General features: G+C 41.0%; 3 protein-coding genes across 7 annotated transcripts; all 3 read right to left on the bottom strand.

Moving 5' to 3' along the window:
- Positions 1-311: 311 nt before the first annotated feature.
- On the bottom strand, positions 312-13,517 carry LOC131228960 (uncharacterized). 2 transcript variants are annotated; one of them, XM_058224800.1, is made up of 7 exons: positions 13,294-13,517; positions 12,940-13,087; positions 12,790-12,831; positions 10,066-10,139; positions 1,843-1,892; positions 858-1,009; positions 312-763 (listed from the first exon to the last, which is right to left on the bottom strand). In XM_058224800.1, exons 3-7 carry the CDS (start codon positions 12,807-12,809, stop codon positions 562-564), a joined length of 498 nt encoding a protein of 165 aa, XP_058080783.1. In that variant the 5' UTR covers positions 12,810-12,831; positions 12,940-13,087; positions 13,294-13,517; the 3' UTR covers positions 312-561. The 2 variants fall into 2 exon arrangements, with proteins under 2 accessions (XP_058080783.1, XP_058080782.1); XM_058224799.1 differs by lacking the exon at positions 12,940-13,087 and having other exon boundaries at positions 13,294-13,512.
- Positions 13,518-50,774: 37,257 nt separating this feature from the next.
- LOC131228830 (uncharacterized) lies at positions 50,775-52,703 on the bottom strand. Its single transcript, XM_058224685.1, has 4 exons — positions 52,213-52,703; positions 51,884-52,096; positions 51,198-51,351; positions 50,775-50,888 (listed from the first exon to the last, which is right to left on the bottom strand). The coding sequence occupies exons 1-4, from the start codon at positions 52,701-52,703 to the stop codon at positions 50,775-50,777; spliced, it is 972 nt and encodes a 323-aa protein (XP_058080668.1).
- A 21,582-nt stretch (positions 52,704-74,285) lies between these two features.
- Positions 74,286-125,476, bottom strand: LOC131228527 (DNA ligase 1-like). 4 transcript variants are annotated; one of them, XM_058224232.1, is made up of 18 exons: positions 124,699-125,475; positions 123,739-123,855; positions 120,236-120,337; positions 120,042-120,155; positions 103,658-103,888; positions 103,469-103,563; positions 91,648-91,735; positions 85,997-86,128; positions 81,549-81,661; positions 78,182-78,283; positions 78,000-78,061; positions 77,577-77,648; positions 77,339-77,412; positions 77,178-77,234; positions 75,844-75,921; positions 75,583-75,660; positions 75,375-75,473; positions 74,286-74,621 (listed from the first exon to the last, which is right to left on the bottom strand). In XM_058224232.1, the coding sequence occupies exons 1-17, from the start codon at positions 125,380-125,382 to the stop codon at positions 75,405-75,407; spliced, it is 2,268 nt and encodes a 755-aa protein (XP_058080215.1). In that variant the 5' UTR covers positions 125,383-125,475; the 3' UTR covers positions 74,286-74,621; positions 75,375-75,404. The 4 variants fall into 4 exon arrangements, with proteins under 4 accessions (XP_058080215.1, XP_058080217.1, XP_058080216.1 ...); XM_058224234.1 differs by lacking the exon at positions 74,286-74,621 and adding an exon at positions 74,682-74,963 and having other exon boundaries at positions 124,699-125,476; XM_058224233.1 differs by lacking the exon at positions 74,286-74,621 and adding an exon at positions 74,682-74,917 and having other exon boundaries at positions 124,699-125,476.
- Positions 125,477-144,179: the final 18,703 nt, after the last annotated feature.

The raw sequence follows: 144,179 nt of genomic DNA, 5'->3' as shown, positions 1-144,179 counted from the left end.
GGAAGTAACACAATAAAGCGACATCAATTAGACCACCCATCAAATACCCACAACTGGACCCACCATGCAATGCCATCATGAACCATAAAGTTGCGCAGCTGGCTCCATCGCAGAGATGTCATACACACAATTATATGGACCATCTAGCTAGAGAACATGTGTGATTGCTCTATATTGTTTGTCCATCCCTTCGAGAACCAGCAATCACAGAGTTGGCTCCCCATTTGCATAAGTTTTAGTTGAGACATTTCAGAAAGCAATCCAAACAATGTTCTGTCACTTGGGTGGATCCTGTTTTGATACACGTCTCATCATATAATTCTTCATTTATATTTAATTCTCTAAATTTCTCCAGATGTTAGTATTTTTAAATGGTGTTTTGTAGTGAGATTTCTTCAATAAAGCTTTTTGTTCTTTCTTTTTCTTCTCTCTAATCAAAAGCATGACCATTGCACAAAACGGTAAAGAACAGACCTTTTGTTTCAACAGCTTACCACGCATCCATTCATATTGATTTGAAGATAGGCTAACTTGAAATGCCAAAAAGATGCAAACTCATAGCTAGGTTTCCATTGATTGACCACCTGATGAAACCTTGGAACGTTTTCTCTTCTTCTTTTTGTCCGTCTTGCCTGAACGTTTCTCCTGGCTGCTTACTGGCAAAGGTTGTGTGCTTGCAAGATGCTGATGAATGGCAGATAGTGGGTCGGATTGGAAAACAGGGTGGTTAAGGACTGCTCTCAACTGGTTGCCTTCCTTCTCTCTAATCAAAATAGACTCCATCAACCAGGCCATGTGAAGCAAGCACATTTTTTTGCAACTTAAAAAGATGAAGTATGGGAAATGGAAGCACTTACACTAGCTTCTGCCTAGATTTGTGGTTCAGTTTCAAATTTTTTTCATGCAGAGGCCGTCGCTGAGAAGCATCTGACACTGAGGGAAGAAACTCTGATAGAGTAGAGAGATCATAAGCCTTCAATTTTTTCTGACGGCTTCTTAGTCCTTTCTTCTGAAAAGATGGGAATTCTCACATTAGCCTTCACATATCTTTGTAAGAATATCAACATAAAGATATCAAGTCACGAACCCATGACCCAATAGGACAACTAATCATGTGTGATACAGTAACAAAGATGACGCATAATTCCAAACTCCAAAAGTGACTGCTGACAATAATAACTTTTTCTCCAGTCATTGGTGCTGTAATTCTCCTGATGCAGATCAGAAACAGTCCGTCTCAAAAAACATTAATGGATCTTGATGATCTTCAAAATTTTAAACTGATGAGAGAGACGGGTCAGGCAGACAGAACTACTGAATGCAAATATGAAGTTAATGGTCAAGCACTCAATCTCCATACATGCGGAGGGTGTGTAAAACATCGCGAGAGTATCTGTGTAGAATACTACCATGGATCAGAGCTGCCCCAAAAATCACTGGCACGATGACCCGCACCATCGATTGACAGCTATTGATGACCACAAATGGACAGTTAGAGAACTCCAAAATGGTCAATACACACTGGGCAAAAACCTTCCAGTCTAAGGCTAGGATCATCTGCCCCAGTGTGATCTTTGGCATATGAATCATCCGTAATAGGGCTGAACAGATGGACGGCGTACCAAGAATTGGTGCTTGATAACTGACTGAGATAGTAGTATCAGCGGAGCATTCTTTCCTGGTAGAAGGGAAGCAATCATATAAATGACAGTGAAGCTCCTCCGTTGTAGGAACAGATATGAACATCACTTTGGAGATGAATTTGCAAGTTGTAGGCATGCTGCAAGTCTTAGTTTTATACACAGAAATCAAACTAAAACAACAGTCAAAATGAGTTATAACCTTGCTGATTGCCTTCTTCGCACCTAAAGCAGCAACAGTATCTCTGACCTCTGCAAAAGATAATTACAGAAAAAAAAAAAAAAAAGATGTAACTTGTAAAGATAGCAAAATATTGCATGGACAGAAAATAGATCACTATTTCTTCACCACGAGCAAGAGAGTGAGAATTGTTGCAATGGTAAAGAAAAGAACAACAATTTTTTTTTTAACATTAAAGGCAAAAGAACAACCACAAGCTTCAATGTCCTTTTTATAATTAATAACTTCTTTAATTTTATATATATATATATATATATATAACAAAAAAAATAAAGAGAAGAAAAAAAAAATTAAAAAGGAGGCAATAAGAAACTGATTTTGAGTGACCCTCTCGCCACCCCCTCTTAAGTGAGTGGGCAATCTTGCCAGCATCTCTTGGAATGTTTGTGAATACCATCCTCCTACTAACTATAAGCGATCTAATTTCAGAAATACACAGAAAAAGTGTGTCCAAGGGGGGTGGGTGGATTGGTCTGGTTGTCCCCCCCAGCGATGACCGGGAGGGCTCCTGTTTAATCTTGCTGATTCCACCTAGACATGGCTCAATGGAAGGGTAAGGTAAAGTGTTCTTAGAAAAAAATTCCTGACTACCGTCTTCCAGAGCTCTAGGTTTCACAAGGTTCACTCCTCCATCTTCCCACTGGTCTATTCTGCACTCCCCCAACAGCATTCACCAGTCCTCCAATTGAGATAGTAACAGCCTAACAGGCAAAATGTCCTTCAGGTCAGGCACTAATGAGCACATTGAACTATCCATGTGGCGGGGAGCCCTCACAACCCAGGCACAACGACACAATTATTCAGGGCGGGCTTTACCACTGAGCTAATAGCCCTTGCGGGCCTCCCACGGGGCACAGCCATATATAACATAGAAATCACGCTTGGAAAGGGTGGACAATTAGCTAGAGCAACAGGTGCTATAGCGAAATAAATTGCAAAAGAGAGTAAATCAGCTACATTTAGGGGGGCTCTGGTTACTCCACGACATTGTTATTCAGGGATCGAGATTCAATTGCAATTGGAAATGGGGTAATGGGCTATTTTTTATAATCCCACGGGGATAGGGCTTTGTCTTGGTGGGTTGCAAGGGTTATATTGTTTTTCTGCTTGATTTTACATCCCATGCTGAATGACAAGAAGGCCACTTGCCATACAGGTCTTTTCTTGTTTTCTTTGGCTTTTCCCCTTTTCTCAATAATATTGTCTAAAAATGGCACTTGAATCACCCTTGATGACCAAGGCACCCTTGAAATTGGGATGAAATACCCACAACACATCATCACCATCAACTTGATCTCATTCAAAGCCACATTGCCTAAGAATCCAGCACGTGTCATTCCTCAAAATTCTGACCATTCCAGCTGAAAATAATTCTCCAAAAGATTATCCATCAAAATTACGCTTCGATGGACCCACAAGAGGAGACTTCCATTGATTCTCTCCTCCTAGGATCGACGCTTTCCAGTTGCGAAGCAAGTAATATTTACCAATACCACCCGTCTTGGCCTAGGCAAGCCCTGTTCAATTTGCCAATCCAAAATTTCTCCTTGTAATGCTTTCCATAAATGAGACCTTGCCTCCAAAACTCTACTGTTCCTTTGTGTGTGTGTGTGTGTGTGGAGTAACTCTACTGTTCCTTTAAAATTGGCAACTTCAATAATAAAAGGTGAGCCAGAATTAATGCATGGGCAGCTATGCGACTTAGACACAAACAGGTCCTATACTAGACATTGTAATTTTGAAAGGTCAAATTTGCAAACATATCCATCTATTTTAAGTTTTTAACACATAATAAAAAAAACCTGAGAAAATACTTAGAATGTATAGTAGTCCAAAAAACCAAAAGATAGCGATAATTATAAGATTAAAAAAAATGGTTATTTAAATGAGTTGTCTGCAAGCCTCGGACAAATGGACCCATGTCAACATGTAACAAGTTCAGAAAAGAAACATGCAGTGTTGGTGTGCAATATACGAGGTATCATGGCACACCCTTCCAAGCAAAATAATCACTCATCCAGTAGCTTCCCCACATACAAGTGAAAGTTTAACCTACATTGAAGAAATGGCCTCAGAGCCTCATTGAGTCCATGCAGTTGCAGTCAATGAATGTCCCTCGAAAACTGGAAAGGATCATCGTATCTCCACCATCACCATCATCATGGTTCTTTTTTTTTAAATGACAACACCATTAGAAGGGAAAACAGCACTACAAACACCTTGGCTCAAGTGACCCTCTCACGACTCAGTGAATAAGGCCATCAATAAAGACGACACAATAACAGGGCTCCCATAGCCAATAGCACCATACAATTACATACCCAATCCCCAGAGTAGGGCTTTCAATGGGCCGGGCCTGGGGTTGGTTTTGGCCCAGATGTTGAACTGTTGGAGACCTACTCAAAATTTTCATGTTGCCAGACTGAGACCAGCCCATTGACAGCCCTACCCCGGAGAGATCCCGTACAGAGCGACCATGGAATTCTTGCCTTGGTGATGCCCAGTTAATAATCATGAGAAATATTTCTTTTGACTAAATCAATGGATGACCCCTTCTCCCCATTGATTCTACTATTCTTCTCATTCCAAAATCCCCATAAGATCCAAAGGAATAACATCTTCCATAAAATCTCCTTGTCCAACAGCATCATCAATGCCTTATCCAAATTACTTCCGTTCAGCTTTATGAATCAAATTTCACCAAAAATAACATCTTTGATCAGTGAAAAACCTTCATATTCCTTCTCACAACCTCTATCCAAGTCATATTAGGTCTTCCCCTGATCCAACCTTTCAGATCTTTGAGCGTAGTCAAAGTTCTCTTACTTAATAGGGTCATCTCTGGTTTTTTTAGCACAAATCTGAACCATATTAATTGCCTCTCCATTTTATCTACATATTGAGACTGTTCCAAGTTACTTACGAGTGACCTCATTCTTAATTCAAACAACGATAAACCTTCTTTGTTCCAAACAATGATTTGTTCAACACAATTTAACTTCTAGTACAACCATAGTTTACATTTTCCCTTGTGTTTCAGTACTTTACATAGTATTGTAGTTCGAATGTACTTCTATTTATGGAGGGCAACACGTAGAGAAGGGGTCCCAGTTAAGATATATCATTGCATCATTGTGGCCATGTATGAAGGTACTATAACAAGAGCAAGAACAACTTGTTCTCGGACAAATGCATTCAACAATAGCAATGGGTTTCCATTGTAGATACACATTAAGAACTTATTAGCACTTGTTAACAATGAATTAACTGCCAGTATCTAGGATGAGGTCCCTTAGAGTATGTTCTTTGCCGATAGTATGGTGCCTAAGCAGTGGTTAATGCTAAATTAAAGGTTCAACCGAATGCTTTAGAATCTAGGGGTTTAAAGATTAGCAGAACAAAGATAAAAGTATCTAAATGCAGCTTTAATAGGAACAATCATAGATGTGAGGCCTTAGTTAAACTTGATGACCACAAGAATCCTCAAAGTGATTTAACCACAAGATTCCTCAAAGCGATTTGTTCAACAATCTTATATCTATCATCCAAAATAATGGAGAGCATTGTTTGAAGTATCTCCGATATTATCTGTATCTCCAGCTCAGCGATACCGATAACACTAGTAGCGATACCAATAACAATGGTAGTGTCAGAAATTTCAGGTATCAGCAATGTATTACTAAGTATCTCCAATGTATTGATATCGCCAATATTTTCGACCATGTAAAATCCAAGTGTCGTGGCCAATGCATTGATATCGCCGATGTATCACCAATATTTTCAACTGTGTAAATTTCAAGTGTCGCTTGTATCGCCAATGTATCAGCAATATTTCAATAATATCACCAATGTATCAATATCGCCAAAAATCTGTTTATTAAAAGAATTTTCATTTCAAACTTTTTTATGGGCGCATGGTTGTATGCAATTGTTTAATTTGTCAATGATGATATTAATAATATCGCAATATTATTGCTATCGTAACAAGGGCGATATTGAGACCACAATCTTTTGTTTCCTTTCCAGTTGTCGATGATTTCTTGGCGAAATATCATGTGTTATCGAAATTCCGAAATATCGATTGATGTTTGGATGGAAGGTTGGATGGTTAGATGGATAGATGGGATGGATGGTATGGTTGGATTGATTTCTTACAACAGCATATGCATTTAGGCCCCCATTAAATGGAAACTTATTATGTATAATGCAGTCTTTTTTGCAATTTTTTTTTTTAATTTCTAAATATGCAAATGAGTATTTTAGCATCTCCTGAAGTTTCACTGGAAAAAAATCCACTATTTCCCAAATGTTTCCCTGCGTTTCTAGTTATTAGCGATATTATCGACAATATCGATATTGTTTCCGTATCCCCAGCCAACGAAACTTGTAGCGATACCGATACTTCGAACACTGGATGTTTCCAATAGAATTAGAGCCAAGTAGATGAAATGGAGATATGCTGATGGAGTGTTGTGTCATCGCCATATGCTAGTGAACATTAGGAGAATTTTATAAGCTAGCTATTAGACCAGCTCTGCTAAATGGGGCACGTTGGACAATTAAGAGGCAACGTGGGAAGAGAGGAGGATGGGATGGATGTGTGGAAAGACTAGGAAGGATATAATTAAGAAAGTCATCCAAAGCAGCCTAGGATCAGTCCAAATATGAGACAAAATGATGGAACAAACCAGAATGGTTTTGGAATGTTCAAAGAGGGTTTTCTAGCCACAAGGAAACACCTCCAACGATCTTATCCACACCCCGAAATTGAAAACTTGACAATACCTATGCATATCCTCTCGTCGAAGATCACACCAGCAGAGAAGTTAGCAGAGGTTTGATGACCCCACGTGCACATCTACATGCATTCGGCTGTTGTACCTACTAACGCAGCACATGGGTTGGTCATCCTAGCTGTGCATTATGCAGAATCCACTATTTTGACAATCATTCAATAAAAATCAAGCCTGTAATCAAGTAATCAAGCACATCACATCCATGCATGGTTCAAATGTACACAAGCAAGGTATGGGTGGGTGATTGTGGAGATAGAGAGAGAAGATGGAGAGAGAGATCCACTGGTGATGGGAGAGAAGATTGGTGTGCCGGCCAACAGAGAAACTCAAGTGCACCAGGCTGGTTGAGAGAGATGGGAGAGAAATGAGAGGGGGAATGGGTTTACAAGAGAGGAGGCGGAGGAGATTAGAGGACAAATGGAGGCTTTCTTGGGTTGCTTTTTAGGGCTAATGGATCATTTCACATTGCCAACTAATCACAGTTAAGTGGCATTCAACTACCGTTGAACCTTGTAACAGAATGGAGGGATGGGGTTTTCACAAATACACATACGTGAGGTGGTTATCTGCAATATAGCAAAAAGGTCGGGTGTTATAAGAAAAAAACCCTTAAAATAATGGATGGTTATTGGTTAATATTATAACTGGGTTTCTTGTGCTTCAGGAGAAGTATATAAACATGCAATGTCTCCTTTGTTAGTTTAACAAAAACTTGAAAGCTCTCATATATGTAGAGGTTCTTTTGCTTTGGAAAGTTATTTCACAAGATCTATTGGGTTTGATGCTCAATACAAGAATGACGTGTCTTGGAACCTAGAGATCGGGAACCCATGTTATTCTTTAGAATTCGAGGAGGGGAAGTAAGGCCAGCTTTAACAACAATGAGGAATGGCTTTGGGGACAGAAGATATGCCTATAGAGCGTGGAAGATACATGGTGAAATCATAGTTTGGTTGACTAGTCTTTTCAATAAATTTTGCAAGCAAAGAAAATGCTGGATGTGTGGAGACAAGTATCATAATACCTATTTACAAGAAGAAAGGAGATTAACCGAGTTGCTATCAGATCAAACTCATGTCTCACCCTATGAAGCTCTAAGAGAGGGTGGTGAAACAAAGACTAAGACAAAAAACAACATTATCAAGAAGTCAATTTGGCTTCATGCCAGGGAGATCAACGATTGAAGATATTTTTCTACTTAGACAATTGATGGAAAAACATAGACATAAAATGAAGAATCGACACGCGATTTTTATAGAACTAGAGAAAGCATAGGAGTTAAGACAGACTACCTACTGAGGTTATGTGGTGGATGATGAGGAAAGGGGTCCTGAAAGGAAATATCAAAGTTATTAAAGACATGTCCAAGGGTGTTGTTACAAGACAAAATGGTCTGTGGTGATATTGTCGAGTTTCCAGTAGCAGTCGGTTTTTGCCTGGGACCAGCATTAAACCCTTGCCTTTTTGCAATTGACATAGACGAATTAACAGTTAGTGCACAAGATGAGGTCCATTGGTGTATGTTGTTTACAAATGACATTTGACAAGATGAGAAATAAGGCAAATGCTAATTGGAGGTTCGGGGGAAGTTTCCATCAGTCTAGGCGCTTTAAAATTAGCATAACAAGATGGAATACTTAGAATGCAACTTTATAAGAAAGTTAATCTAACCGAAGCTTCAGTTAAAATTGACGGTCAAGAGATTCCTCAAGGCAATGTGTTTCATTACCTTGGCTCTATTATTCAAAAGGAGATGGAGATTGATGAGGGTATTTCTGATGGAATTAGAACAGGCAGAAGGATTGGAGAAGTGCCTCTAGAGTTCTATGTGATTGCTGCATGCCTATGAAACTTAAGGGAGAATTTTATAACACAGCTATTTGACCAGCTATGCTATATGGGACAAATTGTTGGGAAGTTAGAAAGTAGCACAGACAAAGAATGAGTGCCACAGAGATGAGGATGTTGAGAAAGAAGAGGAAGACCAGGAACAATAGAAATAAGAATGAGGTCATCCAACAGGAAGGGAACATTGGTGAAGAGTAAATTGACCCAATAGGAGATAAAATGATGGAGAGTAAATTGAGATGGTTGGCTCATGCGTAACAAAGACCCAAGCTGACTCCAATTAGGAAGGGAACATTGATTAGGGTTGAAGGACTTAAAAAAAAAAAAAGAAGAAGAAGAAAAAAAAAAAAAAAAAAAGAGGATGAGAGGAAGACGTAAAGATTTGGATTGAGGTGGTGAAAAGGGATATGAAGGCCTGATGCTTACCAACAAAAGGTCCTCGGATATGATCAACCAGCAAAACAGGATATGTTAATCTGACTAAGAATATCTGGGACAAGGCTTAGATTATGATGTTTGGGCAGGAGAATTCGCAAGTTTATCATTTTTATAATATCCCATAACCTAAATTACTAGCTCTTGTTGCTTCTCCATTTGTGGCAGTGGGATGTTTTGTTTGCCTTCTCGTCAAAGGAATTTGCATACGAGGAAGTGGAGGAGCTTGTTAGGCTTTCAGATAAGCTTGCATCCCAGTTTTGAGGGGAAAGGGACTCAATGGCATGGAAATTCAACAAATTGGGCCAATTTTCTGTCCACACCTTCTATAAGGCGCTCTGAAAGCCCCATGTGGAAGGGCACAGGCACCAAATGGCTATGACTTGGTTCTATGGTGCTCCCTCTAAGGTTGTGCCTTTTGTTTGGCTAGTTCGGAGGAAGGTGTTAACCATCAACTGTCTTGAAAAAGCCGTTGGTGCTCTCCAATATTTGCGCCATGCGTATAAAAAACGGGGTGTCCATTGATCATTTCTTCATCCATTGCCCTTTTACTCAAAAGGTATGGGAGAGGTTTCTCGAAATTTTCAAAATGATGCTGGTTATGATGAGAACAACAGAAGATCTTCTTTTATCTTGGCACAGTGGTGGGGTAGGAAAGCAAGCTTGAATGCTCTGGAGGCTGGTATTTATGGCGATTCATTGGGCAATCAGGAGGGAAAAGAATAGTAGGTGTTTCCAAAATATAAGTGGGTCGGTGTGGGATGTATTTAGGAAAATTACGAATGAGGTGTTAGGGTGGGCATATTGCTTGAATGATTCTGATTTATGTTTGTCATATAGTTTGTTTGAGTTGTAGCCTTGGCGCCGACTTTAGGCGTGTTTCTTTAATAAAATCCTCGTTAATTCTTGAAAACAAAAAAAAAAAAAAAAAAAAGTTATTAGCTATTGTACTTCAACAATGCTAAGTAACCTCACTTATTGTTCATATATATAAAGATATATGAATTTCAAAGTTACAATAAACTAACTTGAACGACATTTGACACACTTAATCTGACAAAGAAATAAAGCAGATGGATGGCTCCTGTATTTTATACAAACTCACTAGAATAGAAGTGAAGCTTCTTGTCAAGTTTGCGCTTGTTGCTTTTTGAAAGTTCTTTCTTTGTAGAACTAGGCCTGAAACAGAACTCAATAGTTAAATTTCAACATCACTGAGGCAGATAAACCTAAAATGATAATACTAAAAAACTTTTAAATCTCAATCTCCATGTGAAAGGCAACCAATAATTCATGGACTGCAGGTATGTTCAATAGCAAAGACAATGAAAACTAGATTAATAATATAGATTTAACTAATGAAGGGAAAACACACACAGTCTAGATAAGTAACCATAGGTTTGCCAAGAGGAGCTTTGTGAAGCCCACACGCTAAGGTGTTCCATAACTGTTACAATACGGCCGGGCCTTTTTTTTTTTTTGGAAAAGCCTGTTTTGAGACCATTATGGGGCTGTTATGGCCAGTTTTTTTCTATAACGGCAGTTATGGCCGTTTCGGCCCTGTAATGCGTAACGGCTGTTACCGTTACCGTTACGTAACGGCAACGGCAACGGCAACGGCTGTTACCATTACGTAACGGCCGTAACATCCGTTACATAACCATTTTTGTATACCATGCCACACGTGCATTCAAGTCAGCTAATGCACACACCACACAGATGCCACTGTGGTAAACAGGTGAAATATCCAAGCCATCCAACAGGTGGACCTCACATGCAAATTTTACTGCCCAAAGATGAAGGTGGTTCATTTGGTAGGGGAGCCATGATAATAGAAATAAGTTAACAGCTTAGAAAACTTTGGCTGAATTTTTCGCAACCGTACATTTGTTCAGTTAATTTTGCCCCCCTGTCTAGTGGACTAACCAGACTCTTGGGATGGGGAATCTAAAGAGTGTTACACTTCTGACACCTATATATTGCACCTGGCCACCAAGCTAGCATATGTGGTGGTGCGTGGTGCATTAACTGACTTGTAGATGCATGTGGGCTTAGCTGCCAAGTGACTACATTACATTTTCAATGAAGAAAAACATACACAAAATAAACTGAGAATGAGCAAATGACGAGAATTAGCACCTCATGAAAAGATTATTCCATAAATAATTGTATCTCACTTTAAAAAAGAGGAAAAAAAAAACAATAAAAGGCCACAATATTTACTGCATTAGAAGCATTGTTTAAAACTGAAAAGTCGGGCAAAACAAGCCAAGTAAAAAAGCCAATAGCCTCGAGGTGGTGAAGCATAAGTCTCACTTTGGAAGAACCATTTTTGCATTTAACAGTCAACTTTCTTTAGGAAAGCACAAATCAGTGGCTAAGTCAAACAGGAAACTGAACATAAACATAAGAGGAATAAGCCACAATTTCTTGAAGAGATTTTTTTTAATAGTGACATTATACGAAGAAATAGATGAAAGGAAAAGGAAAATGCTAGCATAACAATTTCCCAAATGACATATATCCTACAATAGATTGAGGAATGCCACCTTACTTCGCACAAACCTAAATTAAAAGATAAAAATAACACAAACTTCTGAAAATGCAATTGTTATGCAAAGATATTTGACACTTTCCAGTGAAGCTTTAAACTCTTGACTCAAATGAGACCTAATTACCGTAAAGCTATCAATATTAACTCCTTAATTTTTAGTCACATTGTGCTATATCATGTCTCAAACTGCAAGCTTCAATCATTATGCAATGCAACATAGTAGTTCAATATTGTCCATTTGAAATTTGCAGATTAAGATATAGCTTTAAGTTATGCTTATAAATGTCCCAATACAAAACTTATGTAAATAACAAATTTAACTAGGTTTCGTCTTTTACATCAGACACAACAAACATGATGAAGAAATTACAGTTGTTCATTTAAGGGATTGGGTTTTTACATTGCACACAGCAGATATGGGTAAGAGAATTGCAGCTCATTATCAACCAAATCAAATTTTGAAAGATGCCATTCGGGGCGAGGAACAGATGAGACCCCGTTATGCTGGTCCAGGTAACATGTAGGCCTGCCAGAGTAATTGATTTGCAGTCTACCGCAGCCCTCTTAAAAAGCAACAAAAAGGGACCAAAGGACCTTGTTCAAATCAAAGTATTTCCCAATTAACATTTTTTTGGATTTCGTGAAAGGTGCTCCTAAATTAATATAGTTCTGGATATCAATTTTGTCCTCTCTCTCATGTAATGAAACTAGCAGCACATCAGCAAGGAATGCTCAGAAGGGGCTTGCGGACATTAAGACAGATTATTAAACCCAACGACAGCATGATCATCTTAAATGAACTCAGCTGATGTGATAGGATTCAAAGTCCTTGAATAACCATATCAGTAAATGGCCAAAAAAAAAAAAAAAAGAGTTCATGTTGTGGACATAAACACAGTCCTTTGGCTTCCCAAACAGGATTATTGTGCTTCTTACACTCTTCCCAAAAGCATTAAACTCAAAAGAAAGCAAATCTAAAAGATAAAGCATAAAAACCATCATCATCATCTAAGCCTTATCCCACTTAATTGGGGGTCCGCTATATGAATCATGTTCCACCATTCCACTCTATTAAGGGCAAGACCTTCAATTAGACCTCGAGTCATCAAGTCTTTTCTTACTAACTCCATCCACGTAAACCTTCAACTTGTACCCACTCACTCCTAACTAATGCGGTATATCCATCCGGATTCATGATGGAAGAAATAAACTAATACTAAAAGAAATTACATTCAACAACGTATACAAAAGAATGATGTGTTGAGAGAAGCCTACCTCAAGCCAGTCAATCCCATGTTTGCAAATAGCTTTCAAGCACTGAAATTACAACATCGCAAGAACAAAATAAAAGTAGAAGCTCTGATCAACGCCAAGAAAATTTAGAAAGCAATATATCATAACATAAACAAGAACTAAAAATACTACCAATGATGTTACTTTACTGCGAAGAGATGAAGTTAGTGTGGCCTCTTTGTTGTGATCCAGACCGTTCATCCAGTGTGCCCCATCATAAACGAGCTGTTCCACAAGAAAATCTACTCCGTGGCAAGATCACAGCTGTCTGATCATTTACCTGCAAATGGATGGTTTTCCCAGTGGAGCGCATTCAACGTATGGCTACAACTTTACCATCTGAGCATCACCGATTCAAGATGGGGCCCACCGGATCATGTGGGAGAGAAATCGGAACCTCTCCAACGGCTAGATTTTTTACCATTGAAGGGGTTTCCATTAACAACATCTCTATACCAAAATCGCCGGAATCAAGAGCCTTCGTACCTGCTCCAACGTGTTTCTCTCCTGCCTGAGTTGCTTCCCGTCGCCGGAAATCTCCCTGCGTAGCTCCCCGTGACCGTTCTCGCGTGCGCGCCGGAATCCCTTCTCACCTCTCTTCGTCCCTCCCACGTAACAAGCAACCCCTCTGTTTTTGGGGTGGGGATTGGGTACTATCCCCACCGGGAACGAACTACAGACGGAATTTCCTGGCAGAAGCTCCGTGGGGCCTACAGTGACGTATGTACTTTATCCACACCGTCCATCCATTTCTAAAGATGATTTTAGAGCATGATTCCAAAAATAAGCCAGATCAAAGTCTTGAATAGACCACACTACAGGAACATTGGTGACAATTACTTCCACCGTTGAAACCTTCTTAGGGCCGACCGTAATGTTTATTTTCCATCCTACCCGTTAATAAGGTCAGAAAGACCTGGATCAGCTGATCCACAACTTCTTTGGCCCCATGAGGTTTTCAACGGTAGGCATTCCATCCCCACTGTTTTCCTATTGTGTGCTCCACTTGAGCCTTAGAGCTTCCTCGTTGTTGGGATCATGGCCTTAAATGATCTGTCTAAATGGATGGACGGCGTGGATAAAATGGAGAGGCATGGAGAGGCGTGGTTTGGACACTGACAAGGTCAGTAGCCAAATCGCTACTGAACTGACGTCACCAAGCTACGTGGAGTCCACCATGATGCATGTGTTGTATCCATACCGCCCAACCATTTGTAAAGATAATTTTATGGCATTACAAAGAGAATGATATAGGTCTAAAGTTTGAGTGGACTCACCGAAGAAAACCGTAGGAGCAGTCACACCCACCGTTGAAACATTTATAGGGCCCACTGTGATATATTTTTGAGATCCAACCTATTCTTAAGTTAATAAAGAAATAGAAGAAGTACAATATATATATATATATATATATATATATATATATATATATATATATATATATATGAGCTTGATCGGAAACTACTATGGCCCATAAGGAGTTTTGAACGGTGGATGTCACTGTCCCCACTATTTTCTATGGTGGGGTCCACTTGAACTTTAGATCTATCTTATTCTCATTGTAATGCCATAAAATGATCTCTAAAAATGCTTGGACGGTATGAATACAACACATTCATCATGGTGGGGTCCACAGAGATGGGTGATGTCACTTCAGTAGCAACTTGGCTACTGACCTTGTCAGTATCCAATCCGCGCCCAAAATGGAGCCTTTGCCGGACCATCTGTCTCTAGCTGGTCGTAGTGGGGTGTCACGCAATTCGCGCCCGTACCCATCTAACACGTTGCAGCCTTTACCGTGGGACTCACCTTAATGGATGTATTATGCATACCAGCCATAGGGCCATTATCACATCATCCTATGGTATGGTACACTTGATAAGTGGATGCTTCATATTTTGGTTAATCCCTTATAATGATATGGAAAAACATATGGGCATGATTAGATAATACATGCACTAAGGTGGTAATTGTTTCACCGTCCTGGGTGAGGTTGTGGTCTCATCTTAAATTGCACAACTTAGTGGAGTTATAAAATGAAGGTCATGTACTAGAAGTGATGATCAGTAAGAAACAATTTATTTTTATTTTTTACTTTAAACACGTAATTGCCTGCTTAAATTAATTTTCAATTGAAGCTAAGCAACTAACTATAAGGCTTTCAAGGTCCAATCTCATAAACTACAAAAGATATTGCATTGAAGCAACTACTTTATATAAATTGTAGTGTACATGTGTATGGGATATGCTAACTATAAATTCTTATCATTCATCTAATTATGCATACATATAATTTATCTAAACAACCACATAAACATAATTAAAAAAGTGATCAAACAACAATTCCAAACATCAATATATATAGTGGTTCGGTTTCCCTACTCTACTCTCAGCTAACGCACTCAACTCATAAGTGTACCGAATTTCACTATCGGAAGTTTTAAATCGGGTTTACATTCAACCTTTACAGCCCTACACAAGAACAACAATCCTACACAGGAACCTACCTAGCGTAGACTCTCATCGGAGGCTTTTACAAAATACTTTAGTTGGTTTTCTATCGACTGGCCAACAACCGCGGTCCTAGTCCAAGGACCTACATTTACCCCTTGTCGGAAGCTCCCATGGAGACAAACACATATACACCAATGTCCGATGAATTCGACCCTACATGAGAGCCTAGGTCCTACATAACGACCTATCGAGTTTAGGTTTCAAACTATTATCATCAATCTTATATAAATGAAAGAGAGTATGGACTCACTAAATGACACTTACTTATTGAATTGAGCCCATTTGATATGTCGATCTTGAATCGCTTCTTCAAAGCTCTCACATGTTTGAATTAGCTCCTCAATTTCTCCTTCGATTGTTGATGCCGATGCGTTGCCAATACTTCAGCTCATACGTTCATTTGTCTTGCATATGAAGTGTCAATGAGGTGACCAAGGTAATGGATATTGGGTGACTCTCCTACAACTCATGGGAATGTTATTATCCTAGGAAATTTATCAAGAAGGGTCTTCTAAAGAGTTTAAATAAAGATTTTACTATAGGCATAGTGTCTAATCTCCAGAAAAGTGAGAGTTCATCCACATTTTTGAATAGGAGCATGGAGTGCTCATTAGAGTAAAGGATCACAAGAAGATTAGCATGAAACTCTTTGGATGAAAGCCTAGGATGTGTAATATAAGTGGAAAAACACATATCCTCTATTTGCACCGAGAACCTCTCTCATTGACTAAAGATCTGAATGCAATTTTTATAATAAAAGGCTCCAACGGATCTCCAACGACTAGGCTTGAGCGATCAAGTCTGGCCTTCAATCGATCGAGCTAGGTCGAAAATGGTCGAGTGAACTCACTGGACTGTTTTAGACATATTCAATCGATGAGCTCAATTGCTCGATAGGAATCGAAGATCCCTCAATCGATCAAGCTTGTGCCTCCAGCGCTCAAACTAAGTCGACTTTTAGGTCTGATGCTTGCTAAACATTTTTTGTCATGCTCGATCGATCAACTCAATCAATCGAGCTTAACTTGAGCACACGACTAAGTCTGCTAGTTTAGGTAGTTTGATTTCCAGCAACTCGGGACCTTTATAACCTATTTTATCATGTTTCAATAAGGCTCTTAAGGCTAAGAGATGATCAACAAGGTTTACCTATAAGGCTGTAAGACCCGTATCCTAGTCTATACTATTCCGACGACTCCCGCGATCCTTCCCGTTGAATTCCGGCAACCTGCAATGTATAATCGATATTTGCGCACAACCCTAAGTCGTATCCCGTATATTTGAGTCAGCTTAATCCGAGACTTGTATCATTCCAACTGCACTGTCACCGCGGTTCCAACGCCGCGTCTTGCACACCGATGCGATACCCTGGTCGGAAGATGTGGGCCGGCATTTATTTCGAAAAAACGCCGCGCTTTTGCGATCCCAAGAGAATCTCTACAACATGTCTCATCAATCAATCATTCCATCAATCAATCACATCACATCATGTCAAGTACAAGAGCAACCCATGCTTCCTTTCTCCACAAGTCAAGCAAACCCCAAAGTCAACCAATCACTCACCTCACATCCATCACTCTCTCTCCTTACATCACATCTCTCCCTCTCTTTCCCTTCACATTTTCCAAGCAAAAATCCAAGCAAGAGAGTGGACGTCCATGGTTTTCCAAGAGAGGAAGTGCATGTGTGTGCCCCACCTTCCCATTCCAAAACCCATCATCCTAGCCATTCAAACTTCATCTTCCACCATCAAAGTGAGGTACAAGGAGGTCGACTTTCCAACAGACAGAGAAGATCAAACGGTGGGTGCTTATTAGGATAGATTTTTCATGTGTTGATGATGGGTCAAGTGAGGCCTACCGATTGATGGTATGAATCTCACTTTGGACCCTTGATGTGGCCGATGGACCACCTTGATCCTCATGATCATTCCATGATGAGGCTATTCTCCATGGACCCCATCATGATGTTTATTTTCTAACTTAAAAAGGAGTCATCTAGACCTTACATCTTGGTGGAGAAGGGATCTCCACCGTTGATCTTTGATTTGGTGGGCCCACATGCAATGGGACCCACTTGATGTACGTTTTAAATTATGCAAGGGAGGGCCCGTAGTGCCGGGGTCCCTTCATCACACGTGTCCCACTTCTTCTCTCTCTCTCTTTCCCTCCCTTTTCATTTGTTTTTATGTATGATGATGTGACTGTGGGGCCCACTCGGATGGACCCCACCTTGATGTGTGTCTCACCCACACCATCCAACCATTTGGTGGCCCACCTGGACAGCATGTCCGTAGGTGGGGCCCACCTTAAATATGTGTCTTAGCAACCGTCCAGCGTCCTGGACGCTGGACGCTGCAACTCAGTGAAGTGTGAGCTGACAGTGGGCGTACTAACGTCAGTGAAGAAAAAGGGTTTTGGGTGGGCCGCTCATGTAGGCCCCACCTTGATGTATGTATTCAATCCATGCCATCCATCACATTCAGAGGATCATTTTAAGCGTTGAGCCAAAAAATGAAGTTCATTCGATCTTCGGGCGGGCCATAGCATGTAAAACATTGGTTTTTACCGTTGAAAGTCACCCTAACATTTTTTATGCGCTGAAAAACATCAGATATTGGGCTCGTTAGAATGGTCTTGAGCCATAGAGTGCAATGGACTGACTGGATTCAGCTGATGTGGGCCCTACCTCTGAAAAACCACAAAAAATCCTTTTTTTTCAAAAAAAAAAAAAACAACAGCAGTAGCGCTGACAGGAGAGGACGCGCAGGCGTCCTGGGTGTGGCTGACGAGCCAGGGACCCACGGTCCAGCCGTGGACCCCACCATGGTGTGTGTTCAAAATCCACTCCGTTCATATGGTGGGCCACTTCCAGCAGTGGGCCCCCTCTAACAATCAGGCCAATCCAAGTCTCAGATGGCCCACATCAGGGGAAACAGTGTGGATGAACGTCTGCCATTGAAACCCTTTTTGGGTTGGCAGAAGTTTTGGATCAGCGTGAAATTTTTTTTCCCTCTTCATCTGGGTCTACAAGACCTTATCAACAGTTTAGATGGAAAGTAAACATTACGGTGGGCCCCACGTGGAACCCACCATTGACGTATGTGTTTTATTCACACCGTCCACGGCTATGGATGGTGGAAACCACCACGGTGTACGTGGTTTGTCCGCACTATCCACAGTAGTGGACGGTGGGACCCACCGTGATGTACATGTTCTCTCCACGCCATCCAGCCGACGATCAGATGGGCCACACCGCAAAGGCAGTGAGGATTGAACGTCAGCCATTGAAACCCCCTTTTTTTTTTGTCCAAAGGTTTGAATCAATATGAGATTTGTTTTTACTCTTAGTCCAGGTCTATGTGACCTTGTCAACAGGTTGGACAGCAGGTAAACATTGTGGTGGGCCCCACGTGGGACCCCAAGATGTATGTGTTCTATCCACACTGTCCACAGCAGTGGACAGTGGGACCCACCATGATTTATGTGTTTTATACGCACTGTCCAGACCTGGACGTTGGGACCCACCATGATGCATGTGCTGCCTCCAAACCATCCATCCATTTTGAAAGCTCATTTGATGGATGAGCTAAAGACTGAGTCAGCCATAGTTCATGTGGACCCCACCCTTGATGCATGTGTTGCATCCAAACCATCCAACCACTTGGCGAGCTTGTCTTAACAGGCTTGAGACTAATAATGAGTCAGATCTAAGGCTCAAGTGGACCCCATCATTGAAAATGGTGGGGACAGTGACATCCACCGTTCAAACTTCTTAGGAGCCACCTTAGCTTCCAATTAAGCTTATATTTTGCTTCCACTTCATCTAGCTCTATGTTAACTTATGAATTGGTTGGATCTCAAACACATCACGGCGGGCCACTCCGTGATATGAGCATCCATTGAGGCCCACTTTGATGTGTTTTGTGGTGATCTGTGAGGCCCACCTTGATGTACTTTATGGCCCATCCGTAAGGCCCACTTTGATGTATTTTTGTGGCCCAATCGAGGGGGCCCACTTTGATATACATGTGACTCATCAGGATGTATCTTTGACCCATGAGCGGGGCCCACCTGTTGTGTGTTTTGAGGCCCAGGTGCAGGGCCCACCTGTTCTGTATTTGGGGCCCGTGTATTGAGGCCCATTGTGATGTATTTGGGGCCCATGGGTCGAGGCCCATTGTGATGTATTAGGGCCTGTGGGTTGAGGCCCATTGTGGTGTATAAGGGCCCATGGGTTGAGGCCCATTGTGCTGTATTTGGAGCCCATTGTGATGTATTAGGGCCGGTGAGTTAAGGCCCATTTGATTTATTTAAGGCCCATGGGTTGAGGCCAATGGGATGTATATTCTATTGCATTGTGTGATTCCACCATGAGTTATGTAATGACATTTATGGCGGACCGTGCCTTGGGAGCGATGTTGGTTTGACGTCCACATTGTAAGAATAATGTTGGCTAAATGTCCACATTATAACTCTCCTTAGGGCCCATTGATAGGCTCATACTTATTGATAATTCATCACTTTATAACATACTTAGTATAGCTCCATGATTCATGCCCATACGCATCATATGTATGCTTGATATGAGGAATGTTTGATCATAGCATAAGCCATTGGGCTGAAACATTTACATAACTCCTTATGAGGAGGAGTGCCCCACATGATTGCATGGTACACGCAGGATTGCTGCATGATTGTACAGTGTGACTCATGCTTCTTGCATATATGTGACTTAATCAGTGTACGCCTTAGCGACATCAGGGCGTTGGCCTCCACAGGTACATCGTGGATGGCCAGATGGGACACCGAAAATATTTGGTTCTAGCACTATGGGCACTTAGGATGTCCTTGGGTGAAAATCTCAAAACCTCCGAAGCCAGGAGTAGCCCCAACGTCTAGACCGAGTGGAACATGAGCACCCAAGTGCCGAATACCAGTAGGCCGTGTCTCCCACTATGTCATGGTCGGTTGGGAGGGGGTGTGGCCTTATCCGCCCGAGTGAGGGGGCTATAAGCTAGGCTGAGTATGACCAGCTCGTAAATGGGTCCGCTATCGACGAGCCGGGTAGGTATTGGCAGACTACTGGTCAGGTGGATAGTGAGGTCTATTCCGCTCGCTGAGCTGTGCAGCTAGGGAGGAGGCAGTCGGTGTCGAGTGTAATAGACCCCGGTGATTTCCCCAGAGAGTAACCATACTGATATGAGGACTTATTGAGTAGGAATTGCATATCCATTCATTCATTCATTCAATATCCACTCGGGCTACTGGTGCGAAACTATTTGTTACGTGTACCATCGCATAGCCAGGATTTCGGTTGGGCGCGCGACTAACCTGAGATCAGGAGTTTATCACATTGTGTCTGACTATCCAAATTTAGGTATAGGACTGGTTTGGATAGAAGTCCCTTGTGATGGACCCCATAGCCTGTGATACTTCGTACTATCATCCCGACTTCACATTCCAGCATGGTCATTTCATTCGCACCGCATATCACATTGCATCCGCAGTACTTAGCATTTTGGGTTACTATGTTTTTGCACTTATAGCCTAGATGAGGTTGATGATATTCATGGCTCGTCAGGATTTGCATATTGCATTGCATCCTCAGCATCTGTTATTGTCTTTTTATGTTTCGTATCGCATGGCCTTGGTATGGTCGATAGCATTCATGGACTTACCCCATATTTTCGCATTACTCTGATATTGTATGATTCATGATCTTGTCAGTATTTCCATTTATTCCGATGATGTATGATTTATGGGCTTTATGGTATACTTGGCACTTACCTTGGGCACACACTTTCACTACCCTCTAAGCTTTTGTAAGCTTATGCACGATAGATGCGTGCAAGTGGCGTTGGGTTGCAGCAGCGTTGAGCTTGGGGCGTGCAGCAGTCTTCTGGAGTTTTGATTTTTGACATATGTATTTCCCTTTCAGCATTGTATTCAAATATCTATATTAGTGGATATGTGATGATGATGTTGCTTTTGTGATTTTGGTAAACTTGTGGTTATCCTCCATACAAAAAAAAATCATACTGAAAATCCTCCTTGTAGGATCCCAGGATCGGAATCTGGCATATGCACGCTGGGAGCCGAGAATGGGGTACTATGGAGGCTGTCAGCACCGGATCCGGCAATCGAGAATTTTGTGAGCCTGGTTTCCGAGTTTGGGGCGTGACAAAGGCTATGATCATTCAGATGTTCAAGAGATGTTTTAGGTCAAGGGTTAGGGTCATAAGGCACCTCATCTACATATTCTTTGCTCCTTGATGCTCCACATCCTCTTATGCCTTTGGTCTTTAATTTCTAATGGCTCAACTAACTACATAGCACAGGACTCACGTAATTGACAAATAAAGTGCATAAATCGGTGAACTAACATCACCTAATCCACATCTCACCTATCCACTTCCTACTGTTTCACTCTCTGCCACAAGGGGAGTGGATTGGGTGAGACCTTAGATCCACCGAGATGGGTGGGACCCTTGACTATGAGGCTCCCAGTGATGTATGTGCCTTAAATCCACGCGGTCCAGTTATTTTGAAACTTCAATATGAATATGAGCAAGGGAGACGGGCAAACACCGATTGCCCACCCAATCTTTCATTCTTTTAAAGCTCATTTTAAGGCATGATCCAAAAAATAAAGCGATCCAAATCTTATGTGGACCATACCAAAGGAAACAATAGTGATTGAATCCCTTACATTAAAAACATCATGATGGACACCGGAATGTTTATTTTCCATCCAACATGTCGATAAGGCCACACAAATTTGGATGAAAAGACCACACAAATATTAGCTTCATCTAAAACTTTTATGGCCCTTGAGAAGTTTTTATGATCCATTACCATTGTTTCATGTATTATGGTCCACCTGAGGTTTGGATCTACTTAAATTTTTATTTTATTTTTTTATTACGCCCTAAAATGAGCTTTTCAATACAGATAGACAGCATGGATCTAGTCATATACATCACAATGGACCCCACAGTCAGGGGTCATCTGGGTCTCACCTAATCCTCTCCCCATGTCTATGACAAATCCACTCTGTCTATCAATTTTGCAAGACTACAATGGGACTGAAATCTAAAATCAGTCAGATCCAAAACTAATGTGGCCACACCACATGAAAACAGTGGGAACGAAAATGTCTATGGTTGAAACCCTCTTAGAGTTGACCATGATGTTTATATGATATTCAAACTATTCATAAGGTTATTACCATTCAAATAAATTGTAGCATAAATATTATCATGATACGAAACTTCTGTCACCCCCGCAAAGTTTCAATGGTGGATGTTCAATCCCTATTGTTTTGTGTGGTGTGGCCCACACAAGTTTTGGATTTGCTTGATTTTTAAATTTGTTCTATTATGGTCTTACAAAATTTATAGACATAGTGGATTTGGCATGGGCATCTCTGTGGGCCCCACACAGATTCCAACTACGAGAACTGCATTGGGGCACAGGTAATACACCTCTGCACACCCTAGAAACAGTGGTTATTGACCATTAAAAACCTTTTGTGAGTGACAAAAGTTTTGCATCAAGCTAATATTTGTTTTTTTCCTTTCATCTAGGATTGTATAACCTTATCAACAATCAATAAACATTTTGGTGGACCTTAAGAAGTGTTCAATGGCCACTATTTCCCGTAGTGTGGTCCACTTAAAATTTTTATCTACTACATTTTTGGGACAATTGTCATGACCTCAAATCTGAAACCATAGTTAACACTAATCTTAGCCTCGAGTTTAGAACCCTGACTCAGGTTAAGGAACATTTAATATTTATTTTAGAAATAATCTTATTCAACCCATAAACTAAATAACAACTACTAAATTTTTATTTAATATCATTTCAGACGATTATTCCATCATCTACTCAAATTATTCAAATGTCATATCATCATCCATCCAACTAAAATGACTCAAAATCCCGTGGTATGGTCCACTTAAAATTGGTTTCTACTACATTGTAGGGACAATTGTCACGACCCCAAATTTGAAATCATAGTTGACATTAACCCTAGCCTTGAGTTTAGAACCGTGACTCAGGTTAAGGAACATTAACATTTATTTTAGCAGTAATCACATTCAACCACATGAACTGAAATAACAACTACTAAAATTTTATTTAATTATCATTCCAAATGATTATTCTATCATCTACTCAACTCATGGGAATGTTATTATCCTAGGAAATTTATCAAGAAGGGTCTTCTAAAGAGTTTAAATAAAGATTTTACTATAGGCATAGTGTCTAATCTCCAGAAAAGTGAGAGTTCATCCACATTTTTGAATAGGAGCATGGAGTGCTCATTAGAGTAAAGGATCACAAGAAGATTAGCATGAAACTCTTTGGATGAAAGCCTAGGATGTGTAATATAAGTGGAAAAACACATATCCTCTATTTGCACCGAGAACCTCTCTCATTGACTAAAGATCTGAATGCAATTTTTATAATAAAAGGCTCCAACGGATCTCCAACGACTAGGCTTGAGCGATCAAGTCTGGCCTTCAATCGATCGAGCTAGGTCGAAAATGGTCGAGTGAACTCACTGGACTGTTTTAGACATATTCAATCGATGAGCTCAATTGCTCGATAGGAATCGAAGATCCCTCAATCGATCAAGCTTGTGCCTCCAGCGCTCAAACTAAGTCGACTTTTAGGTCTGATGCTTGCTAAACATTTTTTGTCATGCTCGATCGATCAACTCAATATGCACGCTGGGAGCCGAGAATGGGGTACTATGGAGGCTGTCAGCACCGGATCCGGCAATCGAGAATTTTGTGAGCCTGGTTTCCGAGTTTGGGGCGTGACAAAGGCTATGATCATTCAGATGTTCAAGAGATGTTTTAGGTCAAGGGTTAGGGTCATAAGGCACCTCATCTACATATTCTTTGCTCCTTGATGCTCCACATCCTCTTATGCCTTTGGTCTTTAATTTCTAATGGCTCAACTAACTACATAGCACAGGACTCACGTAATTGACAAATAAAGTGCATAAATCGGTGAACTAACATCACCTAATCCACATCTCACCTATCCACTTCCTACTGTTTCACTCTCTGCCACAAGGGGAGTGGATTGGGTGAGACCTTAGATCCACCGAGATGGGTGGGACCCTTGACTATGAGGCTCCCAGTGATGTATGTGCCTTAAATCCACGCGGTCCAGTTATTTTGAAACTTCAATATGAATATGAGCAAGGGAGACGGGCAAACACCGATTGCCCACCCAATCTTTCATTCTTTTAAAGCTCATTTTAAGGCATGATCCAAAAAATAAAGCGATCCAAATCTTATGTGGACCATACCAAAGGAAACAATAGTGATTGAATCCCTTACATTAAAAACATCATGATGGACACCGGAATGTTTATTTTCCATCCAACATGTCGATAAGGCCACACAAATTTGGATGAAAAGACCACACAAATATTAGCTTCATCTAAAACTTTTATGGCCCTTGAGAAGTTTTTATGATCCATTACCATTGTTTCATGTATTATGGTCCACCTGAGGTTTGGATCTACTTAAATTTTTATTTTATTTTTTTATTACGCCCTAAAATGAGCTTTTCAATACAGATAGACAGCATGGATCTAGTCATATACATCACAATGGACCCCACAGTCAGGGGTCATCTGGGTCTCACCTAATCCTCTCCCCATGTCTATGACAAATCCACTCTGTCTATCAATTTTGCAAGACTACAATGGGACTGAAATCTAAAATCAGTCAGATCCAAAACTAATGTGGCCACACCACATGAAAACAGTGGGAACGAAAATGTCTATGGTTGAAACCCTCTTAGAGTTGACCATGATGTTTATATGATATTCAAACTATTCATAAGGTTATTACCATTCAAATAAATTGTAGCATAAATATTATCATGATACGAAACTTCTGTCACCCCCGCAAAGTTTCAATGGTGGATGTTCAATCCCTATTGTTTTGTGTGGTGTGGCCCACACAAGTTTTGGATTTGCTTGATTTTTAAATTTGTTCTATTATGGTCTTACAAAATTTATAGACATAGTGGATTTGGCATGGGCATCTCTGTGGGCCCCACACAGATTCCAACTACGAGAACTGCATTGGGGCACAGGTAATACACCTCTGCACACCCTAGAAACAGTGGTTATTGACCATTAAAAACCTTTTGTGAGTGACAAAAGTTTTGCATCAAGCTAATATTTGTTTTTTTCCTTTCATCTAGGATTGTATAACCTTATCAACAATCAATAAACATTTTGGTGGACCTTAAGAAGTGTTCAATGGCCACTATTTCCCGTAGTGTGGTCCACTTAAAATTTTTATCTACTACATTTTTGGGACAATTGTCATGACCTCAAATCTGAAACCATAGTTAACACTAATCTTAGCCTCGAGTTTAGAACCCTGACTCAGGTTAAGGAACATTTAATATTTATTTTAGAAATAATCTTATTCAACCCATAAACTAAATAACAACTACTAAATTTTTATTTAATATCATTTCAGACGATTATTCCATCATCTACTCAAATTATTCAAATGTCATATCATCATCCATCCAACTAAAATGACTCAAAATCCCGTGGTATGGTCCACTTAAAATTGGTTTCTACTACATTGTAGGGACAATTGTCACGACCCCAAATTTGAAATCATAGTTGACACTAACCCTAGCCTTGAGTTTAGAACCGTGACTCAGGTTAAGGAACATTAACATTTATTTTAGCAGTAATCACATTCAACCACATGAACTGAAATAACAACTACTAAAATTTTATTTAATTATCATTCCAAATGATTATTCTATCATCTACTCAAATTATTCAAATGTCATATCATCATTCATCCAACTAAAAATGACTCGAAACTTTAAATGTCTTTAAACTGAAATTCCACATCCATAAAGAGTAAATAGTTTATGTTGTCGAACTCATCTGCTCGGCTTCTAAGTATCTCCACATGTTCTTTAGTCTGCAATTTTTCCATCAATGAAAGCATGAGCATATAGCCCAATAACGTAGTTCTATATACAATGCAATATATCAATTTGACAAGTATGAAAAAGTTAAAGCAAGTTCATTTGGAAAACAATAAAGAATGATTTACAAATTCTCAAGTATGGTTTATCAAACAATACCCAGACAAATTGGTTAAATTCTCTCAAGATACTCAATATTACTATTCACTCAGTATGAGCCATCACATAGCTATAAATAATCACTCAGCAAAGCCAACATGAGGCATAATTACTCAGCAAAGGCAACATGAGACATAATCACTCAACATAGCTAACACAAGCCATAATCACTTGGTAATTCACTCATTTTCAATTCGACAAATAGGTGTCATCACCTTGACCACACTAAATTCTAAGCAATAATATATTTAAATAAATTCACTCAAATAGACACTACTCAATATTACTATTCACTCAGTATGAGCCATCACATAGCTATAAAAAATCACTCAGCAAAGCCAACATGATGCATAATCACTCAGCAAAGGCAACATGAGACGTAATCACTCAGTGACGCAGGGATGAACGTAATGAGGTCAATCACCGTCTTCCTCAAAAGGATATAACTACTCCGAATCCACGAAGCTTCTCTAGACTCCTCACAGAGACTTCTCGAATCCATGAGGAAAGAAAGTAGAAAATATAAATAAATTCTAAAAAATTCGAAATTGATTTAATGAATCCCAATAAACGAGTTCACAAATCTTTAAATAGGGATACTAAGCAATGGGAGAGAAATCAGAAGCAAACTACAACTAAAACTCCTAGAATTCGCGACTTACTATAAATAGTAAACTTATTATTTATAGATGGTCGTGATGTCTACTAGTGTGCAAGGTTTTCGGCCAAAAATTGTAAGTGTCCTATTTGGCTTCACCAAACCATTCTCCTAATTATTCTAAGCTCTTTTCACGTTGGATGCAACTCCTAAAGCCCAATGGATGAAGAATTATAATCAAACTAAAACTTACTATTTATAGTAAAAACGAAATTAAAACAGGAAAATGACTGTCGATCCGGGAGTATTTCGCAAATCTGACTTGCGCAACTCGTCATAGCTAGGTTGGTTGGCTAAAGTAGCTCGTTCTACACCAAAATCATATATTTTATGCCCGATAACTCATTCCGGATTGTGAGATGCGCCCGATCTAAGGTCCGACGGTTCGGATCACTTCTGTCGTCGACGGAGCCTTTTCAAATCCATCTTGGCCATGAAACTGTCCGCAACCCGCTCTACATCACTCAGCATAGCCAACACGAGGCATAATCACTCAGTAATTCACTCATTTTCAATTGGACAGATAGGTGTCATCATCTTAACCACACTAAATTCTAAGCAATAGTATACTTAAATGAATTCACTCAAATAGACACTTGGTCCACAAAATGATCTTACTCAAATATGCCATTCATTTTTTACTCTCATCATCACTCTTAGCAGTCTCTCATACCTCACCATCGCTCTTGAACATTACTCTCAGGATCCTTACAATCACTCAATTAATCCTTGCCATCACTCAAATACATCCCCCACTCTGGTATTTTTATGTTTGAAATCAACTTAAAAAATATAATACATAATCAAGAAAATTTACAAAAAATAGAATAAGTATTAATTTCTAAACGTAGTGGCTTTCCAAGAATAGCGCATGGTGCAATAATTTTCAAATACAACTTTCCAAATATAGTACATATTATGAGACTTTCCAAATAAAACATCATTGTCCAAACAAGAAAACTTTCCAAATATAAAGTACTTTCTAAACATAGTACAAGTCATAATAACAACTTTCCAAATATAAAACTAATGTAGTTAAATTAAGAAAAAAATACATGCTTCTTAAATTTGGAATCATTTACCAAAATGTTCCCACATGCATAAAAAGCGTCCATCGTTGTCCCTCATATAATACATATAATAGGGTTCTCCATTTTTCTTCTTCGATATGGCTATCTTGGTTTTCTTAATTGTTTTGTCCTTGTCCGTCATAATAAATCAATCGAGAGACTTTCCATAAATAACTTTTCTAATTGGGAATTCATCTCAAATATTAATACCTAGCTATTTATCTTGGGTTGCCCTATCCTAGGCTTGTCCACATGCACCAAATGTCCATGCGTGTGATCCCAAGGGTTCTTTATTATATATTTTTTTACTGGGTTTCCACATATGGACTGTCTATGTTTTAGGTACACCTAGGTTAAGTCAAAAGGTGTTGGGGTCCAAATCTACTTTCAAGGTCTAACTATGCGTCAACTTAGGGTTTCGGATTTTCATTTTAGGCCAATAGAAGACTTCAATTTTAAATTTTAGAATGGTTTCAATTGCACCTGGCTTCCCGTGAAATACACTAGGCCCACAACTGACAATTTGCATTACCTATTTATACATGACAAATATAATTAATCTTGACTACTAAGTCTCACCACAAAATATAGTTATACCTATGGGAATAGTGGTAGTCCTACCACTTTAAGCCCGACATGCCTTGTAAAACAATGGTCCTAGGTTAGGCCCATTGGGCTTTCTCATAACTTATACTTATGGAAGGGTTGCCTTTCCTTTATTTTCAATAATCTCGGTTGTAACGGCTCACCTTTTTCCCATAGTCGCAAACATTACTACCGTTAGATTCACTAATTTTGTAAGGATGTCATAGGTGCACGCACACACATATATAGAGAGAAATGGTACTATGAGGTGGAGTTGTGTGGGGCCCACATAGCTCAACCTCATGGGAAGTTCCCACGAGGTCGACCTTATAGTGTGTGTGTGTGTGTGTGTGTGTGTATGTTAGAATGCTCACCGACGGATCATTTTTGACAAGAACTCATGAGAACTTTTTCAGAACTCATCACATGTGATGTGGGCCCAAAATCTGAACCATCCATGTCATGCAGCACCCCATGAAACCCTCAGGCTCAACTTTTACCCTTATTCAAATTTGTTTTCTCCCTTATTTTGTTTCTATTTTTCCATGGCCCACCAAAATTTTGGACGAGGTTAAAAGTCACTCACAGGGGTTTTATGGGGTGCTGCATCACATGGACGATTCAAATTTTGGGCCCACATCACGTGAGATGAGTTTTGAAAAAGTTATCATGAGTTCTCATGAGAACCGGTGCATATAATATATATATATATATATATATATATATATATATATCCACAGGTTTGTAATCTTATCCCAATTATAAGGTCCCATGGGCTTCTAAGGATGATACTAACCCCCAAATGATTCCTTTCTAGTAATTAAGTCTGCCAAGTATGGGCCTCACATACAATGTTTTTGTAAAGTGTCTTTTTTGGCCCATAACACCCTCTTGTTTCAAAAGTAAACCTATTTAAGGGTTATAGTAACAGAACCAATTTATGTCAAACAAATTTCCTTGTTAGTCCCTAAGATTAGTATAAATTCAAGTTTGACACGTCTAACTAAGTCCATGCATACATGTAATCTCATGCTTCCAAAATGCAATTTTGAAGTAAAAAAGGAAATTGATTAACTAATTTTTTATGTTTATGAGGGTCTTAATGGGCCCCACATCTTTTAAGTCTTATGGCCACAAGGCTCATCGGACAACCACAACTATTTTGTGATTTTGGGTCCAATCTAATTATTTTTTAAAAGACTGTCCCATGATAGATTCAAGTGGGGGGCATCCACACGCTGTCAAACATGGGCAGCATGGAATCCACTCTCTGTCCACTAATACCATTCATAGTTTCAATATTATGAGGATGATAAGTCCCACGTCCAGTGTTCACCACCCCAATTATAGGGTTGCGATGTAGTAATAATCTCAGTAAGACTGAGGTCGAATCCACGGGGACTGAACCTTGTACGTATTATGAAAGTAACTAGAACTAAGACTAGAATAAGATGTAATTTAGATAAGGGAAATTGAAGAGAATAATGAAGAAATATTAAACTAAAACTTGTAAAATTCCAAGGTGGGAAACTAAGGTTTCCAAGGATCCACTTGTAGAGATCAAGGAGATCTATGCTTGATTCACGAACACAGCTGGATTTAGAGTCCCATCTTCATCCAGTTGGAGGATATAACATTAAAAATCAAATCTGAACTTCCTTTGATCTAGTTTTCAAGAGATGAGAAGGATGTGAATTAGACTTGATTCCATCACAAAACCATGCCCATGAGACAAAGTAAATAACAGAATTTAACCAATCCATATCCAATCTGAGAGATTTATAAACATAGGGGAAGGTTCCATCATCCAACCATGTCCATGAGACGATGGTGAACAACAGGGGTCCTATGCTCACAACCTCTATACATGCATAGAAAATACTCAAAGCTATCGCAGATCCATTGTAATTTAAGTCACAACAAACCATTAAAAACTATGAATATTCCATATAATCAAACTATAATCAAAGAGAGTTCAATGGCATGAATCAAAGCCGTAGAAAACACCCCATCACGCTACAAGCTTCACCTCTTAGCCCCAGCTAAGAGGTTTAGCCAACCATAAGCATAATCACGCTAAAACTCATAAAAACATTAAAAGAAAACAAAGAAGAAAAGAGATGGAAGAACTCTAGGGCCGGCGTGCGTCCACGATCTCTCTCTCTCTCTTTCTCTCTCTCTCTCTAGCTTCCCACGTCCCAAGCTATCCCCTCACGTCCCTTTCTCTCTCTTTTTTATAGATGGAGTAGGTCGGTGGCTGGAGTTTTTACGCACAACAGGCGGTGGAGAGAAGTCATGCATAACCCATACGCACGTTGCGCAGCCGCGAAACGCAACACCTTGCGTTTGGATCCCATTTTTGGCAAGAGGAGTGCCGAAAAATCGGGTTTTTCTCCATGGCTAGGATTGGCCCTGGTCTGAGCATCATTTGGATGATTTGGATCAGCTAACCGATCAGAGATGGTGGGCCATAACCTCCCAAAAATCCTGATTTCCCCGAACGCGCGATCTTGGTTTCAACCTACACTGAGATGCTCAGTGGGCCCCACAGTGTTGTTTTCAGAGAAATCCACCCCATTCATTGGATTTCTGGCAAAATTTTGGTCAAAAAAGGGGTGATTTTGGTCGAGTTTGGTGTGGCCTACTATATCAAATCTTCCCACCATTCATCCTGCATTTTTCGGCGATCTACGTGTGTACTCGTGCATGGAGCCAAAAGGACTCCTTGCCTAGGGTCGTGGCCACCCCCTGGACCGAATGGACGGTCCTGATCGTCCATGTGGGCCCAAGTGGTGGGCCACATCGTGCCATAACATCCGGACGTGCGGACATTGTGCATAAGAGGGGATGGGGTTGGGTCAACTGACCTTTGACCGATCTGGTGATTCGGTGTGGTTCGCGTGCACGTGTGCTGTGCACATGCATGTCTCCCAGGTGGGGTCCACTGTGATGTATATGAGAAATCCGCTTCGTTCATCCATTTTTCCATCTGATTTAAGGGGTTGAGACCAAAATTGAAGCATATCCAGATACCAAGTGGGCCCTAGATCAATGATTTATGGGCTGATATGTCCGTTGGGCCACTTCTATAAGGATCCAAGGGCTGAATTTCGATGTGTATAGTTAATTTAGGGTCCTCAGGCCAGATATAAAGTTTCGAGCCAAACAGATAGTAGGAACCCTGTGATTTTGCATTGAGGACAATTTTCAAGCCTCTTTATTATTAATTTCTTGATTTTCTCGAATCTTTAGCATGTGAATTCTTCAATCTCGGTTCCCTAAGATCCGTCCCTTGCCTTGGTGATTTGTCAGCATCAAATCCATGTCTTTAACACTCTTTTTCAGTATAAGCTCTTAGATTCACCTTGCAACACAAACATGATTAAAATAGGACGTTAAACATTTTCATGTTCATAAAACCAGGTAATAACTGGGGTCTAATATGCAATATTTGACCCTCAACACAATCCCTAACCAACATTTTGCTAGTCCCAAGCAAAGTATGCGAAAAATAATTTAATGCGCAATGTTCAACCTTTATTAGAAAACAATCTTTTGTGTAATCAAGTATGAATGAGTAAACTCAATGTTAGGCATTACCCTCTCCTAAACTCAAGCGCACGGTAAAGTTCATGGTTAAATTCAAAGTATTAATTCACCAATTAGAACAATTCTAAACATTGAGTTCCATGGGTGTATAGTGCAACCTAAACTTATCACAATTAACGGTCCAATTCTCAATTTTCATGATATCATTAGTAACCAAAAAGAGCATCCCGGATAACCAACCTAAACCGAAACTTGCCTTATAGTTCAGCTTTTTTATTCTTCCAGCTTTTGATTTTTTCATTAATGGTTTCACGCTGTGTCAACCTTTTTAAAGATCTTTAACAAGTAGCCATTTTCGATGACAACTGTTTTTTAGCTGGGTATTCTTTTTTTTTTCAATGAACATGATGGACAAATTCCCCAGGTTGGTTCCTTCCATGCTTAGTGATTACCAGGCTAATAATTCAATATCGAACTGAAACCTTAATATGTAAGCTAGATGTGACGTGTGAAATCATGACTCAATCAATGTTTAAAACTTCTAATCATGTCTTACTAATTCGAACTTAACTGTAAAATCTAACAGTCAACTGAATCCAAGAGTCGTAAATTTACCAACATTACATAACTTATATTTTCATATTAAGAATATCCTTCAAAATCACTTCGAATTAATAAGAATTTCCAGAAAAAATTTTAAAAATATTTCATAATTTTTGCTTAAGACTAAGAAAATACTTATTAGGTAATCTAATCTCTCATCTCCAACCTAAAATCTACATTGTCCTCAATGTAAAATATATAAGCATGCAATGCACATGAGACAATGAAATTGATGATGGAAAGATAGTACCTGAAAAAAGAATCAAGAGGCTTTTTCCAAAGAGATCTCAGCGTGAAACTGGGTCAGCAAAAGAGTGAAACCAATAAAAAGTAAACTATCCTAAAGCAACTTGGAAAGCAAACTATCCTAACAGCATAAAGCCGACTATCCTAGAATGACATAAAGCAAACTACTCTTAAACTAAGAAAACAGGAGAAAAGTTACTCAATCATGCCGCAAGGTTCCTCCTAAACTAAGAAAACAGGGAAATTTCTCAGTAGGTTTCTCAATAAGATCATCCAAAAGCCCTTTTTGTAATAGGCTTGGATGCCCTGGAGTATGAATTTCTAAAGAAATTTATGGACCTCAGTAAAAAATTATCGTTGAATCGGTTGAGGTATCTAAAGTATATATGATTCACCTGTGACGAAAAAGTTTCAATGCTAGTACTCCATGGTGAATCAAAGACTACATGTAGATAAAGTTTAAAAAAATTCTCATCAAATGATGTAGTCTCAACACATTCCGAAGTTTCAGACTCTAGTTCAATTTTCAGTTCTTCCTCCTTTAATGATAGACATTCACGATCTGAGGAAGGAGGAGTTTCAGAATAAGGGTTCTCTCGGTCAGCAACAAATACCAAGGTATTGTCTTGCAAGGCATTCAATAAGTTTTGTATTATGGGATCGTTTGAATCTGCAAAGTGTGACAAGTAATCATTCAAAGAGTTGAAAAATTCAGTTAAAAGTGACTTATTTTCAACATTAAAGTTTGTGATGATCTGCCCAAAGATTCCATTATCTCTAGAAGTGGATGTACGCATGCTCTCTTGCTCTTGCCCTGCACAGACAGATTGAAAATCAATAGGGGAAGCATTGCTGTGAAATTCCAGAGTCATATCAAGCAATTTGTCCCTCTCTCGAATCATATCATCATTCAATTCAGGGGAGTGGTACAAACATGTCTCACAAGAGTTAGAAGGGTTGGTCATAAAGGGCTCATCCTCTACATTTAAATTGGTCATATTAGATAGGTGGAGTAGATCACTTTGGTCGACAACCTCTTGAACTTCTTGATCCTTAACCTGGGCCAAACTTAAGATTGATTCCAATGGAATTTAGGCTGCACATTCATAAACATCATCCCAATACTCATCATCTTCCAATTCAGTGCAGTACACACTTGGGATGGGATCACTTTCCTCACATTCTACTCCTAGATTGGGTTAAGATTCGTATAAACTAACCACTCCCTCATCATTGAAACCAAGTATGTCATGTGAGTGAAGTGTGTCATTATCATTGTATTTGAAAGACACCCACGTCTCATGATCATTCCTTTGAATCGTCATCGAGATCGACTCTTCGGGAAATTGAACCATATGCTCATTCCAAATTTCAGAGTTCTCCAAAAGCGAGTTAGGATCAATTTCCTCGCATTGTATTTTTGGACTAAGTTGAGGGTGGAGTAAACAAGCCTCCATTAGCTTATCGAGGTGCGCTGCAAGCACTTCTAATGTACCTTCCTCAAATTGTGTTTCTGGATTGGGTTGAGGCTGGGCTACACTAGCCTACATTAACCTATCGAGGCGTGATTCAAGATCGATCTTCTAATAATTTTCTCATGTCCATAGAAGAGTCTGTATCACTCTGAAGTGACTTCTCTTGGATCGATTCTGGTTGGATTTCAAAGGTAGGAGATCCAAGAGAATAATCATTATAACAAGTTGTTAGTTCATCTTTCCAATTTTGATGTTTCCACCGATCATAGTCATACGGATCATAGGTGGGAGAATATGATGGTTGTTGATACATATTATCACCCATAATATAATCTCTCATTGTTTTCTTCTTATCTGATGGTTAATAATAATTCTCATTCACATATTGTTTCCTTAATCCGTGGAGTGTAATTATTCTCCCGCATATGATCACATAAGGACTTCTTAACCGATGGAGCATTGTATTCCAGTCGGTTCTAAAAAATTTTGAGACATAGGTTGGTTTCTATCATAATCATCATATATCCCTTCATACTTTTTCGCATTATCAAAAACTATCTCAACATATTAACGTTCCCACTCGTGCATATACATAGTGAAACACTAATCCTGAACCTAATCCTAAAAAAATCCTACAATAAATATGGAAAGTAGAAAGTTAGAAGGAAGTTACCAAATTAGAAGTTCCCATGTTAGGATCCTGTAAAAGAAAACAAAACAAGTCAGTTTCTAAAAACAAAAATAGAAAGATGAGTTAGTTCTTAAAATAGAAAGTAAACTAGCTTCTTAAAAAAAAAAAAAAATCTAGAAAGTTTCTAAAAACAAATTAGGAAAGTTCTAAACCTAAATTAGAAAGTAAGTTAGTTTTTAAAAAATAAAAGAGATCCTAAAAATAGAAAATAAAACCCTAATCCTAAAAATAGAAAAATAGAAAAATTAGAAAGAGATTACCAATTTAGAAAGCCTATATTTCTAGAAATCAAATAGAAAAACCTAAACCTAGAATTAAAAACTAGAAAAACCATAATCTTAACCTAATTCTAAAACTAGCTAATCTTAGAAAAATACAACCGTTAACCCCTAGCAATGGCACAAAAAACTTGTTCACAACCCCAAGTGTAGGGCCGCGATGTAGTAATAATCTCGGTAAGACCGAGGTCGAATCCACAGGGACTGAACCTTGTACGTAATCTAAAAGTAACCAAAACTAGAACTAGACGAAGATGGATAAGGGAAATTGAAGAGAATAATGAAGAAATATTAAACTAAAACTTGTAAAATTCCAAGGTGGGAAACTAAGGTTTCCAAGGATCCACTTGTAGAGATCAAGGAGATCTATGCTTGATTCACGAACACAGCTGGATTTAGAGTCCCATCTTCATCCAGTTGGAGGATATAACATTAAAAATCAAATCTGAACTTCCTTTGATCTAGTTTTCAAGAGATGAGAAGGATGTGAATTAGACTTGATTCCATCACAAAACCATGCCCATGAGACAAAGTAAATAACAGAACTTAACCAATCCATATCCAATCTGAGAGATTTATAAACATAGGGGAAGGTTCCATCATCCAACCATGTCCATGAGACGATGGTAAACAACAGGGGTCCTATGCTCACAACCTCTATACATGCATAGAAAATACTCAAAGCTATCACAGATCCATTGTAATTTAAGTCACAACAAATGTTGAGGGTCAAATATTGCATATTAGACCCTTTTTATTACTTGATTTTATGAACATGATAATGCTTAACGCCCTATTTTAATCATGTTTGTGCTACAAGGTGAATTTAGGAGCTTAGACTGAAAAAGGGTACTAAAAGTATGGATTTAACACTCAAAAGTCACTAAGGCAAGGGACGGACCCTAGGGGACCGATATCGAAGAATTTATACGCCAGAGATCCGAGAAAATCAAGCAATTCACGCTAAAGAGGCCTGAAAATCATCTAGAATGCACGATTATAGGGTTCCCACCATCCGTTCGGCTCGAAACTTTATATCTGGCCTGAGGACCATAAATTAACCATATACGTCAAATTTTAGCCATTTGATCATTGTGAAAGTGGTCCAATGGACAGATCAGCACATAAATCATCTATCTAGGGCCCACTTAATATCTGGATATGCTTCAATTTTGATCTCAACCCCTTAAATGGGGTGGAAAAATGGATGGACGGAGCAGATTTCTCATAAACATCTCAGTGGACCCCACACTTGATGTGCGTGTACACAACGCACACCACACCCGGCGTGCACCGGACGGTCAGTCTGGTCAAAGAAGGGCTGACCTGTCTCCTTTCACGCAAAACGTCCAACGGTGGATGTTCTTGGGCTGATTGATTGCAGTGGGCCCCACCCATCGCCCAAACGGGCGATCTGAATCGTCTATTGAGTCCAGGGGGTGGGGACGACCCTGGCCATGATGGCCTTTTAGCCCCATGCACACGTACACATGTGGATCGCTAGAAAATGTAGGATAAACGATGAGTTGATTTGTACAGTGGATCAAAACTTGGTCTCTTGGGCCATGATTTCGAGAGGAATCCAATGGACGGAGTGGATCTCTTTATTAACGATGATCGTGGGCCCACCAAGCATCTTAGTGGAAGAACATGCATAGGAACGTCCAAACACCGCTCGGCCCACTGTGGGGCATTGTGTGATCTCGATCATGGTCGGATCAATGATCCAGACCGTCTAAACTCATAAAAAGGGGGTCACAACCCTCACTACAGGAAATTGCACTTTTACCGACGACAGAATTCATCATTATTTTATCTTTTTTTGTCGGTAATGATTATTACTGAAGAAATCTGTCGTCGACCACCTAACGACTTCACCAGCCGACCTAGCCTCCCAACAGCTATAAAAGGAGAAGGGAGAGAGAGAGAGAGAGAGAGAGAGAGAGAGAGAGAGAGAGAGTTGTGGGGTGGTCAACCAAGCTCTTTCAAAGAGTTTTCCTTCTCCTTTTTCTTAGTTTTCTTTCTTGATGCCTTTTGAGAGTTTTCAATTAATCATGATTATGGTTGGCTAAACTTCTTAGGTAGGGCTAAGAGGTGAAGCTTGTAGTGTGATGGGAGATTTTTCTTTATGCCATTTGATTCATGTTTAAACTGAATTGATTTTGATTCTAGTTTGATTTAAGGATTACCTTTAGTTTTTAATGGTTTGTTATGACTTTAATTACAGTGGGACTGCGATAACTTTGGGTGTGTTCTTTGCATTATTATGATTATGAAGTTAAGAGGCCCTGTTGTTCACCATTGTCTCCTGGGCATGGTTGGATGATTGAACCCTTCCCAACGTAACGTTCATAACTCCCTTAGATTGGATGTGGATTGGTTAAATTATGTTGTTTACTTTGTCTCATGGGCATGGTTTTGTGGTGGAATCAATTCTAATTCTCATACCTATCTTCTATTGAAAACTAGATCAAAGGAAGTTCAGATTTAGATTTTAATGAATTATCTTCCAATTCGATGAAGATGGGACTCTGATTCCGGTTGTGTTTATGAATCAAGCATAGATCTCCCTGATCTCTACAAGTGGATCCTTGGAAACCCTAGTTTCCCACCTTTGAATTTTACAAGTTTTAGTTCACCATTTATCACGCCCCAGACTCGGTGACCGGACTCGCATGGAACCTGATCGTCAGTTCCGGTCGCAACAGCCTCCGTAGTACCCCATCTCAGTTCTTGGCTCAGGTTCTGATCCCGGGATCCCACAATGAGGATTTTCATAGCATAAATCTAATTCAAGAGAGCATACCCAAGATCATAATACATTAATCTCAAAAAGTAACCATAAGAACGCATTGCAAAGTCCACTAGAAATTTTAACTTTTACAGGTACATAAGGCTCAAAAGGAAATACATAAGATAAGGAAGGAAGAGAAAAGTCTACAACGGGTCCTCAGCACGCTCCAAACTAATCCGCAGCTCCTCTACTACTGCACCGACCTAGAATCACCTGCACGCATCAATCGTGCATAAGCTTATAGAAAGCTTAGAGGGCGGTGAAGGTGTGTGACAATGGTGCTCAGAAGAAGATAGGGGAGAATGCAGAAGGAAACATGAATGATACTAACCGTATCGAGGCTAAGTTATGAATGTAGTAAGCCGTACCCAGGGCTAAGCAATGCAATAAGGCTTATACAGCTGATACCAATGTAATGCGGAGTAATGCTAATGCTCGTAACCAGTTCACATATCAAGTATAGTTCCATCATAAGGAATCCATCGGGTCAAGTACACTGCTGGATGACTGCCGCTTTACAAGACCCACACAGTCAAACGAGCGTAGGAGACCTCACTACCAGCCTGTGGATAGTCAATCACTAACGAGGCTCGACAGTAGCGGACCCATTTACGAGCTGGTCAGACTCAGCCTAGCCATGCCCCCTCACTCAGGCGAGTAAGGCCAAACCCCATCTCAACCGACCTCGCAATAGTGGGACTCACAGCCTAACGGTATAAGGCACTCGGGCGCTCATAATTTTCACTCGGTCTCGACGTTGAGGCGTCTCCTCGGTACCGTGAAGGTTTAGGGGCTTTCACCCAGGGACATCCTATGCACCCCAAATGCTCAAATATCATTTTCGGTATCCACACACAGTCATCCACGATATATCTGTGGAAGCTACGGCCCTAATGAAGCAAGGGCGAATATCCTTAAACTATGCAATGTCAGATGCATGAATCACGCAATCACTTATGCATCAATTCCAAGCATCCATCGTGCTCAAGAGGGGAAACTTCATCCCTCGGGGAGATACTAACATGTCCTACACAATGGCATAACCATGGCCAATAATACCTCAACCAAGCATACATATGATGCGTATGGGAGTGGGCCATGAAGATGAATAGGGGTGCCAATGAGGTGAAGATGAACTCTCTACCTAACTATGAAGGGTATAGGTACTTAACCAATTCCTTATAAGGAATACAACCTCTAATGGGGGTCCATTTACCTGGGGTAGCCCACGAGACTAAGTATACAAGCTACGGGCCTATAGAGATGGGCCTAGTAAGAGTCTTAGGTGGGCATTCAACCACACTTAGATACAAACAGGCCTAAAGGGGTCCATAATGGGGACATTCAATCACCATTTTTAAAAAAGGCATAACCAACCATAATCCATATAACTATAAGGCCCAAGGCCCACATCCAAACCATATACATAAGTCCCACATAAAGGCATAAGAAAAGGGGTCCAATACTACCTTCAACAACATGGGCCCAAAGAGGGGAATCAAGACACAACGCTCAAGTCCCAATGGCCATAGAATCCATGCATTTAGAAGGACTTGGTGGGCAGCCCATGAACACAAATACATGGCCCAAAAACAAGTCTAAGTTGGGTGGAATGGGCCTCACAACACCAGCCCAATAACTGGTAATTTAAGTGGGCATTCAAGGGCCCAATTCCACCCTCACCTAAGCCCATAAGTCCAGCAAAATGGTGGAAGCACCCCTTACATATTGCTGGGCCAAGCTGGGACGTTCCAGCCCACTCTGGGCCCACTAGATGTCCCAAAAATCTGATCTAGTTGGGGTCCACATATGCTCACAAAAGGTGGCCCAAAAATGCACTAATTAAGCCTAAAAATCCTAACAATATAGACATATAACATTCACACAAGTTCTCAATGTGGTGGGTCCCACATCCAATAAAAATTTTAGCCTCAAGCAATGTACATTTGAGGCCTATTGCTGGAATTTTAGCCCGCCCAACTTCCTGGGCCTGCTGAAGTCTAGAAATGGGTCAAACCATATGGAAAATAATCTCATGATGGCCAACAACTGTCACACCCCAAACTCGAAAATCGGATTCACAGGAATCCCGATCACCGAATCCGGTGCCAACAGCCTCCATAGTACCTCATTCTTGGCTCTCAGCGCCCATATGCCAGGTTCCGATCCTGGGATCCTACAAGAAGGATTTTCCAACGTACATTTATCTCGTAAGAAGCATAACTACAAGTTTACCCAAATCACAAAGGCAACATCATCGTCACATATCCATTAATATAATCATTTGAATACAATGCTGAAAGGGAAATACATATATCGAAAATTAAAGCTCCAGAGGTCCGCTGCATGCTCCAAGCTCAACGCTGCTGCAAGCTAATGCCACCTGTACGCATCTATCGTGCATAAGCTTATAGAAAGCTTAGTAGGCGGTGAAAGTGTGTGCACAAGGTAAGTGTCAAGTAAGCAATATCAGAGTAATCAGAGTAAGCAGAAATATTGACAAGCCCATAAATCATACAATATCAGAAATACTGTCAAGTTCATAAATCCTACAATATCAGAGTAATGTGAAAACATGTTGATAGGCCCATAAATACCATCAGCCTAATCGAGGCTATGCGATGCAAAAATATATATAAAAATAATAATATCATATACTGATGAAGCAGTGTAGATCAGTTATACAATGTAGAGACATCAAGCCAAATATCAGATGCCGATGATGTAACGCAATATGCAAATCATGATGAGTTCACGAATACCATCAGTCGTATCTAGGCCGTATAAATGTTGAAACATAGTAACCCAAGATGTAATATGCTGTGGATGTAATGTGATATGAGGTGCAAATGGAATGACCATGCTGGAGTATGAAGTCAGGATGATAGTACGTAGTATCGCAGGTTATGGGGCATATCATAAGGGACTTCTATCCAAACCAGTCCCGTACCTAAATTTGGATAGCCAGACTCAATGTAGTAGACTCCTGATCTCAGGTTAGTCGCGCGCCCCAACCGAAATTCTGACCATTGCAAAGGTACACGTAACAAATAGTTACGCACCACCAGCCCGAGTGGATAGTGAATGAATGAATGAGTATGCAACTTTTGCTCAATAAGTCCACATATCAGTTCGGTTCCTCTCCGGGATCATCACCGGGGTCTAATACACTCTACATGCAATTACCGTTCATTTGACGCGCAACCATGCAAGTGGAAAAGACCTCACTATCCGCTTGGCTAGTAGTCAGCCAATACCTACCCGGTACATCGATAGCAGACCTAATTAAGAGCTAGTCAAACTTAGCCTAGATATGCCTACTCCTTAAGGCGGGTACAGCCACACCCCCTCCCAACCAACCACGACACAGTGGGAAACGCGGCCTCCTGGTATTCGGTACTCGGGCGCTCATATATATCCACTTAGTCTCGACGTTGGGGCGTCTTCTGGTACCAAGAGGGTTTAGGAATTTTCACCTAGGGCCATCTATGACAACCCGATGCTAATAACAGATTTTTGATGTCCCATCTGCCCATCCACGATATGCCTGTGGAGGCTACAGCCCTGATGTCGCTAAGGCGTACAGTAATTACAATACATAATGAAAGATGCATGAGTCATATAATTCAGTCATGCATCAATACTGCGCATACCGTGCGCTCATGTGAGATAATCTTCCCCTATCGGGGATTCTCATAACAACCTGCCTAATGACATATGCAATGGTCCATCACATCTCATAACAAACATGCAGATGATACGTATGGGTATGTATCATGATATTATGATGTCACATACTCATAATCAGTATCAATAACCGGCACCGATAATCATCATCGACAACGGCCTCAATGATGTGGACATTTAACCAACATTGGCCTCAAGGAGTGTCCCACATAGAGTCAAACTTATAGTAGACCCATGGCCTCACACAAGGGCCTAATATACAACACCATGGGCCTCACTCAAGAACTTAATACACATCACGATAAGCCTCTCACATGGGCCTAATATACATCACAATGGGCTCCATCGCCTAGCCCTCAAATGCATCACAATGGGCTCCATCGCCTAGCCCTCAAATGCATCACAATGGGCCTTATCACATAGACCTCATGTTCATCACATTATGCCTTAAACACGGGCTGAATACATATCACAATGGGCATCAACTACGGGCTGCATATATATCATATTGGGCCTCAAACATGGGCCGCATATACATCACATTGAGCCTCAAACACAAGCCGAATACACATCACAATGGGCCTAAACTATGGGTCGTATATACATCATATGGGTCTCGATAATCGGCCACCACAATCAAAATCGGCCTCGACAATCGGAATCAGCCTCAACAATTAGCCTCGACAATCGGGATCGACCTCGACAATCGGAATCGGCCTTGACAATCGGCCTCGACAACCAGCCTCGACAATCGGAATCGACAATCAGAATCAGCCTCAACAATTAGAATCGGCATCGACAATCGGCTTCGATAATCGGAATCGGCCTCGACAATCAGAATCGGCCTCGACAATTAGCCTTCACAATCAAAATCGGAATCGGAATCGGCCTCATCAATCTGACTCAGCTTCGACAATCGAAATCGGTCTCGACAATCGGAATCAGCCTCGACAATTAGAATCTACCTCGACAATCAAAATCGACCTCAACAATCGGAATCGACCTCGATAATCGGAATCGGCCTCGACAATCAGCCTAACAAAGTACCTAAGGGAAGGTCACAATGTGGACATCTAACCATCATTGCCCATCAATGTGGACATTTAACCAACATTGCTCCCAATGAGTGGCCTACATAGAGCCAAACATATAGTGGGCCCATGGCCTCACACAAGGGCCTAATATATATATCACCATGGGCCTCACTCAAGGGCCTAATACCCATCATATTGGGCCTCATACCTAGGCCATAAATACATCTCATCAAGCCTTGCCCATGGGCCTCGAATACATCACAATGGGCCTCGCCCATGGGCCTCAAGTACATTACAATGGGCCACAACCCATGAGCTTCAAATACACAATAGGTGAGCCCTACACATTAGCCTTATACATATCAAGTGGGCTACATCAATGGGCCACACTAATGGGCTTCATACACATCAAGTGGGTTACATCAATAGGCCGCATTAACGGGCCTTATACACATCACAATGGGCCGCTCTCATGGCCATATAAACATCACATCAGGCCTCATCACATATGCCTCACGCAAAGGCCCAATGTACATCATAATGGGCCTCATAGCCGGTGGGCCCTGTATAGCCAGCAAGTGGGCTTGCACCTCCCAAATGGGCCCCACCAGATGAATATGGATAGCATGGATGTAAATTGCACAACAGGTGGGCCACTTTGGATGGTCAGCCCAGCTGCATGCTGGACCTGATGGGTGCACAAACAGGTGGGCGGCCTGGATATACAAAACATACATACAAGGTGGGTTCCACCGTCCAATCTACTGGACGGTGAGGATGGAAGATGAGATGCATACGTCTAGTGGGTCCCACGCGGGGCCCACCAACTATACAAACGTATATATTATATATTATAATATGTATATTATATCTTATAATATATATTACTAACCAGTCCAGGCCCTCTGGACGTTATTTATATTACTAAATATTAATTATCTCAAGTCCAGCATCTGGACGTTATGATAACGGACAGTTTGGATCAAGGTGGGGTCTACCATCCAGACAGATGGACGGACGGTGGATATGGAATACATACTTCAAGGTGGTCCATCTCACACATACAGCACGTGTGGGGTGAGCCCCACACACTGTTGGATGGACGGTAGAGATAAAACGCATACATCATGGTTGGGCTCCACAGCACTTGCTGACGCCAATCAGCAGCTATATAGTGGACGTGAGGTACTCTAACCAACCGCATCCACCGTCCATGGATTGGACGGTGTGGATGCAACATATGGAATCAAGGTGGGCCTCACTTGGTGCCATGATGGGGTCCACGTCCAGCGGACTAGACTGGACGGTATGGATGTAGAATAAACACATTAAGGTGGGCCACGTCCAGCATTGCTGGACGGCCTAAATACAACCCATACGTCATGGTGGGCCCCACAAAACTCACTGATGTCATACAGCAGCTATTGCTGCGGGTGCTGGTGGGGGGTACACGAATGGATGGTGTGGATCAAATCCACACAACACGTGGGGCCCATGCAAATGGACGGTGTGGATCAAACCCACACAACCTGCTGACGTTAACGCCACAGCTATATAGCTGGTGTAAACGTACACCACACCAGCCAATCCGTCCAGACAGGTGGGTCCGACGTGGGGCCCATCAGATGGACGACGTGGATAACAAAACATCAAGGTGGGCCACCATCCACATCTAGGGACTGGACATGTGAATGAAACACATACATTATGTGGGTCCCATGTGTGGAGCCATGTGCCACCAGGGTACGCATGGATGGACCGAGTAGATAAAACACTTACATCATGGTGGTGTTCCACCTATCCAAAAAAGGACGGTGAGGATAAACATCACATGGGCCCCACGTATGCTGCTGTCATTACAGCAGCTATATAGCTATTGAGGTACACCAACCACTCGGCTTCTAGGCAATGGGTCCCACGTGCTTGAGATAGAGCTGATATTTGTGTTTTCATTCACCCGTCCAGGCACGCTGGACGTCCAGTGGACGGATGGCCTGGATGGGCACGACATCATGGTGGGTCCCGTGTGGTGGTCCACCATTGGTTGGATCAAACTGATATTTATATTTCCCCTTCACCCATGCCTGTCCAAACGGACAACAGGGAGGTCAGTAAGGTGAGGCCATTGCGGACAGCGGTTGCGCCCATCAAAGGGACAACATGGATAAAATCAAGCGTCGGGGTAGGCCATCAATCAGGGAAAGAGAGAGAGATAGAGAGGGACGTGTGATGGAGATGGGAGGGACCCCGCCACTATGGGCCCTCCCTATACTCAATACAACACATACATCAAGTGGGTCCCACCATAAGTGGGCTCATAAATAGAAATCAACGGTAAAAACCTCAAGATCACCCACTTTTGATCTTCACGGACTCCTCTTTCCACCAATGCAATCTAAAGTTCCAAGGGGTGGATTTTAACAGTTGAGATCGACTTTGAAGGGTTGGATTGAGTGGTAGGGAGTGGGCCACACAAAGCTTCTCTCCCATGGAGCTAGCTTGGACGGTTGCTCATGGGAGCTTGGGAGGAAATGAGAGAGAGAAGAGAGAGAGAGAGAGATGTGATGTAAGGAGAGAGAGGGATGGTGAGTGATGGGTGAGTGAGTGATGGGTGATGGGGAGAGTTGACTTTAGGGTACTTGTGTAAGAGAGAGGATGGTTGCTTGTACTTGACATGAGGTGATTGATGTGCACTTGATTGATGTGACATGTTGTAGAGATTCTCTTGGGTTTATAAATGTGCGGCATTTTCCTCGAACTGAACGCGGGCCCACATCTCCTGGCCCGAGTATCGCCTCGCTTCGCGAGATGCGGCATTGAAACCGCTTTGACAACGCGATTGCAAGGATACAAGTTTTGAATCGAGCCGACTGATATATGGGACACGACTCAGGATCGCGCACAAACGCTAATAACAGATCACGAGTCACCGAAATTCGATCGGGAGGACCGTGGATGCCTATGGAACAGTACAGGCTAGGATACGGGTCTTACAACAACACTCACAGGGGGCCCCACCAGATAAAAAAGATGTACATCACAGAAAATCAAGTGGGCCTGCTGCTGGACCATATGTCCAGTAACAGCCCAAAACAGTGTGCGCCCTATGGTGGGCTGTCCAAGGCCTAGACGGCTTGGGCCATACATACATCAAAATGGGCTCCACATACATTAAGGTGGGCCCCACAGGGAACGTCCACCAAGGGTGGACCCTCCCACATGGGCCACTCCGAATGGGAGAACGGCATGGACGAAACATACATCATGGTGGGCCTGCACGTTAGGACAGCCAGCCCCATGCTGGACGTCCTGCATGGACCGCTGGTCCAACTCAATGGGCCTCACAATCATCGCCCCAAAGGGCGCTAGAACATCAGAGATGAATCCCCAATTAATCATACACAAAGCCCATTGGGCTGGGGCCCAAAAGTTCTGAAATAACAAAGGGGAGAGCAATGTACAAGAAAATCCTTCAATGCATGTTGTTGTCCTAAATTTGGGCACTCCATTGGAGTGTTCCAGGGCCTCTAAATTTCTTAAAATTGGGGGCCAAGGTCTCTCATCATATATACAATAAGAAGAAATCCATAAAGGTGGCCCACCATCAGAGGAAATATTTTTGAATTATGGTTTTTATCAAAGCATATTGCTGGACTGCACGGTAGAAAATCTGGCGGTCCAACCATCTTGGCCCACTCTTTTAGATGCTCAAATGGGGTCAGTTGGGGCTGAAATTTGGCATTCTTATAGGTGGGGTCCACACCTTCAAGAAACATATATTACATGGGACCAAACACCCCACAAATGTCCAAAAATATGGCCTCAAGATGACCTAAAAATCTGTCCAGACAGTTCTAGACAGCAACATATAACTGTCCAAACCACTCCAAAAGAAAATTAAAAGGGAGATAAATCACCATTTCCTTAGGGTGGGGTCCACCTAGATGGGTCACACAACTCTCAGACCCAAGCCCCTTCCAAGATCATCTATGTGCCCCTTATAGGTGGATTAAGGCTCCAACATCCAAGGGTGGACTTTTATGGACGTCCACCCTCCATGGACGGTCTGGATATTCTTGGTCCACAAGGTGGGCCACACACTCATGATTAGAAGGTTATCAACAAAGGAAAATAAAGGTTCGGCCACAAGGGAAGGGTCCCCGCCACATTGAGGCCCCTCATCACACAGGCATACACATTCCACTATCACAAGATATACAAGATCTACATGATCATAGGATTTCTACTTGAGATCTATGGTGGAGATGCAATCTCTACCAAGGATCAAGGGTCTAGATGACCCAAATATCCCTGATTAAAGAAAGAAGAATGCTATGAAGGGGTCCATAGAGAATGGCCCCTTGCATGAAACATGCATGCAATGTAGGATGGGTTATGAGCTACATCCATGGAGTCTTAGGGCCACAATATCATTTGATGGGCCCCACAAGCTCCAATCATGGAAGAAAGATGAAAATTAATTAAGAGACAAAGAAAATCTGAAATTTGTAGAATACATGCACACCCATCTAAGGATCAAGCTTTCAATCTACACCACCATGATCTAGAAGCTCTAATGAAGAGGATTCTAAGATAGAGATAGGCTAGAGAAGGTTGGATTGGAGGGGATTAGAGGGAGAAGGGGCTAGAGAAAATGAAGAGGGGGGACGGTTTGGGGTTCCTAGCAAGAGAAGAGAAGAGAGAGTGAGACAGAAATGAGAGGGAAAGAGAGAGAGAGAGAGAGAGAGAAAGATTTTAAGTGGAGTAATGATTGTTTCTCTCACCTAGGGTAGAGAAAACAATCATGAGGGCTAGGGATACAACTAATGTTCATAAGGTTGTAGGCTTTCTAGAAAATCTAAGCCTAGGCATGACATCATCACATGGGGAAATGTGCATGGCCATGGTGGGTTCCACCAATCACACATCAATGGTCCATATCAAGCGTGGCCCATAACTTGTGATGTATACGTCGGATTCATGCATGGGATGCGGCGTTGGAACCGCGGCGTCGATACGGACACAATGGCATAAGTTTCAGGTCGATCCAAGTCGGGTCGACGTGACCGAACTTGAGGATGACACAAACATTATCCGTAGGTGGCGGGTTGTCAGGATTTGACCAATAGGACCGTTAGACTTAAAGGAATGACGTGCACACATGGGTTAGGGTCTTACATGGGGTTTCCATGATAATTATTTCTGACTGTGACATGAAGTTCATTAGCTACTTCTGACAGACTTTGTGGAATCGTTTTGGTATGCAACTTCAATTTAGTAATGCCTATCATCCACAGATCGATGGGCGGACCGAAGTTGTGAATCGCACGTTAGGAAACCTCCTCTGGTGTATATCGGGTGACAAACCAAAACATTAGGATTTGGCCTTGTCTCAAATGGAGTTTGCATTCAACAACATTGTAAACCACTCGACAAGGAAGTCCCCATTCCAAATTGTTTATGGTCGAGTCGTTCACCACATACTTGACTTGGTCCTTTTACCTAAACTCCTAACCATGAGTGTTGCAGCAAAACATATGGCGAATCGAATTGTAGGCATTCATGTAAATGTGCAAGCTAAATTGCATACCTCGAACAACAAGTACAAGGAGCAAGTTGATAAGCATTGATAGTAAAAGGTGTTCAAGGTGGGCGACCATGTTATGTTTCATTTATGTAGGGAGAGACTTTTGACCAGGACCAACAACAAGTTAAAGAATAAGAATATTGGACTGGTATCGATCCTCCGAAATATCAACAATCTCTGATGTCTACTGCACAAGCTCGAGACGTACGAGACGACGCTCTCTAACCTCGGTCCAACAGCTAGGAGATCTGCACGGTCTACCATATAGTGCCTCAAAAGGAGCGATGCCGATAGTTGCCTAATAACTGTTGTTGTACACAAACTTGGCAAGGTACAAATGCTCATCCCAATTACCCGCAAAGTCAATCACATAGGCTCTGAGCATATCCTCAAGGATCTGGTTGACCCTTTCGGTTTGCCCATCCGTCTGCGGATGATAAGCGGTACTAAGATGTAAAGTGGACCCCATCGCCTACTGAAAACTCCTTCAAAACTGAGACGTAAATCTGGGGTCTCGGTAAGATATGATCGAAACCGGAATGTCGTGCAGTCTCACTATCTCCTCGATGAAGATCCTCGCCAACTGATCCATAGTCCAGAAAGCACGCATCGGAATGAAATGCACCAATTTCATCAGACGATCAACGACAACTCAGATGACATCGTGACCGCGTTGAGTCCTCGGCAAACCCATGATGAAATCTGTCGACACATGCTCTCACTTCCAAACTAGAACGCTCAATGGCTGTAAGGGACCGGGGGTCTCTAGTGATCGGCCTTGACACGCTAACAAGTGTCACACTCAGCCACGAAGCTAGCAATCTGGCGTTTCATCCCCGACCAAAAATACTATCTCCTCATATCTTTATACATCTTCGTGGAGCCCAGGTGGATGATAAGTCTCGATCGGTGTGCCTCGGTCATTAGATCACGCGTAACTCTGGCACGTCCGGGACACATGATCGGCCTCTGAAGCATAATCCACCATCGGAACCAATCTGTCAGTCTGACTGCCCCACGGATGCTACCTCTGCTCGGTACTCCTAAAGTGACTCGTTCGTCTACTGAGCCTCGATCACCCTAGCAACCAAAGAGGGTTGAATCGACAAGCTCGAAAGTTAAACCATGAAAGAATGTAGACCGAACTCAAAGTCGAACTCCGAAGCATCCTCGAGCATCTGCTACTCTCGAACCATCATCAGTACTACCAGGCCTCGTGGTTGACGGCTGGGTGCATCCGCCACCACGTTCGCCTTATCTGGGTGGTATTAAAGGTCGTAGTCATAATCCTTCAACAATTTCATCCATTGCCTTTGTCGCATGTTCAACTCGGACTGCGAAAATAAATACTTCAGGCTCTTATGGTCCGAGAAGAGCTCGAACCTAACCCCATAACGATAATGCCTCCACACCTTCAGTGCGAAGACAGCTGTTGCTAGCTCCAAATCATGGGTGGGGTAGTTCAGCTCGTGGACCTTGAGCTGGCGTGAGGGATACGCCACAGGCTTCCCGTGCTGCATCAGGACAACACCTAAGCCAACGCTGGAGGAATCGGCAAATACAACAAAACCATCACTCCCATCAGGAAGAGTGAGGACAGGAGCGGACGTGAGGTGGTCCTTCAACTCCATAAATGCCTCCTCACATGCGTCACTCCAGACAAACTCGGCACCCTTACGCGTCAACCGAGTCAGTAGTGCTGCAATACGGGAGAAACCCTTGATAAATCATCGATAATATCCCTCCAAACCAAGAAAGCTACGAATCTCGGACACGTTCGTGGGCTGGCCTCACTAATGCACTGCATCAACCTTTGAGGGGTCCACAGCGACACCCTCCCTCGTCCCCATGTGACTGAAGAACTTCACCTCTCCCTGCAAGAATTCGCACTTCTCCAGCTTCGCATACAGCTAGTGGGCACGGAGGGTCTCAAGCACAATCTGCAAGTGCATCACATGATCCTCCCGGGTCCTCGTACACCAGAATATCATTAATAAACACAACCACGAACTGATCAAGGAAGGGCCGGAAGACCTCGTTCATCAGCTACATGAACATGACGGGCACATTGGTCAATCCGAACGACATGACTAGAAACTCAAAGTGACTGTAGCGCTTCCGGAATGCTGTCTTCGGAATGTCCTCCTTTCGGACCCGAATCTGATTGTAACCGAAGCGCAAGTCAATCTTAGAAAAGAACTGAGCACCCTGCAGCTGGTCGAACAAATCATCTATCCTAGGAAGCGGGCATCGGTTCTGGATAGTGACCCTGTTGAGCTCGCGGTAATCCACATAGAGCCTCAACGAGCCATCTTTCTTCTTCACGATCAATACTGGGGCTCCCCACGGTGAACTGCGGGGACGAATAAAACCTAACTCCGGGAGCTCATCCAACTGCTCCTGCAGTTCCCACAACTCCATCGGTGTCATCCGGTAGGGGGCCTTCAAGATAAGTGCGGTACCGGGCACCAAATCAATCTGAAACTCAATCTGCCGACGCGGCGGCAAACCCAGGATCTCCTGGAACATGTCCGGGTACTCGCAGACTACTGGAAGCTGCTCAATACACCCTGCCACAGACTCCTCGGCAATACAAGCCAACAAACTCGACAACGGCTCTCCTCTGGGCTCGACAATGAACTGGAACACTGGCAAGCTGGGAATATGAAACGTGACTGTTCTCGCGGCACAGTCCAAGATAGGATGGTACTCGGCAAGCCAATCCATACCCAGGATAACATCAAACTCCGCCATCGGCAACACAAATAAATTGGCGGGTAAGAATATATCACCAACCAAAATCGGGCAAGAAGGGCAACGACGGCACAAAACGGCGGACTTCCCCAAGGGAGTCGAAACAGCCAAACCCTCAGACGTGGATTCCGATGGAATACCGGTTGATCAGTAAAAGCCCTTGGCCACGAAGGAATGGGAAGTGCCAGAATCAAACAAAATATGAGCAATACAAGCATAAACAAGGAGAATACCCTTGACAACTCCACCGGTATAAGACTACAGGTCCTGGCCCTACGCCTGCTGTGCGGAATAGAATCTGCCCTGAGCTAGCAAAGGAAGCAAGCCTGAAGATTATGGATCTTGACCTGAACCTGTTGTGCAGCAATATATACTCGACCTAGGGACTGTGGGGGAGGTACATGTCCCCTCTGCTACTGTTGTCTCTGTTACTACTATGGCCGCTGTGGAGGCCTGCCTGGCTGCCTCTGGTGCTGAGGAGGAGGCCTAGGAGCGGGAGCCTGATGTTGTGCTCGCTGCTGATATTGTTGCTGCTGAGGAGGATGGGGAGGAGGCAACTGTGGTGACCTCTACTACTGTAAGGGGAGAGGGCAATCACGCCTCTGATGTCATGTCTGCCCACATGCATAACAAACACCGAAAAATGGCCCAGAGGAAGGAGCAGCTGGCTGCGCTGATGATGATGCCGCTGACTACACTGCGGGCTGCCTAAACTCAGATCGGCCTCTACTGATGGTGCTGTATGGAGCTACTGGAAGGTGCTCTCCTCTTCCAGTCTCCACCGAAACTTTGATCTCGTGTCCTCTGAGAGATGGCCCAGTCCTCCTCATATACCAACGCTCTGTGAACGACCTGATCAAATGTCGTCAAGCAATGTCCGACCATACAGCTGCGAAGAGCGGGACGCAAGCCTCTCACAAAACGGCGAGCCTTCCACTTCTTGTCATTGACGAGGTAAGAAGTGAATCGGGAAAGTGTTACAAAACGGGCCTCATACTGGGACACTGTCATATCACCTTGAACTAGGGTCTTAAACTCAATCGCCCTTTGCTCCTGAACATGCTCGGGAAAGAACTTCTGGTCAAAACGATCCACGAAGTCCTTCCAGGTCCAAACAAAACCTGGCCCAACCATCCTCGATATTGATAACCACCAATGTCGGGCCTCACCCTGCAGAAGGAAAGTAGCTAACGAGACTCTCTGCTTGCTCGGACACTGCATGGTGTCGAAAATTCTCTCCACAATGCGCCACAACTCGGTGGCAGAAGAGTCGGGCTCACCCCTAAATCTCGGGAGATCATGCTACCGGAACTCGCGAAATATCATGCTCGCTCGTAGTTGGTCAGACTGCTGCAAGATTTTCATTCCATATTTTTCGGACATTGCCCGCAATTCTTTTGCTAAAAATGTCACGCCTCAATCAATCATGATGGATTCTGGAATTGCGAATTGATAGATAATATTATTTTTAATGACTCCCAGCATCTATACACCAGGTTCCGATCCTGGGATCCTATAAGGAGGATTTCAAGCATGATTTTGATTCAGTATAAGCATAACCATAAGCATAACCCAAGAACAATAACCACAAGAACACCATCATAAAATTCACTATGATTAAAACTTTTGAGTACAATGCATATGAAAGGGAAATACAAGATAATGCAAATATCATAAACTTCAAAAGCTCGACTACACACTCCTACTACGACAAGGTTATGGCTGCGTCCTGGCGTCACCTGCACGCATCAATCGTGCATAAGCTTATAAAAAGCTTAGAGGGTGGTGTAAGTGTGTGCGCAATATAAGCGTGCTTAGAAAGCAGAGTCAGAGAAATGCAGAATCATACTGATGAGTACATGAATGCAATCAGCCGTACTAAGCTATGCGGTGCAAGATATGAATGCTATCAGCCATGTCAAGACCATGCGATGCGAGATGCAGTTCAAGCATGTCAATTCTCATCATATATCAGTATAATTCTCATTCTAGATAATCGTCGGGGTTCAATACACTCCAAATGGCACTGCCACTCTCCTAGCCGCACAGTCCAAGTGAGCGTAAGAAACTTCACTATCCGCCTAGCCAATAGTCTGTCAATACCTATCTAGCACATCGATAGCAGACCAATTCATGAGCTGGTTAAACTCAGCCTAGTATTGGCCCCTACTCTCGGGCGAGTAAGGCCACACCCCTTTCCAACTGACCACGACACAGTGGGAGACGCGGCCTCTTGGTATTCGGCCCTCGTGCGCTCATATACCCACTTGGTCTCGACGTTGGAATCATCCTCTAGTACCATCGGGTTTAGAAATTTTCACCCAGGGACATCTATGGCGCCCTGATGCTTAGTAACAATATTTTTGGTATCCAATCCAGCCACCCACGATGTGTCTGTGGAGGCTATGGCCCTATTATCGCTAGGGCATACAATAATCACAATCACACAAATGCAAGTGCATGAATCAAACTATCAGACATGCAACAATCCTGCGCGTACCGAGCGCTCATGTGGGGTAACTCCGCCTATCAGGGAGCCCATAAACAATCTGCCCGGAGGCATACGCTATAATCAGTCACCCCTCACATCAGGCATACATATGATGCATATAATCATGAATCATGGATCCATACTAAACATGTTATGTGGTGATGGGCTTTGTTCATAACGAAGGTGGGCCTAGACGGCCTACACACTGCAAGTATGGGCCTATTAATGGGCCCTAGGGAGAGTGACAATGAGGACATTTAACCAACATCATCCTTACAATGTGGACATCAAACCATCATTGCTCCCAAGGCACGGCCTGCCATGAATCACACATTGCAATGGGCCTTATGTACATCCTGTTGGGCCTCGACCCAAGGACCCAAATACATCAAATGGGCTGCATAGCATGAGCCCCATATCTATATCAAGGTGGGCCTCATATATGTATATCGAATAGGCCGCGCCAATTGGGCCTTACATATACTGCAATGGCCATAACCCATGGGCCTTGCATGCATCACAATGGGCCTCATAACCTGGCCATAAACATGGTAAATGGGCCACGCCCAAATCTAAGTGGTGATAATGATTCCCACCATTAAAATTCCCTAGGCTCGCCATAACATTTATTTCCCATTCAATCTGATCATAAGGTCCCAAGGGATTTCAATGGTAGCCGTTCAATCCTCACCGTGCATCGTGGTCCACATGATAAATAGATCTGTCTTCTTTTTGCCTCAAGCCTTAAATTATATTTCAAAATAAATGGTTGGATAGTTTGGATGCAACACATTCACATGGTGGATCCCATAGAGATGGAAGGATGGACGGCATAGATGAAGTACATACCTCATGGTGGGGACCACACTAATGGAAGGTGTGGAGCACACACATCAGTGGGTCCCACGTGGCGCCCACCATAATGTTTATTTTCCACCCAGCCTGTTGACAAAGTCACACAGACATGGGGCCCACTGAAATGTTTATTTTCCACCCATCCTGCTGATAAGGTCAGTGGACCTGGGCCCACCATACTGTTTATTTTTCACCCAACCTGTTCATAAGGTGATGTGGACCAGGGGCCCACCGTGCTGTTTATCTGCCATCCAAACTGTTCATAAGGTCACGTGGACCTGGGGCCCACCATAACCCACAGAACTTGGTGATGCTACTCCAGTAGCTGGAGTGAAGTACACCAGCCATCCCACCCTAGGACGGGGGTGGGGGTGCATACATCAGTGGGGCCCACCATAATGTTTATATGCCATCCAAACCATTGACGAGGTCACACGGACCCAGATGAAGTGGGAAAACAAATTTCATAATAATCCAAAACTTCTGTGACACCCAGAAGGGTTTCAATGGCAGATGTTCAATCCACTGTTTCCTGTGATGTGGGCCACCTGAGCGTGGTATATGGGTGGTTTTTAGAGGGCCCACTGTCCCAAAGGGGACTCAACAAATGCATGGTGTTGATGTGCAGCACACATCATGGTGGGGCCCACGGCTGGGACCGTGGGTCCCTGCCAGGCCGTCCGTCCGCCAAGCGCAGGCACTGCCTGCGTGCGTTCTGCAACAGCAGCGTCAGCGCTGCCCCTTTTTTTTGAGGTTTTGCATATGTGGGGCCCGCATCAGGGAAATCGGACCCGGCCATTAGTTTCCATGTCTCCACACACACCTATCAAGCCCAATATTGGGTATAGTTCAGTGTGCGGAAGTATCAAGGTGTATTTCAACGGCAAAGAATATAATTCTTAATGCTATGGGCCGCTAGGAACTCAGATTCAATTTATTTTTCGGCTCAACGCCTAAAATGATCTGAGGAAGAGGATGGACGGCTTGGATTAAGTACATGCATCAAGGTGGGGCTTGCATAAGTGGCCCACCCCCAAGCTTAGTGGGAGAGTACACCCCAACGTCAGTTTACACTTCACTGTTAGCCACGTCCAGCATCTCTAGACGTTGGACGATGTGGAATATCAGAGGCATCATGGTGGGGCTCCACATGCACGTGGCCCACCTGCATGTATATACATATATAATATATATCTTATATTATATATATACAATATATATTATATTATATATATCATATATATATATATTATATAAAATATAATATATAGAAAGAAGGGTGTATTGGGTCCATCTAAACAGTGGATGGTGTGGATCATCACCTGCAATAGGGTGGGCCACACCGTCTGATGTTGATGGACGGGGTAGATATAACACATATTGGTGGGATCCACACCATCACAATGAAAAGAGAGAGAGAGAGAGAGAGAGAGAAATAGAGAGAAATAGAGAGAGATCGGTGGAGTGGAGGGACCCCGCCACTATGGGCCCCTCTTTAATCACAAACACATACATCAAGTGGGTCCCATCATAAGTGGGCCCCTTAAAGAGAGAATTAACGGTGGATCACCCACCTATCGGCCTTCTCCTTGCTTCCTTAGCCTCCTTAGCTCCTATGATCAACCTCCAACGGTGGATGATGGAGTTTCGATGGTGGGGATGAGAGATGAGAGGGTGGGCCACACTTGGCTTGGGAGAGAGGAGCTTGGACGTGTGGGGTTGCTTGGGAGGTTTGAGAAATGAGAGAGAGAGAGAGGATGGGATGATATGGATGGGATGATGTGGTGGTTGTAAGGAAAGGAGATGGAGGGGTATGGTTTGGTTTGAAAATTTTGTAAAGAGGGATGGGTTTGTTTGAAAACTTGTAAAAGAGGAGTGGTGAGGAGAGAGAGAGGGTTGACTTGTGGGAAAAGAGAGAGAGGGCACTTGTACTTGTTATTGGGTGAGGGGGCATGGAGGTAAGGTGGTGTACTTGACTTGATTTGATGTGACATGTCGTAGAGATTCTCTCAAAGTTCGCAACGCCCGGCGTTTCTTCGGAATGAACGCAGGCCCACATCTTTTGACCTGGGTATCGGTTCGGCCCGCAAGTTGCGGTGTTAGAACCGCAGTGATGGCACGATCGCAAGATACAAGTTTTGAATCGAGCTGACCTTGGTATGCAGGACTTGGCTTAGAATCACGCGCAAACGTCGGATATGGGTCGAGGGTTGCCGGAATTCGACCAAGAGGATCGCGGAAGTCTACGGAACGGTACAAACTATGATACGGGTCTTACAAAAAATGCTCAATCCCTATAGGAACCGTTGGGAAAATAGGGGTGGCACTAGCCTCAGGAGGAGGCACAGGAGTGGCAGGAGCCTCAGAAACTGGAATAGCAAGCTCAAGTGGGGGAACAGGTGCCACTGGGGTTGAAATCATAACCTCGAGTATAAGATCGGGACTAGGGTCTGCAATGGGTGGAACAGGATGTACTCGGGTCGATCGGGTATCATGGGTGTCTCTACCTCTCGTGCCTCGACCACGGGCACCATGGCCACAAGTGGCATCGTCTACAAAATAACAAGGACAATGGGCGTATAGAGATCAGAATCTTGCAGGCTCAATAGAATGAAAGGAACGCTCTCGGGATAATTCTTGTCTTAAGCTAGCAGCAGATATGCAATGTTATCCCAAGTCATTTCGAGAATACTTGTTACGCTCTGATACCAACTCCTGTCACGCCCCAGACTCGGTGACCGGACTCACATGGAACCCGATAGCCAGTTCCAGTCGCAACATCCTCCGTAGTACCCCATTCTCGGTTCCTGGCTCAGGTTCTGATCCTGGGATCTAACAAGGAGAACTTCCATAGCAGAAATCTAATCCGATATAGCATACCCAAGATCATAACACAGTAATCTCAAAAAGTAACCATAGGAACGCATTATAAAATCCACTAGAAATTTTAACTTTTACAGGTACATAAGGCTCAAAAGGAAATACATAAGATAAAGAAGGAAGAGAAAAGTCTACAATGGGTCCTCAGCACGCTCCAATCCAATGCCCCACCGCTACTAGGCCGACCAAGGATCACCTGCACGCATCAATCGTGCATAAGCTTATAGAAAGCTTAGAGGGCGGTGAAGGTGTGTGACAATGGTACTCAGAAGAAGATAGGGGAGAATGCAGAAGGAAACATGAATGATACTAGCCTTACCGAGGCTAAGTTATGAATGCAGTAAGTTGTACCCATGGCTATACAATGCAATACATGAGTACTGGGCGCCATACCAAGGCGATGCAACATAAGGCTTATATAACCGATGCCAATGCAATTTGAATTAATGTCAGTCCTCATATCCAATCCACACATTAAGTACAGTTCCATCATAAGGAATCCACCGGCGTCAAGTACATTGTAGAATGACTGCCGCTCTCCAATACCCGCACAGTCAAACGAGTATAGGAGACCTCACTACCTGCCTGTGGACAGTCAATCACCAGTGAGGCTTAACGGTAGTAGACCCATTTACGAGCTGGTCAGACTCAGTCTAGCTATGCCCCCTCACTCAGGCGGGTAAGGTCAAACCCCATCTCAATCGACCTCGTAATAGTGGGAGTCGCGGCCTAATGGTATAAGGCACTCGGGCACTCATAATTTTCACTCGGTCTCGGTGTTGAGGCGTCTCCCCAGTACCATGAAGGTTTATGGGCTTTCACCTAAGGATATCCTATGCACCCCAAATGCTCAAGTATCGAATGCATGAATTACGCAATCACCCATGCATCATTCCAAAGCATTCATCGTGCTCAAGAGGGGAAACTTCATCCCTCGGGGAGATACCAATATGTCCTACACAATGGCACAACCATGGCCAATCATACCTCAACCAAGCATGCATATTATGCACATGGGAGTGGGCCATGAAGATGAATAGGGGTGTCAATGAGGTGAAGATGAACTCTCTACCTAACCATGAAGGGTCGAGGTACTTAACCAATTCCTCATAAGGAATACAACCTCTAGTGGGGGCCCATTTACCTGGGGTAGCCCATGAGACTAAGCATACAAGCTACGGGCCTATAGAGATGGGCCTGGCAAAAGTCTAAGGTGGGCATTCAACCATACTTAGATACAAACGGGCTTAGAGGGGTCCATAATGGGGACATTCAACCACCATTTTCAAAAAGGCATAACCAACCATAATCCATATAATTACAAGGCCCAAGGCCCACATCCAAACCATATACATAAGCCCCACATAAAGGTATATGAAAAGGGGTCCAATACTACCTTCAACAACACGGGCCCAAAGAGGGGAATCAAGGCCCAAGCCTCAAGTCCCAATGGCCATAGAATCCATGCATTTAGAAGGACTTTGTGGGCAGCCCATGAACACAAATACATGGCCCAAAAACAAGTCTAAGTTGGGTGAAATGGGCCTCACAACACTAGCCCAATAACTGGTAATTTAAGTGGGCATTCAAGGGCCTAATTCCACCCTCACCTCAGCCCACAAGTCCAGCAAAATGGTGGAAGCAGCCCTTACATATTGCTAGGCCAAGCTGGGACGTTCCAGCCCACTCTAGGCCCACTGGATGTCCCAAAAATCTGATCTAGTTGGGGTCCACATATGCTCACAAAAGATAGCCCAAAAATGCACTAATTAACCCCAAAAATCCTAACAATATAGACATGTAACATTCACACAAGTTCTCAATGTGGTGGGCCCCACATCCAATAAAAATTTCAGCCTCAAGCAATGTACATTTGAGGCCTATTACTGAAATTTCAGCGCGCCCAACTTCCTGGGCCTGCTGAAGTCCAGAAATGGGTCAAACCATGTGGAAAATAATCTCATGATGGCCAAAAACACTCATAGGGGGCCCCACCAGATGGAAAATGGTGTACATCACAAAAAATCAAGTGGGCCTGCTGCTGGACTATAGGTCCAGCAACAGCCCAAAACAGTGGGCGCCCGTGGTGGGCGGTCCAAGGCCTGGACGACCTGGGCCGTACATGCATCAAAGTGGGCTCCACATACATTAAGGTGGGCCCCACAGGGGATGTCCACCAAGGGTGGACCCTCCCACATGGGCCACTCCGAATGGGAGAACGGCATGGATGAAACATACATCATGGTGGGCCTGCACGCTGGGACGGTCAGCCCCATGCTGGACGTCCTGCATGGACCGCTGGTCCAGCTCAATGGGCATCACAATCATGGCCCCAATGGGCCCTAGAACATTAGAGATGGGTCCCCAATTAATCAATAACAAAGGGGACAGCAATGTACAAGAAAATCCTTCATTGCATGTCGTTGTCCTAAATTTGGGCACTCCATTGGAGTGGGTCCAGGGCCTCTAAAATTCTGAAAATTGGGAGCCAAGGTCCCTCATCATGTATACAATAAGAGGAAATCCATAAAGGTGGCCCACCATCAGAGTAAATATTTTTGAATTATGGTTTTTATCAAAGTATATTGCTGGACTGCATAGCAGAAAATCTGGCAGTCCAACGATCTTGGCCCACTCTTTTGGATGCCCAAATGGAGTCAGTTGGGGCTGAAATTTGGCATGCTTATAGGTGGGATCCACAAATTCAAGAAACATATATTACATAGGACCAAACACCCCACCAAATGTCCAAAAATATGGCCTTAAGATTACCTAAAAATCTGTCCAGACAGTTCTAGACAGCAACATATAACTGAAAATAAATAAATATAAACACTATTTAAAAGGAGATTTAATCCAAGAAAATCATGATATGGACCACCCCAGTGGGCCCCACAAACATCTAGACCCTTATCATCATCTAAACCCCTTTGCATGTGACCCTTATAGGTGGATTAGGGGCTCCAACGTCCAAGGGTAGACTGTCATAGACGTCCACCCTCCATGGACGGTCTGGATATTCTTGGTCCATAAGGTGGGCCACACACTCATGATCAGAAGGTTACCAACAAAGAAAAATAAAGGTTCGACCACAACGAAAGGTTTTCCGCCACATTGAAGCCCTTTCCCTCATCACACATGCATACACATTCTACTATCACAAGATATACAAGATCTACATGATCATAGGATTTCTACTTGAGATCTATGGTGGAGATGCATTCTCCACCAAGGATCAAGGGTCTAGATGACCCAAAGATCCTTGAATTAAAGAAAGAAGAATGCCATGAAGGAGTCCATGGAGAATGGCCCCTTGCATGAAACATGCATGCAATGTAGGATGGGTTATGAGCCACATCCATGGAGTCTTGGGGCCACCACCATCATTTGATGGGCCCTAAAAGCTCCAATCATGGAAGAAAGATGAAGATCAATTAAGAGACAAAGAAAATCTGAAATTTGTAGAATACGTGCACACCCACGTAAGGATCAATCTTTCAATTTACACCACCATGATCTAGAAGCTCTAATGAAGAGGATTCTAAGGTGGAGATAGGCTAGAGAAGGTGGGATTGGAGGGGATTAGAGGGACAAGGGGCTGGAGAAAATGGAGAGGGTGGGACGGTTTGGGGTTGCTAGCAAGAGAAGAGGAGAGAGTGAGAGAGAAATGAGAGGGAGAGAGAGAGAGAGAGAGAGAGAGAGATTTTAAGTGGAGTAATGATTGTTTCTCTCACTTAGGGTAGAGAAAACAATCATGAGGGCTAGGGAGATACAACTAATGTTCATAGGGTTGTAGGATTTCTAGAAAATCTAAGCCTAGGGATGACATCATCACATGGGGAAATGTGCATGGCCATGGTGGGGTCCGCCAATCACACATCAATGGTCCATATCGAGTGTGGCCCATAACTTGTGATGTACACATCGGATTCATGCATGGGACACGATGTTGGAACCGCGATTCCGTTACAGACGCAACGGCATAGGTTTCGGGTCGATCTAAGTTGGGTCGACGTGACCGAACTTGAGGATGACCGCAAACACTATCCATAGGTCACGGGTCACTAGGATTCGACCAGTAGGACCGCAAGACCTGAAGGAATGACGTGCACACACGGGTTCGGGTCTTACACCATTATTCTCCTAAAATCTCCTGATTAGATTACATCTTTTTCTAGTTCTAGTTCTAGTTACTTTCAGATTACGTACAAAGTTCAGTCTCGGTGGATTTATTACTACATCACAACCCTATACTTGGGGTGTGAACAACAAACCATTAAAAACTATGAATATTTCATGTAATCAAACTATAATCAAAGAGAGTTCAATAGGCATGAATAAAAGCTGTAAAAAACACCCCATCACGCTACAAGCTTCACCTCTTAGCCCTAGCTAAGAGGTCTAGCCAACCATAAGCTAGGGCTGTGCATCGAGCCGAGTCGAGTCGAGGTGGGCCAAGCTTGGCTTGGCTTGTCCGTGCTCTTCTCGAGTTCGAGCTCGAGCTCGAGCTCGGCCTCGAGCTTACTATTGAAGCTTGGCTTGTTTGCCAAAACTTTCGAGTCGAGCTCGAGGCGAGCTAATGGATCGAGTTGAGGCGAGCATACCTCGAGTCCAGTCGAGCTTGCTCCCAACCCACGACCTGCACCTGACTTAACCCAGCAACCCGATCCAACCGACCCAACCCCCAAATCAAATATTTAATTAATAATACACATACACACATATATAATATTAGATAAAACCATAAATGATACTTTGTTGTTGATACTGAGAGAGTGAGAGAGAGAGAGATCAGGTGAGTGTAGGCCGTACGGCTGAGACAAGCCGGGTAGACGTTGAGTCAAGCTCAGGCGAGTGACCGAGTGGAGAGAGAGAGAGAGAGAGAGAGAGAGAGAGAGAGAGAGAGAGAGGAGCTCGAGCGTGGCGGGTTAGGTAAGGAAAGGAAATGGTATATGAGAGATGGACGGGTACAATAGGGTTTATGTTTTATTTTTTTTAATTTTTAAATATAATATAATATATATTAATATATAATAATAATAATAATATATTCGAGTTGAGCCGAGCTCGAGCTCGAGCTTCGAGCCAAGTCGAGTTCAAGTCGAGTCGAGTCAAACCCCACTATGTTTGAACTTGGCTTGTTTACAAAACAAACTGGGTCATATAAAGCTTGGCTCACCTTAATTCATCGTTTGAGTCAAGTCGAGCTAAATCGAGCCAAGCCGAGCGAGCTATTCGAGCTAGCTTGGCTCATGTACAGCCCTACCATAAGCATGATCACGCTAAAACTCATAAAAACATTAAAAGAAAACAAAGAAGAAAGGAGCTAGAAGAACTCTAGGGTCAGCGTGCATCCACGATCTCTCTCTCTCTCTCTCTCTCTCTCTCTCTCTCTCTCTCTCTAGCTTCCCACGTCCCAAGCTATCCCCTTACGTCCCTTCTCTCCCCACGTCCCAAGCTATCCCCTCACGTCCCTTTCTCTCTCTTTTTTTATAAATGGAGTAGGTCGGTGGCTAGAGTTTTACGCACAACAGGCGGTGGAGAGAAGTCGTGCATAACCCGTACGCACGTTGCGCAGCCACGAAATGCAACACCTTGCGTTTGGATCCCCTTTTTGGCAAGAGAAGTGCTGAAAATCCAGGTTTTTCTCCATGGCTAGGGTTGGCCTTGGCCTAAGCATCATCTGGACGGTTTGGATCAACGAACCAATCAGAGATGGTGGGCCACAACCTCCCGAAAATCTCGGTTTCCCTGGACGCGCGATCTTAGTTTCAACCTGCGCTGAGATGCTCGATGGGCCCCACAGTATTATTTTCAGAGACATCCACCCCGTTCATTGGATTCCTGGCGAAATTTCGGTCGAAAGGGTTGTTTTGGTAGAGTTTAGTGCGGCCCACTGTATCAAATCTTCCCATCGTTCATCCTACATTTTTCGACAATCTACGTGTGTACACGTTCATAGGACCACCCTCTGGACCGAATGGACGGTCTTGACATCCATGTGGGCCCCGGTGGTGGGCCACATCGTGTCACAGCGTCCGGACGTGCGGACGTTGTGCGTAAGAGGGGATGGGGTCGGGTCAACCAACCTTTGACCGGTCTGGTGATCCGGTGTGGCTCGCGTGCACGTGTGCTATGCACACGCACGTCTTCCAGGTGGGGTCTGCTGTGATGTATATGAGAAATCCGCTCCGTGCATCCATTTTTCCATCTAATTTAAGGGTTGAGACCAAAATTGAAGCATATACAGATACCAGGTGGGCCCTAGATCAATGATTTATGGGTTGATCTATCCGTTGGGCCACTTCTACAAGGATCCAAGGGCTGAATTTCTACGTGTACGGTTAATTTAGGGTCCTCAGACCAAATATAAAGTTTCGAGCCAAACGGATGGTGGGAACCTGGTGATCTTGCATTGAGGACGATTTTCAGGCCACTTTATCGTTAATTTCTTGATTTTCTCGGATATTTGGCATGTGAATTCTTCAATCTCAGTCCCCTAAGGTCCGTCCCTTGCCTTGGTGATTTGTTAGCATCAAATTCATACTTTTAGCACCCTTTTTTAGTGTAAGCTCTTAAATTCACCTTGCAACACAAACATGATTAAAATAGGACGTTAAACATTATCATGTTTGTAAAACCAGGTAATAACTAGGGTCTAATATGCAATATTTGATCCTCAACATCCAGCCTCATCATAATCCTCAAAGTCCATCAATTAAGTTGTTAATATTAGCCTTTTTTTGTCAATAAACAATGTAACACAAAATCAACCTAATCATGACCTTCAAATCATGCTTATGGTGGGCCCTACAATTAGAGGAGGGCATCGAGTCGAGTCAGATCAGATTGGATCCAACTCGACTCGATCCAAATTTTTAAGTAACTGATCCGAACTCGATTCGATCCGGGACTGAGTCCAAGTCAGTTGACTCGATCCGATCCGATGCACTGCTGGCCTAACCCGAACCGAATCGGATCGGGTTGGGTACAGTTAGGACCTACTTGGTACGGAAGGGCGGGATTAGGGCAGAGGAGAGAAGTGTTGGCTGGTGGTGTATTGACGTCAGCAAGTTCTTTGGGTCAAACTATGAGGTATGTGTCATATCCAAACCATCCCTCCATTTGGAGAGCTCGTCTTAAGGCTTGAGCCGAAAAATAAGACAGTCAGTTGGACCCCCCTGCAAAAAACAGTGGGGGATTGAACATATACCATTGAAACCCTTTTGGAGATCACAGAAGTTTCAGATCAATATGAAATTTGTTTTTCCTCTTCATCCATGTATTTTTAACCTTATTAATAGATTAGATGGAAAATAAACGTTATGGTGGGCCCATGTAACTTTGATCTCATTTGAGTCGTTCGTATAACTCGGAGCTCGAGGCACGTCCGCGCTCATCTTCACACGACACGTATCTACACCAGCTGTATAGCTGGCGTGGGTGCGGATTTCCTGCGAAAGCCTTTCGCAAGAAGTTCCTGCGATGGGAACCCAGGTGGGGCCCGAGAAATCCACCCCGTCCATCCATTTTTTGAGTTCATTTTCATGGGCCGAAAACATGATAATTGAACATCCACATTTGAAATATTCGTGGGGCTACAGAAGTTTTGAATCATTTTAATAATTTTTGTTTTAAGTTAATCCCAGTAGGAATGGCGTTATGAACGGTATGGATTAAATGTAAACATCACTGTTAATCCAGGGAGGTTTCAACGATGGGAATTTACCTAACCACCTTCTCCTTTAGTACGGCGTACTTGAGTCTTGGATCCTACTCACATTTGGTTTCATGTCATAATATGAGTTCACAAAACGGATGGACGGAGGGGATTCCACACAAACATCACGGTGGGCCCCATTTTGGTTTCCAGCGCAGGAACTTCCTGCGAAAGGCTTTCGTAGGAAATCTATGTCCACTGGTGTGTGATACATGAAATTGAATTGTTGTTTATCCAAGGGACCACAACATTGTATAGTTGGCGTGTGATACAACTCTGATCTTATAAACTTTGTTGGGCCCACCGTGAATGCACATGGTTTATCCACGTCATCCATTCATTTTTCCAATTCATTTTAGGGGTTGAACCCAAAATTGATGCATATCCAAAGCTCAAGTGGACCATACCACAAGAAAAAGTAGAAGTATTGATTTCCACTGTTGAAAACTTTATAAGGCCCCAGTGATGTTTATTTGTTATCCAACTTGTTCATAAGATCAGAAAGACATGGATGAAGGGAAAAAATAAATATCAACTTGATCTACAACTTCTTTGACCCCCAATAATTTTTCAACGGTAGATGTTCAATTCACACTGTTTCTGGTGGTGTGCTCCACTTGAGGATTGGATACACTCCATTTTTGGGATAAAGCCCTAAAATTATTTGTTAAAAGCGATGGACGGAGTCGATAAATTGCATGAATGACATTTAGGCCCACAAAGTTTACTCAGATCCGCTTCCGAACCAGGTTTCAAGGCTTGGTGGTACACCTACCGCCTCATCAATGCGCCACCCACACTACCCTCACATCATCTCTCTTGGGAAATGGTTTGACCTTAGCCCTTTATTTCTCAACAGCTAAAAATGCAAAAGTCCAATGGCTCTATTTTAACTTCATACGACATGACCGGATCAGATCGGATCGGTCCGGATCGAATCCAATCGGATCGGATCGGTCTGGATTGGCCATGATTTGAACTCGATCCAATGTACGGTCGGATCTGAGCGGGCCTACTCGATCCAACCCAATCCTGACCTTTGGTTCGGATTGGATCGGGTTGGATCCGTCGGATCGAGTCGGATTCTGCCCAGCTCTAGCAAAGGAACATAAAGAATAATTGATAGATTTGATTTGTTTGATTGGGTTGGTATGAGATATTTTGTTTCATTGAACTCCTTTGTTATTTATAATTTTCCTTGAGATAGCAATCGAGATGCTTCTTCCCAGCACTATTTTGCCTTTTCAATTCTCCCTTGAAACATGTCCTGATAATTGCTTCCCTGGCCTGACCACATCCTGCTTTTGAGTTTCTCAGTCATGCTCCATCTATGGACGACGTATAACACATCGATCAGCGTTAGCCGTAATTTCGTAAAATGTGCTCCAAATATCATTACAAATCTTACGCATGCTATATATCTTATACAATGACACTTGTCTCTTCCTAATTGGCTTTCTCAGGAATTGTCATAAATAGAATCCAACAACTACATTAACTTAGAAATTTTATTCGCATATTTAACATTTTTACTAATGTCATGGCCCATATGAATATTTGTTGGTGATGAACCTTTGTGCGTTAGGTGAAATAAGTGTTTCCATCTATGGACGGAATGGATTTCACATATACAGCATGGTGTGCCCCCACATATACAGCATGGTGTGCCCCCACATATCCTGGGTGTTTTCCACACCGTGCAAAATAGGTGTGGTAGATGATTCCGGCCATATGTGGAGGGGGTTGCCCCTTGACTAGGGTTGTCAACAAGCTGGATCTGGAGTTGGTCTCAGCCCAAATTTTGAACTGTTTTACGCTGGGCCATATGGCCAGGCCTATTCAAAATTTTGATTTTGGTAAGCCCGTGCCCAGCCCATTGACACCCATGGACTTGACCTCACCCTGAGATGATCCAAGCTTTTCACCTGGAATACAAAATGATGGATGAGAAGCATGAAAAAATCACCCTAGCTAAAGATCCTTGTATGTGTGTGATGGAAACCGTACCATCGTGTCTAACTCACATTTTCAAATAAAATTGTTAAGAGTGAATTAAGCTTAACTTCATATTCTCTCTCCTTTTTTATCTTTTTTTGGAAATGTGTATTTGTTAAGATTTCTATAGATCTCTCGGACTGTTTGGATACTATCAAATAAGTAGCTTTTTAAACTTATGTAAGTTAATAAATTTTTTTTTCTTAAATAAGTTTCGTTATTAAACTTAAATAAGTAGCTTTTTAGAAAAAAAAAAAAAAAAAAAAACTAACTTTTTTTTATTATTATTATTACTTTTCAACTTCCAAAATGACTTATTTCCTTCATTTCCAATGGTGACACAACAACTTAGGAAATTATTTTAAAAAATATCCTCTTTGTAGCCATGACCCCTTCTAAGTTCATGAGAAAGGAAAATCATCCAATGAATGGATACATGATCCAGTGGGCCCCATATGATGATGGCCCATATCGAAGTGCCCCCGCATGATGGACGATCCACATCAAAGGTCCACCCTTAATGATGAATGGTCCACATCCAAGGCGGGCCTTGCATGATGGATGTCCCACATCAAAGGTAGGAACACACAATGAATGATCCACATCAATGGTTGGCCTCACATGATGGACAGTGGATGTGAGAGGAACCAAACAGATTTTCAGATTAATTACTTATAATATAAGAACCAAATATGATTTTCTACTTTTTGGATAATAAGTATGTTATTTGTCAAATATACTTATCTGCTGGTGAAGTAGAAACCAAAATAAGCTACTTATGCCCTAAGTAGCTTGTCTAAAATAACTTAATATCCAAACGTCTCCTCATCTATCTTCTCTATATAACATTTTTCACAATGTAGTCTCTTTTGCTTCCATTATTAAATTTTTAAAAATAATAATAATAATAATAATAAGTAAATGGAAACACTTTTCTACAGCATCGTCAAACAAGATCGATGCAAACGTGTTACATTCCCAAATTTGCATTCTATTCAACGGTGTCATAAAAGATGGATGGATTGTCTACGGATTATAATGGCATATTTGCAAAATATAACAGCGTGAAAATGTAAAGTCTGGTTGGGTCTGGACAGGTCAAGCTGTGTCAGGCCTTTTTTACTTGAGCACAGACCCAGCTGAAAATTGATCAGGCCAAGCATGCAAGGCCCGAACATTCCACAGTCCAAGCTATTAGGTCCGAACCCAGCACAAAGTCAGGGTAGCTCATCAGGTCGGGCAGACTATTCGCTCCACTGCCACTGTTAAACGCAAAATTAAAATTCTCTTGTTAGTCTGTTTGGGAATGTTTGAAATTCTTTGAAAAGAAAAGGGAAAAAATAATAGTAATAATAATCTCATCGAAGCTCACTCTTTAAAGAAAGTCAGAAATCGTTTTCATTTCCAAGGGTTTTAATCAAAAGAAACATGGATATCAGTTTCTTTCAAAACATTGTTAAATGTAGATACTCGAGGTTACCTGCCTGTCGCCATTTAACGGTCGACCTTGTTAGGAGTCCCTCCTCATGTGGAGATGAGACTCACATGTGTGGGGCTTGAGTAGCTTTTAGAGCCAAATATGTTAAAGGTATTTTCGTCAGGTAAAATAAGAGAAAATGGGCTCTTTTGTTCTGTGAGTTGTAGCCACATTGGGGATTTTCTTTCTTGAAGAAAAAATAGGAGAACAGAAGAAAAAGAGGGGTTTTGTAGAAGAGAAGATCAAGAGCATTCTACTGCCAAAATCTTCGCATCCGTGTTCACGAAGCTCCATCCACAATGCTGGTTTCTTCAATTGTTTTCTCCAAGGCTTATGTTGGGGATTTTCTACAATCCTTAGTTGATGAAAAATCATTTCTTTCATGTTGCTTATAATCCACTTTTGGGTGATGTAGTTCGGGCATCCAAGAGAGGTTTCTTGATGATTGTACTTTCATTTTTTTGATTAAAGCGGATTTGTGCCGGACTATATCCCGTGGTTTTTCCCTTCACATTGAAAGGTTTTCCAAGTAAAAATCTTGGTTTCTCTTGCATCCTACATGTTCGATGATTTGTCATAAGAGATCCAGGTTTGATTCTACTTATTTTGTGTGTGAATCATGGAGGTAAGCACAAGTTGAATAGTTAATTTGAATGGAAACAATTGGATGATTTGGAAAGGCAAGATGAAAGATTTATTGCATTACAATGACTTACACGCACCCGTTGAAGGTGATGGGGTCAAACCAAAAGACATGACTGATGATGAATAGAAGAAACTAGACCGGAAAGCCATTAGGTTTATTCGGAAATGGTTGGATGATAGTATCTTTCATCATGTGTTTACATAAACTTCGACACAATCACTTTAGAAGAAATTGGAAGGGTCGTATGAGAGAAAGACTGCGGGCAACAAGGCTTTCTTGATTAGGAAGCTTGTGAATTTGAAATAAAAAGAATAAAACTCATTTACAAAGCATTTGAATGAAATCCAAAGTATTATAAATAAGCTCTCTTCTATGAAGATTATACGAGATGATGACTTGTAGGCTTTGTTACTTCTTAATTCTTTCACCCCGACAGTTGGGAAACCTTAGCGATGTCTCTAAGTAACTCTACTACAGATGGAGTTGTTACAATGAGTTAAGTAATAAGTAATTTATTGAATGAAGAAATAAGAAGAAAATCCTTGAGTTCCACAAGTCACAGAAAATAGAAAGAGAAGCAAAAGAAGAAAACTTCACCACCGTGAGAAATCAAAAGGCAAATCCAAGTTAAGAAATGATGTTGATTATTATAATTATAGCAAGCTAGGCCACTACCAAAATGAGTGTTGAAAACCCAAGAAGGAGAAGAAGAAAGAAAATTGGAAGGAAAAGCAAGATGAGAAAGACACGACTGCGGTTGCTTCGAATGGTGATATTATTGTCTTCTCGGGTTGTGAACAAATGTGTCTCAGTTTCACATGTCAGGACACAGATTGGGTTGTTAACATCAGTACTTTATATCACACTACTCCTCGCAATGACTTCTTCATATGTTACAAGTCGGAGGACTTTGGCGTTGTGATGATGGGCAACAATGACTCTTTAAAAATTGTGGTGATGAGTGATGTGCATGTTAAGGCCAATGTTGGTTCTCAAGAATGTGAGGCATGTACCAATCTCCACCTTAATTTAATTAATACGGGAACATTGGATGAAGAAGGCTTCAACAATTATTTTGGTGGCGATCAATGAAAACTTACAAAAGGATCTTTTGTGGTGGCAAGAGGCAAGAGGTGTTGCACTTTATACAAGACTCAAGCACAACTATGCAGGGCCGATGTGAACACAACGAAAATTACTTCTATTGATCTATGGCACAAGTGGTTGGGTCATATAAGCAAGAAGGGCCTACAAATCCTTGCTAAAAAGCAGCTTCTTCCTGATATAAAAGATACGCCTTTAAATAGTTGCCTTCATTGCTTGCTTGGAAAACAACATAGAGTTTTATTCCATAAAAATTCTCCCCAAAAGAAAATAGATGTTTTGGAATTAGTTTATTCTGATGTTTGTGGTCAAATGAAAGTAACAACTCTAAGTGGTGCTTCTTACTTTGTTATCTTCATAAATGATGCCTTTAGAAATGTATGGGCGTATGCCTTGAAGACTAATGACCAAGCCTTGGATGTGTTCAAGTATTTTCATACTATGGTGGAAAGGGAAACATGTAAATTGTTGAAGTGTATACACACAGATAATGGTAGCGAATATATCGGGCCATTTGAGCAGTATTGCAAAGGCCATAAAATTCAACATGCGCAATCCATTTCTAAAGACTATACAACACAATGGTGTAGCAAAAATAATGAATCGCACTATTGTAAAAAGAATCAGATCTATGCTTTCACAAGCCAAATTGCCAAGATCATTTTGAGAAGAAGTTATGTGAACCACTTGTTACTTAATTAATATATCTCCTTTAACTCCTTTAAATGGAGATGTTTTGAAAAGAGTATGGAAAGGAAAAGATGTTTCCTATGAACACATAAAGGTGTTTGGTTGCCGAACATTTGTGCACGTATCCAAAGATGAGATATTCAAACTTAATGACATGGAAAAACAATGTATCTTCTTGGCTTATGCAAATGAAAATTTTGGCTACAGGTTATGGGATCTAAGTGACAAGAAGGTGATCAGAAGCAAGGATGTGGTCTTTCTTGAAGATCAAACAATCGAAGACTTTGAAAAAGTTGAAAAGCCACAGCCTAGTGTTGATGATCTTATTGATGTAGATCTAGCCTCTCTTCCCATGATGCATGATGATGAAGGAGATGCACAAGTCTAAGAATAAATTGTTAGTGATGTTGAACATGAAGAACATGGGGAGCAGTCCCCTCAAGAACTACCAATTAAGCCTCGGCTGAGAAGGTCCACTAGAGCAAGTTAACCATTAAAGAGGTACCTACCTCATGAGTTTGTCATGCTTACATATGGAGGTGAACTAGAGAATTATTAAGAAGCTCAAATTGATGAACATAAAGGGCGGTGACTAAAAGCTATGCAAAAACAGATGGATTCTTTGCATAAGAACCATACCTATGACTTAGTGAAGCTATCAAAAAATAAGAAAGCACTTAAAAACAAATGAATATTTAGGTTGAAGACTGACAAGAAGAACTCACAGCCAAAGTACAAGGCAAGGTTGGTTGTGAAAGAATTTGGGCAAAAAAAAAAAATTTGAATTGCCTTTGGATGAGATTTTTCACCCGTGGTGAAGATGTCATCCATTCGAGTCAAATTGGATTTGGCTGCAAGCATGAATCTAAAGGTTGAGCAACTAGATGTCAAGACAGCTTTTCTTCATAGTGATTTGGAGGAAGAGATATATATGGAGCATCCAGAAGATTTTGAAGTCAAAAGAAATGAGCACATAATTTGCAAGTTGAATAAGAGCCTATACGGATTAAAATAGGCCCCAAGGTAGTGGTATAAAAAGTTTGATTTATTTATGGTGGATCATTGTTATAAACAAACCACCCCATAGTATTGTATATTTACTAAGAAATTTTTTGATAATGATTTTATTATTCTTTTGTTCTATGTTGATAATATGTTGATTATTGATCAAGATATTGACAAAATTGACAGGTTGAAAAATGAGTTAAGCAAGTCCTTTGCCATGAAGGGCTTAGGACCCGCAAAATAAATTTTAAGCATGAAGATCTCTCGTGATAAGAAAGTCTATAAGCTTTGGTTATCACAAGAAAGGTACATTTAGAAAGTATTTGAAATGTTCCATATAAACAAAGCAAAACCTGTCGGATCTCCACTTGCAAGTCATTTCAAGTTAAGAAGTGAGCAAAGTCCTTCAAGTGAGAAAAAAAAACAGAAGAAATAAAGAAAATTCTATATACATTAACAATAGAAAGTTTGATGTATGATATGGTGTATGCGAGGCACAACATCACACATGCAGTTGATGTTGTTAGCAAATTTCTTACAAATCCTGGCAAAGAGCATTGAAAATCAGTTAAATGAATTCTTAGATATCTCAGAGATTCATCCAAGGCATGTTTATAAATTATAGGCAGTAAGCCTGTGTTGGAAGGCGTGTTTAGATATAGCAGGCGACAATGACTCCAGGAAGTCCACATTGGGAAACATGCTTACTGTTGTAGGGGAGCAATGTCATGGCAGTCCAAGCGGTAAAAATGTGTAACCTTATCTACTACAAAAGCTAAGTATATTGTAGTAACAGAAACTTACAAAGAAATGATGTGGATGAAGAGGTTCTTTCGAGAACTTGACTTGATACATGACAATTATGTTATTTATTATGACAATCAGAGTGTCATCTACCTCAGTAAAAATTCAAGTCTAAAAAAAAGTTAATACAAGATAAGATCCATACCCACAAAAATGGTTCAGATATGATGACCAAGGCCTTATCTAGAGAAAAGCATGATAAGTTTAGACATTGTGGAGCTCTAATTATGAGTCCGAAGGGAGAGATTATTAGGGGTCCCTCCTCATGTGGAGGCGAAACCCACATGTGTGGGCTTAAGTGGCTTTTAGTACCACCTGTGATGGGTATTTTGTTCTTTTAGCCAAACAAGTAAAATAAGAGAAAATGGACTCTTTCGTTTTGTGAGTTGTAGCAACATTGGGGGATTTTTTTTTTCCCTTGGAGAAAAACGAGGAGTTTTTTAGAAGAGAAGATGAAGAGCCTTCACCGCCGAAATTTTTGCATCCAAGTTCATAAAGCTCTATCAATAATATCGGTTTCTTTGATTGTCTTCTCCAAGGGTTGTATTGGGAATTTTCTACAATTCCTAGTTGGTAAGAATTCTTTTCTTTTACGTTGCTTGTAATCCACTTTTAAGTGATGTAGTTTGGGTATCTAAGAGAAGTCTCTTCATAATTGTACTTTCATTATTTTAATTATAGTAGATTTATGCCGGAATAGGTCCCATGATTTTTCCCTTCACATCTGAATGTTTTTCACATAAAAATCTTGATATCTCTTGCATCATACATGTTTGATGATTTGCTTGTTTTTGTTAGAAGTGATTTTCATCCACTAAATATTTTATATTGTTAATCTCATTGATTTGCACACAAAAGGAAAAGTTGTGTGGTTTCCCAACAAACCTTTAACACTTCCACCAAGGACCAAACTTGGAACCAAACGACAGAATTACTGTTGGAATCAGGAATTGGTTGGTTGTCTGATGATAGTACATTTCATCATCTACGCAGTAGGGCCCAACTGCATAGGCTTAGTGGACCTCAGTTCCAATTATCTGAGCCATGCAAGGAAAAACACACCCTAAAACTGTAAAGGAAAAAACTTCAAAAAAAAAAAAAAAAAAAAAACACTCTTTAACTTACACAAAGGAAGCTTGTGTCTACCTCGAACAAATAAACCAGCAACTATGGTTAACATATCAAAGTACAAACCCGAGAAAGTCGAGACATCAGATGGGCACCAAAGGCAATTCATACTCACTTATAGTCTATATTCTGCTGTTCTTACAAATAGAAACAGAACCATCTAACAAAAAAACATACAAGACATAACTGCATCTTGGCATGGCTGAAGATACACGTGCATGAAAATATTCCATACAGGATTCACATGAATCAGGTTAATTTAGACTCGGGTGTTTCAGCATGAAATGAGAAGGCTACATTGGCTTTAGTCTCTCCACGAAGAATCCCATACATGGTGGCCGCTCCTACATACACAATTCAATACAATGCACACCTGTTTTTATGATGTATGGAACCCCAAAACCCACTGAGAACAGGAACATCCAAAAAGATATTTCACTGCTGATCTCTACAGGATATCCAACCGTTCAAGCAATTGATACAACAAGAATTGGTAATGTACTGTCATTCTCCATTCATCAGTTCCAAGGACTGCTTGATGATTAAGTGCTTGACTGTATAAGGTGTGATTGTGATCGGCCATCCAAGCATGACTTCAAAGATTGCAGCTGCATATGCTTGATGGTACCTTCAACCCCATCTGTTTAATCAGCCCCGAAAAGCTGGGGTTTGAGATGATCAAAGAACTGTCATTGAATGGTTTGGAACGAAGAGCTAAGATTCTATGATACGACCAGGTTGTGCATGAAATGATATTAACCATATTGACATATCTCATTCTCAGGAATTTCTCAGAAGATTTTCAAATTTGAGTTTTTTTTTTTTTCTCGGGATCAAGGGAATCTCACTAAAGAAAGTAATTTTTTTTAATAAACTACAAATAATTTTAAAATCAAATTTATATGTTGAAATACCAAAAACTTTAACTAGAAATTCATGAGAATTCTGCAAGAATAAAATTGGGAGAAATTAAGATATGCTGAAATTTTCAGAAAAAATCGCGATATGAATGCAATAATAACCATTTGGTTGATATTTCGCAAGAAAATCTCAAGTTTGTCAAAATCTCTGCAATATTTATGGAAAACATTACGAACCTTGAGAAAATTATCTCATTTCTCTCCGCCTCAGTCATCATCCTCATCCTCTTGATTGTTTGCATGGTTAATCTTTTGAGCACGGTACATCTCAGCAACCTGATAAGATCTCAAAACAAACTTAGAATAGGCTGAAGGGTAGAATGATGAAGAAAAACCATGTCCAGGCTTCAATGAATTATGAGTAAAAAGAGCTGTTTTCGTGTACCTGCTCAGAGGTAGTGGCCTGATCTGGAGACTTGTCTTCTCTAACCCGTAGCAGACGTGGGAACCGGAGAGAAATGCCCTTTTTTAAAGAAAACGGAGCGATAGGAGAGAAGGAAACCTGGGTTAGTCACTCTTTTTTTTTTTCCAAATTGCTGATACTGATTAGCCAAAATGGGCTTATCACAAGAAATTATGAATGTTGATGCAGCCAAGTTGACACATTAAGTGAATATATCGCTGAGTTAAACAAAAACCAATTAACCTTATTTGGGTCCACAGTGCCACTTGCAGCACGATGGACAGGACTAATACTCAAATCTGCAGCTTTCACCTCCCAAACCTGTGATGAAAAGATAACTATGTTAGCAAATGGTGTACATGGATGCATAAATGAGCCCATTGCATCTCGATAAATTCACATAGTAGTTTTAGAACATAATCACAACGAATTCATATAAACAAATAAACCTACAGCTGTATGTGGAGAAAAATTAGTGATTTAAAGAAGCAATCTCAATGCCAAGATTTACACCTCGACAGAGACAAGACCCTGCAGACAAATCGGTGCACGGAGATGCACATACTAGAGAAACTTCGAGAGAATTTACGAGGTAAAATACACAGCTCAGAAATCAATAGTGTTGAACCAAAAGCTATCTGCAAGGAAGCATGATTTTGAATTTCCAAATATGAACAGCACACAAGCACTGAATTCCAAGTCATATGCAAACTATGGGTGGTCATGCAAGATAAGCTCGGGATTTCCTAGGTTCAATATCCTATGATTGTGAAAACTCTTCAATTGCACTAAGCATGATATAAGTCTCATGTACAAGATGGTCAATAAACCACCAGCTCCCCCAAGTCAATAAGAGAGTATGTTACCATGTTAGCTAGAGCAAACCTGCAGGATAGACCCCGTACATATCCTAGGGTTGACTAACCTGTATTTCCATACTCTTGGTAACCTATCATAGGGTCTAATGCCCCTTAATTCTCTCCAATGATGAGGTTCTGCAACCTAATGCCATCCTATGTTGCATCACATAATGGTATATGAACCAGACTAATACAAAGACTTGAAACTAATTCACTCAGGCACTTTCATTTCGTTCAGCTGGCTCTAATAACTTTTAACAGACGAAGATTCCTTCTTTCAGCCATCCCAATTTGCTGTGGAACTCAGCACAAGTAGTATCAGGCGAACGCCATTTTCCTGCAAATAGACTTGATATTCATGGGACAGATACTCTCAACAATGATCAGATATCAGAAAATAAATTATCAGATACCAGAAATTCACTGTTTGCAGCAAACCCAGTTAGGATCATTTGATTCACTATCTTAATAAACGTGAATGAAATTTTGCCTCAAGATCCATAAGATAGACCTCAAGTGTGTCTAAAATTTTCAACAATAAAGGACATGCTTTGGGATTTATTTACTTTCACTATACCTGGAAAGAATGGTCGAAAAAAGTGGCAAGAGATGCCTACAGCTAAATGTATTAAACCACATGGTAAGTAAGAGTGGCAGAGATTGTAGATAGTAAAACCTGAATATGATATTGTAGAGACAATAAGATAATATTCTTACCTCGGTTGGTTCAAACCATACATCTGGACTCATTGTATCCGAATATCGATAATATGGCTGGAATGAAATAAAAATTGGATTCATGTATAAAAGGGCATAAACAGAATGCAAAATCTAGATGGTAATTCAATGAGCTCCCACAAAATAAATGACTAAATTACCTTCGGTTTGGAAATCACTTTGTCACGAAGACTGGCAGAACGCTCTTCCAGCACCATTTCAGAAAAGCCAGTGCCTATACAGCATTTATAAAATTTTAAAAAAATAATAATAATAATAATAATAAATAAAATCCATTCAGCGTGAGATCTGCAGATAGATATGGTCAGCCATATTTGAATTTCATAGTAATAGACTCTATATACCTTTTAACAATTGCATTGAGATTCATTTGCATACCTATTTTACATATGCTTTGATATTCTTCATTGTGCTCATCATAACAAGCAAGAAGAAATGCACCGTAAACTCCTAAAGAAGAGAAAAAAGTAAGATTTATTAAATGATTTACACTGGGAGAAAACCCAACGTTGAATTTTTAACAGGATAAGACGCATGCAATGGCTGAAAATGTTGTAAGAGGCTAAGGGAACAAAATTAACAAGGTAACAGAACCATGCAGATCAACTTATTGTGCCCGACAAAAATTACTGAAAATACTAGCACAAGACCAAGCCCATGGTTCAATTGGCTGGTGCTATCTCAACCTTGAGGTCACGAGCTTTATCCCAGCTCAACAACCAAAATAAAAAGGACAAAAAAGAAAAAAGAATATGAAAACATCACAATTTAATGTAACTTTAGAATGATATGAACAGTCACCTGTACGTTTTCCACGACCATGGAAAGCAGCAATTGGTACCAAATCTAGCGAGTCTCCAATGCTGTACACCATAGCTAATGTTACACAAAAGAATGGGAGAAAAGTATTCCCTACACGAGATAGAAACCAGGACAAAACAGATGCAATGGCATTAAAATCGGACCATATTTTATTCCCTTACCTGTCCATGTAATCTTTCTTCAGTTTCAACCAATTATGTGATCGCTTCGAAGGCTCATATGTAGCATCCCCATCCAATGTTTTGATAATCAATCCCTCACAACTGCAAAGACCTAGGATGAATTAGTGTTCTAGAAGTATTATCTTCATCCATAATCTTAAGCCACTTTATCAATCTCCCTCATGACCTTTTTTGTATGTAGCTGTGGACACACCCAGACTTTGAAATATTGTCTTGTTCCTTTGATTTAAAAATTTTCATAAACAATAACAATAGATATAAGAACATTCTATTTCTACACCAGTGTACTCATCGCTGAATTTGCTGCCCTAACATAAATGGGATTGAAATAAACACAAATATATTAGTTGAGGGGGTCACGACCAGTGTTCGAATTATCTCCAATATTATCAAAATATCACCGATATTATCTCTATCTCCAGCTCAACAATACCGATAACACTAGTAGCGATACTGATAACGCTGGTAGTATAAAAAATTCCAGGTATTAGCAATGTATCACTAAGTATCGCCAATGTATCAATATCGCTAATGTAATCGCCAATATTTTCAACTACGTAAATGCTAGGTGTCGCTTGTATTACCAATGCATCAATATCGCCAATGTATCACCAATATTTTTGACTATGTAAATTCTAGGCAATGCTTGTATTATAAGTGTATCGACGATATTTCAATAATATCACCAACAAATTAATATCATTAATTTTTTTTATTAGAAAAAAAAATATTTCAATTTTTTTTCAAGGGCACATGGTTTTATGTAGTGTTTAATTCATCATTGATAATATCTTGATATTATCGATATCGTAACATGCGCGATATTGACACCACAATCTTCCGTTTCCTTTTCAATTGTTGATGATTTCTTGGTGAAATATCCCATGTTGTTGATGTTTTGCAATATCAATGGATATTTGGATGGAAGGTTGGATGGTTAAATAGGCCGGATGGGATGGTTGGACTGATTTCTTACAACAACACATGCTTTTAAGGCCCCATTAAATAGAAACTTGTTATGTATGCATTCTTTTTACAATTTTTTTTTTATTTCTAAATATGCAAATATGTACATTTTAACTTCTCATGAAGTTTTGCGAAAAATTCCACCGTTTTTCACATGTTTCCCCACATTTCCGGTTATCAGCGATATTATCAGCAATATCGATATTGTTTCCATATCCTTGGCCAGCGAAACTTGTAGCGATACCGATACTTCGAACACTGGTCACGACTCATGAGGACCAATCTTAGATGCTTGTTTTCAGTTAATGGACAGGGATCATAACCTCAGCTTTCAGCCTGCCATGTTTCTCATTTTTATTGTTTGTTTCACTTAGCGCGCGCGCGCGCGCGCACACACACACTGATTTTACAGCACCAAATGCATCCTTATAATGTCATTCAAAAAAGAAGAAGAAGAAAACATGTGTTATAATTGAACAGGCTCAAACTGGATCTGAACTGCAGCATGATCGATGTTTTAAATATTGACGATATCGGCCGATATATCCCACGATATATCTTGTATCCCACCTGCGCAATACGAACCGCATAGGTAGTGCCGATATATCCCACATGTTCGATCTAGTGAGCATTTTCAGTTTCCAATCCCTTTTTTTTGTTGAAATTATGTTAAATCAGTGTCAAATGGTTAAAAATCCATTAGTTATTCATGTTCTCCATTTCTTTTTGAAAATTTCCTTCAACCATCTGTCAATAGGGGTGTACATCTAGTCGAACCGAGTCGAACTGGCCTCAGATCGACTCGGCTCGGCCACTAGCTGACCTCAGCTCGAACTTGGCTCAGCTCGGTCCTCAAGCCTGACTGGCCTAATCAGCTCGGTTCGGTCAGCAGCTCGGGCCAGTTCGAGCCGAGTTTGCCATTGCAGCATTTCCACAAACACCTGGACTGCACCTTCAAAATCCCATTGTTTGTAAAATATAAGCAATGGTTTTACAGGTATTTTATCAAACACCTTCTAAGCAACATAAAAACCAAAAAAACAAGGGATTTGTTTCATGTACATACCTTCCTTGCCACCAGCCACACATCATTGAGTCATTTCATCAAACACTTGGTGAGCAACATCAATAGCAAAGTAACCGAGTCACCGAACTGGTTCGATCCGAGTTCGATTCGAGTCAGCTCGAACTCATTTTCGAGCTTAAAAAATCAGCTCGACTCGGCTCGAACTCAGCTTCGAATCGAGCTTTTTCGAGTCGAGTCGAGCAAGCTAGCTCGGTTCGTGTACACCCCTAGCTATCAATTGAGACTAATTTCGAAGTATTTAGGAGTATTTGATGAAATGATCATCACATACATTCTAATTTCAAATTTTGAGTGTAGGTGGTCTGATCTGGGGAAAGTTGGGGAAAATTCAAAATTTTCCCAATTTCTCCCAAATTGCTTGTAATGTTGCACTCCAAACATGAAATCAAGCATGTATGAGGGCTGATCTACTGATTTGTTAAGTCCTTGTCAATTTTTGGAAAATAAATTTCAGTTTCCAATCCCTTTTTTTTTTGTTAAAATTATGTTAAATCAGTGTCAAATGGTTATAAATCCATTAGTTATTCATGTTCTCCATTTCTTTTTGAAAATTTCCTTCAACCAGCTGTCAATTGAGACTAATTTCGAAGTATTTAGGAGTATTTGATGAAATGATCATCACATACATTCCAATTTCAAAATTTGAGTGTAGGTGGTCTGATTTGGGGAAAATTAGGGAAAATTCAAAATTTTCCCAATTTCTCCCAAATTGCTTGTAATGTTGCACTCCAAACATGAAATCAAGCATGTATGAGGGCTGATCTACTGATTTGTTAAGTCCTTGTCAATTTTTGGAAAATAAAATTCATTTTTTAATTAAAATTTGTTAAAATATTTTTTTTCTTGAAATTTCCCTTCAACCAACTGCTGTCAATTGAGACTAATTTCGAAGAATTTAGGAGTGTTTGATGAAATGATCATCCCATACACTCTAAATTTTATGCATTCAATTTGAATATAGTTGCATTAGTTCAGTCAACACCACACAGCTTGGGACCCTATACAGAGGAAACCTATTATGTGCACTTCTTTTGAGATGTTATAATTTAAAAGTGTGTATTAAGGTCCTTTCTAACAATCCCTTAAGTTTCATTGAAAAATTCAACCATTTTCCTAATGTTTCTCCATGTTTCCTAAAAAGTGCAATAAATTACCTGATACAAACGACATATCCCATGCAATAACCGATACATATTTGTATCCCAAGGATGCGATACCGATATTTCGAACACTAAGCATGATAGATTTTTCAGATGCCTCGATCAAAGAAATATAAAATTCATGTCATAATACCTAGTGTTAACGGCGTTGTCAAGAAATTTCTGAATTTCTTCAAGATCATTTGATGTTATTGCTGTTGCAAACTGAAATTCCCCCTTTACCTCCTCAAAAGAATTATAAAGATGCTGCAATAGGCAAATAAATGTACATAAGCTTTTTGTATTTCCCCCAAATATATTCTCAAAACAAAAACCTAATGAGAAGATACTGATATCAAGATGAGGAAAAGACGCCTAAATGAATGAATGCATATGCCAAAATTATCTGATTGCTGAGCTTTTTCTTATATTTGATTAACAATCTTGTTGAGATCCATGTCAGTGACTGATGTAAAATATGGATCAAAACCGAAACAAGAAATACAACATTTCTCTAAACGCAGATAACAAGAATGCATAAATTTTAGGAGAAAGGGGAAAACCATATGACAAGCAGAAAGCATCTCCAGGCTCTTCCATGATATTAAAAGCTTGGTGGTACACACGAACTTAATGTAATAACTGCTGAAGCACTTGATTTCTCTGGTTTATATTAGTGGTAACCATAAAGCTCTAGATTTTCATTACGGGTCAAAATCACATGTATAAACCGCTTGATTTTCATCAACGGTCAAAATCACAGTGATAATCACAACTACACAACTGAGGAGATAACGTATTGAAATATCATATTTAGGCACAAATGTGGATAGCTGAAACAGTAACAGAACAAGATACCTAAACAAACAATATGAACAATAAAATAAGAATTGGAATGAGTTACACTGGACAGGGTAAGTTTCTTGCAGCAGAAACCGGACAATAAATGATGGTGGTCAACTGACGCCGGTTGTCTCCTTCCTCAAAAACTATTTCATAACAAGTAATTTTATTGTTTTTTAAAGGATAAATAACGTCCTTATTCTTACCAAATACATTTATCTCAACTGACGAATGCCCTTGGATACATTGTGCTCAATAATAACGTTGCATCATGGAGAAAGTGATCAAGAGAGATGATTCAGGGGCTTTATGGGATGTTTAAGGGGATGAGGAAGTTAAGGGGCAAGGAAATAGGCAGGGTTAATTAGTGTCAATAGCAAAACAGATGCATAACAGTAGGGGACTGCCACTTATAGAGAAGTAGGTATTATTCTTGTCAGTGCTCTTGGCCAACAAGAGTACTCAGTCAGTTGTGGATCAAAACATTTTCCAACGAGTGACATGCAACCAGTGTTCAAGTTGTCGGTATCGCTACAAGTTTCGCTGGCCGGAGATAAAGATATAATATCATTATCGCTGATAATATCAGAGATAACCGGAAATGCGAGGGAAAATAGGGAAATATGGGAAAAACTGTATAATTTTTCAGTGAAACTTCAGGACATGCCTAAATACACATATATGGATATTTATGAACAAAAAAATGTAAAAAGAATACACTACATAAAAAGTTTTCATTTAAGGGGGACCCAAAAAGCATGCACTGCCGTAAGAAATCACTCCAATAATGACACCTTATCTAAGCAAAGAGAACATATTAGGTGTGGCCATGGCTTCGCCCAATAGGATTTGGCCTTGATCAATGGTTTGTGACACCTTATCAACGGTTTGGATGATCAATAAAACAATATGGTGGACCTTGGCAAGTTTTCTAGGGATAGGAATGTGGGTGGCACCTGACCATGGGCCCACCTTAATGTATGCGTTGTATATCCACACGGTCCATCCTTTTTGCCAACTCATTTGAGCGCATAGACCCAATAATGAAGCATATCCAAATCTCAAGTGGACCACACCGCAAGAAAAACATACATATCAATATCAGTTTGATCCAAAACTTTTATAGCCCCAAGAGGTTTTCAATTGTACGCAGTCAGTCCTCACTGTTTCCTGTGTTGTGCTCCACTTGAGCATTTGATCTGTCTCACCAATACCAAGATATATGTGTTTTATCTACACTGTTCATATGTTTTTAAAGATTAATTTATGGCTTGCGCCAAAAGATAAGACTGATCCACATCTCAACTGGACCACACCATAAGAAACAGTGGTGACCGAAAGCCCACCATTAAATACTTCCCAAGGCCCACTGTAATGTTTATTTTCCATCCATCCCGTCGATAAGCTCATAAAGTCCTAGATGAAAGGCAAAAAACAAGTATGAGCTTCATCCAAAACTTTTGTGACCCCCAAATTATTTTTTTTTATGGTGGCCATTCAATCACCACTAATTTCTGTGGTGTGCTCCACATGAGATTTGGATCTGCCTAAATTTTTGGCTCATGTCCTAAAATGATCTGAAAAAATGAATGAACGACATGGATAAACATAGACATCATGGTGGGTCCCACAAAGCACCGTCCACAAGCTACTGGCTATAAGCGTCAGTAGGCAATGTGTCCTTCATGGGAGCGGATTAGATGTTACCCGGATACATGTGGGTGTTATCCTTACCATGTGGGGCCCACTGTCATTCTTTTGGGAAATCCACTCTATTTATCCGTTTCACCATATCATTTTAGGACAGTCTCAAAAATGAAGTAGATCCAAATCTCAAGTGGAACACACTAAGGGAAACAATACCGATTGAATCTTGCCATTAAAAACTTCTTAGGGGCCCAGTGAAAGTTTTTTATCAAGCTGATAATTGTGTTTTTGCTTCATCCCAGTCCGTGTGACCTAAGCAATAGGTTGGATGGCAAAAAAACGTTACAATAGCTCTAGGAAGTTTATAATGGGCCCTACGAAGTTTTTAATGGTGGGCATTTAATCACCATTGTTTCCTTTGGTGTGGTACACCTGAGATGCGAATTTGCCTCATTTTTTTGGCCCATGCCCTAAAATTATATTTGGCAAATAAATGGACGGTATTGATAAAATATAACACATCATGATGAGCCCATGGAGCACCAAGCCACCAACTTAAACAAGTCACATGCCCGCGACCTTGCAGGGAAGTGGATTGCACACTCAATATGCACTGAGTAAATCAATACACTAAGCAAACTTAGTCAACTCTGTGGTGCCCACCATGATTTATGTATTTTATCCACTATGTACATCCATTTTAACAGATAATTTTTGGGCTTGATCCCAAAGATGAAGTATATCCAATGGTCAAGTGGACCACACCAAAGGAAACAGAGTGAATTGAGCATCTACCATTGAAAAATTCTTAGGGCCCACAAACATTTTGGATTGGTGTCATTTTTGTGTTTTACCTTCATCCATGTACGTGTGATCTAATGAACAACGTGGATGACAAATAAAAATCATTGTGGGCCCTTGTAAGGTTTCAACGGCTGGAATCATTGTTTCTACTGCTTTTTGTAGTGTGGTCCACTCAAGCTTTGGATCTGCCTATTTTTGGGCTTATTACCTAAAATCATCTGCATGTATATAACACATACATCATGGTGGGGCCCACGGAACTTAGTGACGTCCAGACGCCACCGAGATTGGCCTGCACACCACACTACCAACTAATCCACTCCCCGTTTTGACTTTGAGAAGCCATTTCTGAAAACAGAAGAGGGTTCCAGAAGGGAACCCTCAAAACCCTAAAATCCCGAAAAAAACCTCTCCAAGATCGCTGAGATTTCGCAGATTCTTCGCTAAAACTGTCATTCCATTTGAAATTTATGATCTATTCGAAAAAACGATCAGCAATCCTCTTGTATAGGTACGAAATCCAAAAAGTTTCCCCTTTTCTTCCCTTTTTTTCTATTTTTGGGTATTTACGCAGTCTCCCGATATTATCGGCGTCAAGAAGGGGTTGTTTGCGACAGTTATCTCGTGGCAGGGTAGGTAGCTACAACAATTTCTCACCAACAACTGTATTTTTCACGAAAAAACAATAAAATTGACGAAAATTCGCTGATATTAGGAAGAGAAACGAAATAAGCGAGTTTCGATGTCGCAACTCTGGCACACCAATATTATTGGCGATATTATCGATTTCTCGCCGATATATGAACACTGCATACAACAAGCACGAGGGTAGAAAGGTGTTTCCCCAAATGATAAGAATTAATATTTGAGAAGGAAAGAGACGTGCATCAAAGAGTAAGGATCCAATTAATTACAATTGACCATATAAATGGTTCATATATTTAATGCTGGCAATTTTCCAGAATCAGCAACTTCAGCTGATAACGAAGATGCGCAATCAGCAATTGGATGAAGTGGAAAGATTAAGTAAGAAGAGGCATTCAGGAAGTGAGGAGGCTGACAGCACAGATGGCAGCATGTAGAGATGGAGTCGTGAAGAGGGATTACTCATCTAAGACAGGGTCGCAAATCACATCAATATATAGCTAGTTGCAAGTCATCTCCCAATAACATGCACAAGCTCATAGACAAAAAATAAAATAAAATTCCACCAACAAAATTTCAAACACAGAAGCTTTTAAAACAGGACTACAACAAGCACTAAATTTGGTAAAATTAAGTAGGAAAAAAAAAATCATAGTTTCATACCTCTCTACGAACTTTGAGTTGCTTTTGGAGTAGTGGCTGGCTATTGAGATACAAAATATCGAAGGCGAAGATGCAAACCTCAACTTTTATATCACTCAAGGTCACACCTTTACGAGCACGAGTGCTGAGGATCTGAAGCAAACACATTCACAACCAAATATTTAGTTATTGCAACCTAAAGAAAATTAGGCTTGGAAACGCAAATAGCACCGAGTCATGATTTTCAAAGACATGATCTTTCAGAGGCTAATAACAAACCAATGGAATAGCTTTGAGAAGAAAACCTTCACCGCTATTTTAGTTCAACATAAATAGCCATACGAAACAAGACTAGTAACAAACCAACGGAATAGCTTTGAGAAGAAAACCTTCCACTGTTTTAGTTCAACATAAATAGCCATGCGAAACAAGACTAGTAACAAACCAACGGAATAGCTTTGAGAAGAAAGCCTTCCACTATTTTAGTTCAACATAAACAGCCTTGCGAAACAACATCAGCCACCATCACATTAGACAAGAAAGCCAACAATCCCAAGAACAATCGCTTCACCGGCTGCCAATTCAGCACCTCCTCCCAATTAGAAATGAGCAACATAAGAGAGATGCCACGAAAGCAGCCGTCTGCCTTGGCGACTATACCAGACACCCCACTTGCCTAACCTGAGAAAATCCTATGATTTCTAACAATATAGACCATATCAGTGCATGCACTATCTTGCTCCAAAGTATCCAGCCAATATCACCCCACAAAACTGAATCCAATAACCGGCTGCTTCGTCGCTCCAATTCAGCACCTCCTCCCAATTAGAAATGAACAGCATACAAGATATGCCACAAAATCTGTCGTCCGCCTTGGCCCATAAAAGAGCAGAAAATCTTCTTGACTATACTACCACCCCGCTTAACTTCCTTGAGAAAATCCTATGATTTCTAACAATATAGACCATATCACTGCCTGCCTATCTTGATCCAAAGTATCTGGCTAATATTGCCCCAGACCCCTCTCAACCAACCCAAAATAGATTTTGATAAGACCCACCCCATGCCAAACTTTTTAAGAACTTCCAGCAATATCTTCGTACCTGTCATGCAATGGATAAACAGATGATTCACAGATTCTTCAAGCACAGAACACAACAAGCACCATTGGGAATGCCATCCCCAACTCTTTAGATAGTCAATGTCTAAGATTTTATCAAGACAAGTGGTTCAAACAAAAGCTCTAACCTTTAGTGGGAATCTTCATTGACCATATTTGGAAAACGAAGCAGTAATTCCACCCTTCCCTCTCGACAAAGAACGCGACAAGGATCTAATCATAAACTTACCGCCAGCTTCCAGGACCATATGCAATTATATCCAAAATGAGTTCATAACATTCCAATTTCCTACAATACACGCAATAAAACACAAAAATATAACAAAAAACTAATAATAACCAAAATTTTACCTTGGTCTCAGATCCATATGAATTACAAGGTAACTCAAAGTCATCCTCTCTATGACTACCAGCACGGTCATAATATTGTTGCTCTGCATAACTGCGATATTGTGGCCAAGTCGTGAGGTTATGATACCAGGCCATGTGCTCTATAAGATATCAATTATACTAATCCTCAACAACATGCACCAGTGTGTACATTGATGGACACTGAGCAATTGTCATAACTAGTGGCACTGAAGATTTTAGTTGCAATGCCACTGTGGCTGAACACCTCCAAACGCATCTATATCCCAGATACACCTGTCCATAGCCATAACCCTATCCGTAACCATGGCTGGACGCCTCCATATACATTGCCATATTTGTAACCATAGGCATGCTCATAACCATAGAATAGCTGGATGACTGTGAATGGGAGTCATAGCCACTGTACTCACTCTTTCCCTAGCCATATGAGCCATATCCTTAATGCAGCATGTAAGTGAAGCTCCACTACCCATCACTAATGTCTAAGGACTCAATACTCCATGAAATAGCCTCCTCATCGCATGTCAACTATTTCTTGCCCCCCATCCATGAATGTACAATTGTTGGACAAGTATCATGCTCTAGGCCCTGGGTGGCAGAGTCGAACTGCCTCTTCACAACGAAGGGCTACGAGGCCTCCCACTGTGGGTGTAAATGAAGACAAAAAATGATCATTGCTCTTTGAATCACTCAAGCTGATGCCATGCAATCCTGATGCATCACTCCAAATGCAAGTTCCCTCATCAACACATCAAAGGAATCAGTGTGAGACCCCACTTCTTCAGTCGTAACTCCGTTGATGTCAATGGGCGAGCCTAACGCCTCTCGATCGTAGGGTCAGGTCATCAATCTGCCTCATCCAAGTCCATTGACTTAACCCACTTGTACAGAGGGTTCTCCTCTCCCTGAACAACAAATGCATCATTACCAATGGTGATCAAGTCAAGGGTTCACACTTTGGCTCCTTAGCAGTCAATATGTAGCTGCCTCAACAATACAAGAATCACTACTCATGCGCCTTTGAAGATATTATCCATTGAGTAGAACTATGTTCTATCATTTGTATACTAGATATTTACACAGATGTGTGAAGTAAATGAAAGTAAAAGACACATTACATTACCCCCAAACTAACCTGTCCATTTTGACTTGAAGGACCTTCTTTAACTCGTCACTGTTATCTAGTGGTATTTGAGGTTCATGAAATACAATGAAACCCAACTGACAAATGAATTAACAATATAAATATAAAACATTGATATAAGCTAATGCAAGATACAAAAACCAAAAACATATTAAACAAAAAAGAAAGAAAGCTTACCAGCTGCTTCAAGTGAGTGCCCAAGGGTGTTTTACCATCGATCATCAATGATCTTATACACCCATTTATAAGGCCAAGGGATCGTGACCTTGATGTCCCTTTTGACGATCCGCATCAACTCATATATTGATCCCATCAATGCTCACGTCTCATTGTCACCACCCTAAATACTTCAAGAATGGCAACCACATCATGAACCTTTTCCCCAAAACACATTTTGCAAAACTATCCCCTCAGCCCTCTATCCCATCTGCCACCACTCTTATCTCAATCCACCCCATTTGGCGAAGGTGAACAAGAAGCTCACTCTAGCCTTATGCTTACCAAGTCTCTCCAATGCAATTAATTTTGCAGCTAACCATGTTGCCCCTTAGCGCATTGTCCCCTTCACACTATCTGCGCATCTTTAACAACAACCAAATTTGATTATAAATAAAGTTGTTCGCTATTTTTGCATCTTCAATTACTCCTCACACTCAGCTTTTCCCTTGTTACCTTGAGCATGAAATCAATATAATGAGCTGCACATTGGGTCCAATACAAGTTGTGCTTTTTTCATCAACTAATTTCTTTTGAAAATAATTAAGTTCAATTACTTAATACAAATATGCATGAGGCCACCCAGTGCATATCTCTATTAAAATTTTAAAACATATTTTCAAATTGTTTTAGAAAAAAATCGAAAAAAAAAAAAAAAGAATCTATAGATTGGCCTACACTTATTAACATATATTTTTTTTCCACAGGCATTTCAATTTTAAAGAGTGAATGGAAGAAATTCGAATTTCCCAAGTTTTCTTTTTTCCCATTTTCACCTTCAAAATAAAACATTCTTATTGAAATCAATGTCAATCAATGCATGAAACATAACCATTGATACAGACTTTTACTTGTTTTCTTGCTATCTGTTAAAAAAGGAATTTAAACAAACTTTCTCCCCTTTGGAGTTCCGGCCCAAATCTGCTCTCATATTGTGATTTCTCTACCAACTCATGCCTTGAGGAGGAGGGGTGGTGAGAAGCTCTTTTAAAATTTGTAGATATTTCTGATATCCCCTCAAATATCGCAGTTACCGCAAGTATCTTTTGATATTTTGAATTTATAACAGTTAACTCTCTACTTTATGGAAAGGTGTTTCCTCCGTGAAGTCGGCGTTCTTAGAAAGGTGTTGGTTACTATTTAGGGAGTGAAGAAAGAATCTGGTTTTGGGGAGATACTTGGGTGGGGGGGGCCCTAAAATCCGAGTTCTCAAGAATCTTTCGGTTGGCTCAGGTCCCGTCCCGTCCATTATGGTGGTGGATTGTTTCTCCCACATTGGTGGGGCGATCATCTGGGAACCTCCTTGCAAGCGGTTTCTTCACGACAAGGAAGTAGTCAAATTTACAGCTCTCTTAGATGGCATTCATCTCTAAAGCCCCATCCTCCGCCCATTCCGATAAGATGCTGTGGAAGGCTAACAACTTGGGATCGTTTTTGGTTAAAACCTTCTATTCCCTTTTGCAGGGAGGCAATCCTCAAAGGGATGCAGGGTCTGCCAAGTTCATGTGGTACTATGATATCCCTCCAAAGATAGCGGCTTTTGGGTGGCTAGTTGGAAGGAAGAAAGTCCTTACTGTTGATCATCTTCGGAAAATGGCTATGGTGATTCCCAACATTTGCATCTTATGCATGAATGATGAGGAGACGGTGGACCATCTTTTTAGTCATTACCCTTTTGTGAGGTCAATTTGGGCTGATCTATTGGGTCGCTTCCACATCTCATGATCTTCACTGGGATCCGTTGATTCTCTTTTGATAGCTTGGCACGGGATGAGGCTTGGAAAACCAAAGACCATGTTATGGAGGATGGCGTTGCTTGCAGTTTGGTGGGCGGTGTGGGAAGAAAGAAATGCTAGATGTTTTAATAATGAGAGGAAGTCAGTAGAAGGCACGTCCTATAGGGCCAATATGGTGATCATCGATTGGACCTCTTGTGTTTCTAAGTTGAGGGATTGTAATTTTGATTTTCTTGGGTAGTTTTCGGTCGCCTACTCAGCATCCCCCACCTTTTGTAGTTTTTTTTTTTCCTTCTCTGAATAATATTTTTCGCTCTCTCAAAAAGAAAAGGAAAAAAAAAAAAACAACTCTCACCTATATATTCTAGTAATGTTGATATCACAATATCGTGGCTCATATCATTGATACCATGTATCTTTTGTATATCCCCTAGAGTTTCATACTGCTAACCAGCAGTAATATCTGCCGATATATCAACCAACTTGTGCAACACACAGCAAATTGACAACAAGTAAACATAGAGACAGTCTTTAGCTAGCCAACTGAATGATCAAAATTTTAGTTCATTTAACACTCAAAACAAGGTTTGTTTTGATAAAGCAGTTGTCTACGACAAGATTGGAGTCCAGTAAGAACTCAATGAACATCTAGAGGGGCACAATGCTGCAAAACATCCGTATAAAAACTTTGAATCCATGCATGCATAATGGAATCAACATAGAACCTAACGAGAACAGCACACAATATAACTTCGACGGGTTTGGAAAATAGTTTCCACATGCATATCAAGTCATATTTTATCAAATGTTTAAAGAAGAGTTTATATTTGCATAGCTGGATAATCGTCCTAAAAATAGTTATTAATACAATAAGAGGATTTAATAGCAAAACAAAAAACAAAAGTTCATTTATTGAGATTTAGAAGAAACACCTATTTCCCAGTAAATAAAAAATAGTTGTCAAAAAACATTTTAAAAAAGAAAGAATGTTAGGTTTTTTCTGCCACTGTTTCTACTATGCCCCCAAGATCACATATGGAGTGAATTGTGTGCCTAATTTTGAGAAAATGGTAAAAGATATAACCTGAAAAGGCAAAATTTTCTGCTTTTCACGGTCATAAGCAACAACTTCACAATCCAGCACGAAGGACCTTACTGAAGACTTCTTGACTCTGCAAGGTAACACTAAAATTAAGCCTCATTGTACGTCCATCTGCACACCTTTTTTGAAGTTGATCTATCATAGAAGCAATCATACTAGTCCGATACATCAGCACATGGATACTCACAAAGATAGAATATATTAAAGAGAGGAACTAAAGCTAGAAAACAATCACCAGTAGACATAGCTGATAATTAAACATAAGGAACCAAAGAAACCAATAGCATGGATAAGTACATAAACAAATGTTAAAATTTAACCTTGGTATCCATGGCTATGAGGATCCAATCCCATGCATCTAGCAATCACGATGCACCCTACAACAGCAAACAACAGTACCAGCATGTCTAGCACGAGTCACAGCACCAACGCCATCCAATTGGAGTTCAATGTAAAGAACCAAAGTAGAGATTCAGGTGTAAAGATGGAAAACTCGATCATGCATTGCAGATGAAGCAGCGAATAGATTTGGAGACAGGTTGGCTTTGTTGGGAGAAGAGATCCCTTCTCGACCACACACATCAAAAGAAGAAAAGGGAAAAAAAAAAAAAAAGAGAAAAGATGCAAACCACAACACAGATTTACGTGGTTCCCTTTCGGTACTTCCACGGATTCACACCGATCCAATATGCTAAAAGCCAAAAACGAAGAAGCAGCTCTCTCTCTCTCTCTCTCTCTCTCTCTCTCTCTCTCTCTCTCTCTCTCATGACAGAATATATATTAACCCCAAATGAACTAGGGTTTACATAAAACTCCGTGTGAAATTATGAAACTGCCCCCGACGGCACAACCCACGACAGTGCTAGCTGGATGAACAGTACATCTCTGATGATCAGGCTCCACAGATCTTAACAGGCTTCGGGTCAGGAACAGGTGTACCCATATCTAGACCCACCTAAGGGCATTGGGTTCGGATATGCATATGACATTGGTGGTATTAGACTTGAATCCAAATAGGTCCGGGTCTGTTGGATCCAGTGTTCGAATTGTCGATGTCACTACAAGTTTCACTGGCCAGATATAAAGATATAATATCGTTATCGCCAATCACTAGAAATTCGGAAAAATAAGGAAAAACATGAGGAAAATGGTGGAATTTTTCAGTGAAACTTCAGGACATGCCTAAAACATGCCTAAAAACACATATTTACATAGTTAGAAATTTTATATATATAATTACAAAAAAAAAAAAAATGCATTACATAACTATGGGGCCCACCATGATGTATGTGCCTTATATCCACACCGTCCATCAAATATGACAGCTCCTTTTAAGGCATGATCCGAAAAATGAACAAGATCCAAATCTTAAGTGGACCATACCACAAGAAACAAACTATTGCGATTAAATCACCACCACTGAAAACTTCACGGGGTCCACCGGAATATTTATTCTATCACAAATATAAGCTTAATCCAAAACTTTCGTGGCCCATGAGAAGTTTTATCGGTCGATTACCACTGTTTCCCATATTATGGTCCACCTGCGATTGGGATCTGACTATTTTTTGGAGCATGCCCTAAAATGAGTTTTCAAAATAGATGGACGGAGTGGATATAAGGCACATGCATCACATTGGGCCCCATGGTCAGGGATTCCACTCACCTCAGTGGATCCAAAGATCCATTAAAGTCGCCCCCCAAATCCCCTCAATATCAGGAGCGCAACTTGGGTGAGAACTCGGAACAACGATGTGGGTGGGACCCTGACCGTAGAGCCCACCTTGATGCATGCATTGTATATCCACGCCGTCCATCTGTTTTTCCAGCTTAAATTAGGATGTGGTCCCAATAAATGAAGAAGAAGCAATTTCAGGTAGACCATACCACAACAAACAGTGGTCATTGAATGTCCACCATTAAAAACTTCCTAGGGTCCACTGTAATGTTTGTTGATTATCCAACCTATTGATAAGGTGAAACAAACTGAAAGAAAGACAAATATCCGTTTGATCCAAAACTTGTGGCCCACATAATATTTTTAATGGCCAATAACCATTGTTTCCTATGGTCTGGTCTACATGAAAATTATATCTGATTCATTTTTTGGACCATGCCTTGATTTAATATGGAAAAACATATGGACAGCATGGATATACAATGCATGCATCGAGGTGAGACCTACGTAAGGGTCCCACCCACATCGCTGGTTCTGGGTCCCACCAAAGTCTCACTCCAAAATTAGAGACTTGGTGTGTTGATGTTACCAAGTTGGTGTGCCAAACCACCAACCTACTTGGTGTGTTGATGTTACCAAGTTATGTTGGCCCCACCATGATGCATGTGTTATATCCACACCGTCCATTCATTTCATAAGATCATTTTCAGGCATTGGCCAAAAAATGAGTCAGATTCAAATCTAAAGTGGACCATACTACAGAAAGCAGTGAGGACTGAACGTCTACCATTGAAAACTTCTTGGGGGCTTTCAGATTTGGATCTACTTAAGATTTCACATCAATTCATAAAATGATCCATAAAAAACTGATGGACAGTGTGGATATACAAAAAATGCATCAACGTGGCCCTACACATTAAGGGCAACACCCACTAAAGTATTACTCGCGTAACACCTAATCCACTAAAGTATTGCCTTATGAGAGCGTACTTTGTAAATGATGTGGGGCCCACCATGATTTGGATGTCTTATCCAAACCGTTCGTCCTTTTTAGAAAGAAATTTTATGGAAACATACCAAGAGTTAAGCATATCAGAAGCTTAGGTGGACCACACCACATGAAACATTGTGAATTGAACGCCTACCATTGAAACTTCTTCAAGGCCACAATTTTTTAATCAAGTTGATATTTCTGTTATCCCTTCATCTTTGCCTTTGTATCCTTATGAAAAGGTTTGATGACAAATAAACATCACTGTGGGCCCTAGGAAGGTTTCAACGATGGAAATCATTACTCTCACTGTTTCCTATGGTGTGGTCCACTAGAGCTTTTGATATGCTTCAATTTTGGGCTGAGCCCTTAAAATGAGTTGGAAAAAATGATAGACGGTGTCGATAAACCACATACATTCAAGGTGGGCCCAAGAGAGTTTACTCAGTACGATAAAGCGTACTGAATATATCAATACGCAATTCGCTTCCACGAAGCTTTAAAAAATGATTTGCAGGGGAGGGAATTTCGCTGAAGAAAGGGGGATTTCGAAAGGAGGATTTTGTTTGCATTTAAAACTCTCCCATCTCATAAAGGGGGGTTTTCGATTAAGGGTTTCAAAACCCTACATCCAACCCAAATCACGAAGAAATCCCCCAAAATTCTGGATGTTTCACTATAATCATCCATCTTGTGACATCGAAGGGAAATTTTGAGATTTTTATTACCTCTATCGAAGAGGGAGCTATCAATCGATGTCAGACCATCTTCTTTCGAGTTCCGATCAACCAGGTAATACCGAAATCAAATCTTTTTTTTTGTTAAATTTTTTTTCTAATTTTTACTTATTTACGCAAGGGTACTGGCGATATTCTCCGCGATAATCCAAATTATCAACGATAACAAAAATTTCGCCGATGTTTTGCCGATATTATCGGCAATATTTCAATAATATCGCCAATAATTTAAACACTGGTTGCATCTTATGTGTTGTCAATGGGTCAGGTTCAGGTTGGGTTGAGTTTATAAATTGGTATTTCAATATCAAACAGTTTAATGTGAGTTAATGCATGTCAGATGTACAATTTGTGAGTGCCTGTGTATAAACCAACACCTTGCCAAAGCATCAAATAGCTCCTTTCCTTTATTCAAACGATTAAAAAGAAATGATATTAAAAATATGGCCACTCCAAAATAAAACCAAAGAACACATTCTAGAATTCACTACAATTAAACTTAAACAGAGCATATCAAAATTAGGTCCAAGCAACTCTTTGATAAGGTTCATAAATTCAACAAACAGCCCGATACAACTTTCTAACCAAAGAGGGAACCATTAAACCACCATAAACATGTTCAAAATTATAAATGAATACATATTTGGAATATTTAGAATTTTCTGAATTTAATGGATATTTTTTTGACAAAAAAAAAAAAAAAAAAGACCATTGCAGGGGTCGTAACAGTAATGGCAACAATGGGCACCGTTACTGCAACAGAACACCTTGCGAGGCCTACGAGGAGGTGCAAGCATAAGGGACCTTGAGTCTATGAATATGTCCCTCCTTGGAAAATGGCTCTGGATGTTTGGGGAGGAGGGCGGAGTGCTTTAGAAGGAAGTTGAAAAGAAGAAATATGAGCATGCAGCAGTGGATTGGTGGACGAGGGAATCTTCTGTCTACCGAGCTACTCTAATGCAGGGGCATTTTCACACCGGGCTCGAGTGGGGTTGCCTGTGGGTGCAGAGGCGGGTGGCCCATGTGAGGCGGGTGGCTCGTGTGAGGCGGTACCCATGTGATGTGAGGCCCGCAAGGGGGGTTCGGCCGAGGTCTTAACCCATGCGATGTAGGGCCTGGGCTATGAGATAAAGGGATTGATTCGCCATGCTCTAACATTTCGAGCTTTCAAAGCAAGTGGTTAATTGTCCTACATCAAAGTGGTATCAAAGCGGGAAGTCTCGTGTTCAAGACTCCTCACCGGAGGTGATTACTGCAGGGGCATTTTCATACCGGGCTTGAGTGGGGTTGCCTGTGGGATGCAGGGGCACACTCGGGGTGAGCGGCCCGTGTGAGGCAAGTGGCTCGTGTGAGGCAGGTGGCTCATGTGAGGTGGCACCCATGTGATGTAGGGCCCACGAGGAGGGTTCGACCGAGGTCCTAACCCATGCAAGGTGGGGCCTGGGCTATGAGATAAAGGGATTGATTCGCCATGCTCTCACAGTTCAAGCTTTTAGAGCAAGTGGTTAATTGTCCTACATCATACTCACTAGGGAATGGGGAGAAGATTCAATTCTGGGAGGATGTTTAGGTGGGGAATTCTCCTTTAAAAGTTGATTTCCCAAGAATTTATAAGTTGGCACCAAATCCTTCTGTTTTGGTGGTTGATTGTTTCTTTCTTAATGGGGAGGTGGTTTGGGAGCCCTCAAGTAGGAGATTCTTGTGTGATGATGAGGTAGAAGAATTTGTTTCTTTGTTAGATAGTATTCATCTATGCTTCTCGGCTAGGACCTCCCCGAATAGGATGGTGTGGAGGGTCAATAAATTAGGATGTTTCTCAATTTGGTCACTATATTAACCTCATCCGTGATGACCGAAGGCAGGAAGGGTTGGGGCATTCCAAGTATGTACGACATTATGACGTGCCCCCGAAGATTACCGCCCTTGGATGGTTAGTTGGTTGGTAGAAGGAAAGTCCTAACCATTGACAATCTCCACAAATGAGCAATGGTGCTTCCCAGTATATGCCTTATGTGTATGAAAAACAAGGAAACAGTTGATCACCTATTTCTACATTGCCCCTTTGTGGGGATGATCAAGGTGGATATCCTCTCTCAGTTTAGTCTTGTGTTCTTTCCTAGCTTCAGTGAGTGAGCTCTTGTTAGCTTAGCATGGGGTTGAGTTAGGGAAAGGTAAAAAGGTGTTGTGGACAATGGCCTTGCTTGTTGTTTGGTGGGCTGTTTTGGAAGAAAGGAATGCGAGATGCTTTAAGGACATAAGATGGTGGATGGTGTTTCCCAAGGATTATAATTTTGCTTTTCTTAGGATGTAATTGGGGCACCAGCTCGGCACCTTAATCTTGTATTTTTCTTTTTGTTTAATAAAATTTTCCGCAATCTCTTTAAGAAAGTATTGATGTTGGCTTCCAATTTTCAAATTTGGGGAAATTGGGGAAAATCATATCTTCAATTTTGGCCTCCAATTTTTTTCTTTCATCAATGTCTTCTATGATCTATAAATTATATATGAAATTATTTTGAGTATAATTGCATCACTTTTGTCAAACAACACATGGTTTATGTCCCTATACAAAGGAAACTTATTATGTGTACTTGTTTTTTGTGATCTTTTGAGTTCGAAGTGTGTATTAATGTCTTTTTTAACATCCCCTAAAGTTTCATTAAAAAATTCGACCAATTTCCCAATATTTTTGAAAAGTAACGATACATCACGTGATACATGCAATATTAATTATGTGATACCCGATATGTTTCTGTATCCCAAGGGTGTGATACATGCGTCAATACAGATACTAAAAATATCGGTCTTAGCGACTTTAATTTTAGACTTTCAAGTTTTTGTAGTAGTTTGTACATCAACAAATGAATAAAAACCATGTATTTTATGCAAAATTGAAACACATAACATGTATACTACAAGTTTGCAACTCAACAAGAGAACCCTTTAGACACTCTAAAATTTTATAATAATAATAATAATAAATAAATAAATATAAATAAAAACTAAATAAAGAAAAAATGATAATTGTACACACAAGTTTTGACCACTACATATCGACCTATACTGGCCACTATGCCGTATCTGCTTCAGTTGAATCAGCTGACTCAATGTGAATACCGATAGTGTCTTCTCAAAAGAATTTCCAAATCTATAAAAGGTAGGTAGTTTTAAATCTTCTATTGCTAAACCACTGCTAGCTTCTTTATGCCATTTGTACACTTTTACCACAATGCACATGTGAAAACCAAAAAAAAAAAAATAGCCCATGAGATACACACAAGTTGATAAACCAAAAGTTAGATAGTAATCTCATCATAAATTTAGTGTGGACTTCTTAACAATGTCAAAAAAGCAGCAAGTTACTAGTTCTCATGTCAATACTAAAATGCCCATTTACCCAGTTTCCTCCCTGACTCGATGTCTTGTTTCCATACGTATCCCGTATCGGTATCGTTTGGCGTAACGGTGCCCTCCGATACCGATACGGATACAGGGGTGTAACGGCGATACGGGGGCGTAACGGCCCGTAACGGTGCTTTTTTTTTTGCCAAAAAAATATGAAAAAATATGGATTAAATCCGGAATATTCTAAGCATTCCAAATATGCATTCATTTATAAATTGGAACATGTTTATGGTGGTGTAACGGTCCACTCTTTGGTGAGAAGTTGTATCAGACTGTCCGATGAATTTATGAACCAAATAACCTGAATTTGACTACAAAATTCATATATTTAATTTTCTAAATATCTAATTTATATACTTAACAATTTGATATCATTTCTCCCAATAGTTCTTTTAAAAAATGAAATTAAATTCAGGTAGATCGCGTTGCCAATTTGGGGCTGACTTGGAGGACCAATCCATGCCCCAAATCAGCGTCAAATTCATGCAATTTATTGGCATTATCCCACTTGTGAATTGGTGGACATTTATTGGATAGTGAATCATGAAAAGAAAAAAAAAATCAAAAAGGCCTATTTTAAAAAATAAGCGTCCACAAATTAACAATTAAAACTATTCAAACAATTTGATTTTGGCATTTTGAGTTAGCAATTACAGTCCATAATTTAATTGGTAAATTTTAAGTTAATACATGTCTCGTGTACAATTTTTTAAGGGCCCGAATTAGGTAGGACTCGGATTGTGAAGTGTGGCACACGAGTGTCAAAGTTTTTTGGACCCCACTCATGATGAATGTGTTATATCCACACGGTCCATCCATTTTGCCAAATAATTTTGGGGCATGAGCCCAAAAATGAGGCAGATCCAAAGCTCAAGTAGACCGCACCATAAGAAACAACAATAATTAAATGACTGTCATTAAAAATTTATTGGGGCTACAAAAGTTTTAGATCAAGCTGACATGTGTGTTTTCCTTTCATCCACGTCAGCGTGACCCTATTAACAGGTTAGATGGAAAATGAACATTACAGTGGACCCTAAGAAATTTTTGATGGTGAGCATTCTATAACCACTGTTTCCTATGCTGTGGTCCACCTGAGATTTGGATCTTAGTAATTTTTTGAATCATAACCTAAAATGATGTGGCAAAATGGACGAACGGCATGGATAAAATACATACATCATGGTGGGGCCCATGTGGCACGTGTACATTTTTATTAACTTGTGCACGTGCTGCGTAACTCGTACACAGTCCATTCATTTGACACAAGCAAGTCATGTGGGTCTGATCATGAGGTATGTGTTATATCTAAACCGTCCATTCATTTGACGAGCTCGTCTTAAGGCTTGACAAGAAAAATAATACAGATCTAATTATCAAGTGGACCACACTGCAAAAAGCAGTGTGGGATTGAATGTCTACCATTCAAACCCTTTTTGGGATCACAGAACTTTTGGATCAATATGAAGTTTGTTTTTCCTCTTCATTCAAGTCTTTTTGACCTTTTGAACAGATTGGATGGAAAATAAACTTATGGTGGGCCTACGAATTTTTTAACGGTGAAAATCATCATCTCCGCTGCTATTTTTGGTGTGGTCTAGACGATCTTTGGATACGATTCATTTTTTGGCTAATGCTCTAAAATGATATTTAAAAATAGATGAACGGTGTAGATATAATAAATAAATCACTGTGGAGCCCATGTAACTTTGATCTCCTTTGAACCGTTCGTACAACTCGGAGCTCGAGGAGTGTCAGCACTCGTCTTAGCATGACACGTACCTACAGCAGCTGGTGCGGAGAGAGGGAAACCGAAAAGAAAAAAACAGGAGAGGGAAACGGAAAAGAAAAAGAGGGAAAGAACAGGGAGAGAGAGAGAGAGAGAGAGAGAGAGAGAGAGAAGAAGAAGAAGAAGAAGGAGGCCCGGGCCGCAGCCGCAGCAGGGCGAGAAGAAGAAGAAGAGGAAGAAGGAGAAGAAGAGGAAGAAGGAGAAGAAGAAGAAGAATAGAGAAAAAACAGGTATTTTTTCTGTTTTTTTTTTTCCCTATTTTCTAGGCCCTTAACCCGTAACGGCCATTATGGCCCGTAATGTGCGTAACGGCCCCGTAACAGCCGTTAGGGTCACAAAATCGACAAGTGCCCGTTTCGACCCCGTATCGCATAACGGTGTCAGCCGTTACCGTTACGTATCGGCCGATACGGCCATATCGTAACGGATACGGGACACCTTGCCACGCTCATTTCATGCTTTCATTTTGCTCCTAGCATCTAGGCTATAGTCATTGTGTGAAAAAGTTTGCAAATCGTAGGCAGAATTACTAGTGTTATTCTAGAAAAGAACAAGTTGAAGATAATGCCCGTTTGGGTGCATAATCATATACAGTCAATCTAATGATCACTGAACAGGCAGAAATGCCATAATTCTGAGAATAACTACATTCATAACTATATTAATGCAATATTCACCAGAGTAAAATTGAGGAATTGTAAGATGGAGATAGAATAAATAAGATGAATTATCATAATGAAGTTAAAGAAGCTCAACCTGAAGACGAATCATCATGATGAAGTTAAAGAAGCTCAACCTGAAGAGTGGAGCTACTACATGAGAAGGTTAGGTCCAATTTCTTCAGGTTTACAGAAGAATCTAAGGAATAACCAGATCCAAAGAAGCTATGAAGTAAAGGAAAGTTCTTGCTGAATAGGGGCTGTGGTGGATCATCATCTTCTTCTTCATCATCGCCTTGTCCTTATCCCAATTAGTTGGAATCAGCACTATGGTGGGTGAGATCAAACTAATTCAAAAGAAACAGTTTGCCTTTGTGAAACTTTAGTAAGAGAGTAAGGGCACAGTAGGCACCCGAGAGAAAATGGCAAAGAATAACAAAAACGATTTGGAACAAACAAGGGTGGCAATGCCCCTTGATAGAGTGGAATGCAGAAAAGGATTCATGCAGCCAACCCAAGTCAGTTGGGATAAGGCTTAGATGATGACAATGATGATGATGATGAATGGGCTGAGTAACCCAACCCACTTGATGAGCCCGACCCAGCTTTGGACCAGGCTTGGACCTATTAGTTGGCCCATGGACCAGGCTTGGGCCCAGCATGCATGGCCCAATAAATTTTTTGGGCCGGGCCTTGGCTCATGTCATTTTAGCCTGACTAGCCCTACCCAGCCAGGCCGAACTTACTTCACATGCGTGTCTTATATCCTACAAATATGCTATTCTAATCCTTGATTCGGCAACCCTTGCATCTTGAATGTAGACCATTGATTTTGTTCAGAGTGTGGCCCACTTGGTGAATGAATAGATTAGGAACATTCAGGTTGGACATAGGAATTCTATCAATTTTCTGGCCGGGCCAGGTTGGATCAGGTCAGGCCCGGCCAGGCCCAACCAATTTTTTGGGCTCAATCTTCAGCCTATTGGGCTAGAGGCCCATGCAGAGGTTGGACCGGGCTTGGGGCTTGGACATTAAGTCTCAAGCCAGGTTACAGCCTAGCCTGGCCCAGCCCTTGCCACATCTAGAAACAAAAGACTAAATTATAGACATTTATAAAAAGAGGCAACAAAACTATAGAGTGTAGACTAAGTGGGTACATTCCCATTAGTTTGTAAGCTTTCATCCATAGCAATAATGGTATTGATTTTCTGCTTTGGTCAACAAAGTGGTTAGGAAAGATCCAGATCCAGTTTTCACCAGTGTTCGAAATATCAGTATCGCATTACATATCGCATCCTTGCGGTACAAATACATATCAGTTATCGCAGGATGATATATCGTGCTTTTTAGGAAACATGGGAAAACATTAGGGAAATGGTTGAATTTTTCAATGAAACTTTAGGAATTGTTAAAAAGGACCTTAATACACACTTTTAAATCATAACATCTAAAAAAAGAAGTTCACATAATACGTTTCCGTTGTATAGGGTCATAAGTTATGCGTTGTCTGACTGAACTAATGCACACTATATTCAAATTGAATGCATAACATTTAGAGTGTATGTGATGATCATTTCATCAGACATTCCAAAATACTTTTTTAATTAATTTTTAACTAAAAAATTATTATTATTTTTCAAAAATTGACAAGGACTTAACAAATCAGTAGATCAGCCCTCATACATGCTTGATTTCATGTTTGTAGTGCAACATTGCAAGCAATTTGGGAGAAATTGGGAAATTTTAAATTTTCCCTAAATTGGACCATCGAACCATCTACACTCAAATTTTGAAATTAGTGTATGTGATGATCGTTTCATCAAATACTCTTAAATACTTTGAAATTAGTCTCGATTGACAGTTGGTTGAAGGAAATTTTCGAAGGAAAAAAAAAAGAGAGAGAGAGAGAGAGAACATGAAGAACCAATGGATATCGAAATCAAAGCTCCAACTCCATGATTTTTCATGCAAAACGTGGAGAACCAATGGATTTGTAACCATTTGACACTGATTTAACATAATCTCAACAACAAAAAATGGATCGAAAATTGAAAATGCTCACCGGATTGAACATGTGGGATGTATCGGCACTACATGTGCGTTTCGTATCGCACAAATGGGATACAAGATATATACTGGGATATATAGGCCGATATCGTCCAACATTGAACACAAAATCACCAACATTGCGGGAGAGAATATGTAATTACAATTATTTAAGAAATAAGATGCATGGTCTTCAACTGATCACTATTCTATCCGCTACCTTACTGCAGGAATGATGACATTTGCAAAGCAAGTATGCGTACTGATTAGAATGCAAAATTATCAAGAAATTGAATATGGGAGTGGTGAGATAATGAATCAATCAAGAGTGCAGAAAGTGAACATAGCTTGAAAACTGATAAGCACTCAGGCAAGATATACATTTTCCAGTGATGAGCTGATACTCTTAAATACTGTTATTTTAAGACAAGGCGGTCTACTAATGCAGCCCTGAACAAACATCTCACTATAAGAAAAACTGATGTAAGGCAAGTCTACCTTGAAACTGAATTGACAACATCTGGGAACTTTCCAGTATTTCGTTCAGCATTTCTACTGTATATCTCAACTGAGCCATCCTCCATGTAATGTATCTATAGTCAAATTGGAAGGAAGCACAGGATATAAGTATATGCCATATAAAGCAGTGAACACAACACAATAGTTGGACGAAGAAACTAGCATTACCTGAGCACGCTCACCATCATACTTGTATTCACAAGTAAATTCCATGTCCTGGAATTTATCAAGGATCTCTGACACGCCCTTTGTTGGTTTAGCCAACATAGGTCCAACTGGCACACCTGGTGTAAAGCTACATGTCTCCGAGAGCTTCCATACACCCACATCAAGAAGGGCCGAGACAATTTTATCATAAATGGGAAGTACTGAATAAACTCGTTTGATGATTTTGGCAGCCTGGAAATGCACTAAGTTATGTCACCAATTACGCCAAGCAGTTCACAAAAAAAAAATTAAAATTTTTTTTTTTTTTTTTGAAGTCACCAATTTTGGGAACCAACAAATGAGTTGACCAGAAAAAATTAGATGCATGATCTGCAATCACCATGATATCTTAGTAAAATAATAACATAAAAGGGACTGTATTGCATAAACAGAAATCGGGAGAGACATTACCCTAAAGAACAAATTATTGTTAATGTAAGAGCTAATTTGCCACTCCAAGATCAATTGTTCATGGCCATTATGGAGAAATCTTTTACAATGGAGATACCTTAGTTACATTTTATACATGAAAAATCAAGATCAGGTGAAGGTCTTCCAAAAGTGGAACAAGTGTTAGAAGTGTGTTCAATTGATTCAGCATCAATTAACCTAGAAAAGAGGATTGGAGGGTGGACTGAATGTACTACAAGAATTCTTGGAATTCAATTGGGATTCTTGATTGTGTTGGACTGACCATAGCGCAAACGGCGTGGAAACACATAAGAAATCTTGAATGGAAATTGCAAAGAGATATCACTCCAATTCTTCTAGAAGTGCCAAGATCTTTGAAGCAAGAAGGGTTTGATCCGTATATCTTTTTCTAACAATACCAAAAAAAGATTCTTCTCCTTTAGTATCGAATAAGAGATGTCGAACAAAATCTTCTTCCTGTAAAGCCTCCTCAATTTAGATCAGGAAAAGGCATGAATTTCATGAAAAAACATGTGCTATACTTGAACTTGTAGTCAATCCTATTACTGATAGAAGCAATTGACAATCTTTCTTTTTTTCCGTCAAAATCTGGTACAGGAAGGGATAACGTGCAACTACAAAATGTCAATTATATCCTCTATGAAAACGGCAAATTGATTCGAGGAATTTCTTAGACAAGTATTCAATTAGTTTGGACTTGTTCAGTATTGAATTGGAACCAAAATGGTTTTATAGAAGAGTTTCATGCTTCCTTTGTTGAAGGGAAAATGATCTGATATGAGACTTTATCATAATTGATTTGGTGAGGTCCCCTATTTCGTATATCAGATAAAGAAAATGTATTGCGTGTTCAAGATTGATCCCCGATAATGGATTCCCCCTCATCCTTCAACTAGAAGATCCATTCTAAGCCCTTCAGAGGCCATATTAAGGCATGACATATACAATCAGAACCAATGTTTTAAGTATCAACGATATCGGCCGATATATCCCGCGAAATATTGATGCAGGACATGAAATTCAAATATGATGTGCAAGATTTTCAGGCTTAGATCACATTAGTTCAGAAACAATTACACAAAATTCCATATCCCACACAAAAGTTCAAGCACACAATCAAGGGGAATCTATGCAGGCCCAAGCCTACACAAGCTAGGGTTGGATCAATCAAAATTATGGACCAAACAATAATCAAAGGAGGGTAAATTCATCCACACATGCACAAAAATAATTCCCCAATCCAAGGGGTTCACAAATTTCAATTCGGGGAACCCTAGGGTTGAAGAAAGGGCGTAAAATTGGGGATTTGAATAATTTAGGGTTAGGGTTAGGGATTTAGGGTGAAAGAGGGGTGAAAGAGAGGAGAGAGACAAACTAAAAAAGCGTCACATGCGTGGACAGCAGCGAAGGCCCTGACGCACGTGCGTTGGAGGTGTCCTGCATGTGTGTGGGGCCCACAAATCAGGAAACGACCACCTTGACCCTGGTCGGCCAGGGGTGGGCCACAAGACTTCCAAATTTCAGCCTGATCCGATGCACGGTCTGTGCGTAGTACTCCGCCGAAGTTTTAGCCCTCCCGCAGGACCAGAATCTAGAATTCTGTTGTAGAAGAGAAACCTCTGCAAAATACCGATGGATTTGCAGATGGGATGATTGTAGGAAAAGAGATATATGGATGGTAGAAGGTGGGGGCGAATTGGGATAGGTGTGACTTCGCACCACGGTAGTCAGCCCTTCGAGAAAGAGAGGGTTTCACACCCAATTAAATCTCCACAACTCAGAAGTTTAGAGGAGCAGAAAAACACAGAAATTTTATTAATCTTCAATAAATAAAAAAGACTACAAGGGGTGCCTATTTATAATAAAACTCTATACTCCAAAACTCGCGCCATGTGCGCAACCTATTACTTGGCGACGAAGTAATCAAAAATAGCAACTAATCAAAGCAATTTAAACCGTCCATGATACTCTTAATAACAATAATAAGCAAAACTCAAAGTACTAGATTAATTAGAATAGTAGGTCACGATCATGAGAACCCATGGTGGGATTCATATGACTATCGGGTCTACTCCAACGAACCAAAACGCAGTCCTCTAACTAGGAGGCCCTCCCTGATCCAGATCGACGGTGGGGCCCTCCTCATTGCCTACGTGCATAGGGGGTGTGCGTGTGCGCGTGACGTCCCCATCATATATCTTGTGTCTCACCTGTGCGATACAAAACGCACAAGTAGTGGGATATATCCCACATGTTCGATCAAGTGAGCATTTTTAATTTTCAATCCTTTTTTTCTATAAATCATATGTTAAATCAATGTCAAATTGTTACAAATCCATGATTTTCATGTTTTGCATGAAAAATCATGGATTGAGAGGTTCGAATTCGAGATTTGGAGGAGATGGGCTGAGTTATAGAAAATTGAAAAAAAAATTAAAATCAAAATTTCTCAATTTTTCACAAATTGGCTACAATTTTTGCGTCCAAACATAAAATCAAACATGTTACCTGATAAAATCAAACATGTTACCTAATCCAGTGATTCTTCTTTTGCTTTTGAATGTATTACTTGTGTTTCCACACGTCTTCTTACATTTATAAATTATATGTATAGACTTCGAATATACTTGCATGAATTCGGTTAGACAGCGCATAGATTAGGACCTCATACAAAGAAAACCTATTATGTGCACTTGTTTTTTGTGATGTTTTGATTTATAAGTGTGTATTGATGTCTTTTTTAATAACCACTGAAGTTTCATTGAAAAATTCGACCAATTTCCCCATGTTTCCAACAACAACGATACATTACGCGATACGACTGATATATCCCATGCGATAATCGATACGTATCCATATCCCAAGGGTGAGATACATAACACGATACCGATATTTTGAACATTGGTCAGAACGTCTAAATGAAAACAGAAAAGCACCTTAAGGTTTCAATGACTTAAAACCTTCCCGGCCCTTTTTGTTGTTACTCCAAATCCAAATAAAATGGTAGGCGATTGTTTTGAGCATTTTGAGAGGGTGTTTTTTTTTTTTTTTTTGAAAGATAAGAAATATTATTGAACAAGAACAACAGAAGAAAACAAGACAAAACAAAGAGAAAAGCAAAAAACAAAAAGAAACAAAAAGACTCTATATGCGAAGAACAGGAAGGAAGATAAACAACACATAGATTAGGACCCCATACAAAGAAAACCTATTATGTGCACTTGTTCTTTGTAATGTTTTGATTTATAAGTGTGTATTGATGTCTTTTTTAATAATCACTGAAGTTTCATAGAAAAATTCGACCAATTTCCCCATGTTTCCAACAACAACGATACATTACGCGATACAACCGATATATCCCATGCGATAATCGATACGTATCTGCATCCCAAGGGTGCGATCCATAACGCGGTACCGATATTTCGAACATTGGTCAGAACGTCTAAATGAAAGCGGAATAGCACCTTAAGGTTTCAATGACTTAAAACCTTCCCGGCCCTTTTTGTTGTTACTCCAAATCCAAATATAATGGTAGGCGACCTTTTTGAGCATTTTGAGAGTGGGGGGGTTTTTTTTTTTTTGGAAAGATAAGAAATCTTATTGAAAAAGAACAACAGAAGAAAACAAGACAAAACAAAGAGAAAAGCAAAAACAAAAAGAAACAAAAAGACTCTAAACACAGAGAAGAGGAAGGAAGATAAACAAAAGCTACAACCCCCACATTAACCCCGGCCACCAACCCAATTACAGCGCACGATCCCTAAAAAGGAGTAAAACTTTGGAGAAAACCGCGTGAGAGGAAGAACTTTGATTCATGAATGCCCTATTGTTCCTATCTGTCCAAACCGCCCAACACAGCGAGTAAAAGGCACCACCATTTCCTCTTGCTTAACATACCCCCATCCTCCACGTGCCAAGAACATAACAGCTTATCTAGATTAGGGGGGCATGACCCATGAAACACCCGCCAATCTCAAAACGCTCCACCAATCTCGGAAGAAAAAGGACAAGGGGGTATTTGGCTCCCTCCATTTAGAAGAAACCTTTTGCACTCTGAAATTCAGGAGTGTATTCTTCTCCTTTCCCATCTACAGGACTTTTCTCCCTCTTCTACTCGGCAAGGCTCCATGCGATGGCTATTGTCAAGCTCAAGATTATTCACAGTCCGATCATTCTACAAGTCTCTGGCAGCACCTGTTGCTTCTATCTCTTGCTGTCACACAGGATCTGTATGGCATTATGGAGCCCCTCCAAAAGTTGTTCCGTCTGGTTGGCTAGTCGGTCGAAACAAAGTCCTAACGATTGATAACTTGAGAAAAAGGGGCATGTACCTACCCAATGTCTGTCTCCTTTCTCTTAGTTCGGAGGAATCAGCAGATCATCTCTTTACCCACTGCCCATTCGCTACAGATCTCTAGTGGAGCAGAATGCGCCTGGCGGGAGTTTTGTGGGCAATGCCGTTGTCCATGGATCAACTCTTTTGGCATGCAGATCATGGAAGAGCCTTAGGAAAGCAGAAATAGAGAATCCTCCTAGCAGTCTTGTAGGTTGTGTGGGCCGAAAGAAACAATCATTGTTTCAGAAATCTGAGTATTTCTTCGGCGGGTGTTTTCTCAAGGGTCCTAGGATTCTTTAGTGATTGGGCTCCATAGATAGCCTTGTCTCAGTTTTGGGTCAATCTTGGGACTGATGTTTGTATCTTTTCTTTTTGGCTTCTCTTTTTTGTTTCTTATCCTTATCTATTTTTTCCTTTTCTTTCTTTCTGTTGTTTTTCCTTTTCCGCTTTGTAGCTCTTTTCTTGATTAATAAAGTTTTCACCTATCAACAATAACAATAGCAATAATAATAATATATCTAACAACAAGATGTAAAGCAAACGCACTTGAATAAGTTATGATTGCTTGCCAATTTGAAGCTCTAATCCACCTTGAATTATGGGTGGCAATGGCCTGGGTTAGGGCCAAGTCAGGGTTGGGCCTAGCCCCTAGTCCATTAAGGCTTGGACCTAATTGGGCTAAAAATGTATGGGCCCTGTAGCTAGCCCTACACGAGCTGCCCTTGCTAGATGATGCTAAAATGTATGGATTGACGCTCTGAATTCACCAAAGCATGAGACAAACCCCAGGGGACTAAGACTGAAGGATTTACACACCAGGGATCCGAGGAAATAAAGCCGTTCACGTTAAAGAGGCCCGAAATTGGCACAGAATGCAAGATCACAGGGTTCTCGCCATCCGATTGGCTCGAAACTTCATACATGGGATTGGGACCATAAATTAACCGTACATATTAAATTTCAACTATTGGAGATCTCGGGAAGTGGGCCAACGGACAGATTAGCCCCTAAAACTCTGATTTTGGGCCCACCTGCTACCTGGATATGCTTCAAAATTGGTATCAACGCGTTAAATGAGATGAGAATACAGATGGATGGAGCCAATTTCTCATCAACATCACCGTGTGCCCTACACCAGTAGAGGCGTGCATATGGAGTGGCACATTCGCCGCGCACCGAACACACTAGAGTCGGTCAGCATGCCCTGACCGACGTATCTCCTAGTCTGGCTCTTTCTCAAACAGCGTCCCCCCACGTCTTCCGTCGGTTTTGCTTGTGGGCCCCACCCATCATCCATATCATGAATCTGAACCGTCCAAGGTGTTCAGGGAGGGGGTATTACCATTGCCTAGGTGGCATAAATACAGAAGATAGTGAGGGTCACAATCCAGCCGTCCAAACGGAAGATGGACGGTGGACTGAACCAGCTTGTGGGCCACACCGAAATCAAACCGAAACAGTTCCTTCCAGAACGGTTTTTCGTCCTGAATCCAGTGGATGGTGTGGATGTCATAATAGAATGTAATCGACCCGCCAGAAGCACAACGGAAGAAGTCCGTTTTCTCTCTGTTTCGCAACAGAGCTTGCGGACGAAATTTGTGGGCCACCATGGCCCATGTTCCAAATAATCGGGATCGTCCATCGGGGGTAAAAGGGCCCTATAAACATGGCCTAGGTGTCGGAATCGCGGAATGAAGTGCAGGCGGCTGTAGATATTCCAAAACACAGAATAGATGGTGTAATAAAATAAATTGTGGGCCACCATGGTTTTAACCCAAAATTGATCAGGTTTGAATGGTTTTTCTTAAGTAATCCGGTGGACGGTGTGGATTTCTTAAAAGATAGCCAAAGTGGGCCCCACTGAGAGATCAGCGCAGCTCTTGTGCGTATGTTACCCACGTCCGAAAATTTCGGACGCTCTGGACAGTGGTGGTCCATCTCCGTCGATCTATTTGATGATCCAGACCATTCAAGTTGCAGATTCTGGGGTCTAAACTCCTCCTAGGTGGTCGGATCGACCGGAATGGCTTCACTTTCATCTTGCACTCGATCCAAACGCAAGTCCTTTTGTGTTTTCTTTTGCTGCGCACGCTGCTGCACCGCCGGTTGCTGCGTAAGAAGCTTTCTAGGAGTTTCTGCACCGTCTCCAGGAGCCACAGCATTGCCCCTAATGCTTCTATAAAGGGGAAGCATAAGAGAGAAGGGAGGGGGAGAAACGAGAGGGACGTGAAGCTTGGAGGCAGCCGTGAACAAGAAGAGAGAGTATTGTTTTTTTTAAAAGTTTTTATTTATTTTTATTATTATTATTTTTATGAGATCTAGTCCAATCATGTTGGGCTAAACCTCTTAGCTAGGGCTAAGAGGTGAAGCTTGTAGTATGATGGGAGAGACTTTGCTTGTGCCTCTTGTTTAGATTGACTGATGTTGAATTTAGTTCAATTAAAAGGAATACTTTCAGTTTTTTTTAATGGTTTGTTGTGACTGAAATTACAATAGATCTACGATGGCTTTGAGTATTTCTTCTTCCTTTTGATGTTTATGACGTCAGGAAGCCCTATTGTTCACCATCGTCTCATGGGCATGGTCGGATGACGGTACCCTTCCTAACCTTCATGCATTATTGATTGGTTGGTAATTAGTTTAATTCTGTTATTTGCTTTGTCTCCTGGGCATGGTTTGGTGATGGAATCCATTCTAATTCATATACCTTTCATCTCTTTAAAATTATATCAGAGGAAGTTCAGTTTAATTTCCATGATTTTGGAGCAGGCATAAGATCTCCCCGATCTCTACAAGTGGATCCTCCTGAATCCCTAGTTTCTCTTCCCTGAATTGTTTAAGTTCTAGATAATTATTCCACAATTATTCCTCAAATTCTATTTGATTTAGATTACATCTTAGTCTAGTTCTAGTTCTACTTAGTTTCGGATAACGTACAGTATGAGTCCCTTGGGATTCGACCTCGGTCTCACCGAATTTATTACTACATCACAACCCTATACTTGGGAGTGAACACTAGCCCCTAGTCCATTAAGGCTTGGACCTAATTGGGCTAAAAAGCATTGGTGAAGGTGTCCCGTATCGGTATCGGTTGGGGTAACGGTGCCCTCCAATACCGATACGGATACGGGGCATAACGGCGATACGGAGGCGTAACGCGATTTTTTTTGCGAAAAATATGAAAAATATTGATTAAATCCAAAATATTCTAAGCATTCCAAATATGCATTCATTTATAAATTGGAACATGTTTATGGTGGTGTAACGGTCCACTCTTTGGTGAGAAGTTGTATCGGACTGTCTGATTAATTCTTTAACCAGGTAACTTGAATTTGACTATAAAATTCATATATTTAATTTTTTTTAATATGTAATTTATGTACTTAACAACTTGATATCATTTCTCCCAATAGTTCTTTAAAAAAAAAATGAAATTAAATTCAGGATCAATTTGGGGCTAACTTGGAGGACCAATCTATTCTCCAAATCAGCCTCAAATTCATGTCATTTATTGTCATTATCCCACTTATAAATTGGTGGACATTTATTGGATAGTGAATCATTAAAAAAAAAAAAAAAACAAAAGGCCCTATTTTAAAAAATAAAAGCTCACAAATTAACAATTAAAACTATTTAAGTAATTTGATTTTGGCATTGTGAGTTAGCAATTGCAGTCCATAATTTAATTGTCAAATTTTAAGTTAATATATGTCTCGTGTACAATTTTTTAAGGCTTGAATTAGGAGGGACTCAGATGTAAAGTGCAACACACGTGTCAAAGTTTTTTGGGCCCCACCTGTGATGAATGTGTTATATCCACAACGTCCATTCATTTTGCCAAATAATTTTAGGGCATGAGCCCAAAAATGAGGCACATCCAAAGCTCAGGTGGATTGCACCATAAAAACAACAATAATTAAATGTTCACCGTTAAAAATTTATTGGGGGCTAGAAAAGTTTTAGATCAAGCTGGCATGTGTGTTTTCCCTTCATCCACGTCAATGTGACCCAATTAATAGGTTAGATTGAAAATAAACATTACAGTGGACTTTAAGAAAATTTTAATGGTGAGCATTCTATAACCACTTTTTCCTATGGTGTGGTCCACCTAAGATTTGGATATTATTAATTTTTTGAATCCTGACCTAAAATGATGTGGCAAAATGGATGGACGATATGGATAAAAAATATACATCATAGTGGGGCCCACTCGGGTCTGATCAGATTGGATGGAAAATAAACGTTACCGTGCGCCCTACGAATTATTTAACCGTGAAAATCATTATCTCTGTTGCTATTTTTGGTGTGGTCCAGATGATCTCTGGATATAATTCATTTTTTGGGTGGTGCTCTAAAATGATCTCTGAAAATAGATGAACGGTGTAGATGTAATAAATACATCACTGTGGAGCCCATATAACTTTGATCTCCTTTGAACCGTTCGTACAACTCGGAGCTCGAGGAGTGTCAGCGCTCGTCTTTGCGTGACACGTACCTACAGCAGTATTAAAAAAAAAATGGGGAGAGAGGGAAACGAAAAGAAAAAAAGAGGGAAAGAAGAGAAAAGAAAAAAAGAGGGAAAGGGGGAAAGAAGAGATTGAGAGAGAGAGAGAGAGTGAGAGAGAGAGAGGAAGAAGAAGAAGAAGAACAGGAAGAAGCAGCTGCAGCCGCAGCTGCTCGAGAAGAAGAAGAAGAAGAAGAAGAAGAAGAAAAGAAAGGAAAAAAAGATAAGTTTTTTTTTTTCAAGGCCCGTAACAGTTGTTACGGGTCCGAAACGGCCGTTATGGCCCGTAACAGCCCCTAACAGGCCAAGTCAGGGTTGGGCCTAGCCCCTAGTCCATTAAGGCTTGGACCTAATTGGGCTAAAAATGTATGGGCCCTGTAGCTAGCCCTACACGAGCTGCCCTTGCTAGTGCCAACCCTATATGGAAATGAGTGACATGATCAAAGATTTGGAATTGGTCCAAATCTAATAAAAAATTTACAATATCCCCTCCATCCACAATGAATCCGATCATATTACTGATTTTGATTATAGAAACATAACCCCAAATCCAAAAGTGCTTTTAAACTACACATGTAAGTTGAATGGGAACACTCACAAATGTCTTCACATTGTCCATTCCTTTTGTATAGAAGTGACCCACTTGATGATTGGATTGGGCAAACAGGACAGGCCTGTCCCGTTCATCATTGTTTTGGCCTAGCCTGGCCCGATTTCTTAGATTTTAAGCCTAGGCTCGAAACAAGGGCTGAGTTTAGGGGGCCTAAGTGTTGGCCCGATTAATGTCGTGTCCTAGAAAGCCAATACACTTTATTGAACCTTGTTTATCCATATATGGAATGCATTTTATTTTGCCTCATTGACTGTGTGGAACTGCAACTACATGTGGATATTTTTATGAATTATTTGAGAGGGTTTCCTCTATTTGTCCTTGGGGAATATGAGAGTAGACCCACGTGCTATTATAATGAAGGGGGAGTTATGGCCATAGTTCTCAAGTACCTTAAACAGCCATGATCACTCTAAGCAGATTGGGTTGCCAGTGGTCATGTTTTATGGTCATCCTGTGTAATGGGAACCAACAATGAGTTAGGATGGAGAGCCTCCACCATCAGACATCCTGTGCCTTTGTCCTACCCCACATGGGAGTCTGAATGTTCATCACGTTTCAAGTTCTTATGCTTAGTCCCTATTGCATATTTACATTGGTGAATTGCATCAAGTCTCAAATTCAGAAGGCCCAGCATGTCTGGATCAGATCGACTTGATCATGTAGTAGCTTTGGCTAATCTTTAGATCTAAGGTCCTGTTGAGACTCCATGGTCCTAGTGGTATGTACTTCCGCTCACCCTACGAGGTTACATTAGTAACTAACGTGTGGGTGTGGTTGGGTGCAAGCATTAGGATGTAAATGAACTCACATGCTCCAATATGGGATCCACTTTTTCCCCCGGTATGCATATTGTGGACTAATATTGATAATTGGACCATTCAGTGTTTTATGGCTGGTTAATGCATTTAAATGTTTTCAAAAGATTCACCGATCAATTTTAACAATTTAATTTTAATTTCAACTGCTCAAGTGTTTTGATTGTGCTTGATGAGACGTCCAATGGTTGAGATTTTTTGATCCATCTCATAGGTTTGTATAGGATTTATGGGCAGTGGCCACTGTGAGTGAAAGGATTTGGTCAATTCGGGACCATGGATAGGCAGGATTACAAGTTCTTCATGATGTAAAGTAATACTGACGCCTATAGGGGTGAGGAGTACAATAACAGGATTTTCCTTTTGTAACCCAAATTACTCATAAACATATCCTATCCCAAGGAAGTTTCCTCATCACACATGTGTGTGGTCCACCTGCAAACGGTTCTCGCGTGTGCATGCCCCTAACCCTATTGTGGGGGCGTGACCAAGCTTTCTCCTTCATCTCTTTGTTGGGATAGATGGGGGAGAGCCCTCCTACAATAATTGGCATTAGACTTCTTCAGTGATCAAGTGACACAAATCTACGATAACATATCAAACCTTGATTTATAGTATTTTAGAATTTAATTGCATCTACATGTGGATCTTTTAATACATTCTAAGAACTGGATTTTTCTAAAACTTTATTCTTTCATTTCTTTCAAAATAAACTAACAGCCCTACAGGGTTGGGCTGGCCCAGGCCGTGCAACTGGACCATTGCAACCCTTACCTTGAATTGCCACAATCTTTCAATTGCTACCAGAAAAATAGAGAAAATATTTGAGAAAGAAAAAATAGTGGAGTCTCACCACCGAGAGCCTAAAAGATTCTCAACCCTAAGGTTTCAAGAAGAGTCACATCTCTAGAGATTGTTTCTAGCCACAACCCACAAGAAAGAAGAAAAAGGACCCCACTTTTATGGAAAAAAAAAAAAAATAGTAACCTATTTCCATAATGAAAATCTGAGATCATTTTCTTTTCGCATGCAAGCAGCATTTTACAAGTCTTGAATAAAAACAAAGAGGCCAAGGCAAATGCGTATTGGTCCGAATAATAGAATTACCTAACATAACTTAATCTTGAATAAAAGATTAAAAAATGAAACTAAATGTGAAGTCCAGAGTCTATTATAACTCCCATGCACAGCAAACGGGCTCTTAGGTTGAACTAGTGAGCCTTTTCTTCTTATATAGTCTGTTTCCAATACCCACTGAAGCGTGAGTTGAACTAGTAGGCCTTTTCTTCTTCCAACCAGTTTACCTATCAAACCTAAAGCCAAATGCCTTCACATTTCTTTACGAGGCCTGAATTTTCACACCAGGCCGGCTCATGGCATCAATGGACAGGAATCAGACCCATGGTTCAAAATATCGTCAAATAAATATTGGTTTCACCTGAGTATCAATTCTTTTTTGTCACTGGGATGAGCCCTGAGCCCAAGACTTGGTCTGACTCATCGAAAATCGGTTCAAAACTTCAAATCAACTTGTCCAACAACTATTTAAAGTTTGGATTTTGTTAGAAACCTCCACTTTCACACTTTCTTTTAATTTCTAAGCTTGGGGAAGAGAAATTGATTTTGGGTAACCCGTTGCCATCTGTTATGATGAAAACATTTCTCTAGATTTGCAATCTGAAACTTCAGTGGAAAATACCATTTTGTGTCTTTCAAGAAAAGTTTCACTTTTATTTTTTTGCCAGCATAACCAAAAACCAATTTCAAATCATAGATCTGTGGATTTCAGTCTAGATCCATGGATCTAAAAAACATTTGACAACTCACTGAAGTTTATTTTTCTATTTCATTTGCCTTTTGTTTCTATTTAAACTTATCATGTTGATTTTATATTCGGTTCTTTTCCCTTATCAGATTTTATGACTTCTTATTTTCATTTTATTTTATGTTACAATCATGTCTCTCCAGTTTTGAACATGTCCCAATTTTCTTAGATGTGACCTATGACCTAGCTGACGCTAGGCTCAAACAGGGACTTTGTTCAAGTTTGACATGGGCACTGTGTGGATAAGAGATGTAAAATCCTGCGGCATCTAACATTGCTTGTTGGAATGTAGTCAATTTGGACGGACCGCAAGATTATGATGTTTTGCAACGGAGAAGAACTAGCTTCGGTTACATTTCCAAAAGGCCAGAGGGACAATGGTCAACTGGGTGCAAGGTGTTCCGTAACGGTATCGGTGGGCATAACGGTGCCCACCGTTACCAATACAGATATGCCCCGTATTGGCCGATACAGGGTGTGTAATGGTGCAAATTTTTTTTTGTCAAAAAATTATGGAAAAATATCCATTAAATCCGGAATATTCTAAATATTCCAAATATGCATTCGTTTATAATTTGGAACATGTTTATGGTGGTGTAACGGTCCACTCTTTGGTGAGAATGCTATATTGGGTTGTCTGATGGATTTATGAACCTGACAACCTGAAATTAATTACAAGCCTTTTATATTTAGTTTTCTAACTATATAATATCCATATAAATTTACTATAATGAATGTAATACCAAAACATCTTAGGGACTTTTCTATCCTATTATGTAATTCATATACCTAACAATTTGATATCATTTTCCCCCATAAATCTTTTTAAAAAATTAAAATTAAATTGGGGTAAATATTGTTGTCAATTCGGGGCCGGTTTGGGGACCATTTGATGCCCCAAACTAGCCTCGAATTAATGCAATCTATTGGCACTTATCCCACTAATGAATTGGCGGACATTTATTAGACAGTGAAAAATGAAAAATATCAAATGGTACTATTTCAAAAAACAAGTGTCTGCAAACTAATGATGAAAATAGTAGGAGTGATTTAATTTTGGGATTGTGACTTGGCAACAATGGTCCCAAAATTTAATTGGTTAATTTTGAGTTAATATATACGTCATGTATAAATTTTTAAGGCCATGTACTGGGGTCCACTCGATTATGTATTATATATCCATGTCATCCATTTGTTTTGGCAACTCATTTAAGGGTATTGGAAAAAAAAAGTAAGGTAAATCCAGATCTCAGGTGGACCACTAGTGGGCCAAGTGGGCCACCTCGATGTATTTGTATATCAATGCCATCAATCTGTTTTTCCAACTCATTTTAAGGCATGGTCCAAAAATTCAGGTAGATCTAAATCTTCGGTGGACCACTAGTGAGTATCCCTTTAAAAGTCGGGCCCATCTCAATGCATATGTTGTATATCCATGTGGTCCATTCTTTTTGCCAACTTATTTTAGGGCATGGTCCAAAAAATGAGGTTGATCCAAATCTTAGGTGAACCACAAAATAAGGATTTAATTCCCACCATTAAAATTTTCTTAAGACATTTTTTTTATCAAGCTACTATTTGTGTTCTCCCTTCATCAAGGTCAAAGTCTATGTGACCTTATCAACAGGTTCGATGGAAAATAAACATTATGGTGGACAGCATGGATATACTACACATAAATCAAGGTGGGGCCCATGTAACAAAACAGTGCAAGTGCACTGTGCAGCGTGCACCGCGAAACATTTTAAAAAATAAATTTGAAGTGCGTGGCTATTTCCTTTTTCCAATACCGAAATGAAAAGAAGAGAGAGAGAGGGGGGGAAACCGAAAAGAAAAGAGGGAAAGGAGAGAGAGAGAGAGAGAGAGAGAGAGAGAGAGAGAGAGAAGAAGAAGGAGGAGGAGGAGGAGGAGGAGGTGAAAAGAAAGAAAAAAGATATGGTTTTTTTTCTTTTTTCTTTTTCTTTTTTCATTTTTTCCTATTTTCTTTAGGCCCGTAACAATTGTTACGGTACCGTAACGGCCGTTATGGACTGTAACAGCCATTACGGCCCTGTAACGGCCATTACGGGCACAAAAAAAGGGGTTGGTTGTTGCGACCCGTAACGCATAACAGTTACGGCCGTTACCATTACGTATCGGCCGTTACAGCCAAAACATAACCGTTTTCAAACACCTTGACTGGGTGGTGAGGTTCAAAGTTTTTGCAAGTTGCAGCCCATATCAATTGAAGACAATTGGATGTAGAGGTTTCTTTGTAAGTGAGAGATAATCCTACATTATCTTTCCCATTCAACTATGCTCTTTTGGCTTTCCCTTTCGTTCTTTCATAAAATACAAGTTCTTTCACGCACGCACGCACACAACATAGGCTAGACCTACGGTCCTAAAAATAACCCAAGCCAAACTGGTGGTGAACCAAGTCTAGAAGCCTGACATGCCAAACCAGCCATTGTCAAGTCTAAAGGAAGATCTTTGACTGTAGCTGATAGAGAGTACCAACTAAATCTATAGCTCACCAATCTCAAAATGTCATCACCAATTAAGTAGCAATAACGCAACACTATGCCCAATCATGTGAGAAGGATATAAAGGTATTGCATCAAAAAATGCACCAAAACATACTCAAAACTTTTATTTCTACCATAATGTGCCAGTGCCAAATACCAATTCTCAACAACTATTTCCAACAATTCCAACATTAGAAATTCTTTCGTACATACTACAGAAATTCATGGTGTATATTCTGTTACCAGAAACACAGTTTCCAATTGTAATGTAATTCAAAATGAAGAAATCATTTGTAAAGAATTTTTATTAATGTTTTGATGCAGGACAACGAACCGCTTGCTCTAAAAGCTCAAACTGATAGAGCGTAGCGAATCAATCCCCTTATCTCATAGCCCAGGCCCCGCATCCCATGCTTTAGGTCCTCGGCTGAACCCACCCTCGTGGGCCCTCATAGCTCAGGCCCTGCATCTCATGGGTTAGGTCCTCGGCTGAACCCCCTCATGGGCCTCACATCACATGGGTTCTGCCTTACACAGGTAGGGCCCACCCCACCCATAGTGCGCCCCTACATCCCACCCCACTCGAGCCCGGTGTGAAAATGCTCATGCATTAATCAGCCCCGGTAAGAAGTCTCCAACACAAGACCTCCCTATCTGATACCACTTTGATGCAAGACAACTAACCACTTGCTATAAAAATCCGAACTGATAGAGCGTGGCGAATCAATCCATTTATCTCATAACCCGGGCCCCACATCCTATGGGTTAGGTACTTGGCCGAACCCCTGCCATAGGCCCCACATCACATGAGTTCTGCCTCACACAAGCCACCCGCATCACACAAGCTACCCACATCACACGGGTCACCCACCCCAAGTGTGCCCCTGCATCCCACAGGCCACCCCACTCGAGCCCAGTATGAAAATGCCCCTGCATTATTTCTAATGGATAGTGGAGTAGAAGTTATGGATATGGCTCATGGGATAGCGATCAAGCAATTCTACTAGAATGGCATAATGACAATGTAAAAGTCAAATGGCGTGCCCTCAATGGTTGTTGGTGGCAAGAAAGATAATTTTAAAAAATTAAAAATTAAAAGTTAAAAAAAAAAAAAAACTGCATAAGAAATGTCTAGTGATTACTCAAAAAGCAACACAACTCCATTCTCTCAAAATGCTTCAAAGTAAAGTAACCAGGTAAACGCTTGAAGTAACAAAAATTGTGCACAATACGACGGCAATGCACAATACTAGATATACCTACAAAATTTCTTGGCCACATTAATTTCATGAAATAATTACTTCTCAACAAACCTCTTCAAGGGGAGACTGAAGTTGTGGAGGAACAGAGTGTGTTTCAGAATATACAGCAGCTTGTCCTAGAGCTACCAAGACAGTTTGCTCTGCCAACCCTATCCGCATCTTAGACTACAGCAAAAGTTCCAAGGTAGTTCAGTAGGAGCAGTGGCAGCAGAGAAATCAGAACTCATAAAGGTGCAAACTATAACCTGCAGCAGACGAGTTAAATACTGAGGTTCACAATCCGTTGCTGCAACAAGCAGTCCTTTGATATGGCTCCTTTTCTTGTCTTGACTGTCCTTTCCAGATTCCTATTCAAATCCCAAGCAAACAGAGAGTTAAATAGAAGAACTTGAAAAACAAAAACTAAATAATATCAGAAATGTAAATACAATATTGCAAAGTTGTCATGGTGACTGATCTGCAGAGGAAATCAACGAAAATTAATAAAGTGGCGGTACTGACACTAGTTAGATAATCATGCCTTTATTCCTGTTAGAATACAGTGCTGCAATATGGCAAAATTATATGTTGAAAAGAGGCTAAGATCACGATCCTCGGAGTCTTGGTGATTATTAGGGATGTAGTAAGGACATTCCTTCGGCGACACAAAGTTTGCATGCTTCAAAAAGTGAGATCACGCGAAAGTATGTTGGAAGTTGCATGATAGCCTTCGACTGCAATCGTCACATTCATCTATGAGACTATGACATCTAGTAATCGGCACATTCATTAGACAACCATCATAGCCCCTCTTCCCTTGAACTTCTACTAAATACTAATGTCCCATGCATGTGAAATGGCCCAGCTATCCAGAGATGAGTACAAAGTCATGTTCGAAGAGGTGGATCACATCCATCTTCCCTCTTCAGTGATTATCCTAGGTATTGATCATATGACAAGCAAAGCTAGCCTTTTTATTTTTCAAGCTTATTCCACCAAGATATGGTCAAACTTGCAAATGGCATCGTTAACCAAATGCTATTAATTTTTAGTTTCACTCGATGAGCTATCGTTTTTAGGCTTTAATTTTCACTTTCATTTTTAGTTTTCATTCAAGGAATATGAACATGGTTATTCCAAATGGGTGATTCTTAAGTATCAGGGATGCAGAAATAGTGGACAATTTATTCATGCATGCTCCTTTGCATTAAGATCTGGTGGAAATTCTTCAAGCTTTTTGGAGTAGACTGGTTCATGCTGCATTCAATAGGGGACCTTTTTCAAGCATGGATGGTGGCAACTGGCAAGTGCAAGGAGGACATTTTTATGGCAGCTTACTCCTCTGGTTTCTCTGCGGACTGACTCGAACAAAATAGTAGGATATTCCAGGAGAAGTCATGTTTGTCGCACGTGGCATTTCTGAAGGCTAAATGGCTAGTAATTGACTGGACAAGATATCATAAGGATTTTGCTTAGGCGCGGCTGGTCTTGTTCTTTGCACTAGCTGTTCTGGGAATATTCTCTCTAATAAAATCTCTGGTTACCCCTCAAATGAATTTATGGAAATTACTATTATAAATTTTTACAATAGGACTTCTACAGTATTCCTTTTATTTCTCTTGGTGAAAATTTGTGTGCACGCCTGTGCATCAGGATACAATGCACACATCTCCCTCCTTCAAAAGACAATTGGCTGGAAATCCCAGCACATATTTCAACATAAGATTTGAAAATTCATATTTTGAGATAAATGTTGTATTCCTACCCACCATCTTTGGACAGTATATTGGACCAGTCTTTGTAAAGAATTATTTTTATTGACCTGACCTACTGAAAAGCTGAGTTTTTTAGTCTTTGATCTCTAAACAGGAAAGAACACCCAAAAAAAAATAAAAAAAACAAATAATCACAATATAAGCTTTATCCCAATTAATTGGGGTCAGCTACATGAAACCTATTCTACCATTCCACTCTATCAAGGGCCAGACCTCTAGTTAGACCATAGGTTATCAACTGACCAATGGGACGAGCTGATCTGCTTTGATTCAGGAGAAAGCCCAATCAACCACCATTTCAGTGTAGGTAACGTTTCTCACTACCTCCATCCTTGTCCTTTCGGGCCTTCCCCTTGCCCTTTCAAAACCTTCAACTTGTACCAACTCACTCCTAACCAGCATAGTTCCTGGTCCATTGCACGTGACTAAACCATCTACGTCTACTTTACCTCGTCTTACTACCTATTGGTACTACTACTAAGTTCCCTCAATTCCATTCATTTCTTATTTTATCCTTCCTCTTCTTGCCACTCATCCATCTCAACATGCTCATTTCAGCTACACTCATCCTATTAACATGTTGTTCTTTTACAGCGCAACATTGTCCCATAAAGCATGTCTGGTCTTATAACTATTCTACAAAATTTTCCTTTCAGTTTGAGTGGCACATGATGATCACATAAAACTCCAGAGGCACATCTCCATTTCTTCCACCCAGCTTGATTTCTATGGACAACATCCTTTTCAATATTTCCACTCTCATGAACTATTGACCCAAGGTATCAATAAAAAATTTAACAAAAGTTTTTAATTTTAAAAAAACAAAAACAAAAAAAAAAAAAAAAACAAAAACAAAAACAAAAACATACATGTATTATTGAATTATAGAATTACCTTATAAAAATAGTAAAAAAGGGTAAAATACAAAAACAGCAATGTATGATTGATCTCATAAATGACTATATCTTGCTTGAAAATGACTAAATCATTCCTTTCCCAAATGAAATTTTAAGAAAATACCCACACATGGACGAATAGTAAACCACAACAAAAAAAAAAATGCCCAAAGATGCACAAATCAATTAAATTTTTGTTCACTCCAGAGATCCAAAGTATAAACAATTTAATCACATGTCATTTGCAAGAAAATTTGAAAAAAGAATAACAAATGAACAACGATCAGTCTAAAATCAACAAAAATAAGTTATACGTGTGAAAAATTAGGAAAGACGACCACATAGGTCCTAATCAAACACAAATCAAGCATGATTTTCTGGATTGGTGCCCAGTAGGTTAGAAACAGCAAAAAGAAGAAGAAAAATGGGAAAATGATGTTTTGCCTTATTTTCATTTTCCTCCAAAATGGTACATCCAACTTTGTTTCATCAAATCACCCTTGAGTTAACCCTGATCTAACCTTCCTCCAACCTTGAAAAAAGGAAAATAAAGAAACAAATAGAAAAAGTAAAAATTTATAATAATAAAAAATGACACATTTATTCGTCTTGGCCCAATACGGGATCCATTGGAGCCGATACAAGCCATATTAGCCGATAAGCCTGTGAGCACACCTGCAAAAGAGCATCGAGCCTCCAGATGCCCAATTTTATCTTTCAACTTCTTTTTATATGAGGCAACTACACATCAAAGTTACTGGAATTCTCTATTTTATGCGTGTGTAATGCATGCCAATTGCGGAAATTTGCAGTTTCCATGTCTATGCAGCATCATTTGGGTTGTTTATTTGACAAAGGGGGAAAGTAGATTTCACAATAGAATAAATATATTGCTTAAATTCAGAGCTCAATCGCTCAATTGTCATATGTTTTTAAAAAGTAACCTCAAGTACCAAAGCCACAAATAAAATCATGTATCAATTTTATAGCATTTTGGCACCCAAAAAAAAAGGTACGATACAAGAAACAATTAGCACTTTGCCCAAGTAAATATTCACAAATTCCTTCGTGTCAAAAGAATGATAAGAAACCACCCACCTTGGCAATGACACGAAACGTATCCAAAACCTTGACAACAGTTAATGGAGAAGGTTTGAACATCAAGCTTTGAGATGAACGGCTTGCTTTTGCAACAAGGCCCAAATCGCCCAATGCCTACCATAAAAAATTATAAAATTATTATTTTAAAAAAAAAAGACCAAATTAGATAAAAAAAAAAAAAAAAAAAAAAAAAAAAAAAAAAAAAAAAAAATCCTGAATTACTATATAAACAGTTGATTCCATTTCTTATTTCAAAAGAAACAAACTGTTAATCTCGCTTGCATCTCAAACCAAAAGAAAAGGTTTCAAAATCCTCTAAGAAAGACCATAGCATTAAGGTACATTAAGCATGTGATGTGACTGAACCATAATGAATGGAACCTGCTCAGTTCAGTTTGTTTAGGTTCGGCCCACAGTTCGCAATCCATGAGGTTCCAAACAAACAGTATCCATTCCGCTCAGTTCATTCAATTTTAACACAGAGACCAATCAGCAAAGGTGATGCTTCCATCCATACAGTAGGTCTTTATCAAGTTTTTGTCGTGACATCATCCCAGACATATAGACAAATTTATGCCCAGAGTTGGGGAAATGAAGGGAGAGATTTAGGTCAAAATTCGGCAAAGTCAGTAGCCAATAAGTTGCAGATTGACACTGAAATCATGGTAAATGGAAAAATCAATTCACAGCAAACTGGAAATCGGTTCAATGCTTCATTTTTCTTTGTACGAAGCACAAAGACAAGTCCACAAATTCAAACACTGCAGGTTCAGAAATTTTGATCAATGCAAATTTTGGGCTGTGCTCCTGCTGCAGTGGGGCCCGCAATTTGGATGGTCTAGATTGTCATGCAAATACTTCAGTTATCCGTTTATTGGTATAACAATGGAGTAACTGGATAAACATTCAAATAAAACACACTAAAATAAGGAATAACAGTGGATCAAGACAGATCACCTTGAGCTGATTCTTTATGTGCTCCTCTTTCCTTCCATAAGCTTCGGCAAGCGCCTTGATCAGCGATGCATCCCCAATGCCAAGCTCCACGCCCTCATGCGAAGGAGCAATCTTGTTCGCTGACAGATAGACGACAGCGAGCAAATCCCCAGGCGTCGTGGCAATCACCGTCCGGAAGACATTGCACAGGATCTCCGTGATGACGATCCTGCCCGACTCACCGGCGATCAGGTCAAGCGCTCGGGCTAGGAACAAGAACGGAACAGGGTCCCCGTCCTTCCAGAATGCAGCAGATGAGGGCTTGAAATCCGAAGCCTTATTCCTCAGCGCCGCGATCCTGTCATCAACGCTCACAGACGGCGAAGATTTCTTGGACAGTGGCGCCGATGCCGCGACAGGGCCCGCCTTGGGAGGAGAAGGTTCTGGAGGTTTGGGGGGGTCTTTTTCAGGTAGGGTTTTCTGCTTCTTGGAAGGGGGAAGGGGTTTTTTCTGGGCAGCGGCACGTGCGGCGCCCATGAGGACGTCGGAGACGGTACGGCCGGACATGGAGAGAGAGAGAGGAGTGAGGAAGGGTTTGAGGGAGAGAGGAGTAAGGAAGGGTTTGTGAGCGAGAGGAGTAAGGAAGGGTTTGTGAGAGAAGTGAAGCTGCCTCAGCAGGAAATGGAAGGAGGGAGCTTTTAGCATGGAGAGATGGCTTCCTTCCTTTGGAAGGAGAGAAATGGAGGGAAGAGTGTAGACAGCGGCCCGTGCACAGTACAAATGACGCGCGCGAGGACGCCGTTTGGCTGGTGACCCCAACACTAGCTAGCCAGCTGATCTCAAAGCTCCGTGGGCCTCACCACGATGTATGTGTTTTATCCACGCCGTCCATCTATTTTTTAAGATCATTTTATTGTATGATCCTGAAAATAAGGCAGATCAAAATCTTAAGTGTAACACACCACAGGAAAACACAAATATCCACTTGCTGATAAAAGTCACGTAGATGAAAACACAGTCAACTTAAAACTTCGGTGGCCTGAAGGAATGTTTTTTATCCCTCATTGTTTAGATCATCCCCTAGAACGAGCTGTAAAAATGGATAGATGCCGGGTATAAAACACATTCATCATCTGGGAGTTAACAGGAGCTATCTGGCTGTAGTTACGCCGGAGAGTGGAGTAGGTGAGACCCGAGCCTCGCCTGAGACGGTGAGGCCCGGATCCACCTGACGTATGTATTATGCATCCAAGCAGTTCATCCGTTTTTCGGATCATATTAGGCATTATTCCAAAAAGGAACTACATCCAATTATCAAGTGGACCGTATCACAAGAAGCAGTGGTGATTAACTATCCTACCATTAAAAACTTCTTAAGGCACGCCTCAGGGCTTGTTTGATTTCGAAGGAACGGAGAAATACCCTTGAAAAATGTCATTATTACCTTTTTCCCTGTTTGAAATTTTAAATGCATTTTTGCCTCGAAAATTGGTCCGAAAAAGCTGACTTGCATTTGTGGATCCCATTGTGATGTGCATGACATATCCATACTGTCCATCTGTTTTATCAGAAGATTTTAGAGCTTAGGTCCAAAATTGAGACAAATGCAATGCTCAAGTAGCTCATATCACAAGAAACAATAGCCTTAAACGTCCGCCATTAAAAGTTATTTTGTTTATTGGGCCCACATTAATGTTTATTTGTCATCTAACCTGTTCATGAGGTCATAAAAACATTAACAATGGGTAAACACAAATATCAGCTTTAGCCAAAACTTTTAAGGGCCACAAAATTTTTTATACGGCAAATATTAAATTTCCACTGTTTCCTGTGGTGTGGTCCACTGGAGCTTTAGATTTGCCTCATTTTCAGGCCTAAATGAGGTTGTCGTATAGTATAAGACTCGTATCCTAGTTCGTACCGTTCTTTAGGCTTCCGCGGTCCTTCCGGTCGAATTCCGGCAATCCTCGACTCGTATCCGACGTTTACGCGCGATTCTAAGCCGAGTCCTGCATATCAAAGTCGACTCAACCCGAATCTTGTACCCTAGCGACCGCGCCGTCGCCGCGGTTCCGACACCGCGACTCACGCACCGTTCCGACACCCAGGCAAAGAGATGTGAGCCCTCGTTCATTTCGAAGAAAACGCCGCGTGTTGCAAATTTCGAGAAAATCTCTACAACATGTCCCATCAATCAATCAATCAATCAAGTTAAGTACACACCATACCTAAATACCAACACTCATCCCTCCTTTTTCCACAAGTCAACTCTCTCTCTCTCATACTCATCCCTCTTTTACAAAAATTCAAACACACCCATACCTCTCCATCCTCTTTCCTTACAACACTCATCTCTTATCAATCTATCACCTCTCCCTCTCTCATTTCTCAAACTCATTTTCCAAGCCACAAAAATTCCAAACGTCCAACCCTTCCAAGAGCAAGCCAAGTGTGGCCCACTTCTCTACCACCCAATCTCTCATCCCTACCATCAATACTCCATCATCTACCGTCAAAAGTTAAGCATAGGAGCTAGGGAGGCTAATGGAGCAAGAAGGAGACCAATAGCTGGGTGATCCACTGTTGATTTCAATTTTAGGGTCACTTGTTGTGAGACCCACAATGATGTATGCAATGTGGCGAGGGGCCCATAGTGGTGGGGTCTCTCTCTCTCTCTCTCCCTTCGTATGGTGATGATGACGACGAGGTGTGTGGCCCATTCGGTGTATGTGTGTCCCACCATGAAGTACATATTATATCCATGCCACCCATATGACGGGCCCACCTTGCTGGATCATCCAGCAGTAGGCTCGATGACATGCCCATCTGGACAGTCCCAGTTGAAGGGAAAATATAATTATCAGTCGAACCCAAACTCTAGGTGGGCCACGTCAGCAGGGGACCCACCAATGTGGGTGTTTCATCAGCCGTCTATCCAGACGGCTGATTGAGTGATTGTATATATATGATATTATATATCATATATTATATATAATATTTAGATAATATAATATAATATAATATATATTATATATTATGCATGTAGGCCCCACGTGGGACCCACGCCTGATGCAGATGCAATGTCCTGTGTCTAGCCATCCATCCAGGTCTGGACGCTGGACGCTGGACTGTCCGTTAAAAAAATTCTTTTGGTGGGCCACGCTCGTGGACCCCACCTTGATCTATGTGTTTCATCTGCACCGTCCATTTGGACGGTGCCATGTATGGCCCCACCTTGATGCCTGTGTTATATCCCTACCGTCCATTTGTTTAGCACGGTGGGCCTGATCATGAGGGATGTGTTAGATCCCAACTGTTCATTTGTGGGAGCCAGCAATGATGTGTGTGGTTCCTCCACACGTGGGACATGGGACCCACCCTCCTTGACAGTGGCATTACATCCCAGTCGTCTATCCATTTGATGAGCTTGTCTTAAGCTTGAGATTAAAAATAAAAATAAAAAATGAAGCAGATTCATGTCCTGGTGGGCCACGTACATGGATCCCCACCCTGATGCATGAGTTGTATCCCTACTGTCCATCCATTATGAGGGACCCACTGCATGATGGATGTGTTGCATCCAGCCGTCCATCCATTTGGCTGGCTCGTCTCAAGACCGAAAATGAGACAGATCCAGTTATCATGTGGACCACATTGCAAAAAACTGTGGTGTTGAACGTCTACCACCGGAACCCCTCTTGATTACAGAAGTTTTGAATCAATATAATATATTTTTTTCCTCCCTGTTCAGGTCCTTGTGACCTTATGAACAGTTTGGATGGGAAATAAATGCTATGGTGGGGCCCACTAGAGTTCAACAGTGGAAATCATTATCACCACTACCATTTGCGGTATGGTCCAAATGATCTTTGGATATAATTTCTTTTAAAATAATGCTTTAAAATAATCTCTAATAATGGTTGAAGGGTGTAGTTGGTACGGCCCATTGGTATGGCCCATTTAATGTATTAGAGGCCTACTTGATGAGGCCGATTTGATATATTTGGGGCCCACTTAATAAGACCCAATATGATGTACTTCGAGCTCACATGATGCAGCCCATTTGATGTATATGAGCCCATTGGAGCGGCTCACTTGACTCGGCCCATTTGAATCGGCCCATTCAATTCGGCCCATTTGAATCGGCCCATCTGATTTGGCCTAGTGATTCAGCCCATTTGATTCGGCCCATTTGATTCGGCCCACTGATTTGGCCCATTTGATTCGACCCATTTGATACGGCCCGATGTTAGATATATATTGGCCCATGAGTGAGGCCCAATATGATGCGTATATGCCCCATGAGCGATGCCCATGGTGATGTGTATTAAACCCTTGAACGAGGCCGTGGAACCATTTTACGATTGACCCTATAAGCGTCATTCCTTGGGAACAATGTTGGTTAAAGGTCCACATTGATGGGCAATGATGGTTGGATGTCCACATTGTGACCTTCCCTTTGGCCTTATTAGGCCCTTCCTCATCATTCTCTCGTGGGTTAACCCAAACATTTGGACCCCATTGATTTTAATTGATTTATCATCGGTCGTCCAATGGACCCCGCCTTGCGTCGAGGTTGATTATTAATGCCGATTATCGGTGCAGATTGCCGATACCGACTACCATTGCCAATTATGAGTTTGTGACAGCATAACATCATGATACATGCCCATATGCATCATCTGTATGTTTGTTATATGATGTGATTGGCCATTGTATATGCCATAGTGCAGGAGGTTTTAGGGGACTCCCTGATGGGCAGAGTTACCCCACATGAGCGCACGGTATGCACAGGATTGATGCATGATTGGACTGCGTGACTCATGCACATTTGCATTTATGTGATCGTAAGTACTGAGCGTCCTAGCGACATCAGGGCTGTGGCCTCCACAGACATATCATGGGTGGCCGGATTGGGTACTGAAAATACTGATTCTAGCATCGGGGCACCATAGATGTCCCTGGGTGAAAATTCTTAAACCCGATGGTACCAGATGATGACTCCAACATCGAGACCGAGTGGATACATGAGTGCGCGAGGGTCGTATACCAGTAGGCCGCGTCTCCCACTGTGTCGTGGTCGGTTAGAAATGGGTGTAACCTTACCCGCCTGAGTGAGGGGACAATTTCTAGGTTGAGTTTAACCAGCTTGAGGAATAGGTCCGCTATCGACGAGCCGGTCCCGATATTGGTAGGCGGATAGTGAAGTCTCTTCCACTCTCCCAGTTATGCGTTCAGATAGGAGCGGCAAGTTGGCATAAAGTGTACTAGACCCCGGTGAATTATCTAAAATAAGAACTGAACTGATAATTGATGAGCTATATTAATATGTGGATTTGAATGAGGATTGGCATGCTTGAGTTGCATCTCGCATCGCATGGTCTTAATATGGCCGATAACATTCTTATCTTGCACCGTATAGCCTTGGTATGGCTGATTTACATTCATGCACCCATCAACATGATTCCGTATTACCCTAACATTGCATTATGAGCAGGTTCATACTACGCACACACTTACACCACCCTCTAAGCTTTTTATAAGCTTATGCACGATTGATGCGTGCAGGTGACGCCCGGACGCAGCCATAGCCTCGCCGTAGTTGGAGTGTGCAGTCGAGCTTCTGGAATTTCTATTATTTTCATTATCTTGTATTTCCCTTTCATACGCATTGTACTCAAATTTTTTTATCATAGTGGATTTTGTGATAGTGTTCTTGTGGTTATTGTTCGTGGGTTATGCTTATGGTTATGCTCATTACGAATCAAATCATGTTTGAAATCCTCCTTTTAGGATCCCAGGATCGGAACCTGGTGTATGAGGTGCCGGGAGCCGAAAATGGGATACTATGGAGGTTGTCAGTGCTGGATTCGGCAAACGAAAATTTTGTGAGCCCGGTTTTCGAGTATGGGGCATGACATATAGGTGAACGATGTTGATACATCACAGTGGGCCGTATATTCATTTGGTAGCCATCCTCGATTTTAACGCTAAAAAGCTACGCCGTTAACATAGGCGCATGAAACGATGGGGTAATTCCCTGGTAAGTAATTATTACTTATCTACCAGGTAATTATCCTTTACTTCAAAAATCAAATAGGCCCTTAATGTTTCTATGGTGTTTATTTACCATTTAATTTGTTGATAAGGTCATGTAAGCTGGATGAAGAGAAAAAATAAATATCGGCTTTATCCAAAACATTTGTGGCCATTAGTGGTCAATCACCATTGTTTCTTATGATATGGTCCATTTGATAATTCGACCTACTTCATTTTTGGTATAATGCTCCAAAATGACTTGGAAAAATGGATGGACAGCGTGGATACATAATACATACATCGTGGTGGGCCCATTGTAACCCCATTGTAAGGGCCTCACCATCTTGAGTGAGGGGGGGTCTTACTTAATCCACTTTCGTAAGGGTCATGAACCAAACCGCGTCTCTATTATGTGCACAAGTGATCATTCTTTTGTAAGTGCTATACTTTATAGCCCCTTTTTATTGTCAAATTTGTGGTGCCAAAGGCACTGTCATGAAGCGTGCATATGTGAAGAACAATGCTCTACTCAAGATCAGCTTTGATTGACAAACATTGTTCACAAGTCAAGATCTCAAGAAGCTTTCAAGTTCAACCTCAAGATCTCGAGAAGCTTTCAAGTTTGAGCTACATCAAGACTTCAAGCTTCATTACTTTCAAAGGTCACTCGTCTCTAAGTTTCAATGTCCTTACTTCACTATTGAGGTATGACTGACCTTAGGTTGACCTTTAGAGTAGGTCATTCTGGATACATGATTCATATGTATAAGTGAGTTTAGGCTATTCTAAGACTAGTCCTGGACCTTGTTCGACTAGTCCTAGCACTGCTTCGACCTGTTTAAGAATTTCCTAGATCAGTTGTAAGGTTATTGCAAAATTCAGAAATTTTCTGTTCGGCTTCGACTAGTCTTAAGGTCTGTTCGACTAGTCGTATGAACAGTGTCGACTGTTACTTCGACCAGTCGTAGACCTACGACTTAAAGTACAGTATTGAAATTCGGCTATCTTCAACTAGTCGTGAGCAACCTACGACCAGTCAAAGGAGACCTACGACCAGTCGTAGACTACCTATGACCAGTCGTGAAACCGCCAAATCTTATCGTGCCCGAATTTTCAAATATCTGTTGGTTCTACGACCAGTCGTAGAGTTCTTTAAACCAGTCGAAGACATGATTTTCTCACCTATAAATAGAGCACGAATCTCAAAATTAAACAATGAATTTCAAGCTAATTTAATTCGGTCTTTTGAGAGATAAGTCTGTGCTTTATTTTAAGCTAAGTGTGCATATTTAATATTCTCTTTCTTTAGCTTTTCTTATTTGATTTTGTTCCTATATTCCAATCTTATTTGAACAGAGGAATTGCTGTATTCTGTCTTCTTGGAATCAAAATCAAATAGAGTTACGCCCCATTTGGTTTAATTTAAAATCTATTAGAACCTAAAACCATTATAAAGTGAGTATTGGACATTGAACTTTGACATTCAAATCTCTACTCCGACTTGGTTCTTCTGGGCTGCTACAACGAAGGAGAAAGTCAAGTATTTTACGTTTATGTAATTTACTTTCATTTGGTTTTCTTTTGGGATTTGCCAGAAAAATCTCATTGTATTGGTTATCTGAGGAGAGCCAGGAAAACTCAGAAGAGGGATTTTTTTAAAATTGTTTAAGCCCACAGAGAAAAACACAATTGTGAAGGTTTTGGGTGAACCTGGAAAACCTATCTTTGATAGTGAACGCTGATATCCCCTGTGTGAAGATATTAGGAGTGGAGTAGCGCTGTGTGACTATTGTTGAACAGTTGGTGTACACACAGGCGAACCACTATAATTCTTTGTCTTGTGGTTTAAATGCTTGCTTAAGTTTCATATATCTTTTCATTCAAATTTGTAGAATGTATGTGTGGATGTGAATGTTATAAAATTTACATTTCAAGCACAGTGGGAGTATTGTAATAATTTAGTTTTAAATTCCTACAATTTATTTCAATCCCTTGTTATTTATTTATTCCTCTCTAGTTTGAGTTTTTGATACAAAGGACGTTCTAGAAAAAAGGTTGTCCTGCCATAAACCCTTGGTTTTTATGGTGTAAGGTTGTCCTTAGAACTGAATTCGTATCAACCTCTCAATTCTTATTTAGTGAGGTTACTTTTATTTCAGCATTGTGATTTGATTTAGTTTATTTGGCTATTTATCTTTCTTTATTCCGCTGTTAAAGTTTTATTTTGGCATCGTCCTATTCACCCCCCCCTCTAGGACGTATAGCTAGGTCATTTTATCTTTCCGAAATCACAACACTCACCTTTTTTGTGCCCTTTTGACCTGATCTCTCCTAGCAATGTTTTTCCCATTGGATCTTTCTCTGGCCATCATTGTATTATTAACATATTCCTCGTCTGTTTTTCTACAAGACTCTTTGGTAAGCAATGTGTGCACGACTGACTCCATATTTTGATTTGGACCATCACAGAAATTCATGATCAAACCATCCCATGAATCTAGCATCGAACAGAGCAGAAGTGAAACCTTTTTTTCATTATCAATCTTTACATTGATCGCCACTTATATGCTAATTAGGTGTAGACACCCCACACCAGGCTGATAAACTAATTGAGTTTGAACGGACAGATGAACAACCGAACCCCGATCCTAAACCCTAACCCTATAAGCCTAGAGGTGGGCATCGAGTCAAGTCGAACCGACTTAGGTCCAACCCGACTCGATCCGATTTTGAAAAATCCCTGACTCGAACTCGATCCGACTCGGTACCGAGTCCAGCAAGCTTGACTCGACCCGAGTCCAGGTCTTGGCCAGGCTGACCTGTACCAAGTCTGACTCGATCAAAGATACTGAGTCAGATCAAGTTGGCGCTGATTCAGATCGGGTCATTGGGCTTGAGCATTGGATATGAAGAGAATCAAATATTTGAAGTGAAGAAAATAAATTTTAAAATCGTCCTGAAAATGCATATTCTGAAAATCTAGGTCATTTTGTGAAATTGCGCATAGTGAAGTCTATTTTGAGAAACTACGTAAAGTAAAGTCTATTTTACCAAACTGCATAAATTTGATGCGGTTTCTAGAGTTTTCCAACTAGATGAGAAAGTTGGAGTTCCACAACTATAAATAAGAGTCCTTAAGATGTTCTTAGGCATCTTCTAAGGTTTAAGGAGTGGAGCAAAATGGTGGAGAAGCCGCCGCCAAGAGTTTTTATTCTTCTTCCTTAGTTATTTTCATGCTTTCTTCTAGGGTTTTAGATCCAATCATGTCTATGGTTGAATAAACCTCTTAGCCATAGCTAAGAGGTGAAGCTTGTAGCATGATGAGATGTTTCTATTGCTTTGATTCATATTTATGTTGAACTTTATGGATTCTAATTTGATATTTAAGGAATACTTTCAGTTTTTAATGGTTTATTATGACACAAATTACAGTAGATCTGTAATAGCTTTGAGTATCTTATTTTCCTGATTTGAGATTGTGAAATTAGTAAGTCCCTTGGGCATGATAGGGTGACGGAATCCTTCATAATCTTCACAATTCTCCTGCTTTGAGATTATGAGATTGGTAAATCCTGTTATTTGCCATTATTTTCTGGGCATGGTTTGGTGATGGAATCCCTGTCAATTATCATAGTTCTCCTTCATTGGAATTAGGTCAATGAAAGTTTAAAATTTGATTTATTGATATATTTTCCAATTAGACAGGATAGGACTTCAATTCTAATTGTGTTACTTGAATCAAGTAAGAAGGCTCCTTGATCACTACAAGTGGATCCTTGGAAACCCTAGTTTCCACCTTTGAATTCTTAAGTTTCTAATTACACACTTCACAATTACTCCCTTTAATTCCAGATTTAGATTCATATCTTTTTCTAGTTATACTTCTAGTTGTTTTCAGAATACACACGAGATTAATCCTTGTGGATTCAACCTCGGTCTCACTGAGATTATTACTGCATCCAACCCTACACTTGGGGTTGTGAACAAGTTTTTGGCGCCATTACCGGGGATTAACGGTTGCATTTTCTGGATTCGATTAGTTTTGGAATTAGGTTAAGATTATGACTTATTTGCTTTCTATTTCTATCTTAGGGTTCTATCTAATTTATTTCTAAAAACTAACTTTTCTTTCTATTTCCAAATTTAGAAACTTTTCCTAATTTGTTTTTAGAAACTAACTTTTCTTTATATTTTCAGACTACATGGGTCTAGAAAATTTATTAATTTTTTTTAGAAATTAACTTTTATTTCTATTTCAACATTTAGAAACTTTCCTAATTTATTTTTAAAAACTAACTTTTCTTTCTATTTCTAGATTTAGAAATTTTCTTAAATTTTTTTAGAAATTAACTTTTCTTTCTATTTCTAAATTTAAAAACTTTCTTAATCTGTTTTTAGAAACTAGTTTACTTTCCTTTTCTAGGTTTAGAAACTTTTAAAATTTATTTTTAGACACTAACTCGTCTTTCTATTTTTAGAAACTTTCTATTTCACTTTTTAGAAACTAATTCACTTTCCCTTTTCTTTTGCAGAATCCTAACATATAAACTTCTAATTTGGTAACTTCTTTTTAATTCTCTTTCTTTCTATTTATAGAATTCTATTTTCCTCTTTCTTTTTTAGGTTTAGGTTAGATCCTAAAATTGAGGGCTGAGAGTGTTTCATGCCCAAGTGGGTCAGTGACAGCACTCGACTTCTCTTGAGTGAATGATGATTGGTTGAGGGGTTATTTATCCATCACATGATTACACACTACTCGAGATCTACTGAGTTAACTGAAGTTATGGCTACAAATCAACTGGCCAATCAACCTCCAAATCCACCCAAACCTAGGGTGGAGGAAATCCGGGATGAGAAAGAGGTGCATCGAGCACCCTCGCCTCGTATTTTACGAGACTATTTACAACCGACAGGGGTGATCACCTCTTCCTGTATGGTTTTTTAAGGAAACACATGAAACATGGATATCAAGCCTGGACTGATCCAACTCCTTCCAAAGTTCCTTGGACTTGAATCTGAAAGTCCATACATGTACTTGCAAGAGCTTGACGAGGTTATAGTTACTTTATACTTTCTTAACGTGTCTGAGGATACAGTCAGGCTGAAACTCTTTCCTTTCTCCTTGAAAGAAAAAGGTAAGACGTGGTTGCACTCGCTACGTCCGCGATCTATTGGTGCATGGAATGACATGATGAAGGAATTCATTAAAAAATTCATACCATAAGACAAACGCTGTAAGGCCCGTATCCTACCCGCACCATTTCTTAGGCTTCCGCAGTCCTCCCGGTTGAATTTCGGCAAACCGCGATCTGTTATCGGCAGTTACGCGCAACTATGAGTCGTATCCCGTATTTCAGAATCGGCTCAACCCGAGACTTGTACCCTAGTGACTGCACCGTCGCTGCGGTTCCGATGCCGCGTCTCGCGCCGAGGCGATACCCAGGCCAGGAGATGTTGGCCCGCGTTCAATTTCAGGAAAATACCACGCATTTGCAATCCCAAGAGAATCTCTACAACATATCCCATCAATCAAGTACACATCAATTACTTCATATGTCAAGTACATCTCCTATCACTCACTTACCAAAGCAACTCCAAAGTCAAAGCAACCCAAACATGTCAAGTACACCCATCACCCATCACTCACCCATCCCTCTCTCTCTTTACATCCCATCATCTCTTTCATTTCTTCATTTTCAAGCAAACCCCAAGAAAATCCAACGTCTAAGGGAGAGGAGAAAGCTACGTGTGGCTCACCTCCCTACCACCCAATCTCACCATCCAAAGATCATCTTCACCGTTGAAATGCATCCCTCGGAGCTATAGGATGCGTTGATGGTAGAAGAAGTCCAAGAAGATCAAAGGTGGTTGTTCATCATCTCGGTTTTGATTCAGGGCCCACTTGTAATGGGACCCACTTGATGTATGCATTGTATTTAGAGGGACCTATAGCGGCGGGGTCCCTCCCATCTCCACGATTTTCTCTCTCTCTCTCTCTCTCTCTCTCTCTCTCGCTCTCTTTCCCATATTCTATGGCCCACCTTGATGCACGATCCATGTCGTCCGCTGGTGGTGGAACCCACCTCGTTGCCTATCCGCTGCCCGTCTGTCTAGACAGGCCTAGATGAAGAGAAAACATAAATATCAGCCGATCCAAAACCCGTGGGCACTCTCGTGTGGACCCACCTTGATGTTGTACTGGATCCACACCGTCCAAGCTAGGACGGTGGGTCCTATGCTGCACGCAATAGTTGCTGTCTCACATAGCAGGTTCTGTGCGCCCTATCATGATGTATGTGTTATATTTCAACCGTCCATCTGGACGGTGGGCCAGCAGGCCACACCAGTAGTTACGCTGCCTATTGACGTCAGCAGGCCCTGTGGGCCACCCCAGTGATGTATGTGTTTCATCCACACCGTCCAGACCATTTGGACAGTGCTGGATTGTTTGGATGGTGCACAGCTGCCACCGTGATGTATCTGTAGCCGTCTATCTGCCAGGGACGGTGGGCCCCTTGGAAGCATGTATTTGTACCACCCCAGGTTTTCAAGGGTCATGCAGGAACTCGGCTCCCGAATTCCTAGGTGCCATGGGTGCCCTAATAAGCTTCATATTTTAATTACATTTGGATGATCTCATAAACAATGGGAGATTTAGCAAGGCATGAAGCATAAGTACGTCATAAAGCAGTATCAATTGCTACTAAATATAAAAATATTCAAACCACGAATCCAAAATCATTTAAATAGGGAACTAGTCCCACCCATACATGACCTAAAGCGACTAGGGCCCTGGTCCATACCCCGCGGTAGCCCGAACTCAAACTAAAAGGATCCGCCGAAAGTCTGGAAGTAGGAAAACTCCTCCTCCCCATCCATGCTCACCTCGCTCGGCTCGTCGAGCTTCACCTCACCTGCATCTAGTAAAGGGGCTAGTTGGTGTTTTAAAATACCGTCCCAGAGTGGGAGTGAGTAGCTAACTCAGTGGTTACTATTAGCCTTAAGTTACAACAAGCATCAATTATACCATGAATTTAATGAAAGACATACATTCACAGATTCCTAACTAATCTTGTTAATGCATATGCATGTATTATGATATGATGTATGCCCTCACAACAACACTCCCTCGAGCGACTTCGTCTAACGATTGCGTATGACCAACTACCCTCATTGCGACCTCAACTGCCAAGTCACCAAATCATAACTAATGCAATGCATGGATAATGTTAGCCGAGTATTTAGTTAATTCCATTCATTCAGCAGATTAAAAAAATTGGTACACCCCACGTATCATTGCCCTCAACTGGTTGCGAGGCTAAGGCCCCTCAACGTGCGAGACCAGGACTCCGCAATCCTTGATCCCATCGGGTTCCCCATCTCCGATTTCAAGCGCATGGGGAGTGCTGAGAAGAGGGATCGCTCGCGGTCACTACGCGGAGGCTCGTCACCCTAGCGTAGGCCGATAGCTCGGACACAGTGTCCCATTCCACTATGCCTGACTCTCGAGTCAGTGGATCAGTTTCAAATTGTTATCAATGGGTTTCAATGGTTGAAAGTTGTTCTAGGTTCTATACAGGCATAAGCAAACAGAATTAACAAACATGGTTGGTCAGTAAGCGAACTAGACCGTGTGAGTTCAGGCGAGTACGTGATGGACGACATCAAGTACAAGCGACCCATGTAGTCTAACTACTGTCGCCCATTCACATCTGCCCAAATCCGTTGGTTTAGCCGCAGGATGGTCCTACCAATGGGACCACCTTATCCCACTTCAGTTCCCTGACTAACCCAGGGGTTTATGACATTCAATAATATTCCAATAATTCAGGATTCATCTTCTATACGAGTGAAATCATGTTCCCATACATTAAACATAAAATTCAGATTTTTCTACAATGCAACTACTAACAAAATACGAAATTAATATGCATGTGTGTTGTGATGGGTTACTGAAAAGATCAAGAGTTATACATCATTCATAGCACAAACATACAACAAGGATTAATGCAAGCACCAACATACAACAAGGATTTTATGCAATCAAACATGCCACAAGGAAGGTTATACTAAAATCATATATGGGATGAACATGCCACACGAAAATTAAACCTAATCATGTTGAAGAACAAACAAACAACATTCAATCATTTCATGGAATTTAGGGGGACCTATCACGTAGGGTCTTGGCTAGGTTCTCTCTATAGATTTCTCCAGCACATCATCCTAACATTCATAATCATTAAACTCATAGTAGAATTGGTATTATGCCACCTAAGGATAATAGTCCGCACCTAATTACGATCGGAGAGTGGAGAGGTGATCCTAACGGCGCCGAGTCCGTAGGCTTGAAGTGTCGGGGCCCTACATGGTGTAGAATGCACAAGGATCAAAGATAATGTTAAAATTCATAGAAATTAAAGGGAGAATCATCACATTACCTTAATTAGGGTGAGAGCCCTCTTCTAATTAACAATAAATTTAGGAATTTTGAGGGAGAAGGGGAGAAAGAGGTTAGAATAGACGAGATCCGGTCGCCGGGGGTGCATGCAAGGCAGTGGCTCCCACTTTCTCTCTCACTCTCTCTTTTTCTTCTCTTTCTCTCTTTCTCCCTTTTTTTTCTCTTGCTCTAGGGCATGAAATTCCTATGGGAGGAGGGGGTGCCCAAATAAGGCCTTTATATGGTGCCAGATTTGGTGTAAATGGCCCTAAGGGTTGGGTTTTTACTATACTAGTCCTGTGGGAGTGTTTTTCTAGACTCTAGGGCCCACTAAAGGGTGTATATATTGATATATACCGTAGGATAGTTAACCCTAATGATGATCTACGTACGGACATGTTCGGCCCGCCATTTGGATGCGCCGATCGACAGATATGGTTAGAAGTCTGTTCAACAGTCACCGATGGTCGATCGGGGCCGCGGCTATACGAATATGAGCAGGGAAATATCCTTACTCCACGTGTGAAGTTTGGTCATAAACCGACGGTCCAAAATCCTCAACTTTGTATAAGAGTGGACGACCCAATTCAATTAAGTTTTAGCTTATTCCTTTAGAGTATTTACAATTCTCATACACTCGTCCTTTGGCTCAAGTTGAGCGGTTCTGAACAATACCCAGGTCCAACTCCCACGATGGATGTCGAGCCCAGTAAGACAGACATTATTATATAGTTTTGGAACTAGTGACCCACCAACGAGCGATCTAGAGCTTGTTCGAAAAATCGGGGCATTTCTGGAATGAATTAGGTATTGAGATTTCTCTAAGGCAATGATTAGGGTTTGGATTGACTATGTTCATAGTGTGGCCTATTTATAGCTAGTGAAAGTGGAGATTTGGTCATGATTACTCTAAACCGTCAGTTTTAGGCTAAAATAGTAACGGGGTTGATTTGATCTATTAGTCAAGATCCGGGCCTTATCCAACTCGGCTTCGGTTAGATCTTTAATTTAGTTATGATTGTCTTGATTAGTTAGCGATGGGTCGATTAGATTTGAATCCTATGTGAGTAAATTATGGGGCTAAACTTGATGTTCAAGTGATTGAGCGAATTCGTTGGCTTCCTACGGTTGATTAATCGGACTTGTGCGGTTCTTTACCGGTATCATCCGTGTATAAACTAACATTGAGTGCTAATGGCCAGTAAGTGATAATATAAGTTAATTACATTAAAAAAATTAAGGATTTTTGGAGATCCAAAATAGTGAAAATCCAAGACGTTACAGTATTCTATCCGGTCGTCCATCAGTTTGGCCATGTGTGGACCCCACCTTGATGTTTGATGCAGCCCAACCGTCCACTAGACAAAGAGAAAATACAAATATCATCTTGATGCAGATGGGTGGGCCACGTGTATGTGGACCCACCCTGATGTATATATTTAATATCCACCGTCTGTCCTAGGGTGTGGGATCTACCTCCTGCACGTGTGGGGTCTCCATGTCCAGCTAGGACGTGGGACCCACCTTGATTGTATGTATTCTCCACCCGTCCAGCTGAGGACGGTGTGGTCCATTGTAATATATGTGTTTGCTCACACCTTCCATCCATTTGGAGACGTGGGCCCACCCCACACGTGTGGCACGTGTGGGGATGGGACCCACCTTGATGTATATGTTCTTATCCACACCGTCCATGGTAGTGATGGTGGGTCTCCACCCTGATGGATCTAACCATCCAGGCCGTTCAGCCATGCACCCCACTTGATGTGTGTTGTCCACACACGTGGGTCCCTCATGCATGTGAGATATCCACACCGTCCAATATCTGGACATGTGGACCTCACCATGATGTATGTTTGTACCTGCACCATCCAATTACTGGACGATGCTGTGTAGGCCCCACCTAACATCTAGACTGTTCACTTGGTGGGCCTCCACCATAATGTAAGTGTTTTATCTACTTTGTTCATCCCTAATGGGTGGGACCCACCTAATGTATGTGTTGTATCCACCGTCCAGCAGATGGATGGTGGTACACACCATTGATGTATGTATTTCATCCATGCCACCCACCTGCCGAGCCTTCCTTGGTGTATGGACACATCCAAACCGTCCCTCCATCCCATGAGCTCATCTTAAGGCTTGAGATTAAAAATAAGACAGATCTAACTATCAATGGTCCACACTACAAAAGCAGTGGGGGTTGAACGGCTACCCTTGAAACCCTTTTGGTTGCACAGAAGCTTTGGATCAATGTGATATTCCACTTAATTCAGGTCCTTGTAACCATATGAACAGATTGGGTGGAAAATAAATGTTGTGGTGGCAATGTAGGATTTTAATGGTGGAAATCATTATCTCCACTGCTACTTGTAGTATGGTCCAGATAATCTTTCCGTACGATTCATTTTTGGGGAATTTATGCGGCCCACTTAATGTTTTTGAGGCCCATTGGTGCGACCCATTGCGATGCATATTAGGCCCATGCAATGAGGCCCGGCTTGATGTATGTTAGGCCGTTGGGCAAGGCTCATTGTGACATATTTGTCGCCTATGGGCAAGGCCCATCGTGATGTATTCGATGCCCATGGTTGAGGCCCAATGCAATGTATGTATGACCTATTACGTTGTGTATGAATCCCTTGTATGGGTCACTCCTTAGGAGCAATGTTGGTTAAATGTCCACATTGATGGGCAATGATGGTTGAAAGTCCTCATTGTGACCTTCCCTTAGGCCCTTTGTTAGGCCGATTCCGATTGCCGAGGCCGATTCTGATTGCCAAGTCCAATTTTGATTGCCGCGGCTGATTCCGATTGCTGAGGCCGATTTCGATTGCCGAGGCCGATTCCGATTGTTGAGGCTGATTGTCGAGGCTGATGATGAGTATGTGACAGCATAACATCATGATACCTACACCTTGGGGGCCCATCTAGGTGATGTATCTGCCGCACCATCCAGCAAGGGATGGTGGGCCTGCCATGATGTACGTGTTTCATCCTTGCTGTCCATGTGGGACACAGGTGATGTATGTGCCTTATATCCTAACCGTCCATGGGATGTGGACCCCACACAATGTATGTTTTATCCACACCGTCCGTGGACGTGTGATCCACCTTGATGTGTGATTTCATCCATGCCGTTCAGGGATAGGGGACCATCGTGATGTATGTTTTATCCTTGCCGTCCATCAGTTTTCAGGGCCCACTTGCTTTATGTACAAGGCCCACCTGCAATGTATATTTGAGGCCCGATGTGATGGATTTATGGCCCATGTGCCGATGCTCATTGTGATGTATGTGCGGCCCATGAGTGAGGCCCGATCTGATGTATTTAAGGCTCATGTGCCGAGGCCCATAGTGATGTGTATTAGGCCCATGTCATGTGACCCATTGTGATGTATATTAGGCCCATGCCATGCGGCTCATCGTGATGTGTATTAGACCCATGTTATGTGGCACATTGTGATGTGTATCAAGGCCCAGGTATGTGGCCCGTTGTGATGTATTTGTGGCCCATTTGATAAGGCCCATTGTGATGTATTTGTGGCCTGTATGGCGAGACCCGATGTGGTGTATATGTGGCCCTTGAGTGAGGCCCAATGTGATGAATGTGCAGACCAATGTAATGTGTGATTTCACTATAATGTATGTAATGATATTTATGTGGGCCACTGCTTGGGAGCGATATTGGTTAAATGTCCACATTGATGGGTAATGATGGTTAGATGTCCACATTATGACCTTCCCTTGGGCCCATTGCGGGGCCCATTCGTGTTATGAGTAGGCTGTCTAGGCCTATCCTTGATATGAGGAAAGTTCACTATTATCCTATAGCATACTTAGTATAGCTTTACGACCCATGCCCATGCGCATCACACCATTATCCTATAACATACTTAGTATAGCTTCACGACCCATGCCCATGCACATCACACCATCATCATATAACATGCTTAGTATAGCTTCATGACCCATGCCCATGCGCATCACACCATCATCATATAGCATACTTAGTATAGCTTCACGACTCATGCCCATGCGCATCACACCATCATCATATAGCATGCTTAGTATAGCTTCATGACCCATGCCCATGCGTATCACATCATCATTATATAACATGCTTAGTATAGCTTCACAACCCATGCCCATGCGCATCATATGTATGCCTGATATGGGGAATGATTGATCATAACACATGCCATTGGGCAGATTATTTGGGACTCCCTGATAGGAAGAGTTGTCCATATGAGCGCGTGGTACACGCAAGTTTGATGCATGAATGGATGGTATGACTCATGCATCTCACATTTTGTGATATGACCACCGTATGCCCTAGTGACATCAGGGCCGTAGCCTCCACAGGCATATCGTGGATGGCCAGATGAGACACCAAAAATCTATTCTACATGCGAGGCTATAGATATCTCTGGGTGAAAGTCCCATAACCCTCGTCTAGACCAAGTAGATGCATGAGTGCACAAGGGCTGTATACCGTTAGGCCGAGTCTCCCACTATGTCGTGGTTGGTTGGAAGGGGGTACGACCTTACCTGCCTGAGAGGAGAGAGTAATGCTAGGCTGAGTCTGACCAACTCGAGGAATGGGTCCACTATCGACGAGTCGGGCCCAATATTGGCAGGCGGATAGTGAGGTCTCTTCCACTTACCTTTTTGCGCGTGATAGGGCGGCAATCTAATTTGGAGTGTAATAGACCCCGGTGATTTTTCAGAGAGGAACTGTACTGATAGGTAGACTTATTGTGTAGGAGTTACATACTCATTCATTCATTCACTATCCACTCGGGCTGGTGGTATGCAACTAATTGTTGTGTACCTTCGTCATGATAAGGATTTCGGTTGGGGCGCGCGACTAACCTGAGATCAGGAGTCTACTACATTGAGTATGGCTATCCAAATTTAGGTATGAGACTGGTTTGGATAGAAGTCCCTTGTGATGGAACCCATAGCCTGCGCCTGCGATACTACGTACTATCATCCCGACTTCACACTCCAACTTGGTCAT

This window comes from Magnolia sinica, chromosome 16 (assembly GCF_029962835.1).
Source record: "Magnolia sinica isolate HGM2019 chromosome 16, MsV1, whole genome shotgun sequence".
NCBI lineage: Eukaryota > Viridiplantae > Streptophyta > Magnoliopsida > Magnoliales > Magnoliaceae > Magnolia > Magnolia sinica.
This window is presented reverse-complemented; position numbering and strand designations above follow the sequence as displayed.

Excerpts from the sequence above, each read along its gene's own strand:
- LOC131228960 (XM_058224800.1), bottom strand. The coding sequence starts at position 12,809 with ATGGGATTGACTGGCTTGAG. Across the intron at positions 1,893-10,065 it reads GAAGCTTCACTTCTATTCTA|AGGTCAGAGATACTGTTGCT; the intron begins GTGAGTTTGTAT and ends TATCTTTTGCAG. Across the intron at positions 764-857 it reads AAATCTAGGCAGAAGCTAGT|AGAGAAGGAAGGCAACCAGT; the intron begins GTAAGTGCTTCC and ends TATTTTGATTAG.
- LOC131228527 (XM_058224234.1), bottom strand. The coding sequence starts at position 125,382 with ATGCTAAAAGCTCCCTCCTTCCATTTCCTGCTGAGGCAGCTTCACTTC. Across the intron at positions 103,564-103,657 it reads ATGATGGTGAGCGTGCTCAG|ATACATTACATGGAGGATGG; the intron begins GTAATGCTAGTT and ends ATTTGACTATAG. Across the intron at positions 75,922-77,177 it reads TATGGTTTGAACCAACCGAG|GTTTGGGAGGTGAAAGCTGC; the intron begins GTAAGAATATTA and ends TTTTCATCACAG.
- LOC131228830 (XM_058224685.1), bottom strand. The coding sequence starts at position 52,703 with ATGCAGTGTCCGAGCAAGCAGAGAGTCTCGTTAGCTACTTTCCTTCTG. Across the intron at positions 51,352-51,883 it reads AACAGTAGCAGAGGGGACAT|AGGAGAGCCGTTGTCGAGTT; the intron begins GTACCTCCCCCA and ends TGTCGAGCCCAG. Across the intron at positions 50,889-51,197 it reads TTGAGTTTCAGATTGATTTG|ATTCGGGTCCGAAAGGAGGA; the intron begins GTGCCCGGTACC and ends GGTTACAATCAG.